Genomic DNA, 110703 nt, shown 5'->3' on the forward strand with positions numbered 1-110703 from the left:
TCAGACACAACTGAATGTCTGTGTGTTTGGCATAGGTACAGAGGAGCACTCACGCACACACACACTCCATGGATTTATGTTACTTTTTGATTAAACAGCAAATGAACAATATTTCTTGGGATGACCCACCTCTCGGATTTGAGGTGGCATTTTGATGATTGATAAAAATGCAATAATCCTTCTGAACTCTTTAATGGCCAGTATCCACGTTGTTCAACCTCAAAGTTTTATTTCTAGAAAAGAAATTCCCACTGCAAAAAGCAATACCAATGTAGTTCAAACTCTACTTAGGTTTTAAGAAAATCCTAGAGTGAAGTGAGGAGAAGGCAATGGCAACCCATTCCAGTACTCTTGCCAGGAAAATCCCATGGATGGAGGAGCCTGGTAGGCTGCAGTCCACAGGGTTGCTAGGAGTCGGACATGACTGAGTGACTTCACTTTGCACTTTTCACTTCCATGCGTTGGAGAAGGAAATGGCAACCCACTCCAGTGTTCTTGCCTGGAGAATCCCAGGGACGGGGGAGCCTGGTGGGCTGCTATCTATGGGGTCGCACAGAGTCGGACACGACTGAAGCGACTTAGCAGCAGCAGCAGCAGGAAAGTGAATTGAAACTACAGTCAGAGTTAGATTTATTAAAATACCCTTCCTGCTCATTTTCCTAATAGCTCTCTCTGCCCAAGCCTTCACTGAGTCTTGTTCTCAAGCCTCTAACTCCACAAAACTTTCTCCCCTCTTGACTATTTTTGCCGGACTGAGTCGGGGTGGGGGGCGTCTAGGAGACTGAATACTCCTACACGTGCGTGCTTTATTACCTTGGTAAAGTGCCCATGCAATGTCTGACATTCACAGTATGATACCTTGATACTTGATATGATACCTTGATACTTGATATAATACCTTGATACAGTATGATAAATGATACCTTGACATAGAAAGTGAGTAAGGCAGGGGGGAAAATGAGAAAAATGATGACGTTATTCCACTACCACCAGTACTCCTGTTAAGATTTTGGTATATTGCTTTCTCCATGCCTAGACATATTTTTTACATTTCTAAGAAAAAAGCAGGTTTGTACTATTTAAATTAAAAAAAATTTTCCCCCCGTTTTTAAGTAATTAATATTGTGTTCAGTTGCTCAGTCATGTCTGATTCTTTGTGGCCCCATGGCCTATAGCCCACCAGGCTCCTCTGTCCATGGGATTCTCCAGGCAAGAATACTGGAGTGGGTTGCCAGTTCCTTCTTTAGGGGATCTTCCCAACCCAGAGAGTGAACCTCAGTCTCCTGCATCGCAGGCAGATTCTTTTTCTCTGAGCCACTAGGGAAGCCCTCGTTTGTCATAATTTTTCCCTGGTGGGGGAATGGAAGACTTTTGGATAGTAGGATGACCTGGGACTCATAATGATCAATAATGATCTGGGACTCATAAATATTTGATTTACAATCCTTGGTCTCCTATTAAGTCCATGACCTAAGTCACATTCTCACAATTTTACTGGAAAAGGAGAAGTTATTTCTGGTCAACTTGAACTACATTCAATCCCAAAGCCAGATTCCCTGGGGAGTCATGCTGAAAGATATCAACAGTCTGGCACCCCCCCCCCCCCCAGAGGTCTGGCACCTGAATATTCCATGAACCCTGACCTCTTCCCTTCATCTGTAAATTACAGGGAACAGTTGCCTGGGGAACTGGCGGACTCTCGGCCATCTCATCAGAGACCACTGTTGACCTTGTTCTCCTACCTTCCTGCTTTTCTTTGCTGGGTCACATTCCCCCACTCTCAGACCTTTCAGAATATAGAAAGGAAAATCTGTTCTTATGGAAGACACTTCTAAAATGTTGATTTCCATTAGTTGTACACTTTCGGGGGGCAGCCACTGACTCTGCCCATGTTATACAACTGGGAGTTTTGCACAAATGTGTGCATCTTTGAATACTACTTTTTATACCTTCAGTATTATATTGTGTCCAGTCTCCCATTTGTTAAAAATTCTTCAAAATGTGATTTTTAATGACTGCAAACGTTTCATTATATAGCTAGATTGTATTTTATATTGCTATATAGATTGTCCAAAATCTTTGCTATCATCAAGGAAGCTGATAGGAACATCGTCAGATAACCAGTACCCACTAAGATTTGCAAGTCTTCAGTTACTGAGAATTGCTTGAAGCCACCCAATTATTCTAGTCCTTTGAAATAATTGCTTCTGTTAGGCTTGTATTAGGCTTTTAGCCCCAAACTCTCAACATTGAGTAATTGCTTTATATGAGAAGCAGAGTCACTTTTTGCCTTTCTTTTTTAAAAAAATTCACAATATATGCTGATGACTTTCAATCCTGCTTGAGTTCAATACAAAGTTTAGGCACAAGGGGGAGATCCCTTAGCATTGAAAAGTGGCTGGATTTTTCTTCTGTACTATTTAGTACGGAGATTTCAGCAAGAAAAACTGGCAGAGTATAATTTTCGTTGTTGACTACACACATTCTTGTGGTTTCAACTTTAAAATCATTATACTGGAACAAGGATTTGGTAAAACACAGTAAGGTCAATGACAACAAAACTGTATCCTCATTCCTTTCTTGTCTAAAATTTTCTGTTACATGTAATGTTTGTAACCAAATGTTACTGTGGTTTATCCTAAAAGTATATCAACATAGGTGAATTTGAAAATAAAATTCTGGAAGAGTGGAGAAAAGACATAGTATTTCGTTAACAATGTAGAGAAGGCACACTAGAAAAAACTTTGTAAGAGAATAAAAATAATTGCTTTTCATTTTACTTTGCTTGAAGAAGCAAAACTGTACTTGTTTTCTTAACTGTAACAGCAAGTTAATTTTTACCATAATTCAGAAAATTTAAAGGAGCTAATATTTCAATTCTATCTTACATTTAAGAAGATAAACATTGGGCTTGGTATGTCCCCAGTGCAGAAATTCTGCAACTGGAATTCAAGGGTTTTGGGGATAGAATTCAGGTGACATGTAAGTTTGGGTGAAAAAAATTTTAATCTTTCTGTTTATTAATCTCTAATTGAAAAGTAGTATTTCCTTCAGTATTGATTATTGGCCGTAAATTTCAGCAATATTAGCAGTATCTGTGCTTTTCTCACCTGTAAAAATCACAAGTCTTTTCATATTACTTTACAGTTGCTTCCACTATCTTGAATTATTGCTTTATCCTTACATCGAAAGTTTAGATGTTTTATTTGGAGAAGTTCATGACCCAAAAAAGTTAAGAATACATGCTCTTGTTGTTTTTTCTTTTTTTTTTACTTTTCCTTCAGTTTTCTTTCTTTCCTTTTCATAAAGTTGGTGAAAGCCATGACTGGGTTTATTTTATGATTTTGTTTTTGAAGTAAAGAGGAGATACATCATACTGTGTTTTTGCTTCCCATTTCAGACTTCACTTAATATAATTCTTCTATTTTCCAGCTTGATTTCTTCCAGGAGTCCTTAATGAGAAAGAAAAGATTTCACATTTGCACATGGAATGAGTCATCCTTAATCTTATCACTACAAAGCTTGTGTGTGTGTATGTGTGTGTTGGTTTGTTTTTTTAATTTAAAAAAAATGAAAAAGTATTTGGAATGTTTTCCTATTTAGAACTTGTCTTAAAATGTTTTTTTTAAAAAATGTTTTACAGATCTTAAAAATCAGAAATCAGAAAGAGCTGTTTAAAATATGAAGCAAGAAGCAGAATTCAGCAAAATTTCTTTGACATATATTCCCAATTTTTATAATTACTGACAATCAGTGAATAGCAAGCATGTTATAGATGCACTGTAATCAGAAAAATTAAAGTGAAGTTGCTCAGTCTTGTTTGACTCTTTGCGACCCCATGGACTGTAGCTTACCAGGCTCCTCCTTCCATGGAATTTTCCAGGCAAGAAAAGTGGAGTGGGTTGCCATTTCAACCTAGGGATCGAACCCCGGGTCTTCCACATTGCAGGCAGACGCTTTACCATCTGAGCCACCAGGGAAGCCCCTAATCAAAAAAGATCCCATTTATGGGGAACTCTGTTCCAGGCACAGGATTAAGTGCTTTACTCATATTGCGGCATGATATCTTCATAAAAATCCCAGAGGCAAAGATTTTTCTTCCATTATTTATATAGGAGCACCAAGGCTCAGTGATTTCAGGTAACTGGGCACAAGGCCACTCACCTAGTCAACGGCAGAGACAAAATTTAAGCTCTGATCTATTGGGCTCCACAAGTCAAGTATGGCTTTTATTTCAGGTTACTATGCCTTTCCCGTAATTTGTAACCATGTAATTAAATTCTTTTTAAAAATGAGTAAATATATACTATCAGTGAAATTTTGAGCCAGGAGATTGTGTGATCAGCCACGTTGTGATTTATTAATATGTTGAAGTCTCAGGAGGAGAAGGAAAAAAATAACAGTGAAAGATATGTTTTTAAATAATCATCTAGAATGAGGGTGGGTGGGGATAGGGATTGTTTTCCTGTATCATTATATTTTGTATTATTTGTATGCTTATGAATTCATGGAATTTTACAGTAGGCTGAACACCACATTGAGAAAGGAAGCCTTCTCTTGGTGCAAAGAGCTAAACATCAGCAAATCCAGTGATGAAAAGGATGCCTCTCATGTTTCAGGCCACCAACCAGCTGAAAACCAGTGGGTAGTTCTTTTGAAGGGAAATTATTCTTGTGACCAGATGGAAGTGATTTATTGAGAATGAACTGGCTTATTCTTTCAACCAAAGGGATGATATAAAAACTGTTTTGCTGTCTTGGTGAAATCCCAAATCTGTTCGGATAAACTATTCCAACTCTTGCCTGGTCTTTGATAGCATTACTGACAAGTTGTTTAAAATTAAGCGAACCATAGTTTTATATCAACCTGTAAGATTATGCCTTGATTCTTTATTTCTGTTTCGTTTCTCATCAGTTCCCAAATGGAGTGTTATTTGAACTGCTGAAACCCTAATAATGATGATCTTAGAGGAGACCCATCAGATACCTTCCCTTATTGAACTGGGTTCTTGTTCAGAGACAGTAACTTGGACAAGGAATCTGAATTTCAGTCCCAGTTCTGTTACTAATTAATTATGTAACTTTTAGTTGGCACTCAATTATTCTGTTACTTAATATTCTCGAATATAAGCCATAAACTTGCTTTTAGCGCCATGATTTTGTGATCCAATTGTGTTTTCTGCTGTGCACCAAAGCAGGATAATCCCATTTACTCTTGCACAAACACTGGCATTTTACCTTTGTGGAAAATTCTACTTCTTTCTTTCTTTGTTGTCTAGTCATGTCCGACTCTTTGCGATCCCATGGACTGCAGGATGACAGACTTCCCTGTCCTTCACTATTTCCCAGAGTTTGCACAAACTCATGTCCATTGAGTTGATGATGCCATACAACCATCTCATCCTCTGTTGGCCCCTTCTCCTGCCTTCAATCTTTCCCAGCATCAGGGTCTTTTCCAAGGAGGGGGGCTCTTCACATCAGGTGGCCAAATTATTGGGAGTTTCAGCTTCAACATCAGTCCTTCCAATACGTATTCAGAGTTGATTTCCTTTAGGATCGACTGGTTTGATCTCCTTGCTATGCAAAGTACTTTCAAGAATCCTTCTTCCTACTTGTTAAAACGTATGTCATTTTTTTCTTCATGGAAAACTCTTTTTCTCTCTATTAATTTCTGTATAACCCATTGAAAGGCTGACTAACTTCCCTTTGATCCCTGTCTGTAAGATGGTTAACTCCCAACTCCAGGCAGGTCAATTACTTACTGAATATGACAAAGTGCTTTTGCAAGCTTAACCATTTTGGAAATTTAAGACAAATCATTAGAATATGTTTAAATATGTTGATGAGCAAGAACCGAAGGAAGCAATTTATTTTCAGTTAAAAGAATTGATTGAAAAATTCACCTATGTAGACTGCTGGCACTATAGTCAGAAATTCTTTATGGGTTGGAGGAATATTTTTCTACATTGAGAAGTCTGGCTTAGCAACAGGACTCCAAAAGTAGAAACTGAAGCTGAGACTGTTGGAAGACAATACAAAAGTCATTTTCCCTTCTTTTTTCCTGGCATAGCCACCTTCTTATTTGAACCTTCCCTGTGTTGGTACCATTCCCTTTTCCAATGATTGTGCTTAAAAGGGGGCTTAAGGAAGGAGGTAGCCCTTGTTTTCCTCTGGAGATTTTCGTGTCTGGACGTGATGCTATATATGCTTAATTTTACACACAAGATGTAAGATTCTGAGAGAATAAGAAATTTGCCAGTGATAGCAAGTAACAGGACCTGCATTTGAACAAGACAGATAGGCCCAAATCCATAGTTTTTGCCACGATGTACACTGCCTCTCATAATAATAGTACTCTATCATACATTTTACAAAGCATTTTATACCCTACCAAAGAATTCACATACTATGCCACATCAACACAAGAGAGTTATTACCTTATTATTACCTTAACTTGACCGAAGGGCAAAAGAATTTCAACAAGTTTCAACACAGCTAGTAAGTGTCTGGATTGGGGTTTGAACCCAGAGATCAGAAATGTCTCCCCAAAAGTTAGACTTTGTTCCATTGGCCACTAGTTCTCAATCTGTGCTTCTGAGAGTTCTTGGGGTTCTGGGAAGGCACTTTGGGACTTGAGGTTGTGTGTGAGAAAGGAGCGATGGGGAGGCACTTTTTTGTATGTGCTATAAATCCATTGACTTGTGATTTTATTTTGCTTATTTATTTTATAATTTTATTGTTTATTTATTTGGCTGTGCTGGATCTTAGTTGCTGCATGCAGAATGTAGGATTTTTGTGGCATGTGGGATTTAGGACCCTGACCAGGGATCAGACCCTGACTCCCTGCATTGGCAGCGTGAAGTCTTAGCCACTTGACCACTAGGGAGGCACTATAGAGGGGTTCTAGAACTCCACCCTTTGTCAGCTAGGTGAACCAGGGAAATCCCCAAATTGGTTTGTTCGGCACACTGGGCTCCTGAAAAAGATTCCAATTGAACAAAGATTCATCGGCAAGAAGGAGAAAGAGGCTTGGAAACCACTGCTATAGGCAACATGGAGCCATTGAGAGTTTCTGAGGAGGTAAGTGGGAAAAGGCGTGTGTTAGAAAAATCAATCTGGCAGCTTTGTGGTGAGTGTGAGTGAAAGTCATTCCATTGTGTCCAACTCTTTGGGACCCATGGACTATACAGCCCATGGAATTCTCCAGGCCAGAATACTGGAGTGGGTAAGCCTTTTCCTTCTCCAGGGATCTTCCCAATCCAGGGATTGAACCCAGGTCTCCTGCATTGCAGGAGGATTCTTCATCAGCTGAGCCACAAGGGAAGCCCAAGAATACTGGAGTGAGTAGCCTATCCCTTCTCCAGGGGATCTTCCAGACCCAGGAATCTAACCAGGGTTTCCTGCGTTGCAGGCAGATTCTTTGCCAAGTGATCTATCGGGGAAGCCCAGTTTTGTGGTAGGAAATTTTCAATGTGGAGAATCTGGTAGAGAGAGATAGGAGGCAATATAGAGGAGAGGTTTCATGGGAGATTACTGGAGGATGGGAGAGGACAGGAAAGTCAGAGCAAGATGTAGGAACAGCAAAAACTCAGTTTCTCTGGATCTTAGGGTCCAAAGGACTAAACAATATTTTTTGCATATTTATTTATTTTATTTAAAAAATTATAGCCGACTTTCTTTCCTTTGGAGTACAAGTCTAAGAATTTCAGGACATGTATAGATCCATAACCACCACCATAATCAACACACAGAACAATTTTACCTCCCCCAAACTCCCTCACATTGTTCTTCTATATTCACCTCTACCTCAATTCCTAATTCCTGGAACCACAGATCTTGTTCTTTGTCCTATAGTTTTGTCCTTTCGAGAATGTCATATAGATGGAATCATACAATACAAACCTTTTGAGGCTGGCTTCTTCAACCAACATAACGCCTTTGAGATTCATGCATGTTGTTGTGAGAGTCAACATCCAGGAGATTCTGCGACAGGAAATGAGGCTGCAAAAGGGAGCTGTCCCTTAATAATGTTGGGATCTGAATGGGTTTTTTTTTTTCTTATAGCAAAAATTTATTTCTTTTTATATTTTTTAACACCAAAAACATTTTGTATTGAGGTACAGCCGATTAACAATGTTATGGTAGTTTCAGATGAACAGCAAAGGGACTCAGCCATACATATACATGGATCTCTCATCCCTGAAATCCTCCTCCAATCCAGGCTGGCACATAATATTGAGTAGAGCTGAACGGTTTTGAGTTGAACAGAGTAATAATAGGTGCTACAAACTCTCTGAGGGAATTGCTTCCTTTATTCACTCAGAGAATCATTTGCTGAGCAATAAATATGTGCTATGCACTGTTTTAGGTGTTGGGATGAAGTAATGAGCAGAATAAAAACCCTATCCTCCCAGAGTTTACAAGCCAAGAGAGCGGGAACAAGCAAGCCCAGGAGTGGTTTGATGTCAGGAGGTGATATATATTTGACATCAAGGAGAAGAGCCTATTTTAGACAGAGTGGTCAGGGACATTTGAACAGGCAGATTTGATCTTGGACCTTCTTTACCCACGGACAGACAATACATTCTTAAAGTGTGCTGGATGGATTGGGAGAGCAGGGGGAAACTGAGGCAAAGGAGTCACGTAATGTGGGCCTGAACTAGGCTGATGACAGAGAAAAATGGAAGAAAGAGGGACGTAAAGATATATTTTGGAGGAAAATGGAGTTCACTGTCTTAAGAGCTTTACATAGGTTGGAAAATAATTTCTAAAAATACAGATAAACTGACAGATAATGAGGGCATTATAAATTCTGGAAACTAAGGATGCTTGGTGTGACTGTACCTAATACTTTGCAATTGAATTATTGTAAGCTGCGGCTTTCAAACTGTGCTTCTAAGAGCCTCTGGGGCTTTGTTAAGGTGTTTCCAGGAGTACCAGGAGCAGTTTGGGCATGGAGCTGTGTTTTCAACTGCCAGTTGAACAAGAGCAGTGCCAGGATGATCTGTTTTACGTATTTGCTTCCTTGTAAAATTTCACTGGAGTGAAGTGCGACACAGGACAAAGAAGAGGAGCCGGATTACTGTGTGGGAAACCTTACACTCAAAACTTACTTAGTGAATAAAGAGGCTTAGTCTTCCCCAAAAGACAGGAACTATTTTGGCCCCAGGGCATTGGTGGGAGAGGGGTGGGGGCGGGGGAGCAGGTGGGCACAGCTAGTTGTATTACAGATCTGACCCAGATAAAAAAAAATTCTTACCTTCAGATAATTGTATCATTCCATGTTTTCTTCTAACTGTATCTACACTTAGAGTTTTTTATTTGCTGTTCAAATGGTTCATTTTTTACTTTTATAAAAATGAAAATAAATTCATAATACATCTTCTTTCATAAATTTCTAATCTTCCCCATCAAAATTCATCAGGATTACATATCTGTTTTTGTTTTCAAATATGAGACATTATATAGGTAAGGTTATGCTGGCTATCATAAAAGGTAAATACCCAAAGGTCAACAGCTTAACAAATGGAAAGTCCAATTAGCTGGAATGTGTGGCGGGGAGGTGATGGGGTTATCTGCTCTCTGCAGACATTCAGGGATCCAGGCTGATGGAGGTTCTACCTCGTTTAATTTGTGGTTTTGGAGGTCATTCAGGTTTCAGGATCTAGCCAGAAGACAGGGGAAGACAGAGCATACAGCATCCCACAGGAAGTTTTAATGGACCCAACCTGAGAGTGATATACTTTACTTCTGCCCACATACCAAAGGCCAGAAATTCAAAGTTACACCTAACCAGGTTTGGTGAACAGCTAGCCTATCCCGGACACATACATGATCACGATATAAAAACTGAGAAACATAAATCTGAGCCTTGTGTTTATGTTTTCACCTTGGGACAAATCAGGCTGAATTTGTGTCTGAGTGTCTGTGACTGTGTGTGAACACAGATGTGTGAGGACTGCCTCAGAGAGTTTTGCTCACACGTACATTACAAAATGGCTGAAGCCTGATGTGCCAAGGAACTGGGATAATTCTGACTTTTTCTCACTTTACCTTTCAGAGTTCTGGGAAGACTCACCTGCCTCATGAAGCCTTTTCCAACCTACCATCAAATATGTTTATGATTCCAGCCGTGAGGACATACCATGTCTGCAGTATTGCTTGGTGACTAATTGTGGTTTGTGTTTTATGGTTTTTCTCTTTTCTGCAACTCATCATTCCTTGTTAACCAGAAAATTCTCAAGATTAGACTTACATACTTTTTATTCTTTTGAATTCACTGAATAGTCTGATCACCACTGTGTATCAAGAGCAGGTATTAAGTAATTGTGGCTAATTTACCAAACGAAATAAAGGCAGTTTAAACTCATAAATCAGTATTTCAGAACCACCTCAAGAGACATCTGTCTCTGAAAAGGCTGAGGAATTGATTTCTTTAAAAAATGGTTAGGCAAAGACTCAACTTCCTGTAACTTGCTTCCTTCTCTTTCTCTTTTATTAGAGGGGGTTTTATAGACCAAGGAAATTTACGACTCACAATGAAAGCTTATAAAGAGGGTACTTTAATGGAGGTCAAATCTGTGAATCAGCAGAAGATTATAATCTCTTTCCAAAAATTAGACTCATTTATTTTTATGATGTTGTTGAGAAAAGTAGATGAGGATGATTTTATATGTATGCATAAGGTTGGCTAAATCGAATTGGTAATAAAATCTAGCCTGGTCTGAATCAGAAAAATCATTGAAATGTTTTTGAATACTTTTGAGAAAACCTCAGCAGGAAGTTAGAATCGATACTGAAGGCTCAGAGCGTAAAAGGAACAGCCTTCCCGCTCCACTTTTATAAACTTTTTATTAGCAAGAATTATTTGTTGCTTTTTGAAAGAAAGTTGGCATCATTTAAAAAGAAACCCAAAGCATGTCTAAAATGGGGTCAGGAAAATCCCACACTCCCCCACCCAAAGCCATAAGATTTTCCAAAATAATAAAGACATTTTAAAGATCCAGAAGAAGCTGGGGTTTTGCTTAATTTAGAAGCCATATTCGCTTTTGAAGGTCGATTTTTTTTTCATGGAACATTTGTTTGGTAAGTTATCATAATTTTTGATGGAGTATTTAACATTGGTCCTTCAAGAACTTCAACACATGGGAGCAAAAACTCCCAAAGAACTGCATTCGTATTTTCATAGCTGTCTTGGAGTGTGTACTTAGTCGCTCAGTTGTGTCCAACTCTTGCGACCCCATAGACTGTAGCCTGCTAGGCTCCTCTGTCCATGAAATTCTCCAGGCAAGAATACTAGAGTGGGTTGCCATTTCCTTCTCCAGGTGATCTTCCCGACCCAGGAATCGAACTCGGGTCTCCTGCACTGCGGGCAGATTCTTTATCAACTGACTTACGAGGGAAGCCTCAGAGTGGCCCTGACTAAACAGAACTGTGATAACAGGGTTCTGTTGTGTTCAGCACCCAACAGGTCCTGTGGATGGATGATAGTCCTGAGAGAAGGCCAGGTCTCTGGGAGGTACTTGGTGTGCATAGGTTTGTAGGTGGTGAGGTTAGACTCTTGAAATTTAAAACTTTGAAAACCTATTTATCAATTTAGATGGGAAATAAAGCCATCAAATGGTCATGACATTTGGGGTTCATTGTCTTTCCCTTGAACTTCTGTGGGATTATTAATAACCTCTCTTGTGGTTACATATTCTTTGTATCTGTTACTATTTTCAATTAAGTTATAGTGTCTTGGCTGGGAAAATAGTGTCCTTATAAGGGGTTTTGCATATCTCTACTTTGGTTTAATCACATGAGGCTAATTGGTTTTTTAAAAATTGAACTATAATTGTTATGCAGTAAGAAGGCAATGGCAACCACTCCAGTACTCTTGCCTGGCAAATCCCATGGACGGAGGAGCCTGGTAGGCTGCAGTCCATGGGGTCGTGAAGAGTTGGACATGACTGAGCGACTACACTTTCCCTTTTCACTTTCATGCATTGGAGAAGGAAATGGCAACCCACTCCAGTGTTCTTGCCTGGAGAATCCCAGGGCCTGTGGAGCCTGGTGGGCTGCCTTCTACAGGGTCGCACAGAGTCGGTCACGACTGAAGTGACTTAGCAGCAGCAGCAGCAACATTATATAAGTTACAGGTGTACAATATAGTGATTCACAGTTTTAAGAGCTTATACTCCACTTATGAAGCCCTGGTGGCTCAGATGGTAAAGACTCCACCTGCAATGCCGGAGACCTTGGTTCAATCCCTGGGTTGGGAAGATTTTCTGGAATGGGAAATGGCAACCCATTCTAGTATTCTTGCCTGGAGAATTCTATGGACAGAGGAGTCTGGCTGGCTGGGATAGTCGAAGGGATCGCAAAGAGTCGGATACAACTGAGTGACTAACACTTTCACTTTACCTTTCACTCCACTTAAAGTCTGGCTAAATTCCCTGTGTTGTACAATTATATCCTTGCAGCCTGTTTTATACCTATTAACTTGTACCTGTTAATCTCCTACCCTTCTTTTGTCCCTCCTCACTTCCCTCTCCCCACTGGTAACCACTAATTTGTTTCCTATATCTGTGAGTCTACCTCTTTTTTTTGTTATATTCACTAGTTTGTTGTGTTTTTTAGATTCCACATATAAGTGATATTACACAGTATTTGTCTTTTTCTGAATTATTTCACTTGGCATAATGCCTCCTAAGTTCATCCATGTTGCCACAAATGGCAAAATTTCAGTCTTTTTTAATGATTGAGTAGTATTCTATTGCATAAATAAATATATATAAACATACAAAATTTGTATATATTTATATGCATATATATAAACTTTATATATATGATATCTTCTTCATTCATCTATTGATGGACATTTTGGTTGCTTTCATATCTTGAGGTCAATTGATTTCTAAGTTCTTAGAAATGAGGTACCTCTGTTGTTTCTACCTACAACCTCTTTCTAAAATTCATATTTTCCAAAAGAAATGAAAATGCTTTAAGAATTTATTCTTATCTGCTGAGTAGTGGGAAAAAAATGTAAGCTTGTGGTCTTCCAAAGTTCTGAGTAATTTAGCATAAGTGTAAACCTTTTGCTTCTCCAGTCTTTTTTTGCCGTGTCTTGTGGGGAAATGTTCTTTTCTGTCTTTTAGAATAATAATGCTAAAAGCTAACACTTATTTTGTACTTTGTCCCAGGTTCTGTACTAGACACTTTGTCGTTGTTCGGTTGCTAAGTCATGTTGGACTTTTTGCAACCCCATGGCCTGCAGCACGCCAGGCTTCCCTGTCCATCACTATCTCCTAGAGTTTGCTCAAATTCATGTCCATTGAATTGGTCATGTTATCTAACCATGTATTAACTTATGTAATCCTTGCAACAGTCCCATGGGTTAAGAACTGTTATTACCCCTATACACTCCGGTATTCTTGCCTGGAGAATCCCATGGACAGAGGAGCCTGGCAGGCTACAGTCCATGGGATTACAAAGAGTCGGGCACGACTGAACAACTAATACAATAATACAGATGAGGAAATAAGCCCAAGGAGTTAGAGGAATTTGCCCAAGTTCAAAACAAAGCTCGAAGTGGTAGAGCCAGAATTTTATCCCAGACAGAATGATTCCAGGGTCTGTCCGTTTACCCCTGTTTGAAAGCCTCCAAGGCCAGAGATAAATTCAAGGACTTTTGGTACTTTTTTTTAAAAAGGACAAGACTTCTCACACAAATTTATACTTTACTAGTGCTTTCTTCCCCATATATATGAAAACAACTAGATCTCATTTATAATCTGATTTCAATCAAAGATTTATCTACTGATTGCCAATTTTGTTAAAGCAAGAAAAATGTTTGACCCTACAGAGCTTCACTGGGTAATCAGTCTGCTACTTCCAGCTACCAAGAAGGAGGGCTGTTTTTATCTGAGAAAAATCTGCCAGCTATATGTAGATTTAAAAATTTTTTAGCAATATATCTAACTAATTTTTAAAGCAATATGTCTAACTGAAGTGATACAGCAGTGATACTCTTTCAGCATCATAAATCTCTCTTTTAGAGATATTGCTACACAATTACCAGAAATATTTTTGTAAACACCATTGCTTTTTCGTCAAAGAATTTCATAATCTCTTTGATGTTTTCATGCACAGTGAATTTTTATCCCTGCATTATTTTGTTGGTAACACTCATTTTATTTTTAAAATCATACCAAATAAACACAGAACAAATGCACTTAAAAGTTATTATTTTTTGAAGCAACATTTGGCCTGCTTTTTAGCAGACATGATAAATGCTGCAAATATTCCAACTCATTTTTATTCTGTTTCACTTTTTCATCCTCAAAGAGTTTAAAATATACGTAGACTAAAAAATACATGAGAGAAAAAAATAACAAGGATTCACAGATTTTTTTTTCATCATGTCATCATGTGTGATAAATTTTGAAAACTTCATACCTATAGAGTATTATGGAAAATCTATTTTTACTTCATATGAATAATTTTTTAACAAGAATATATTATTATAAATTCAAATTACATGGTCATGTAACTGAATTGGCAGAAAGTACATTTGACTTATCCCATTTGATTATTGCATTATTAAATATAAATTATCTAATTACAGTTGTCATAATGAAAATGTTTATAGATTTTAATCAAAAACTTCAAGATACCATTCAAAAACAAAGAGCAGATGATACAAACTGCAGTGTGAGTGTCAAATTTAATCAGTGATCAATTCAGTGGAATTCAGTTTGTTTTTCACAGTAGTTATATTCTATAAAGTCATTTTAAACACTGAATTAGTAAATACTGATCCACTGCTCCCAGGGGAAATATGGGCTTAGGTTTCCATGAGTGTTTCGTCACGGCATTTTCATTCACTGATCAGTACATGACCTTGTTTTGCATGAGTTTCTGTTTAAAGACACTTTAATATATATTGTTGAATCATTACATTGAACTCATGGCCAACAGCCTTGAGTAACTCTGTAATTCATGTCTAAATGAAGCTTATCTAAAATGCTGTTTTCTCTGTGAGGCACGTCACAGCCTTATCGGCTTAAGAACACTAGAAAGCACTTCAACACTATGTCTAGAAGACTTTTAAAATAACAAAGTCACACACATGCATGTACACAAAGCACAAAAAAAAAAAAAAAAAAAAGTGGAACTAAATAGATCACAAAATAACACTTATTTACAGTCTGAGGGCTGAAACAAGAAGACAGAGCATAGCCTTGCCATTAATTCAAATATTTCACCACGCTGTGCATGTCTGTGAATGACTGAGAAAGCTCCATGAGTATTGATTTTCAGGCTGTGAATAAATTTCAGTGCATAGGTGAATTTGCAGATATGGAATCTACAAATAGGACTGACTGTACTTGTAAAACTTAAATATACAACCGATCAATGTGTTAGAAAACAAGCTTCTTATTTAGAAACCCAAGCTGTTGTAAGTATTATTCACTTATCAAAGTTAGTTCTCCTTCATAGATCAAAGTAGCTAGTACATATCTAACCTTTTAAAAGGACATTTTACTTCTATCAGTTGAAATAACTCTCATAATAAATGTACAAATCGCCTATCTTCACAACATTTTTAAGTGTAATAAAAATACAAAGATATTTCCAAATAGCAAAAATGTCTCTGCTTCGGAGAGTGCCCCTTAAAATGTGCAGCCCTTGAGCAGTGTACAACCTGGTCAACCATATACAGCAGCCTTAACTGTAGGTAGGTGGCATAGGAGAAAAAGCAGGCAGAGTGGAAGAGTTCAACTTTTGAGAAATGCTGACTGTTAGATATTATCTAACAAGTTATATCTACAAAGAGTAGCGAACTTGGAGACAGAGGGACCTCACTTGAAAAACCTATACTGCCAATTAGTTTTTAAGCCGATTTTATTCATTTATTTGTACATTTTTATTTATTTGGCTGTGCTGGGTCTTGGTTGCTGCCTGTGGGCTTTTCTTTAATTACAGCGAGCGGGAGCTACTCTCTAGTTGCGGTGCTCTGGCTTCTGATTGCAGTGGCTTCTCTTGTTGCAGAGCACGGGCTCCAGGGCCAGTGGGCTCAGGAGTTGCAGCTCCTGGACTCTAGAGCACAGGCTCAACAGTTGTGGGGCGCAGGCTTTGCTGCTCCATGGCATGTAGGATCTTCCAAGTTCAGGGATTGAACCTGTGTCTCCTGGGAATCATCAGATTGCAGTTAAAAAAAAAAAGTAATTCTTGTGTTGGCTCAAAAATGAATTAGAAGCAGACTGGTTGGTATAAAAGCCCAGATTAAAAAAAGCACAACCTCCCCCAAAGAAAAGCTCCTTAAAACCCAGTCTAAGACAATCAATAACAAGGATGGAGAAAGGAGAAAGATTGAAGAGTTATTTCCGAAACTGCATCATGCAGTTGTAGATGTGATCTTTTCTGGAACCCCTTTTCTTAGCTGAGATCTCCCTTTCCCCCCCCCTCCCCCCAACAGTTGCTATGTCAGCTGTGAAATGCTGTCCTTTTCGCTGGAGACTTGACCTCCTGCCGATGGATGACTGACTTGAGACTGGAGCTGGGGATGGGGCTGGGGGAGGAGGTAAGAGGTACAAAGAGCCAGTCCCCTGGCATCAAAGTGGGAAGTTAGTTTCCAGGCTCAGCCACACGCTTGAGTAGCTTGTTTTCTCCTATCCTGTTTTCGTTGCCTCCTTGTCCTAGGAGCACTCCTAAGTAAACCACTTTCTTAAGAATCCTGACTCCTAACTCTTTCTGACACACTAACGCCCAAGGTGAAAGACTTTACGAAAAGACCCATAGCTGCAAAGGGAATGTGGAGGAGAGAGCGAAAGAGGCCCTTAGGCTCTTACTTCATCCCAGACTTCATAAATCCTTCTGACTGGTTGACACTTTTCCTATAAAGAGACACACAATGAGGTGGTTCTTCTGACAATCTGCCAGTAAGTTCATTCTCCCCTTGGGGTAGAAAAATATTAACATTGATTGCCGGATTAATCCCTCCAAATTTTTCCTGAAATATTAAACTCTTAAACTTGCAGCTTTACAACTGAAAAATTGCTTCAGCTAGGCCTTGGAGGATGGCATTGTGTACAGCGAATCTTTTTGATTAGTTGAAAAAATACAGATTAAAATTGAATTATCAATGAAATATGTTGAATTTAAAGTCAGATGAAAATCACATGAGTCTGGAAAATATATATTTATCATGGGTGTTTTCCAGAACCTTCTACTTACCTGGCTAAAATATTTTTAAAAGCACTTTAAGTTCTGAATAAGGATTTTACTTTTTTATTAAAAAGAGCAGTCTGTCATTGATTTTAATGCTGAAACCAAAGGTCTTTGAATTGGTTGTTTTTTATAAAGTGAGCTCTCAGTAGTTTCTAAGCTTAGCCTATCATAAGGTTATAAAATGGATCATATTTATTTTAGGTAAAAAATATGTTGGAAACAGCTTTAAGTATTAGGAAAAGAAAACAGACTTTAAAAATAAATGGTATGAAACTTTATAAAGATCTTTGGAAGCGACAGTGAGAGGGTGTTTTACAACTAGTCGTGTTGTCAGACTAGAACAAATAAGGGACAGGGATTTGCTTCAGGATGAATTAGTAAAATGATAATCATTCCTAAAGAAGGACTAATTTTATGTATACATATAGCTGATTCACTTTGCTGTACAGTAGAAATTAACACATTGTAAAGCAATTATACTCCAATAAAAATTAATTTTTAAAAGGACTAATTATTAGAGAGATCAAATAGAAATCAGCAAAACAACTGAAGCAAGTCTAAGAAAGGACCGAGAATGGTTGAAAAAAACCTTTAAATGTGGTCACTTGAAGGATAGACGTATTAGATTTTGGTGGTCTGTCTTTCACCAAGGCATCTTGTATTGGATATCTAAAGCAGTTTGCAGTATTTGGCAACATTTCATTCAGCCGTTGAGGAAAATATTTAAATCAAACATATTCCTTGAAAACAATCTTTAGACAAATAAAGTGTTATAGGAGTGCTTTCTGGACAGGTTTCTAAACACATTGAAAGTCCCCAAAGTTATCTTATTATAGATTTTTCCTATGAGAAACTTATATATTTGCAAGACAAACAAGCAAACAAACGTAAGGAAGAAACCAGAGAAATTAACTTCCAAAACCCCAAGAAAGTTCCAACATAAAAGCCCAAGTGCCAGAGATACAGATCTTAATGTCTTCCCAGAGCTACTGATGAGGCATTTCAATCTTGTCTCAGATATCATGTTTATCGAACATCTGTTTCAGTGTTCCAGGTTTCTAAACATATTTCAGGATTGTAACATGATAGAAGAATGAGGTAGAAATTCTGGTTTAAGCTGGACGTGCCCAGGGCTTCCCGTTCCCAAACTGCAAAATATTTGTTCGCCTTCCCCTATCAGCACCTCAGGCTAAATGTGTCCTAAACCGAACTCTCTCTCCTCCTCCTCCTTCAGCTTTATCTCCTCACTGCCTTTCAGGCCTCACTGGGCTTTCAGCCTGGCTGGTAACCTCAGATTCCAGTGGAGTCCACCTCCAGATCTCCCCCGCCCCCCATCACCACTCCCGGTCTCAGCTCTCAGGACAGTCTCAGCTCTCACTTGGCCTGTGACGGCCCCTCCCGAAGGCCTCCTCGACTCCCCTCTAGAGCCTTCTACATATCCCACTTACTGTTGCCCTTTGATTGTAGCCTTAACATTGTCCTTGACCTAAACGACTGTATACAAAATAGATATCAACAAGGACCTACTAAATAGCACAGGGAACTAAGTTGTAATAAACTATCATGGAAAAGAACCTGAAAAAGTATATACATATAAAACTGAAGCACTTGGTTGTCCACCAAAAACTAATACATTATAAACCAACTCTTGCTAAAAACTTGGCCCCCAGTGGAATGGTTTCTATACACTAGCCTGGAATCTAATTAAGAGCGTCCCTTTTCTATAAAAAAGCAGTTATATGAAGTGGACTAGTTCACACTGCTGGCAGCTGCCTGCTCTGTAGTTATGATAAAGAAAAATAGAAGTCTGTGCTGAGACATTACACACCATGATATGTTGCCCACACATGCAGTTTTGTGAGAAATCTGGGCAGGAATATTTTTTATATCCCTCCCTTGCTTAAACTATCATCAAACCCAGAGTTCCCCCACTGCCAGCCTGGGTCTTCTATCACCATAGTACCAGCTTGTCCCAAACTGTAGTCTCTTACAGGGTCCAGCTCAGACCTACATCCAGGCTTGAGTCCTTCTTTCAATTCTCAAAGGACCATCATCAGGTATTACCTTGAAGAATCACTTGGTTCATGTCTTAACATCCCAGAAAGTTTGAAGGCCTCCAGGTGGGGGTCAGGGCAGGCACTTTTCTGCTCCCACTTACCATGAAAGTACATTTTTTTCCGCATGGAGAAAAATCTGTTTAACACTGATTCAAATTTTTATTCTATTTTCCCCCAGCTTCATCAAGATATAATTGACAAAACTGTAAGATAAAGTGTGCACAGTGATGACCTGATGTAAGTATATGTTGTAAAAGGATTTCTCCCATCCTTTTAACTAACACATTCATCACCAATACTGATTTTTTAAAATAAATTTATTTTGTATTGGGGCATAGCCAATGAACAATGTTGTGATAGTTTACGGTGAACAGCGAAGGGACTCAGCCACACGTATACATGTATCCATTCTCCCCCCAGCACCTGCTCCCATCCAGGCTGCCGCATGACATTGAGCAGAGTTCCATGTGTTGCTATAGAGTAGGTTCTTGGTGACCAACACTGATTTTTAAAGACTGTGTAAATTCATATCTTCTGGTGTGATGAAGAAGAGTTACAAGTTTGACCAGAGTGACCAGAATTAGGCTTTATGAAGTTGAACTCTGCAACCATTAGATGTAAATAGAGAAGGGACTTTTTCAGATCCTCTTCCAGTTGCCTTGAGGTTGTGTCAGCTTTTGTGTTTCCTTGGGCAGTGTCATTTCACTGAAAATTTGACAAGTGTGTAGTAATTGTACTTCAAGGAAAAACTGCAATTGAAAAGAATGTTTCTACAAACTATACTATTAAGAGGCGAGTTCTGACAGCTTTAGTTTCCATTAAAGGATTTTGTTTTTTAATGTTGCTTCCAGTGAAAGCATTGTGGTCATCCTGGATTGGACAGGTGACAGTTATTACTATATAATCAAAAGACATCATCTGAGGCCAAGAAGTTCTCAGAGATAATAATGAATGCATGGAGGATGGTTGGATGGAATTCAAGAAGAGTTGCCATATCTTTGATTTCATTTAATTTTAGAAGCGCACACAGGGAGTTCTACCAAGGGCCTTCAAGTGGGGTGAATGTGGGTTTCATTTGAGGTTCTGCTACAAACAGTGGGACCTAAGGCAGGTGACTCCCCTTCTCTGTGCTTTAAAGTCTGGGGTCTGATCTTCATTCCGCCACTGACCAGCTGTATACACTCTTGGACAATTTATTTCATTTCCCCGTGATTGTTTCCTCAGCTTAAAAATGGATTATTCTAACATCCACTTCATATTGTTTTTACTAATGAGATCATACTTGGAAAGCACTTAGAACAGCTCTTGAGAGGACGCATGTAACTGTTTTATAACTAGAAGCTGTGGCTGTTAGCAACACTAGTCTTACTATTATTTATATTTCCCTGCAGGGTTGTTGAGAAGGTTAAATGAAGGCACTGCTCACCAGGACAGACTACATGATTTGCAGGTCCCAGTAGAAAAGGCAAATGTAGGGCCCTCTGTTCAAAAATCACTAAGAATTTCAAGAGTGGAGTTAAAACAAGCGCAGGGCCTGTGCAGCTGCACGGATTGCACACCCAGGCGGCGGCGGCCGGGGCGCCGGAAGAAGCAGAAGCGTTGACACACAGTGGGCGCTAAATAAATGCTCATGCACCTTCAGGACAGCGCACGCCGCCAGCACGGTTACCACGGACCCCTCCCCCGCCCCTGTCCCCTCGCTGTCACTAGTCCCTGACCCGAGGACAAGACCCGGAACTGCGCCCGCGCGGGAGCCCGGCGGTGAGGACCGACCTCCGGCCCCGCCGGCCCCGGTGGCTCTGGCCCGGCCGAGCCTCCTCCTGGCCGGATGGGGCCGCTCGGCCGCCGCGCCGCACCGCCCCCCGGGACAACTTGGGGAGGATCAGGGTCTGCCCGGCGCCCCCCGGGCGCGTCTCGGGGGCCCGGACGCCTCGCAGCCCGGCCGAGGATTCCGGGTCCCGCGGGCGCCGCCAGCGTCCGGGGCCCCGCCAGCGTCCGGGGCCCCGCCGGCCCGCCGCAGTGTTTACCGGTTGCCCGAGGAGACGCGCCCGCCGGTCCGAGCGCGCCGCGGGACCCCGGCCGCCATGAGTTCCTCCGGCCCGCGGCGCCCGCCGCCCACCGGCCCCGCCGCCTTCGGCGCCTCGCCGCCCGCGCCCGAGGTACCGTCGCAGCCCACGGGCGCGCGCCGGGGCGGCGCCGGCGGTCGGTCTCTGCTGGGGAGGGCGCCGGGGAGGCTCGGCCCGGGCTGCGCGCGGCGCTCCTCGCCGGCGAGCTCTCCTCTCGGTAGCCCGGGTGGATCGTGGTGGGAACGTCCCCGCGTCGGAGAGGGACTTGGCAGTGCCAGCGACCGGCGAATTTGAGGAAGTGAGGGGGCAGGTCGTGAGTTTGTGAAATGCGGCTGAACTTGAGGTTGTACCAAGTCGCGTCTCTTGGTCATCCACACGGGTGACATTCTCAAAACGGTGTATCTGGCTCCTGTAGACCCTCCCCGAACCCCCGCCCCGGCGCCAAGAATTTCTTGCTTTTATCTTAAACTCCTTAGCTACTGAGAGACGTGGCTCAGAGCAGTTTCTTCAAAACCGGAGATGGTAAGGTTAATACTACAGTCTTGAGGGAAGTCGCTGCTCTTTTCGTTGCTAATCATTTCAGAAACGGTCATTCCGTCGTCGGATCCATTTACGCGTCTTTTCCCAGGTGGGCATCGCGGACTTGCCGGCTCAGCCTGGGTTAAGTGTCCCCTGCTGGACCCCGCGCAGGGGCCCACCCGGCAGAGCGTGTGTCCGAGGTTCCCCACGAGGGGGAACTCTATTCAGTCGAACTGCTTGCTGACCCCAGAGGTGTTCTCAGCTCAGCTGACCACAAAAATCCCTGGGGCACGCTCTTAACAATTCAAAACTTGGGCTGGATTCTCAAGCTGTAGGGAATTCTAATATTCAGCAGCTTTGATGGCTGCCTTTACATCTGACCAGATAGTGCCTTCCTTCTATTTAGATTTTTTTGATTCTTGATGTATTTGTGGAAAACTAGTGCCATCTTGTACAAATAAAGTTAGTTTTTCTTCCACTAGAAAATTTACATATTTTGTCCCTATCTTGTATCCTTTGTGCGTTAAGAATATTAGCCCATGCGTAAGTATGTAGAGTTTTTGTACTGCTTATATTTGTTTGAGGGAACAAATTGAAAGTAAATTACAGACCTCATGGCCCTTCATCCCTGAAAAATACTCTGGTGTGAGTCTCCTAAGAACAAGGGAATTTTCTAACCAAAACCCAATGATCAAATTCGGTGTGTTTAACATCCTTATAATAATATTATATAATGCCCACTATCTGCTATTTTGCCAGTTGTCCTAATAATGCCATTTACTGCAATTTTTTTTTTTTTTCATTTCAGGATCACACATTGAATTTAGCTTTATCTTTAGTCTCTGTAAACCTGGAACAGTTCCTCGGCCTTTCTTTGTCTTCGTTGATATTTTTGCAAGATCTAGGTCACTTGTTCTGTAAAATAGGTTTATCAGATTGTTCTTCATGATGAGATTTTTGGTAGGAATACTAAGTGATGTGTCTCAGTTCATCAGAGCGGGAGGTACATGGTGTCAGTTTGTCCCACTATTGGTGATGTTCCTAATTGGTGGCATCTGCCCATTTTCTACTGTAAAGGTGGAAAAAATAATTACGTTTTAGTAATAAATAAATGATCATATTGAATGATCCTACTGATTTATACTGAGATTTTTAGGGTAAATTTTACCACCTACATAAAGGAAAATATCCACCAAGACCAAGACTTTTAAAAAAATTATTTTTAGCTGCTCGGGGGCTTCGTTGTTGCTCTCGGGCTTTCTGTAGTTTTGGAGAGCCAGACTACTTTCAAGTCTGGGTGCATGGGCTTCTCATCACGGTGACTTCTCTTGTTGCGGTTCCTGGGCTCTAGGAGAGCAAGCTTAGCAGTTGTGACTCACAGGCTTAGTCGCCTATGACATGTGGGATCTTCCGGAACTAGGGATCGAACTGGTGTCCCCTGAATTGCAAGGCAGATTCTTAACCACAGGACCACTGGGGAAGCCCCCAAGCCCAAGACGTTAATTGACCCGAAAGACCTAAATTTTATTGAGAAGCAAAATGCCAGCATTTACTGTAATTACTTTTTCAGTTTCCAAAATACTTATCTGAGACAATCTTACAACTCAGATAGGCAGAGCAGGAATTTCCCATTATACACAAGATATAGCTTGTTCAGTTAGCAAATAATGGACAGTAACTTAAATATCTTTCTTTTGAAAGTTTAGTGCTTTCTCTGCCATACCATTATGCACTGAAAAACAGATTAAAATACTAAGTAGGGATAATAACCAAGTGTATGAGGAAGTAGAATACTGCAGGGACTAGAAGTATTAGCTATGAGTTCAGGCAGTCCTGATTACACCACTTAACTGTGACACTTTGAGCAAAAAAAAAATGACAATGTCTCAGAACTTAGTTTCTTCATCTGCAACATGGGATCATAAAGCTTATGACATAGCGTGGTTTAGGGATTCACAGTCAATATATGTAATGCTGCTAACGGGGTGACTGAATACATCACTGTTGGGAATTTGAGCAAGTTGCTTTCCTCTTTGTGAAACAAGAGTGAGTTAGAATAGCTGCCCGATGGAGTTGTTATGAGAAGCAAAGGTAAATAGCAACACGGCCTATCAGCAGCTATAGTTCTTCAAAGGAAAGAGGACTTAAACTGGTTGTGTATAATTATGAAAGAAGTAAAGTCAGTTTTTCTTTATTTCCTCACCATTTCAAACATTTAAAAAATTATGGTAAAATACACATAACATAAAATTTACTGTCTTAGCAAAATTTAAGTGTACAGTTCAGTGGCCTTAAGTACAGTTGCTTTATTGTACAACTATCATCACCATCTATCTCTGAAACTCTTTTCATCTTTCAAACTGAAATTCTGTGCACACTTAACAGTAACTCCCCATGCCCTCCTCTCCCCAGCTCCTGGCAACCACCATTCTTTTTCTGTGTCTGAATTTGATTGCTCTGGGCACCTCGTTTAAGTGGAATCATACCGTATTCATCCTTTTGTGACTGGTTTGTTTCGCTTAGCATAGTACCCTTGAGGTTCATTCATTCATCCATGTTGTATTATTAATAGTACGTGCATTAGAACTTCTCCCCTTTTGAAGGCAGAATGATATTCCATTGCATGTATATGTCATGTTTTGCTTATCCATTCTTCTGTACAAAGACACTTAGACTATATTGTGAATAATGCTACTATGACTATGGGTATACAACAGATCTTCAAGATATTCCTTTCAGTTATTTTGAGTATAAGAATTGTAATTGCTGGATTATGTAGTATTTCAATTTTCAATTTTTTATAAAGTTTTTTCTTTTTGATATTTATTTATTTGGCTGCACTGGGTCTCAGTTGCAGGTTTCAGTATCTTTAATTGTGGCATGCAAACTCTTAGTTGTGGTCTGTGAATCTAGTTCCCTGACCAGGGATCGAACCTGGGCCCTCTGAATTGGGAGTGCGAGTCTTAGCCACTAGACCACCAGCAAGGTCCCCAATTTTCATTTTTTTTGAGGAACTGCCTTACTGTTTTCCATAGTAACTGCACCATTTTACATTCTTATCAGCAATGCACAGATGTTCCAATTTCTCCACATCCTTGTCCATACTTGTATTTTCCCTTCCTTCCTTTTTCACATCCTCACTCTCTCCTTCCTTCCCTCCCATCCTCCTTCCTTCCTTCCTTTCTTTCTCCCACTCTTTTTTCCCCATGTAGTCAGCCTAGTGGGTGTGAAGTAGTAACCATTTCCACTTTATTCCATTTCCTTTCTCTTTGATTTGTTCTGTTCTTTTTTGTTTTCTCTTCCTTTTAATCAAACTCAAATTAAGAAAAGATCTGACTCTAATCAAATGTCTTCATGTGAATTTAAGTCAGAAGCCTTGGTATTCTAGGTATAAAGGAAAACAACCTGAAGCCTCCCACAAAGGTAAGAAATGAGAGAGAAAGAAACAGAAAAAGCAAAGTAAAAGAAAAAAAGACGATGAAAAGAAATACAAATATATCAGTAATTATAATAAGTGTAAATGGATTAAATGCTCAGTTAACCAATAAAATTGTCAAAGAATTTTTTAAAAAAATTCAGGTGTATGTTATTTATGAAAGACATATTTAAACAAAAGTATATGGGAAGATTGAAAGCAACATGTTTGAAAAGATTTACCAGACACATAGTAAGCACAGGAAACCTTATTGGATATGATAATACTATACAGAATACTTTTAAAGCAAAAAAGCATTACTAGAGGTAAAGAAAGTCACAATGATGATACAAATTATATCACTGCCACATAATGATAAAAATTATTATTTATCAGAAAAAGTTACAACAATTCTAAATGTATATGCATCTAATAAAATGGCCTCAAAATATATAAATCCAAAATAGACAGAAGCAAAAATCTCTGAGGAGACATAGGCAAATGTACCCCTACAGTAGAACAGTTTTAATATACCTCTGTATGTATCGGCGAGATACACCAGACAAAGATTTGGTAAGGGAACTATTAAAAAGCTAAAAATACAAAAATGTTTAAGTCATTATGAAGAAGAATAAAAGGATATAAAATAGTTGGGCTACATATGGCTGTAGAAGTTAACCAGATGACTTTTTTTCTTTGCTCAAGGGAATAAATACCTTTTTGGACTATGAAACAACCAATTGGACCATGTCCTAGAAAGTGTATTGGTAGAGATTGAACTAGATAAGTAATTAAATGTTTTTTCTTGTTTCAAATAAAAAAGGGCTTTATACAATTAAAAATTATTGATAACAATCTGATCATGAGTTCAGCTCAGTTCAGTCGCTCAGTTGTGTCCGACTCTTTTCAACCCCATGGACTGTAGCACACCAGGCTTCCTCATCCATCACCAACTCTCAGAGCTTGCTCAAACTCATGTCCATCAAGTCAGTGATGCCATCCAACCATCTCATCCTCTATCGTCCCCTTCTCCTCTGTCTTCAGTTTTTCCCAGCATCAGGGTCTTTTCCAATGAGTCCGTTCTTTGCATCAGGTGGCCAAAGTATTGGAGTTTCAGCTTCAGCATCAGTCCTTCCAATGAATATTCAGGACTGATTTCCTTTGGGATTGACTGGTTGGATCTCCTTGCAGTCCAAGGGACTCTCAAGAGTCTTCTCCAACACCACAGTTCAAAAGCATCAATTCTTTGGCACTCAGCTTTCTTTATAGTCCAACTTTTACATGACTGCTGGAAAAACCATAGCTTTGACTAGCCTGATCTTTGTCAGCAAAGAAATGTCTCTGCATTTTAATATTCTGTCCAGGTTGGTCATAACTTTTCTTCCAAGGAGCAAGTGTCTTTTAATTTCATGGCTGCAGTGACCATCTGCAGTGGTTTTGGAGCCCCCCAAAATGAAGTCTGTCACTGTTTCCACTGTTTCCCTATCTATTTGCCATGAAGTGGTGGGACCAGATGCCATGATCTTCATTTTTTGAATGTTGAGTTTCAAGCCAGCTTTTTCACGTTAGACAAACCCACCTTGAAGGATTTTCTGTTAAGTAATTGGCCAGTACTCTTCAAAAGTGTCCAGGTCATGTTTGGCAGAGACTAAGGAAACGCTGGGCTGGAAGAAGCACAAGCTGGAATCAAGATTGCTGGGAGAAATATCAATAACCTCAGATATGCAGATGACACCACACTTATGGTAGAAAGTAAAGAGGAACTAAAAAGCCTCTTGATGAAAGAGGAGAGTGAAAAAGTTGGCTTAAAGCTTAACATTCAGAAAACGATCATGGCATCTGGTCCCATCACTTCATGGCAAATAGATGGGGAGAGAGTGGAAACAGTGTCAGACTTTATTTTCTTGGGCTCCAAAATCACTGCAGATGGTGACTGCAGCCATGAAATTAAAAGGCGCTTACTCCTTGGAAGGAAAGTTATGACCAACCTAGATAGCATATTAAAAAGCAGAGACATTACTTTGCCAACAAAGGTCCGACTAGTCAAGGCTATGGTTTTTCCAGTGGTCATGTATGGATGTGAGAGTTGGACTGTGAAGAAAGCTGAGCGCCAAAGAATTGATGCTTTTGAACTGTGGTGTTGGAGAAGACTCTTGAGAGTCCCTTGGACTGCAAGGAGATCCAACTAGTCCATCCTAAAGGAGATCAGTCCTGGGTGTTCATTGGAAGGACTGATGCTGAAGCTGAAACTCCAGTACTTTGGCCACCTCATGCGAAGAGTTGACTCATTGGAAAAGACCATGATGCTGGGAGGGATTGGGGGCAGGAGGAGGAGGGGACAACAGAGGATGAGATGGCTGGATGGCATCGCTGACTTGCTGGACATGAGTTTGAGTAAACTCCGGGAGTCGGTGATGGACAGGGAGGCCTGGTGTGCTGCGATTCGTGGGATCACAAAGAGTCGGACACGACTGAGCAACTGAACTGAGCTGAAGGAGACAAGACAGCTAGAAGCAATGTGAGAGCCTGGGTTGACCCCTGGACCAGAAAAAGGACATGATTAGAAAACTCGCGAACTTCGAATAAGATCTGAGGTTTAGTTAATAGTATTATAGCAAAGTTAATTCCCTGGTTTTAACATGTCTCGGATATGTAAGTAGTTAACATTAGGGGAAGTTGGGTAAAGAGTACACAGAATCTTTCTGTTCTAATCTTGTAACCTTTTTCTGGGTCTAAAATAACTTCAGAATAAAAAGTTTAAAAAATGAATGACAAGCAGTTAATTCTTTTGTATATCCAAGTTTAAAACTGCCACACTTAGTTTCTCTTCATATCGAATTATTCTTGGACCACCTGGCTGAGGGGAAACACTCAAATAACAGGTGGATAAAAGAACTTTTTGAACACCAAGCAGAGAGCACCATTGGTTTTCCTTTCGTATTTCAAAAAGGTGGTGTGAATCTTTACTTAAAGTGCAATGTACAGGATATTTGAAACAATAGTGAGTGCTTCTTGGTTTGCACTTGAATTAAGTTGACTAATTATAAAGACTTACTTTTTCTGTGTTCAAGGACAATTTAAAATTTTAATTGAAAAAGGGAGTAACATTTGCTGTACTTAGAATTATTTATGCTAGGTTCTTTCCCCAAGATTTCTTTTTTCTTTGTTTCGCTTCCAATTTTTTTCCTTTGAAATTGGTGCTTTGGTGGCTTTGATCTAAGGCAGAGAAGTTCAAAGCCATTGCCGAGGTGGACCAGCAGCCCTGTTCTCTTTCTCTTATTGATACCAGCACTACAATTGATTATGGCTTCTATCTCTACATGTTAGATAGTGCTTGAATAAAATATTTTAAATATTGCTAGTAAAAGGAAATACATGAATTCTATTTCTGAGTAACTGAACTAACTTCCTTTTTGTTGACTAAATTTATTCTTATGCTGTCCCTCCTGACTCTTCCGCGTTAGCTTTGTACGGAAACATATTTTTCAGCATTTCTAGGTCATCATTATCTAATCTCAATGTCAGTGCAAAGGGGAACAATGTCAAGACCCGACTAGTTGTCACATTTCCACTAAAGTCTTTTCTACTTCAGGGTAAATGAAATGGGTAGAGTGGAGAAGCAAAAAGGAAGTCTTGATGTTGAAATTTTGTGACTATTTAGTAAGCAAAAATGAGAATGTGGGAGGAAACCTGAACCAAAAAAACTCTGCTTGGTGAATCATACATAGATTGAGTCACCCATGTGGTGAATGTTTTTTGAGTCTCAGGGCACCAAAGATAGGGAAATTCTTTGCTTCAGCAGTTAAAAAGTGAGGGTCAATTCTAAAACAGGTGCTGTTTTAGATAAGGTCCAACTCTCATAAATGGTACATTTTAGTGGGGGGAAATAGATAACAAAAATAAACAAATGGATAAACAAGGTAATTTCAAAGTGTGGTTAACACTAAAGGGGGATCACAGGATCAAGACTGACGGGTGTAGAGGGTCGGCTTTGGATAGGGTAGGCCCAGATGACTCTCCCAGGAGATGACATGTGTGCTGAATTGTTAGTGATGCTGGGAGGGAGTGTTTTTAGAAATAGCTTCCCTAGGGGAAGTGTGTTTAGAAAGAGTGCACTACCATGTGTAAAATAGGTAGCTAGTGGGAACCTGCTGTATACACAGGAAGCTCAGCTCAGTTCTCTGTGTGAACTGAAAGGGAGGAGGTCCAAGGTGTGGGGGGACATATGTATCCATATGACTGATTCACTTTGTCGTACACAGAAACTAACACGATATTGTAAAGCAACTATGCCCCAATTTAAAAAAGAATACAGTTGGTGGCAAGTCCCTCAGTTTAGGTGTGTCTCATGATTCCTCATCCTTAGATTCAAGTTAATCACTTTTGGCATTTATCGGTGATCCTATATGAGAGATTGTGTGTTTCTCAGAGCATCATGCCAGGAGCCATATGTCAGTTTATCTCACTGTTGATGTTATAAAAGAAAAAGAAAGGCTGAGAACTGGATTCAACAGACTAATGATAGCTGATAATACATGCGATACATTTTTGATTGCTCTAAGGAATGTTATTGAGATAATTGGTGAATAGTATGGTGTCATCATTAAATTTCTTGAATTTCACAGCCGTATGCAAAGGAATGTCCTTGTCCTTAGAAATACACGCTGAAGTATGTAGGGGTTGAAGGCTGTGATGTCTGCAAATTACTCACAAATGACTCAGCTGTTGTGATTGTAATGGACGGAGAGAAAAGACTAGATCAAATGTGATGAAATGTTGTCACTGTTGGTGAATCTAAGTGTGGCATATACTTGATTATTCTTGCAACTTTTCTGTAAGATTGAAATAAAGCTCTAAAGAAATTATGTACCTGTAATCAATAGTGAAGAGGAACTAAAAAGCCTCTTGATGAAAGTGAAAGAGGAGAGTGAAAAAGTTGGCTTAAAGCTTAACATTCAGAAAACTAAGATCATGGCATCTGGTCCCATCACCTCATGGGAAATAGATGGGGAGACAGTGGAAACAGTGTCAGACTTTATTTTTGGGGGCTCCAAAATCACTGCAGATGGTGACTGCAGCCATGAAATTAAAAGACACTAACTCCTTGGAAGGAAAGTTATGACCAACCTAGATAGCATGTTAAAAGGCAGAGACATTACTTTGCCAACAAAGGTCCGACTAGTCAAGGCTATGGTTTTTCCAGTGGTCATGAATGGATGTGAGAGTTGGACTGTGAAGAAAGCTGAGCACTGAAGAATTGATGCTTTTGAACTGTGGTGTTGGAGAAGACTCTTGAGAGTCCCTTGGACTGCAAGGAGATCCAACTAGTCCGTCCTAAAGGAGATCAGTCCTGGGTGTTCATTGGAAGGACTGATGCTGAAGCTGAAACTCTAGTACTTTGGCCACCTCATGTGAAGAGTTGACTCATTGGAAAAGACCCTGATGCTGGGAGGGATTGGGGGCATGAGGAGAAGGGGATGAAAGAGGATGAGATGGCTGGATGGCATCACCGACTCAATGGGCATGAGTTTGAGTAAGCTCCGGGAGTTGGTGATGGACAGGGAGGCCTGGCGTGCTGCAATTCATGGGGTCGCAAAAAGTCGGACACGACTGAGCGACTGAACTGAACTGAACTGAACTGAACAATTCGAGATATTAAGTAGAAGATGCTCTTTCTAACTATTGAGCTCACAGTATAGTTGAGTAAATAATAAATGGGGTAGTAAATAAAGGCTTGGAAAAGGAAGAAGGCAAGCATGGCTGGAGTAAAGATATGGTGTCAGATGAGGATCTAGAAGGAAAGACAAGCAATTACGGGAGATGCAGGGACGGGGCAGGGGGAGAGCTGGGGTAGGGGAAGCTTTGCTGAAGTTATTGAGGCCAATGATGGTGCTGGTAGGGAGATGACATTGACTTTGGAGTACCAACAGGACCCGTAGGTGATGTTCAGTGGCAGTTGGAAGCATGAATCTCTAGCTAGAGATGCAGACTGGGGAGCCATCAATTACTGAAGATGGTTGAAATCTCAGGAGAGCATGAAGTAGACCAGTGAAGGTGTCCTATGTGGTGAAGAAAAAGGATTGACGATGAAGTCCAGAGAGTTGCAGGTTGACAAGTGGGTCAAGGAGGATGAGTTGCAGGAGGGACTGCGAGGGGAGGGCCAGAGGAGCAGAGAATGAAAAGCTGCTCAGCGGAGTGGCGGTCATGGCTCCCTCCAGTTCTCCTTTTTCCATATATTGGAGCACCCTTTCCCTGGGTTTACTTAGAATTGACAGAATTTGGGGAATAGCTGCCCAACACAGTGATTATGGTTTTGTCCATATTGATTATTAAATGTTTCATTCTGATAGTAATTAGCTAAGTATGTTAAGGCCATTTCTGGACCATGGTTTAAAAACCATGCCATTTGGGCCAAGTGTGTGTGTGTGTGTGTATATATATATATATATATATATATATGTGTGTGTGTGTGACATATTTATAAAATATATATATATATATATATATATATATTTATATATGGCTTCCCTGGTAACTCAGTGGTAAAGAATCCACCTGCCAATACAGGAGATGCGGGTTCAATCCCTTGGTCAGGAAGATGCCCTAGAGAAGGAAATGGCAACCCACTCCAGTATCCTTGTTTGGGAAATCTCATGGACAGAGGAACCTGGTGGGCTACAGTCCATGGGGTCACAAAGAGTCATTCACAACTCAGGGACTTAACTAGTTCTGTTTCTCTGGAGGACCCTAATACACAGGATCACTTCACTGAGTCCTTCCATGCTTGAGGACGTTGTTAGAACCAACGGGTTTGTAGTCCATCAGAAAGGACAGTGCAGCAAGGCCTCAGGTGCTCAACACAGACACAAAGGCTGATGATCAACAACAGAAAAGTGGGGAGAGTTTTTCGTATCTACTGCCTGATTTTCCTAGAGAGACAGGACCAACCTATCCATCAGTGCCCCTGGGACCACCATACTTTAAGGGACCCATGAGAATGTTTTAAATTCTTTTCAAATCAGGAGAGGGAGAAAAAAAGATAACTTTTAAGTTGAGAAAATATTTTAATGTGTAATATTTTGATATGTTCATCTTCATGCCAGTAGGTTGTAAAATATAGTTTTAATATCTGTATGGAGGAAAGAGACCATGAAGGAATTAACAAAAGTGCACTGTTGTTGTTTAGGCGCTAAGTCGTGTCCTACTCTGCGACCCCATGGATTGTAGTCTGCCAGGCTCCTCTGTCCGTGGGATTTCCCAGGCAAGAATACTGGAGTGAGTTGCTATTTCTTCCCCCAGGGGATCTTCTCGACCCAGGTATCAAACCCATGTTTCCTGTGTGTCCTGCATTGGCAGGCCGTTTCTTTACCATTGGGCCACCTGGGAAACCCATAGGACCCACAAAAGTTAGTGGGGTCATGTGGGGAGATGAAACTGTGTGTGGAAGCATTGTATAGAGAGCATTGTTAAGCAACACAAAAGATAAAACAGATAATAGAACATATTTTTCCCAATATTACTGATACAATTGACATACAGCACTATGTAAGTTTAAGGCATACAGCATAATGACTTGACTTAAATATATTGTGAAGTAATTGCCACAATAAATTTAGTTAAATTAACACTCATCATCTTATATAGATGCAAAAGAAAAAAAAAAAGAAAATGTTTCTTTCCTTGTGATGAGAACTTTTAGGACTTTTCAATATATCATACAGCAGTGTTAACTATAGTCGTTATGTTGTATATTATAGCACCAGTATTTATTTATCTTATAACTGGAAGTTTGTACTTTTTGATTTTCTTCATCCAATTCCCGCACCCCACACAACCCCCGCCCCCTTCCTCTGGTAACTGTAACTCTGACCTCTCTCTTTTTAATGAGATTTTTGCTTGTTTTAGATTCCACATATGAGATCATACAATGTTTGTCTTTCTCTGACTTATTTCACTTAGCATAATGCCCTCAAGGTCCATTTATGTTGTTGAAAGTTTTCTTTTTTTCTGTGGTTGGGTAGTATTTCATTTTTAGATATAGATATATTTAGGTATATTAGATTGACTAAAAAGTTTGTTTGGTTTTCTGTGCTATCTAAGGAAAAACCTGAATGAACTTTTTGGCCAACCCAATGTAGTGAAAGTTGCTCAGTCGTGTAGACTCTTTGCGACCCCATGGATTGTAGCCTGCTGGGTTCCTCTGTTCATGGAATTCTCCAAGCAAGAGTACTGGAGTGGATAGCCTTTCCCTTCTCCAAGGGATCTTCCCAACCCAGGGATCGAATCCAGGTTTCCCGCATTGCAGGTGGATTCTTTACCATCTGAGCCACCAGGGAAGCCCCAAAATATTGGAGTAGGTAGCCTATCCCTTCTCCAGAGGACCTTCCTGACCCAGGAGTCAAACTCGGGTCTCCTGCATTGCAGTCATATTCTTTACAAGCTGAGATTCCAGGGAAGCCCCCTAGTTATAACTATATCTAGAGATAGAGATGGATATAAATATGTCACATTTTCTTCCTTATCCATTCATCCATTGATGGATACTTAGGTGTTTCCATGACTTGGCAATTGTAAATCATGCTTAGAAAATTTTATCTTGAAATTACTTGCTCCTTCTCTTAAAGGCTGACATAAAATGATGAATATTGAACTGAAGTCCAGCAAAATTTAAATCTCCGTATGACAGTTTTATTGCACTAGAGAATTGCTCTTTTGGAAAATGGGTTAAACTGTATTTCAAGTTCCTTCTAAGGGAAATATTCCTCAGGAGCCAATTTGAATAGACAACTTGTTACAAGTTTTAAGTACACCACTCAGCTTTGGAACTGAAATATTACATCTTGGAAAAATTTTCACTTTAAGATAATTTATCAAGTGTTTGATAATAGAGTGAAAAAACCCCCACTTGAGAAGAAGTTTAGAATCATTAATATGTGAAAAGATATATAAGATTCTGATGAATAAAATGTCCCATCTCTTTGTCAACAGAGGTTTTCGTTTCCCCCATTCCACTCAAGGAAGCTATTCCATATGTGACAATGTTCCCAAATCTGCATTCTTTATGAGCCTTGACAGCTACACCCAATACCTCCCATGGAGCTCTAGCCAATATAAATGCTGAGAAATTGTTGTCACTTAAAATAGGACCTGAAATTAATTAACTTGCCTGTGGCTTTCTGAACTAAGACATTATTTTGTAATGTGAACAGATTAAAAAAAATTCAAAGGACTTTCACTTCAGTTAAGTCACTCAGTCGTGTCCGACTCTTTGCGACCCCATGGACTGCCGCATGCCAGACTTCCCTGTCCATCACCAACTCCCAGAGCTTGCTCAAACTCATGTCCACTGAGTTAGTGATGCCATCCAACCATCTTATCCTCTGTCATCCCCTTCTCCTCCTGTGTTCAACCTTTCCCAGCATCAGGGTCCTTTCCAATCAGTTCTTCGCATCAGGTGGCCAATGTATTGGAGTTTCAGCTTCAGCATCAGTCCTTCCAATGAATGTTCAGGACTGATTTCCTTTAGGATGGACTGGTTAGATCTCTTTGCAGTCCCAGGGACTCTCAAAAGTCTTCTCCAACACCACAGTTCAAAAGCATCAATTCTTCGGCTCAGCTTTCTTCACAGTCCAACTCTCACATCCATACATGACTACTGGAAAAACCATAACTGACTAGATGGACCTTTGTTGGCAAAGCTTTTTAACATGCTGTCAAGGTTGGTCATAGCTTTTCTTCCAAGGGGCAAGCATCTTTTAATTTCATGGCTACAGTCACCATCTGCAGTGATTTGGACCCCCCAAAAATAAAGTCTTTCACTGTTTCCACTGTTTCTCCATCTATTTGCCATGAAGTTGTAGGACAGGATGCCATGATCTTAGTTTTCTGAATGTTGAGTTTTAAGCCAACTTTTTTACTCTCCCCTTTCACTTTCATCAAGAGGCTCTTTAGTTCTTCTTCACTTTCTGCCATAAAAAGTGGTGTCATCTGCATACCTGAGGTTATTGATATTTCTCCCAGCAATCTTGATTCCAGCTTGTGCTTCATCCAGCCTGGCATTTCGCATGATGTACTCTGCATATAAGTTAAATAAGCAGGGTGACAACATACAGCCTTGACGTACTCCTTTCCCGATTTAGAACCAGTCTGTAGTTCATGTCCAGTTCTAACTGTTCCTTTCTGATGGACATACAGATTTCTCAGGAGGCAGGTCAGGTGGTCTGGTATTCCCATCTCTTTAAGAATTTTTCACAGAGGACTTTATATTAAATGAAAATATAAGCTTCTAAATTGACTAGACCCAACCTGTACAGCATATACGAACTTGTAGAAAGCAGAAGGAATCTTCTTTAACTTTATTTTTTATTGAAATATAGTTGATTGACAATGTGTTAGTTTGTGCTGTTCGGCAAAGTGAATTAGTTATATCATACATATATACACTTTTTTTTTATACTTTCCCCGTATAGGTCATTATAGAGTATTGAATAGAGTTCCCTGTCCTATACAGTAGGTCCTTATTAGTTATCTATTTTATATATAGTAGTCTGTATATGTCAATCCCAATCTCCCAATTTATTCCTCCCTCCTAGGAATCTTCCAAAAAGTGGTTGGAAGGAGATTTATGAATTTATCAAAGTTAAATTTTGTGAACTTATCATTAATTTTGGAAATGCAGCTCTTTAGTACAACAACCTGAGTTGCCTTGCAGACCAGCAGTATTGAACGAAGTTCAGAACAGAATTCAATTTAGGGAGAAATGATTGCATATCTATATGTGATGATAACATAGTGATGAACAGTATGGGCTTGCGAGTCAGATAGGCTTTGGTTTGAATTCTGGCTGTGCCATTTCATTCATTCCTTCATTCATTCTGTGATTTTACTGACACCCGGTCACTGGGGACACAGTGGTGAACAAAACAGGCATTTTCTTGCCTCTTTGGACCTCATAGTCTAGCGGGGTTATAGATGTTAAGTAAGCAATCATAAAATAAATAAATAAATAATATGCTAAAGAAAGAAAAAATCATACAAATAAATAAGTTGATTTGGTGATAACACGAAGGATAAGTATTGGGTAACATGAGAGTGAATAACACAGAAAACTAATTTAGATGGAGGCTCAGGGGACATGGACTTAAAGACTGAAAACAGGCTGGGTAGAGTGAGCCAGAGTAAGAGATCAGGAAGGAGGGGGGAGGAGAGGAGAAGGAAGGGGAGGGGAGGGGAGGGGAGGAGAAGAGCCAGAAAACACAGCTGTGAGATTCATATCAAATGCCTTATCTTTGAACCAAAATTCTTTTTTATGCAATGTGGATAGTTGTAATAGCTTCACATGGTTGCACTTGGGGTTAAATGACATTGTATTTGAATCATGCTTAAAATAGACCTAGCATGATGAGTGTTTACTACCTGGTGGCTATAGATAATAATGCCCTCACGGAGTTTACATTCTGGTGAGGTGATCACAGCCACTTCAAGAATGGAAATAAGCAGAGAGAGGCTAATAGCTGTTTGAAGAGTTTCAGAGAAAAATTCTACATTTATGCTAATTTTGGAAATGATGTTTTAAGTTACAGTCACAACTGAAGAAAAAGGCAAGACAAAACATCTCAGTGTTTTCTGATAAATAAGTGAACGTAAGTGACATATATCAATGAGGTAACAGACTAAAGATGCTGCAGCGTGATATTATACAGTGTGGATTAATGTAATTTCCCATAGTGTTCATGTAGCATGTAAGTATAGCTGTTACACAAGGAAGTGGCTACAAGCTTCTAAAGACAGGATGAGTTAGAGAAACAATTGCTAATTTATTCACCAAGATATTTTCCTAACAAGATAGAGAAAAATAACAAATTAGATAAGAGGGGACCTTCACCCTAACAACGATTGAGCATTGTAATTTTGGTTCCTTCAAGATAAGCATTTTTTTTTTCAGATGTTTTAAACATTTATTCTCATCTGACAAAATGTGGATGAATAAATAATTCCTGGCTTTTCTTCCCCAGTATATCTTGGTCAACTCTCTCCTCTCCCTCCTAGTTTTTTTCTGAAACTCTTGTATCTGTTCTAGGCTGATCTCTTGGCATGGCTAATTTTAAAAATATGAGACTTGTTATTTTCCATTTTTACAAGAGATGAGTGAAATTCCACCTATATTCGTTCCAACAGGACCATTGTTTAGCAATAATGAAAGTCTCTCAGTCGTGTCTGACTCTTTGCGACCCCATGGACTATACAGTCCGTGGAATTCTCCAGGCCAGAATACTGGAGTGGGTAGCCGTTCCCTTCTCCAGGGGATCTTCCCAACCTTGGGATCAAACCCAGGTCTCCCGCCTTGCAGGCAGATTCTTTACCAGCTGAGCCACCAGGGAAGCCCCTATTCTCACTTGATAGGACATACTTCTACTGATCTCAGCTGGAGGCTGGGTCCAGATGATAAGTCTTAATACAAGAGGTCTCAGGAATGTGTTTCTGATATTAACTAAGTTGATGTTGTCAAATGACATTCAGAGGGTTCACTGAAGCAGCAGCATTCATTCATACTCTGCTCTACTTCAGAATTATCCCTGAAAAATCAAAACTCAGGTGAGATGGCTAATTGGACTCCATTGTTTTGACCCTGCTACTGAAGTGCTTTTACTGAACAAAGGCTTGACATTATGCCGTTCAGTTGTTCCACGGGTTTGGATATTTGTGATTTCCGGTAGTGAGCAACTTGTTTGCTTTATCTTGCGGTCCTGGTAGATCGTGTGATTCAGGTTGATCTACTTGGAAGAGCCAAGGTAAACTGATCCATCCCTAACAAGTGCTCGGTACCAGCAGTAAACAGTAAGTCCCCTACTGCAAACCTTTAAGTTACGGACTTCCAAAGATGTGAACATGCATTTGCATGTCCAGTCATGTAAGTTAGTTCACCTACATACATTGTCACATGTGTGCATCCTCTGCAAGTGGGTTTCAAGCCCAGGATGTCTGAAAGCAAGTGCAAAAGCAGAAGTGATGTCACTGGTACCACTGTACTTTTCAAGGTACTGTACTATAAGATTAAAGGTATTTATTTTTTGTGTTTGTTTTTTTAATGTATTATTTGTGTGAAAAGTGTTGTAAACCTATTCACAGTACTATATGGCCAATTGTGTTCGTTAGGTACCTAGGCTAATTTTGTTGGATGTATGAATAAATTGGATTTAACAAATGTGATTGCAAAATGAAACTCCTTCATATGTAAAGGGTTTATTGTACATCCAGGATACTTGCTTCCTCTTACTCGTTCTCTCTTTTAACCTTTCTTTCCTGCCATTTTGTTACTTCCTTTTTTGTTTTTCTTGTTTTGGCATTGGTAGAAAATAAACTTGAGATTTTGGATGGAAGTTAAAGTCTTTCTTTAAGATCTAGACGTCTGGTAAACTGTAAAGATTACAGGAGATGCTAGTGGAATGGGGACTAGCCTTTATTTTATGGTCTTCCCATGGCTTCAGTTCAGTTCAGTTCAGTCGCTCAATCGTGTCCGACTCTTTGTGACCCCATGAATCTCAGCACCCCAGGCCTCCCTGTCCATCATCAACTCCCAGAGTTTACTCAAACTCATGTCCATTGAGTTGGTGATGCCATCCAACCATCTCATCCTCTGTTGGTCTCCTTCTCCTCCTGCCTTCAATCTTTCCCAGCATCAGGGTCTTTATATAGCTGGGAGAGAGTGGTATGGTCAGATGGGAATTTTGACTGGTCAGGTCCTTCTGAATATTTGCCGGAGGGAATACCAACTTTGAAATGGCACCTATGAGAAGAGTGAGAAGATTACTAGGAAGGTGAATACATTGTCCATTAGTTGATTTTATTGGTGGTCTCCACCCCTCCTTTGATCTTCCCCAACCTGCCTCCTGCTGAGTTCATTAGGGATGGTGTGATGCAGGTCTTGGGGAGGAGAGAGGGTGAGATTAGGGGGTTCTAGCTTTAGAAAGGAAGGGCTTCCTAAACAGGGGCCTTTCCACTCTAGACTGTCCTCTAGAGCGGGCTGAGGACATCCATGTCATCTTCATGATAAGTAGTGAGAGTTGCTAAACATTGCAGTTTTGGATTTGAAATCTGCCTGTAACCTGATTTATTCTAGACACAAAAGAGAGTAAAATTCCTTCTAAAAACTTACTGTAGATCTTGCTTTGTTGCCTTGCAAGAATTCTTACAGGGAGGTTAAAAATTATTTGGTTTCTTCCTAAGGTGAAACCTGGAGAGATTACATGTTGCTGAAGTATCCCTCTGTCTTCTTGTTTTTTACAAAATTTGTCTCTGGGGAGACTTGGTTGCTTTCAGGAGTGTGTATGCTGGAAGTCGTGGCTTCCTTTTAACCGAAGAAATGCTGCTAGGGATGATGAAGTAGCATCATTTTGCTGAATTTTCTCTGGGCAGAGCTAAGGGTCACCACAGAAGAGAGAGCAGGGATGTAGTGCAACGCATATGTTATTTAGGTTGTTTTCTCTTTCTAACTCGTCCTTTGTTAGTTGGAGATCTTTTTACAGTTAATAAAAAATGTTAAGAATCATTGAATTCTTAAAAAAAAAAAGAATCATTGAATTCTTGTTTTAATCCTTGAAGATACTATTTTGGCTATAACATTGTATTATTCCATTCATTTTTGTGGTGAACTTCCTGTCCAAGATGTAGTCAAAACTTTCTTTTTGCATAAAAGATGCATTCCAAGCATTGCTGGAAATTCAGTAATTCTTCTTTCTACCTCTGCTGTCTTGTCCAAGCCCAGGTTCAAGTTCAGGGTTTCCCACTGCCTCTGCAGCCGATAAAGAATTTACATGGTATTCAGCTTCTTAAATCTAAAGATTAGGATGTTAAAACTGAGAACGTACAGAATTGGACTCTTTAAACATGCTTTCAGTTGTCTTTTACTTAATTAAGAAATAATTTTAATATTACAATTGCAACCACTTTTCCTTTAAAAATGAGAACATCACACATGAAGCTGTAGTTTCTTTTGTCAACTACCGCTAATCTTAATCCCCTTCCTCCATTCTCCAGAGGTAATTATTAAATACATTTGGTGAGTGTCCGCCAAATCATTAAAAATACTTTTTGTGTTCATACTTATACCTATAGAAAATATTTTATTTTGTTTAACACTTTTTAAATTTTCCTTTTTTTTCGCTTTTTATTGCTTTTTATTCTTTAAGCCAATTTAAAATAACATGTATTTTTAAAACATAAATGGTATCATACTATTAGTTTTGTTCTCTGATTTACTTTATTTGACAAACAGTATGTTTTTGAGGTCTATCCATGCTGCTTGAAATAGATTTAGTTCAGTTCTATTGACTGTTTTCTAGATTCCCATCTTATGGATGTACTATTGTTGACCACTTCCTATATTGATGGACACTGTGAACCATGAACATTCATGTAGAATTACAAGTAGAATTGTGTGTTCTGGGGTATATGCTGAAGTGCCTCCTGCAGTGTCAGGAACATTTCATATGCACATTCATTAAATGTCCTTTAAACATAACTTTTAAACTAAATAGCACAGAAAAGCAATTACTGCTTTCACATCTACTACCAGTTGTTTGCTGTTTGAAAAAGGAATTGCCTTTTTAGCCCTTAATTGCCTCGTTTTCAGATGAGGGTATAAGAACAGTCTCTACTCATAGGGCTGTTGTGAAAACTGAATGGGGATAGTTCCTGGGTCAGTGAATATTAGATATGTATCATATGATACTTATCTACTATATATAATTACATATTTAATACTTGTTAGAGTTACATCAGGATTAGTATTTGAAGCAAACCCTCAAAAAGTTTGGCATCTAAGTTTTCCAAACTGCAGTCCTTCCCCTCCATGAAAATATGATTCAGTTTCTTTTAGTGGAGCTATTGTATTAAGAACGTTTTGGAATACTGTATTCTTTTCAATAAAGATATTGAGTTAGAAGGGTTTTTAAATGACACCCAAGAAAAATGTGATTAGAGAACAGTGTCAAAATAATAGATCAGCTTTTCCACAAAGCTTGAATTAATGCAGGTATGTCTTTCTCCAAAATTTCTTCCACAACTGCTAAGATGACGACACACAGATTTATTTCCCGAATTCCATACCCATCACACTGTCCCTGGCAAGCACTTAGGAAAACCCAGAAACCAAATGCAGATGTAAGAAAGAACAGCAGGAAAGTCCTTCACAATCTGGAGAAGAACTGATAAGTAGTCAGAACTGGCGTTGGTTGGAGAAATGCAGTTTGTTGATGATGTTTAGTCCCTAAGCCGAGTCTGACTCTTTTGTGACCCCGTGGACTGTAGCCTGCCAGGCTTCTCTGCCTATGGGATTTTTCAGGCAAGAAGAGTGGGCAGTGGGTTGCCATTTCCTTCTCCAGGGGAGCTTCTGGACGCAGAGATCGAACCCGTGTCTCCTGCATTGGCAGGTGTATTCTTTACTGCTGAACCACCAGGGAAGCCCTTAAATACAGTTTGCGGTACTTAAGTTACTCATCGTAAATTAGGGAAGAAACGACGTGAGGGGAAGAAGTTGGAGAGTAGGGGAGAGAGTCTTAGCGAGGATTGCTCACTGGGGCAGCCCTGGAGGCTAGAAGAGAGAAGGGGCGAGAGAGGGAAGGTGATAGAAAAAGAGAGACCAAGGAAGCATTCCCCTGTGAAAGTGCCTCAGTGACACAGTTGTGCACTGTGGTATGGAATAATGCTGGAACAAAGAGGAGACTGGTTATGAGATGGAAAGATAGGAATGGATTTAGGTACTTTTGTGTGTCAGAGGTAGGCAGTGATTTTCTTCACTCTCTCTTTTCTTTCCCTGTCCATGGGAAAATAAGACAACTAAGTACCGTAGAAGCAAGACTGGCCCAAGGCATTGTCCTCAGGCCGGATAATTGGACACATTGTGTACCAAGTTATGAATAAGCTGATCTCTTCTTTTTGCCTTTGAGCTTTGAAACCATCCTTTATTCTGAAAAGCCAATGAGCCACCCTGCGAGGCAATTTCAATCATTATCATAATATCAGTAGCTGAATCAAATCAGAGGTAGTTGGCTTTCTAAAATTAATGTGAAATTGCTTCTTGGATTGGCTGGGAGACCTAATAACTTAGAGTGTCCTCATATGAGGACAAATGGGTGAGTTTTAATCTTGCCACTTTGAAATTAGGGTAAAATTAGTTTTTTTGTTAAAGTGAAGATTATTTAATATTGATAGAAAAATTTTCCAAAAATTTTATTAACTCTAGGGAAGCTTAATTAAAAGAGCAAAACCCTGAGGTGTCTGGCCTCATGAACATTTCCATCCCTATGCTACTGGTGTTTCTTTGTCCCAGTGTTCTCCTTAAAGACACTGCATGGCAGAATTTGTGATTTTTGTGCATTCTTGTCCTTGTTCCTTTTTTTTCCCCTCATTTAAGGGGGAGATATTTACTCTGATTATGAAATTAATGCACAGTCACTGTAAAAGACCTAGGAAATATAAAAATGTAATAAAGAAGAAAATAAATGTGGTTCTATGACTGAAAGATAACCTTAGTAACATTTCTTCCCAGTAATTTTCTTTTCTTTTAATTATGTTTAATTGTGTAATTAATGCATAAATATACCTTCTTGAAAAAAAACCAAAGCCATTCCCCTCCCCAGCTCCAATACTACTGTCAGCCTCAGAGATAAGGATTGTTATATAGCTGATGTGTGTTCCTTCAGACCTTTTTTTCTTCTCTAAATATATTTGCAGAAAAGACAGTACTTTCCCTCCTTGTCTGTTTTATGAAAAAAAAAAAAAAGTGTCAAACTATGGATCTATAGTTTCTTACTTTTTTCCAGTGGTGTATCTTGGAGATATGCTTATGCGCAAACATACAGGGGAGTTGCCTACTGCTTATTGCCTAGTATTCATAGTATAGGAGTGCCTTTTTCAACAATTGCCTTGTTGATGGGAATTTGTATGTTTCACCCCTCCTCTCTTTTTTGTTATTACCGATAACCGATAATGGTGTGATAAGCATCCTAAGACCTACTGTTATGCACATATATGATTATTTTTCAAGGGGAGATAATTAAGAGGTAGAACTGCTGGGTCATAGTGTTTACATTTAAATTTTAATAGATATACTGTGATTGAGAAGGTATCCAGAGGGCTTAACCAGCTTTCTTTACATCTGAGACGAAGTGATACAGAAAGGTTGAAAATTAAAAGCCGGAACAGAGGTATGTATAGTCAGATACAAACAAAAAGAAATTCGGGATCATGATCTCAGTACCAGAAAGGGCTGAATTATGAGCAGAAACAGTTAAGTGAGATAGATAATGGCACATTATGGTGCTACGTGGTATAATTTACAACAACTATATGCAATTTCTGAATCTTTGTAGCAAGTCAAACAGTACTAGTTTCCATTAAGCAAGAAAACAAGTGCTACAAGGTGACAGAGAATTACAGTAGCAATAAGAGCCTCTAACTCACTTTTCTCGAGCCATGATCAAGTAAAAGGATAGAAATAGATAAGACTAGAAATGCCTGATTAAAAATGATGAGCAAAGTAGAACGAATTAATACATATTGAACTTGAAGCTCCAAAGATAGAGACTATACCTCCTTTTTATTTTTTGTAGTACTTGAAAAAATTTTATTTAAGCGTAGTTGATTTACAATGTTCTGTTAGTTTCTGCTGTAGAGCCAAGTGAATCAGTTAAACATATACATGTATCAACTCTTTTTAGAGTCTTTGCTCATATAGGTCATTATAGAGTATGATACAGTAGGTTGTTATCTATTTCATACATATAGTAGTATGTATATGTCAATTCCAATCTCCCAATTTATCCCCCCACACCTTACCCCCTGGTAACCATAAGCTTGTTTTCTCCATTTGTAACTACGAGAATATACCTTCTTTTTATTTTATTTATCTATTTATTTTGGCCCTGTCCCATAACCTGTGGGATCTTAGTTCCCCAATGAGAGATTGAACTCGTGCGTCCTGCATTGGAAACGTGGAGTGTTAACCATTGGACCACCAGGGAAATCCTGTATCTTCTTTTTAACCACCCACTGGATGTTCATAAAACTGAACATTAACAAAAACCTTGATGAATTCCCTGAAGTAGAAATAATCGAGACCAGGAAGATGGTGAAAATGTGTCATGGCTGGTCTAAGAAGGGCAGTCTTCCAGTTTGAATGGACCCAGTTCTGAATGGAGACTGGTCCATTCCACTGATGTACCTGTGGATGTCAGCCCAGAATGAAGATGGGTTGTCTGAGCATAGTGTGATAAAACAGACATCATAACAAATTCTGAGAACAGAAAGCCACAAACACAGTGAAGCGCTTAAAACAACTTAGGTCAAAGGAGAAACTCAGTGCACAGCAAAGGAAACTATAAGCAAGGTGAAAAGACAACCCTCAGAATGGGAGAAAATAATAGCAAATGAAACAACTGACAGAAGATTAGTTTCCAGAATATACAAGCAGCTCATACAACTCAATACCAGGAAAACAAACAACCTAATCAAAAAGTAGGGAAAAGACCTAAACAGACATTTCTCTAAAGAAGGCATACAGATGGCTAACAAACACATGAAAAGATACTCAACATCGCTCATTATTAGAGAAATGTAAATCAAAACTACAATGAGATATCACCTCACACCGGTCAGAATGGCCATCCTCAAAAAGTCTACAAACAATAAATGCTGGAGAGGGTGTGGAGAAAAGGGGGCGCTCTTGCACTGTTGGTGGGAATGTAAACTGATACAGCCACTATGGAAGGCGTTATGGAGATTCCTTAAAAAACTAGGAATAAAACCACCATTCAGTTCAGTTCACTTCGGTAGCTCAGTTGTGTCTGACTCTTTGCGATCCCATGGATTGCAGCACGCCAGGCCTCCCTGTCCATCACCAACTCCCAGAGTTTACTCAAACTCATGTACATTGAGTCGTGATGCCATCCAGCCATCTCATCGTCTGTTGTCCCCTTCTTCTCTTGCCTTCAATCTTTCCCAGCATCAGGGTCTTTTCCAATGAGTCAGTTCTTCACATCAGGTGGCCAAAGTATTGAAGTTTCAGCTTCAGCACCAGTCCTTCCAATGAACACCCAGGACTGATCTCCTTTAGGATGGACTGGTTGGATCTCTTTGCAGTCCAAGGGACTCTCAAGAGTCTTCTCCAACACCACAGTTCAAAAGCATCAATTTTTTGGTGCTCAACTTTCTTTATAGTCCAACTCTCACATCCATACATGACTACTGGAAAAAACCACCATATAACCCAGCCATCGCATTCCTAGGCATATACCCTGAGGAAACCAGGGTTGAAAAAGACCCATGTATCCCACTGTTCATTGCAGCGCTATTCACGATGGCTAGAACATGGAAGCAACCTAGATGCTCATTGACAGATGAATGGATAAAGAAGTTTGGTACATATACACCATGGAATATTTCCCAGCCATAAAAAAGAACACATTTGAGTCCGTTCTGTTGAGGTGGATGAATCTAGAACCTATTATACAGAGTGAAGTGAGTCAGAAAGAGAAAGATAAATATCCTCTTCTAATGCACATATATGGAATCTAGAAAAGTGGTTCTGAAGAATTTATTTACGGGGCAGCAATGGAGAAACAGACATAGAGAATAGACTTATGGACATGGGGAGAGGGGAGGAGAGGGTGAGATGTATGGAAAGAGTAACATGGAAACTTACATTAGCATATGCAAAATAGATAGCCTAGAGGGTTGGGATGGGGAGGGAGATGAGAGGGAGTTTCAAAAGGGAGAGGATATATGTATACCTATGGCTGATCCATGTTGAGGTTTGACAGAAAACAACAAAATTCTGCAAAGCAATTATCCTTCAGTAAAAAAATTTTAAAAAAGAGGAGAAACTCAGGCTAAACGTAAAGAACACTACATAAAGGTCTATGGGACAGAGAAGGAAGGGCTAAGAGGAAATGAGTAGGCATAAATAAATTCATGTGTTCTTCTTTGAGTTTTCATATTGTTTTTCCTTATCCTTGTAATCCTCTCATGCTGCTGTGCATTTCTTCTCATTTCAAGCTACCTCTGAGTGTCTTGAGGGAATGATTTCTGTGGAATACTCCCTAGGTAAGCTCAGTGTCTGACCCAGCATAGGCTTTTCGTAAACGTTTGCTGATAAACAGTCTCAAGTCTGCTGGACTTTGAAAGGTGATTTAGACCCAGCAACTGTCTTCTAAGGGCTTCCCAGGTGGCTCGGTGATAAAGAACCCTCCTGCCAATGCAGGATCTGCAGGCTTGATCTCTGGGTTGGAGAGATCCCCTGGAGGAGGAAATGGCAACCCACTCCAGTATTCTTGTCTGGGAAATCCCATGGACAAAAGAGCCTGGAAGGTTACAATCCATGGGGTCACAAAAGAGTCAGACACAATTTAGCAACTAAAGGACAACTGTCTTCTAAACTCAGTAATCAAGAGTCTTCCTCCTGGAGGCCCTGCTCCAGTGTTAGAGGTAATAATATCTTAATGTGTAGTTTCTTTTGCCCATGAGCGTGTGAAGATGCTAATGTTTCTGGTGGTACTCTGCGTTTCATTGTAATCTCTTCAAATAAAGGTCTCAGGGGCTCTTACTATTATGGCCAACAGACACAATATTTTTCATGAGAAAGAGATATAAAATTGTAATATGACTATGTAACATCCTAAAAAAATCATGTTTGTCAATGAAAGAAATAATCGTCGTCATTGAGAAACTTATTTCCCTAAGGAATTTTAGAAAATGGTGTGCCAGGCATGCTATAGTTCCAACATCTTGTGAGTGACCTAGGTCCTCACATGTCCTGTTTTGGAAACATGGCTGGAGTGGTTGGCGTGGAGAAATTCCATCTGAATACTGAGTGAGGCTGACAGGATGTGGTTCTCTTCATAGATGCAGTTAAACACTTTATGCTTTCACCCCAGGAGTATATACCTACCATCTTCTTGGGTGTGTTGTGATTGGCAAACACTGCCTGTTACTAAGTGCACTGAAGGTTTTGTTTGGCATCTTGTGCATTGAAACACACTAGTCATGACAACGCTTGTTATGAAATTCAGGGCTTTAAGATGACTTTTGCGTTCATGAGTATTTCCAAACAGTAGTCTTCAGCAGTTCCGTAGCCAGGCAGAGTCATTAGCAGGTTTTACTGATGTGGCCCCTGAGGACCCTAGATATTCCAAGGAAGCCCTCCTTTATATGACCTCTTTCATATTCCTTCAAAAATGAATGGCTTTCCTGTATGTCTTTCACAAAGACCACAAGCCCTGGAAACTTCATAGAAGTGGGTGTCTGTCCAAACTCGAGAATAATTCTTGCAGGAGGCAGATGTTATGGCACAAGCAGGACAGGAACAGAACCAGAGGTTACAGATGCAGACCTACAGTCCAAACCCATCAAATCTCTTCTGCAGATGTGTTTATTGGGATTGTATTTTTTTTTAAACATTTAAATTAGTTGCCCAGTTGCAAAATCTGGGACTTTGTTTTATTACTTCAGCAAGTCTGGATAGGACTTCCCTGGTGGCTCAGTGGTAAAGAATCTGCCTGCCAACGCGGGAGACACGGGTTCAATCCCTGGTCCTGGAAGATCCCACGTGCTGCGAAGCAGCTAAGCCTGTGTGCCACACATATTAAGCCTGTGCTCTAGAGCCTGGGAACCGCAACTACTGCAGCCCCTGTGCCCTAGAACTCTTGGTCTGCAACAAGAGAAGCCACTGCAATGAGAAACCTAGGCACTGCAACCAGAGAATAGCCCCTGCTTGCTATAACAAAGACCCAGCACAGCCAAAAATAAATAAATAAAATTTTTTAAAAGTCTGGATGTAGGACTTGTCTTGAAAAATTAGAATAATCAAGCCATGCTGAGATCCCTATTTTTGCACTGGCAGCCATCAGTGGAGCTGGGAGCTCTTCCCTTCTGGGTGGAGAAGATCTCCAGGTACCACCACTGTCTCTGGCCTCAGGCATTTGTCTGAGTCAGCTTCATGATCCCAAGACAGGTGATGAGATTGAAAGTAGATGGCATTGTGGGTAATTATGAGGGAGACAGACTTCTACACTTAAATCACATGGTCTTGTTGATAAACACTTTATTCAACAGCCCAGAGATGAGTTGATTATCTTCATAGTCTGGAAACAAAAGAACTATGAAAACTGCCTCAAGGTTAACATCTGGTGGCTCTTTGTCAGTTCTATCTGTTCTGGTCAGAGGTCAAATAGCACTGGAGTAGGGTGGAAGGAAAACTCTGTAAAATGGCAAAGACCAACTCTTCACACAGCTTGTGGGATCTTAGTTCCCCAACTAGGGATTGAACTTGTGCCCCCTGCAGTGAAAGCACAGTCTTGACCATTGGACCACCAGGGAAATCCTGGCAAAGGCCAACTCTTAAATGCCAATGCCCGCTACTATCTGGGGGGAGCTATCATTCATTCCTGGGGGTCCCTATCATTTGTTCCCAGGCTGCCTCCCCCCTCAGTTAGAATTTTGAGAAGGAGAATGAAATAATCTGAACCAAACCCTTCTCTGAGCAGCCTTTTCAACATATTTGGATAACAAAGAATGCTTCTGTACTAATCTTGCTTTGCACAGCTGCACGGAAAAGATTGTTTAACTCTCTTCTGTGTATTTTGTCTTTTTGGGGAACCCTATCAGGAAGCTTATGATCATCTCTTGGAAGCCCCGGTCACTCGGGAGCAGTTAAACCACTATCGGAATGTGGCTGAGGCTGCCCGGAGTGAACTTGCAGCAACGCTGGTCAAATTTGAATCTGCTCAGTCTGAGGTGAGAATCTGTGTCTTCATTACTCACAAACGGGCCTTGTTAGCTTCCCGTGGAGCAAAGCTGAGTACAGAGGTGATTAGAAATAGGACAAAGGGACACGGGCAAAGTTTGTTCTCTTTTTCTCTTACTGTGCCCCAAACCTCTGGCTGTCTTCCCTGGTGGCTCAGTGGTAAAGAATCCACCGCCAGTGCAGGAGAGGTAAGCCTCGGGTTTGATTCCAAGGTCAGGAAGAGTCCCTGGAAAAGGAAACAGCAACCCACTCCAGTATTCTTTCCTGGAGAATCCCATGGACAGAGGAGCCTGGTGGAGTCCACGGGGTTGCAGAGTTGGAAGCGACTGAAGCGACTACTAGTACCTTCTGGTTGGGGAGAATTCCTGAAAGGCTGTGCATTTGCTGGGCTGGGAGGCGAGGTGACCTGGGCTGGATTCTGGCTCTCAGGGGAGATGTCCTTCCTAAGAGCACCTGGGGTACCTGGGTACTTGGGGGGGGCCACATGGGGTTTGGAGGGCTCTTAGCATCCCTGGGAGAAGCTTTCTTTAAGGTCAATTGCTTGCAATCTGCAATTCTAGGGGTGGAAATCTGCCTCTCTTTTTTGTGGTGGTTCCACTTGCCTGAGGAAGGTTCTACGAAGGTGACCAAGATCCATCTACCCTTGGGGCTGGATTTGGTCTATTGTGGAGTTTCTAGGAAATTCTTGCTAGACTCACTGTGCTTATAGACTAGTGGCCCTGAGGAATCCTAGGGTTGCCTGTGAGGTAACTGACAGTCTCACTGGACTGTCAGGCTCCCATTGAAAAATGAGTTGATAATGTGTGTGCATGTGTATGTGAATAAATGTAGGCATGCTCATAGTAGGCATACTCATAGGTCCAAAAAGTATAGTAGTAGCATAGTATAATGAAAGTCGCTCAGTCATGTCGGACTCTTTGCAACTCCATGGACTGTAGTCCTCCAGGCTCCTCTGTCCATGGGATTCTCCAGGCAAGGATACTGGAGTGAGTAGCTATTCCCTTCTCTGGGAGATCTCAGTCCAGAGATTGAACCCGGATCTCCTGCATTGCAGGCAGATTCTTTACCGTCTGAGCCACCAGGAAAGCCCTTCAAAAAGTATACATATTCAAAAAGTTTTCTAATGGGGTGGATCTGATATCTTATAAGGCACATACTATGTTCAGCATTCTAGTGTGAGAGAAAAGTTAGTGTGTTTCTTTTGTATAAGTCCTATAGTGATTTTCCTTTTCTCCTATATTTTTTCCAGAAATCTGAATATTGTTTTTCTTTATCCCTCTCAATAAATGTCCAGAAGGCTGGGAAAGAAATTCTGTAATATATTGAATAGTCTGTATTGACTTGTGAAAGGGTCGTGGCCATGAAATTACAAATAGCCTACCTGTAGCTTCCTTGTTTCAGCAGCAGCAGCAATAGCAGTAATACAGATTTAGAAAATGAGTTTCCATTGCAAAATATTTTATTCCTTTTTGCAAAACACACCACACCTGTCTCTTGAGTGAGACTCATTCATCACAGGGCATTGCTTAATAGTTTTTTGCCTGGAAACAGAACTTCCATAAGACCCAGCAGTCCCACTGCTGAGCATACACACTGAGGAAACCAGAATTTAAAGAGACATATGTACCCCAGTGTTCATTGCAGCACTGTTTACAATGGCTGGGACATGGAAGCAGCCTAGATGTTCATCGGCAGACGAATGGATAAGGAAATTGTGGTGCATATACACAGTGGAATATTACTCAACTATAAAAAGAATACATTTGAGTCAGTTCTAATGAGGTGGATGAAACTGGAGCCTGTTATACAGAGTGAAGTGAGTCAGAAAGAGAAACACCAATACAGTATATTAATGCATAAATATGGAATTTAGAAAGACAGAGAACAATCCTACGTGCAAGGCAGCAAAAGAGACGCAGATGTAAAGAACAGACTTTTGGACTCTGGGGGAGAGGGCGAGGGTGTGATCATCTGAGAGAAGAGCATTGAAACATGTATATTGTCATATGTACTTTACATATGACCAGCGCAAGTTTGATGCATGAAGCAGGACACTCAAAGCTGGTGCTCTGGGACAACTCAGAGGGATGGTGTGGGGAGGAAGGTGGGAGGGGAGGTTCAGGATCGGGGGGACACCTGTGCACCCGTGGCTGATTCATGTCGATGTATGGCAGAAACCATCACAATATTGTAAAGTAATCATCCTCCAATTAAAAAAGAAAAAACATTGCTCAATAGTTTTTTGAAAAAGAAGAAGAGGGCCCACTATTTAAGCCTAATTTCCCATCTGGTAATACAGAAGCAAGTATGAAAAAAGAAAGTAAAGTTGGCTTAAGTCATGAATAAAAAACTGAAGTTTTAAATTATGATTTGGGTTTTTTTTTTCAAGGTACTTCAAACTTATATCCTTGAAATATTTTCCCTCTTTTTACTTCTTTTCCATGTCAGCTTCGAGAACTGCGATCCAAGATGCTTTCTAAAGAAGTTTCCTGTCAAGAATTGAAAGCTGAGATGGAGAGCTACAAAGAAAACAATGCCAGAAAATCGTCTCTCCTCATCTCTCTGAGGGACAGAGTTCAAGAACTAGAGGAAGAATCAGCGGCTCTCTCCACTTCTAAAATTAGAACTGAAATCACAGCTCAATCTGCAATCAAGGAGAACCAAGAGTTAAAGAAGAAAGTGGTAGAACTGGACGAAAAATTACAGTAAGGATATTTCAATATATTTCTCAATAGCAGGATATGCCTTTGAAGGTACTGGCATTTTGCATTATTTGGCCCTGAAACTCAACTTGGGGGAAAAAAATCATACACACACACACACACACACACACATATAATTTGGAAGATTTCCTCTAAGTAGAGGTTTAACTGGAGGTTGTGGAATAGTACACAGAGGGAGGGGTTTATTCAGAAGCAAGTTATAAAAATAACTCAGAAGCTCAGAACGCCCCAGACCACCCTTAACACTCCTCATTAAGTTTTATTGCCGGTTTATGCAGAGAACTCAGGAAATCTAGGTTTTCTATATGTAGTTCTGCCAAAAGGTGATTATTGAGATAAAATTGGGAGCTAACTGTTCTTAAAATATACTTTATAATTCTGTGTATAATAACTTAAATCACTTTACTAATAAAACACTTGGTATTTATTTTACTTATTTCATCTTAAAAAGTTTAAAAACAAAAACCCAGTGCTTCCAGCTCCTGTCCTCTTTCTCTCCTTCCCTTTAGAGCAGAATTCCTTAAACATGTTTGTATGTACTCACTGTGCCAATTTCTCTCCTGTTTCAGATCTACTCCACTGAAGCCACTCATTAAGGTGACCAGTGACTGCACACTGCAAATTAAATGATCAGTCTTATCTGATCTTCCAGTACATCAGTCAATAGTTGGTGTTTTCCCCTGAACCACTTTCTTCTTTTAGCTTCCAGGGCACTGCGGAGGCCTGCTTTTGATCTTGCCTTCCTAGCTGCTCTGTCATGATCTCTTGCTTTATCCTCATCTCCTTGACTTCCAAGTATTGGAGTAGGGCTCAGTCCTTGACTGTCTTCTTGAAAGTGAAACTCGCTTAGTCGTGTCCAACTCTTTGTGACCCCATGAACTATACAGTCCATGGAATTCTCCAGGCCAGAATACTAGAGTGGGTAGCCTTTACCTTTTCCAGGGGACCTTCCCAACCCAGGGATCGAACCCAGGTCTCCCGCATTGCAGGTGGATTCTTTACCAGCTGAGCCACAAGGGAAACCCAAGAATACTGGAGTGGGTAGCTTATCCCTTCTCCCAGGGATCTTCCCGATCCAGGAATTGAACCAGGGTCTCCTGCCTTGCAGGCAGATTCTTTACCAACTGAGCTACCAGGGAACTCTCTTCTTGTTTCTATCCAAATCCACTCTCTCAGTGCTCTCATCCAGTCTCATGACTTAAAGTATGACCTAAATGCTCATGACTCCCACGTTTCTTCATAAGACCTGCGTATCTTATGACTTACTGGGCATCTTCACGTGGATGTCCAACAGGCATCTCAAACTTAACATGTCCAAATTAATATTTCCACAAATTTGTCCTGTGGTTTTCCTAATCTCCTTGAATGATAATTCCATTCCTCTAGTTGATCAGGGCAAAAATCTTGGATCATCCTTGCTTTCCTTTCCTAGTTGCTTCAGTAAATCTCATCATTTATCTCTACCATCAAAATAAATCTAAATTTTTACTACTGTCCATTGCCACTAACCTTGTCTGCATCTCCAATTTTACCCCACTCCCCCTAAATGTTTCTTACTCCTTTTTCTGCTTAATCTTTCTCTTCAGCCCTATAATATACTATATATTTTTCATACATTTAGTTTTTGATTATTGTCCATCTTCCCAATTAGGACATAAGTCCCATGAGGGCAAGGATGTTAATCTCTTTCGTTTACTACAGTATCTTTAGCACCTTTAACGGAGCCTGATGCATAGTAAGTGCACAATAAATATTTATTAAACAAATGAGTAATAAGATGATATAGTTATTGTAGGAGAGTTTTTAAAGATATAGTACAGTGTCAAAAAGAAAATTACTCAAAACCTTATGATTCCAGAAAAACTATAGTTCACAGTTTGTTGAACACATATTCAAACAGTTGTACTTAAATGACATCATGTAGTGAAATATTTTTCCTGAATAATATGTTATAGATACTAAAAAAATCTTTCATGATATCATTTTTTAATGGCCAGTAATATTCCATTGCATGTTAATATCATAATTTACTTAACCAATTCTTTTTGTTGTTTCCTTAAGACACTTAGGTTAGTTCCACTCAAAAAATTACTGTAAACCAAGATGCAATGAGGATCCGTATGTGTTCATATTTTCACATTTGTATGATTATGTCCTTATGGTAGATGCCTGGAACTTTGTTAGGTCAAAGTGAAATGCAAATAGAAGTGGTAATAGTTTAGAAGTTCCTGGAATAGAGAAGTAAGATTGAAATATTGGAGTAAATGTATTGAATCACATACATAAATCAATCAGAGCCATGGCATTTACTATGACTTTCATGAGTTAGAGAGACTGAATACATACTACCTTTCATATGCTGAAAGTGACAACTCAGAGATATATTGATGTTGGTCTTTTATTGTTATACATTTTTCTAAATAGAAATATGGCATGATTTTGAGTATATGCAATTACATACTTTGTTAATCTTTGAATTTTGTGAAAGAATTTGCAGTAACATTTGAGTGTTGTTGTAAACACTTAAAATGGTAAAAAGGGAAAGCAATAATCATGTTTATTATCTAGGGTACTAAAAATGATGACAAATTATTGAAATAATTCTAATTTGCCTTTAAAATATGTCTTTTTTTTTTTTTATGTTCTCTTAGTCTTTAACCTTTAAAGCACTAGAAATAGACCATGCTATTTCAGCAAACCTGCCTGAGATTTGAAATAAAATATTCACAGCAGGGCATAAATTGACTGATTTTCCTTGATTGGCCCATTTCAATACTCTTTAAAAATTCTAGATGTGCAAAAACTAATTGTGATCTTTGCTGATGACTGAACACCTCTCTTCTCTAGAGGTGGGCACATCCTCTGCTTCTGATGTATTTTTTAATTATATTTACCCTTGGCCGTGAATCAAGGAATGCTCTAAGTAACCCTTATGGATCATTGTATAGTACCCAAAGCTTGGTCTCTAAACCCACTGTAGCATCACTTTCTTTCTTCCCCCATGAAGCCTCAACAGAGTCATGGATCCGTGTTTGATCTAGAACAACAGTCTCCAACCTTTTTGGCACCAGAAACCGATTTCATGGAAGACAGTTTTTCCGTGGATCGGGGGTGATTTCAGGATGATTCAAGAACATTGCATTTATAGTGCACTTCATTTCTAATCTAATGCTGCCACTGATCTGACAGCAGGTACTGGTCCATAACCCCGAGGTTGGGGACCCCTGATCTAGAGGACCACCTGCCACTTCTGCAGATCGTAAAAGGTCAAGGACAGGAGGCAGATAACCTGTCTCCCTTGCTAAGATGACATGAAGATCTTCCTACGTTTTTGCAAAGTATAGGTGTTCCAGAGTTGCTTCCACTTCTCTCCTTTAACTGGGCTTTTTAGACAATTATGTGCTCTGTGTCTGGGAAACTATATTGTGTTGAAAATGATGATTGGCTATTTCCCAACAGAGAGCTCAAGTGCTGAATTTGATGAATGTTATCTTCTTTGGTGTTAAAACTTATTTCTTATTTGACCAACAGAAAATGTTTAAAGGAAAATGAGGAGAATAAGAATCAAGTCTCACAGAATTGCAGGAAACATGAGGAATTTCTGGCTCAACTTCGTGACTGCTTAGATCCAGAGAAGAATGAAAAAGCATCAGATGAAGATTTAATTCTCAAGGTGCTTGTATGAAGACTAAAATGACTGTCCGTTGGGTGGTCGTTCTGATGTGTGCCATGAAGGAGGAGCTGAGGTTAAGTCTGGGGTGCAGGGGAACAGGACAGGAGCCAGTACAGACTTAACCAACCGTGTGACCTGGGAAAACCATGCCACCTCTCTGAGCCTCAATCCCAAGATTCTTTCTAGCATTATTTGGGATTCATTTTTCTCCAGAAGCTCTCTCTGGCTCAGATGGTAAATAATCTGCCTGCAGTGCAGGAGACCCGGGTTCAATCTCTGTGTTGGGAAGATGCCCTGGAGGAGAAAATGGCAACCCACTCCAGTATTCTTGCCTGGAGAATGCCATGGAGAGAAGAGCCTGGGGGGCTACAGTCCATGGGGTCACAAAGACCTGACACGACCGAGTGACCAACCCTTACTTACCTACTTAATCTCCAGAAGGGATTGATATTTTTGCTTAAAATATACTTAGATTGTCAAATAAAATTAATTATTCATTTAAATGATATGTTTTAGGAAGACTTTTGTTTGTTTTAGGTACACTCAGAAACACATGCACGCAACTGAAAATCAGAACCAGTTGCGTGTCATTTGGGGGATACTTGTGTGTCAGATTAAGATGAGCTCTATAGTACTTTTTACTTTTACAATAAAGCCAAAAAATAAACATCCTGCTGTGATGGTAGGTTGCCATGGAGATGGAAATGAATGATATCACTTGGCCTGTAGCGATTCATTAGGGAACCTGATGGTATTTGAATGGACACCATATCTCTGCACCTACCCTTGCTTCTGAATAGCTTTCCATGCAGCCATTCTTTCTTAAAACAATGTTTTATTTATTTGTTCTTTAAAATTGAAGTATAGTTGATTTACAATGTTGTGTTAGTTTCAAGTGTACAGTGAAGTGATTCATATACATATAATTCAGTTACATATATGGGTGTGTGTGTGTGTGTGTATTCTTTTTCAGATTCTTTTCCCTTAAAAGTTCTTACAAAGTATTGAATATAATTTTCTGTGCTATACAGTAGATCCTTGTTTTATATACAGTAGTGTGTTTATGTTAACCCCAGACTCTAGGGGTTAAAATCTCTAGGTCCATTCATGCTGCTGCAAATGGCATTATTTCATTCTTTTTTATGGCTGAGTAATATTCCTTATATATATATGTGCCACATCTTCTTTATCCATTCCTCTGTTGATGGACATTTAGGTTGCTTCCATGTCTTGGCTGTTGTGAATAGTGCTGCCGTGAACACTGGGGATATGGCCATTCTCAAAGGCCCTCCCTCCGTGGTTTATTAGTAAACATCCCGTGTGTACCCTGTGAGAGCTGTGAAATGATTTCATTTTACTTCAGGAAGTTCCACCTCACTGATGAGTTTTGGTTGCTCAGGCCTAGGTCCATCTAGTTCCCTCAAGGTGCTAGATGCAGCTTTTTCTCCTCTTCCCTGTTGCTAACATGTGACCAGGAAGCCTGGCTGTAAAAGTCTACTTTGCACTGTAGTTTGGAAGCTTATCTTTAAAGCAAGTGGTGGGGAAAAGAGAAGAAAATTAAAATGCTTCTTCCTTAAGACACCCTTTCCCACCTCACAGGCGATCTCCAGGTACTAATCTGTGTTGAAACCATATTAACCTCGCCTTTTTATGTTCTGTTCTTCTAATGCCTTGACATCTGGGGCCTTGCTGACCTTGGGTGCCAGGGTGAGCCAATTCCTAGTAAATGACTCTCTGGGTGCACACCTTTCCTATGCAAACCACCGAACTCAGAGCAGCCCACACCCCACCCCAACCACTTCTTTCTACCAGGTTTTTACACTCTGGGCCACTATCCAGCCAATCACCCCAGGACCAGGTGCCAGATGACTAGAGATGGCTCCCACACTCCAGAACCCACTGGAATTATTAAACGAGGCAACCCGAAGCCTGCTTACCCTGCGTCACCTCTTTCGTCCTGGGGAAAACATGTTTTCACCCTGGCTCCCTCTGTCTCCTGCCCAGCCCTGGTGCTCTCTGGGTGGCCCTCCATGGCATGGTGTACCCCCTCCTCTCAGGAACTGGGAGCAACAAACTCTCTTTCAGTCTCTCCTGATTTGTTGGCCTCACTGTACCTGAATGATAATATAGCCTATATTTTTAAACAGATGCTAGGACCCTAGAGCTTTAGCATCTCAATCACCTGAGCAAGCCCTCACCTTATTTATATATTTTGGCTGCACTGGGTCTTTGTTGAAGCACATGGGGGCTTCTCTAGTTGTGGTGCATGAGCTTAGTTGCCCTAAGGTATGCTCCTCGACAAGGGTTCTAACCCATGTCCCCTGCTTTGGAAGGTGAATTCTTAACCACTGGATCATCAGGGAGCTTCCTCTCCACATCTTACATAAAAATCACTGGTCAAGAGTAAAAAGCCTGCTGCCTTCAACACTCACTAGGTGTTCCCTGAGGTTACCCAAACCACTCCAGTTTCAAAACCACTCCTTTATTCTTTTCACCTCATGACTACATGTATACACACACGCTAAGGAAAGATGGTAGAAAAGAAGGGGTTTCTAAGAACTTATTTGACATCCATCCATCCACTTCCCGAATATTGAGTGAGTGATTACTATGTGATAGACACTATTCTGGGTGTTGGGATACAGCTGTGAATGAGATAAGACAGAGTCTGTGCCCGCCTAAGAGCTTCCACTGTTGTGGGTCAAGATGCAGAGGCAATAAACAAAAAAGTATACAATATTATCCCATAGAGTAAAAGGTGCAGTGAAGAAGTACAAATCAGGTTCTAGGGAAAGACCATGAAGCAAGTTAGAGGCATGGGATGCTAGTTTAGGTAGACTGGCTAAGGTATGCCCTCTGGGATGGGGACTTTTAAGGGATATTGGAACCACTGTATAGCACGGGGAACTCTGCTCAATGTTATGTGGCAGCCTGGATGGGAAGGGAGTTTAGGGGGAGATTGGATACGTGTGTATGTATATGGCTGAGTCCCTTTGCTGTCCACTGGAAACTATTACAACATTATTAATCAACTATACTCCAATATAAAATAAAAAGTTTTTTTTTTTAAATAAAATAATGTTGGAAAGGAAAACTGTTCAAGAGAGAGGGAACAGCCCTGAGTCAGGAGCAGGGCACAATGTTGGCAAATTATTGAGGCTAAAAATGCGTCACTTCCCCAGATTGTCCTAACACACACGCTGACCATGTTGCGTGGAGTTTCAGGTCTTCCTACGGGCATCCTTGAGCTGTCTGCATGGCTGGTTCCCTGGGTACAGCCAGGAGCCTAGTTGGTTTTATTTTCCCTCCTTCTGCATCATACAGATCTTATTAATGTTCCCAGCTAGCCTCTCAAATGCACAACATGAAGAGTGAAAAGCCCAGCTAGTCCCAATGATAACCATGGTTTGAGCATGTTATTCAGGATTTTTTCTATGCTTATATTAATTAGAAGGACTTTCTTTTGAAATAAAGAGAGTCCTGCCTTCTTCTCTGTATTTCTTCTCTGTGCCAGGTAATGCCTTATAAGCAGTTGATGCCAGCGGACGTGGGCTGAATTGAACTTCCTTGCTTGCCTGCTGTAACTCTGTAGAAACATCACCATCCCTGGAGTATTTAGCAGCTAGGGGCTTGCTGATGCCTGTTCTGTCTGAAAGCTTTTGGCTGAACGCTCATCATTGTTGCCTTGTGGCTACCTTTTGATTAATTTCAATTAGCCTATCCTGTCTGCCCGTAACAAGAGTTTAGAGGCTGCCTTTGAGAATGTTATCTTTTGAGTGGATGGAGGAACAGTGCCTTTACTGTTTTCATGTGATAATGTGATCATGGGGGTTCATAGATCAGAGTTGCTTGGAGAGAGTAGTATGAAATTATTAATTTTTACAGGACAGCTGTAATTGCTTTCTCTTCAGCTTGGAGAGCTGTGCAAGGAAAACGCATTTGTGAAAGGACAAATTGTTGCTCTTGAAGAGACTATAAATGTCCATGAGATGGAGGCAAAAGCTAGCAGAGAGACAATCATGAGGCTGGCTTCAGAAGTAAACAGAGCACAGAAAAAAGCTGCCTCCTGCATTGAAGAGAAAGGCAAGCTGAGCCAGGTACAGTATGTGGAGCATGTGTGTGCTTCTGTGATCATGTTTATGAAGCAGAAACTGAAAATCAGGTGTGGATGAGCACACTAGTGTCCCCGATCACAATTCCCAAAGGCTCCTCTCAGCAGGAGGGCTGGGGGGCACATGGGACTCTGTGACCAGATCAGGCCTCTGGATACAGTTTTTTCCTGATTAGAAATAAAGAAATGCAAAACACTTAATAAGTAAAACATGTGTAGCTAATATGTTTTATTTGGTTAAATTATAAGGATTGAAATTTTTTTTAACTTATTTTTTAAACAAAGAGGTAATGCATTCACAAGATACAAAATTCTTAATTGGACACAGGAGAATGTGGTGAGAAGTGTCCCCCAATCCCTTCCCCCCAACCACCCAGTTGCTCTCTCTAGAGGCAACCTCTGTTAATAATTTCTTATATCCCTTTCTACAAATATTCTATATGCACATATTTATTTTTTTAATTTATTGTTTAACACAAATGGCAACAACTTTGCACACTCGATGTTTCCCTGTTTATTTACTTTTAAAAAAATTGGTAAGGTACTACACAGTATTATATACAAGGCTGCTAGGAATAAACTATCATTTCTCATATGTGAGACTCTGTCAGCAAGACAAAAATCCTAAAAGTAGACTAGCTGGCTCAAAGGATATGGGGGTTTTAATTTTGAGAGACATTGCCCAAGGGAAGTGACTCTTACCTCTAAACTTTTATTTATATAATTAGTTGCTTGATCTTTCCAAATGAGTGAGGACCTGTTTGAGCATGGGAATTAATACTGTATGTTTTTTTTAAACACCATATAATCCTTTTAAAAATTTTCTGTCAAAGAAACTAATTATGAGATTAATGAGAAGGGTTAATTTCCAAAACCAAAAGTAAGCGAGTGCCACCAGTTAGTAAAATGCATAGGAGAAAACTGAAGAGTAAAGGAGATGGAGTTTAAAATGAAGGAATGACCAATGCTGACTAAGAGCGGCTCCACAAGGGGTGAAGTTTCAGTGGTGTCCCGCAGGCCGTGAAGGGGGTTCTGGAATTGGCGGGACGCAGTGAAAGAGCGATCTTCGTGGGAAATCCCGAGGTCTTCCGTGTCTGTGGTGGCATCACTGCCAAGGTGAGAAGCGATGGGAAGTTGGAATGTGAAAGTGATCCAGTAACGATAACAATTTCTATTTCTCTCCAGTTCCCTGCATCAAAGAGCCCTTCTGACCACTAGATTTCTTCCTCTGTCACATTAACCTTGTGAAAGGAGCGAAGATTTTTACCACCAAGTCACTCCAGTCATTTCAACACCTTGTCCTAGCCTGCTTCAGCTCTCATAATAAAATGCCATACACTGGGTGGCTTAAAAAACAGACATTTATTTCTCATATTTCCAGAGGTGGGGAAGTCCAAGATCAAGGGGGTAAGAGCTCTCTTCCTGGCTTGCAGACAGCCACTGTCTTGCCGTATCGTCACATGGCAGACTGAGTTAGCAAGATCCCTGGTGTCCTTTGTAAGGGCACCAATCCCAGCACAAGGGCCCCACCCCCATGGCTCCATCTGAAGATGATTATCCCTCAATGGCCCCATCTCCAAACACCAGCACACTGGATGTTAGGGCTTCAACACTGGAATTTGAGGTGATACCATTCAAATAACTCAATTATTTTTCTCCAGTTTTTTCTTAGGAAAAATTTCCAACACATATAGAAAGAGTGAAGGAATACAATGAGCATCCATTTATTACACATCCAAATGCAACAATTGTTACCATTTTTCTATATTTGCTTTATTACCTTATACACACACATGCACACATATTTGCAGAATCACTTGAAAATAGGTTTAGACATTATATGTATTGTTTCTGACTACTGAAGCATAAGAATAAGGACATTATCCTAAATAACCACAATATCATTATCACATCTAAAAGTCAACAGTGATGCCACAGTATCACCCATGGAGGTTTCCAAGCCCACAAGCTTTTTGTACTGCTTGAGAAGTGAAGTTTAATCTCCCTCCCCTTGTGGGCTGGACGAAGTGGCTCACTTCTAGTGACCGGAATATGTCAGAAGTGGTGGAATCTCACTTTGGAGACTGGGTTATGAAAACACTGTGGCTTTTGTCTTAGATACACTCTCTTGAATTCTCTTGGGTCACTGCTTTTGAGGGAAGCCAAGTGTTACATGGTGGGACACTCAGGTAGGCAGTTGCATGGCCCAGGAGCCCAGGAACTGAGGCCTGTCATCTACATGTGAGTGAGACTGGAAGTGAATCCTCTTTCAGCTGAATCTTGAGATGATAGTAGCCCTGGTCAACAGTTTGATTATAGCCTCATGAGAGACCTTGAATCAGAAACATCCAGCTAAGTCAGTCCCAGATTTCTGGTCCATAGAGCTGTGAGAAAATAGATGTTTGTTGTGTTAAGCCATTAAGTTTGGGCTAATTTTTTACACAGCAATAGATAATAAACATCTAATATTGACTTTCAAATTTAATCATTTTCTACAAGAATGTCTTTTATAGCTGTTTTTTCCCCCAAATTGCAGTCCATTCTAGGTTCATCCATTGCATTTTTTTTGTTATTTTTAGCCTTTTATAGTTTTTTTTTTTAAATAACATTAAAAAAAAAATATCATTGACTTCTCGTACAGAGTACAAAGCAGTGGCCTGATTGTTTTTTTCAAGATGTTATTTAACTTGCTCAACTATACCCTATACAGGTAAAGTTGGATTTAGAGGCAGTATTGGATTCAGGTTGAACCTTTTTTGGCAGGAATATTTCAAAGATAAAGTTGTAAACTTCATATTGAATTGTATTAGAAGCAAATAGTGTTAGATTTTTCCATTGTTGCCGAAACTGTTTGATTGCCCATATCTTCAGTGTAAAGGCATGTTTTATTTTCTGCAGCCAAGTAAGGTATCTGTGGGGTGAGAATTGGCAGGTTATTTCTGTTGCCCCTTGAGTTACCTAGTGATGTTTTCATCTATTGATTCTTGCCTGGATTAATTTATATTAGGGGTGGCAAAGTGGTAATATTCTAATTTCATCATTCCTTCTACTTATTAGTCAACATTCTTCCTAAAGAAAAGCCTTTTGTTTTCTTTCTTTTTATTTTCAATTCTATGGACACATGGATTTTTATTTACTTACTATTAATAATCAATTATCCTTTTGGCTTTCCAAATCCTCCATGTTTGGCCAGGAGTCCCTGCAAGATGGTCTCTGTGACCTTATAACTTGACTCCTTTAGTCTTTCAATGCTTCTGTGCTTTTCAACAGAAGATGATATCTTAGGCTCACTTACAATTTTCAGACCACAAAACTAAAATCAGCCTGTTCTCTATGGAGTTTTGGCTTATTTTACTGGGGAATAGTGCTTAGCAACCAAGATTCAGGCTCTAGGTGTGCTCATTGCTACTGGGATGTCATTGCTTTTAGTGGATAGAACTAGAAATACTTTTTTAGAAATGAATTAATGCTGGTACTTTTTGGAACTTTTTATTTGGTATTGGAGTACAGCTTATTAACAATACTGTGATAGGTTCAGATGAACAGTGAAGGGATTCAGCCATACATATACATGTATCTGTTCTCCCTCAAAGCCCCTCCCATCCAGGCTGCCACATCACATTGAGGAAAGTTCTGTGTAATTCTCGTATTTTTAATTAAAAGTAATATTTTAGAGTTTTCTTAATATCCTTTTACTTTATATTGGTAATCTTTCGGATCCTAATAATAATATTTACTCATTTGCTTTGTCTTACAAATATAAACAAGAATATTTGAAAATGACACTTTCAGTATTTTACCTATAAGTAAACTTTCTTAGTGAAATTTAAGACTCTCAGAGTTTTTACTATAGTACTTTCAGCAATCATGAGTATAATAGTCACAATTTACCAATCACTTGGAAATTTGGAAAACTCAGCAGTGGCCACAGGACTGGAAAAGGTCAGCTTTCATTCTGATCCCAAAGAAGGGCAATGACAAAGAAGGTTCAAACTACTGCACAATTGTACTCATTTCACATACTAGCAAAGTAATGCTCAAAATTCTCCAAGCTAGGCTTCAACAGTACATGAACTGAGAACTTCCAGATGTCCAAGCTGGATTTAGGAAAGGCAGAGGAACCAGAGATCAAATTGCCAACATTCATTGGATCATAGAAAAAGCAAGAGAATTCCAGAAAAACATCTACTTCTGCCTTATTGACTATGCTAAAACCTTTGTGTAGATCACAACAACCTGTGGAAAATTCTTCAAGAGATGGGAACACCAGACCACTTTACCTACCTCTTGAGAAATCTGTATGCAGGTCAAGAAGCAACAGTTAGAACTGGACATGGAACAATGGACTGGTTCCAAATTGGGAAAGAGTACGTCAACACTGTATATTGTCACCCTGCTTATTTAACTTACATGCAGAGTACATCATGCGAAATGCTGGGCTGGATAAAGCACCAGCTGGAATCAAGATTGCTGGGAGAAATATCAGTAACCTCAGATATGCAGATGATACCACCCTTATGGCAGAAAGTGAAGAGGAACTGAAGAGCCTCTTGATGAAAGTGAAAGAGGAGAGTGAAAAAGCAGGCTGAAAGCTCAACATTCAAAAAACCAAGATCATGGCATCCAGTTCCATCACTTCATGGCAAATAGATGGGGAAACAATGGAAACAATGACAGACTTTATTTTCTTAGGCTCCAAAATCACTGCAGATGGTGACTGCAGCCATGAAATTAAAAAACGTTTGCTCCTTAGAAGAAAAGCTATGACAAATACAGACAGCATATTAAAAAGCAGAGACATTACTTTGCTGACAAAGGTTCATCTACTCAAAGCTATGGTTTTTCCAGTAGTTCATGTATGGATGTGAGAGTTGGACTATAAAGAAAGCTGAGTGCTGAAGAATTGATGCTCTTGAACTGTGGTGTTGGAGAAGACTCTTGAGAGTCCCTTGGACTGCAAGGAGATAAAACAAGTCAATCCTAAAGGAAATCAAACCTGAATATTTGTTGGAAGGACTGATGCTGACGCTGAGGCTCTAGTACTTTGACCACCTGATGTGAAGAGCTGATTCATTAGAAAAGACCCAGATACTGGGAACAATTGAAGACAGGAGAAGGGGATGATAGAGGACAGGATGGTTGGATGGCCTCACCAACTCAATGAACATGAGTTTGAGCAAACTCTGGGAGATGGTGTTGGACAGGGAAGCCTGGCGTCCTGCAGTCCATGGGGTCGCAAAGAGTTGGACACGACTGAATGACTGAACCACAACAATGCCAATCACTTGCCATTAGCATAGTCATTTTGCTAGGTGCTCAGTATGCACAGCTATTAAGTGGCAAAGGATTTGAACCCTGGTCATTACGTTGTCTTACTTTTAACAGTAATCACCTTTTTATATAGATTCACAGCTACTTCCTACATACAAGTCTCACTTTATTGTGAGGGGAACAATAAAGATAAGTAGCTGTGAAAATTTCCTCAGTGAATGAATGACGTTAATTTGATTATAGATAGTAGTTACTAACTTTTCAAGCCTAGAAAATTGTGAAGAATTGAGTTTGTCTATAAAATGCATTTTTGGAGATGAGCAGTAGGAAATGACAATATGTTGTAAGAGCACATTAAGAAGTATAGAATTTATTCCTCTTCTTATGTAAGTGTCTTTAGCCTTGTAAATGACCGATGATGCAATGTTGTTCAGACTTGTGAAACACATTCACTTTGGGATCAAGTTCCTGCCAAAATAATAAAAGTTATAAAAAATATGGGCAATAAAAAGCTTGAGGTCTTTAATAAAGTGCTCATTCATGGGATTATGACTCCAGAGATTTACTACTGAAAAACACTGTCAAGTGGTTTTACTGACACGTTAACGGTCTCAGAGAGAACCTTCATAATGCTTTCTAAAGCTCTGTTTTTGGGGTAGGAAACTTACTTTACTAGTAAAGTCCTGAATGACTGCAGAGAAAGAAGTTTCTGAAGGGCTGGGGTGCTGTTTCTATCAAACTCAGCTTTTCTTATTTTCTTAATGATTTTTTGTTACTTTATGAAAATTTCCCCAATAAAAATCCAGGTGGTTTATTATATGTTTGGAAGATATATTATTTGAAAATCTTTTAACAGTTAAAAATTGCAGTACATTTAAAAAAAATATTGAAGCTTGGCACCTCTTCTTTTTGTTGTCTTGAAATAATCTAAGGCTGAGAAAAGGAGTCATTTTATCTACGTTAGACATGTACATTTGCTGTAGACTAGACATTTCAATCAAAGAATCAGGAATTAAACTTACATAATGGATTTAAAACTGCTTATTTTCCTTCACACTGTTCACATGTTCTTTGACTCTCGTGGCCAGAATTAAAGCTAGGAAAGCATATTGGTTTTGGAGTCAGCAAGCTTGGTTTGGAAGGACGTTCCTTCTCTCTCTTGGTTTGTTGTCCTGCAGCAGAGTGTAAGAAGGAAGAGGATAAGACAGACACAGTGAGCAGAGTGGCTAAGAGGCCAGGCTCTCGGGCTTTTTTCGAGGGTCCAGAATTGTTTGACTGTGTGCTCTCAGGCATAGGACTTTACCTCTTTGAACTTCAATTTCTTTGTGTGTGAAACTGGAAAATGATTTAAAGGTCTACCTCTTACAATTATTGTTAGGGTTGAATGATGTAATATACATGAGGTACTCAAGACAAGCCCAGCCTATAATTGATGCTCAGTGCTTTAATTTCCTTTTCCTCATATTTACTTTTATCTAGGGATTAAAATAAACATATGGTTATTTTAAGAGTCCAGACATATGGAAAGAGTTCCTGGAAGTGAGAAATTATTAGACAGGTGAATTACTAAAGAAGTTAAAGATCTCTTTACAGTCCTAGAATCACAGTGTTGGAAGTGACCTTAAGACCTTTTAGAATGTAGATCATCTAACTGTCTATGTGAAATAAGAATCATCTTTAAAGTGTCCCCCTCTATTTAGCATTCAGCCTTTCCTTGAACTCCTTAAGAGTCAGGGAACTCATTTCTATACAAGGAGGTCCACCTTCTCTGTGAAGTTCTAATTGTTTGACACTTCTTCACTGTAGCAAGTCAGGATCAGAATCCCTATAATTCATGTTATCATCCTGGCTCTGTCTTTTTTCTCCCAGTTTTATTGAGATATAATTGATATATGTCACTGTATAAGTTTAAGATGGATAGCATAATGGTTTGACTTACATCGTTAAACAATTATACAGTAACTTTAGTAAACATTCATCATCTTATTAAAGAAATAGAAGAATTCTTCTATTTCTTTAATAAACAAAATTAAAGAAATAGAAAAAGGCTTTTTCCTTGTGATGAGAACTCTTAGGATTTTCTCTTAGCAACTGCTATATGTTATATACAGCAGTGTTAATTATGCTTATCATGCATTCCTAATACTTGTTTATCTTTTAAATGGAAGTTTGTACCTTTTGACTGCCTTCCTCCAATTTCCCCTTCCCCTGTGTCCCACCCCTGGTAACCACAAATCTGATCTCCTTTTCTATGAATTCATTTTTTTCATGTGTATGTTGGTCATCTGTCTGTCTTCTTTGGGAAAATGTCTGTTCGAATTCTCTGCCCATTTTTCAATCTGAGTTTTCTTGTTTTTCCTTGATGTTGAGTCATATCAGTTCTTTGTATATTTTGGATATTAACTTGCCATAAGACTTACTGTTTGCAAATAACTTCTATTCAGTAGGCTACATTTTCATTTTGTTGGTAGTTTGTTGTGCAACGGCTTTTTAGTTTCATGTAGTCCCATTTATTTATTTATATTAAAAAATTTTTTTACAGTGTTGGTTTCTGCCATACAACAACACAAACCAGCCATAGTTATATATACATCCTCTCCCTCCCTAGCCTCCCTTCCCTCCCCCCATCCCTCTAGGTCATATAGAGTGTCAGACTGGGCTCCCTGCTCTACACAGCAACTTCTTACCAACTATCCATCTTACTCTTGATAGTATATATATGTCAATGCTACTTTCTCCATTTGTTCCACTCTCTCCCTCTCCCACTGTGTCCACAAGTCCATTCTCTACATCCTTGGAGCTCCATTCCTTCCCTGCAAATAAGTTCATCAATATCATTTTCCTTAGAAGGCCTGAACAGATATTTCTCCAAAGAAGACATACAGATGGCCAACAAACATATGAAAAGATGCTCAGCATCGCTAATTATTCAGTTCAGTTCAGTTCAGTCACTCAGTCGTGTCCGACTCTTTGTGACCCCATGAACGACAGCACGCCAGGCCTCCCTGTCCATCACCAATTCCCGGGATTTACTCAAACTCATGTCCATTGAGTTGGTGATGCCATCCAGCCATCTCATCCTCTGTCATCCCCTTCTCCTGCCCTCAATCTTTCCCAGCATCAGGGACTTTTCCAATGAGTCAACTCTTCACATGAGGTGGCCAAAGTATTAGAGTTTCAGCTTCAGCATCAGTCCTTCCAATGAACACCCAGGACTGATCTCCTTTAGGATGGACTGGTTGGATCTCCTTGCAGTCCAAGGGACTCTCAAGAGTCTTCTCCAACACCACAGTTAAAAAGCATCAATTCTTAGGCGCTCAGCTTTCGTTATAGTCCAACTCTCACATCCATACATGACCACTGGAACCATAGCCTTGACCAGACGGACCTTTGTTGGCAAAGTAATGTCTCTGCTTTTTAATACGCTATCTAGGTTGGTCATAACTTTCCTTCCAAGGAGTAGGTGTCTTTTAATTTCATGGCTGCAGTCACCACCTGCAGTGATTTTGGAGCCCCCAAAAATAAAGTCTGACACTGTTTCCACTGTTTCCCCATCTATTTGCCTTGAAGTGATGGGACCAGATGCCATGATCTAATTATTAGAGAAATGCAAATCAAAACTACAATGAGGTATCACCTCACACCAGTCAAAATGGCTATCATCAAAAAAAAATTAACAAACAGTAAATACTAAAGAGGATGTGGAGAAAAGGGAACCCTCTTATACTGTCGGTGGGAATGTAAACTGATACAGCCATTATGGAAAACATATGGAGATTCCATTTATTTATTTTTGAATTTGTTTCCCTTGCCTGAGGAGACAGGTTCAAAAAATATTAGTAAGACTGATGTCGAAGAGCATACTGCCTGTATTTTTTTCTAGAAGTTTTGTGGTTTCAGATCTTAACATTTAAGTCTTTAATCCATTTTGAATTTATTGTTGTTCAGGGTTTGAGGAAGTACTCCAGTTTGATTCTTTTGGATGTAGCTGTGCAGTTTACCCAGCAACATTTATTACAGAGGCTGTGTTTTCCCCACATTATATTCTTTCTCCTTTGTTGCAGATTAATTGCCCATCCTGCTAGTAATATAGTAAACTCATATAAATGTGAGTTTATTTCTGGGGTCTCTATTTTATTCCATTGATCTATGTATCCATTTTTGTGCCAGTACCATATTATTTTGATTACTGTCGCTTTGCAGTAATACTTTGAAATCAGGGAGCATGATACCTCCAGCTTTGTTCTTCTTTCTCAAGATTGTTGTGACTGTCTGAGGTCTTCTGAATCCCCTTACAAATTTTAGAATCATTTGTTCTAGTTCTGTGAAAACTACCTTTGGTACTTTGATAGAGATTGCATTGAATTTGTAGATTGCCTTGGGTGGTACGGTTATTTTAACTATTAATTATTTCAATCCTTGAGCATGGTGTATTTTTCTATCTGTTTCTATCATCTTTGGTTTCTTCATCAGTGTCTTATAGTCTTCTGAATGCAGGTCTTTTACCTCCTTAGATTTATGTCTAGGTATTTATTCTTTCTGAGCCAATTGTAAATGAGACAGTTTTCTTGATTTCTCTTCCTGATAGCTTGTTGTTAGTGTGTAGAAATGCAACAGATTTTTCATATTAATTTTATATCCTGCAACTTTCCTGAACTCATTAATGAGTCCCAGTAGTTTTTTGGTGACATCTTTAGAATTCTCTATGTATTAGTATTATGTCATCGGCAAACATGACAGTTTTACCTGTTTCTTTCCAGTTTAGATGGTTTTATATCTTTTTCTTGTCTGATTGTTGTGGCTAAGATCTCCAATACTACATTGAGTAAAAGTAACTAGAGTGAGCACCTTTATCTGTTCTTAATCTTAGAAGAAATGCTTTCAGGTTTTCACCATTGAGTAGGATGTTAGCTCACATATATGGCCTCCTTTATGTTGAGGTATGTTTCATCTATGCCCACTTTATGGAGAGTTTTTATCTTAAGTGGATGTTGAATTCTGTCAAAATCTTTTTTGCATCTACTGAGATAATTATATGATACTTATTTTTCAATTTATTAATGTACTGTTTCACATTGAATCATTCTTGCATCCATGGGATAAACCCCACTTGATCATAATGTATGATCCTCTTAATATATTGTTAAAATTGATTTGCTAGTATTTTGTTGAGGTTTTTTACATGTATGTTTATCAGTAATATTGGTTTGTGATTTTCTTTTTAGTCATGTTTTTGTCTGGTTTTGGTATCAGGATAATGCTGGCCTTGAAAACGAGTTTGGAAGTGTTCCTTCCTTTGCAGTATTTTTTTTTTTTTTGAAAGAATTTGAGAAGGATAGGTGTTAACTCTTCTCTAAGTGTTTGGCAAAATTCACCTATGAAACCACCTGATCCTGAATTTTTGTTTATGAGAAGTTTTAAAATTACTGATTCAGTTTTATTACTGGTGTTTAGTCTGTTCATGTTTTCTATTTCTTCCTTACCCAGTCTGGGAAGATTGTGTGCTTCTAGGAATTTGAGCTGGCCAAGTGGCGCAATATGTCCCAGAGCCAGTGCTGGCTCCTTCATGTGGGGGCTGGGTCCTGATATGGCAGACTCCTGGGTTATGGTGGTCCTGGGTCTGATGTCTGTCTGCTGGTGAGTGGGGCTGGTTCCTGCAGCCAAGTAAGGTCCCAGGGGTCCCAGGGCTAGTGAGGTGCACTGGTGGGTGCTCTGATGCGTGGGTTAGGGAATCGTGGGGTCCTAAGGCAGCCAGCCTAGTGGTGATGCTGTATCCCTGCCCAGCTAGCTACTGGGCCTAAGACATCCCAGTCCTGATGCCAACAGGATGGTGGATGCGTCTGCAACCTGGTGCTAATAAGCTAGAGGGAGGATTCTAAAATGGTGAGGCATTAAAATGTAAATGAACACTGAAATAATATCTGCTCATATTATAAAAACTTTAAAATGCTCATAAGACTCTGAAGTAAAATTAAGAATCATCTCTCCTTCCACTTCTAGCCATAGTTTTACACTCTCATTTTTAACTTCTAATATTACCATTAAGACTTTAAAACAATACTATACCTGATAACCTGAAATAGTACTTTTTTGGATGTTCTGCTATGAAATAAGATGAATTTAATGCTGCCTACTTTTTTCTCCCCTCATTCATTTGACAGTTTTTATTATATCATTATATTTACCTTGTCAAGTTGTGTAATATTTACATTCTGTTCTGTAACTATAAGTCTTCAGTGCTTTGTCTTTAGGTTCATTCAACACATTTACAATAAATTGAAACAGAGTTAAAAATAACATGGTCATGTGAATATTTTTATTATGGATCTAATCCTAGTGTGTGATGCAGAACCCAATTCGTTTTGACTATGTACCCCTTTAAATTTCAACTGGGAACTGTCCATGGTCCTCCAGGCACAGTCCGACCAGTTCAGGGCAGGGTGTTTTGCAGTACTGAAGTGAAGCCCAGGAACACACTGGCCTCGTGGACACTTTAACTCATTGTTAACTTGTATTGAGTTTGTCAATAATGAGAATTTCAAATTTAAACTGAATTCTTGTTATTTTCCAAGGTTGATGATGCCACTGGGACAGCTCAGATCTAGGAAAGGTCTTCCTCATTTTGAAGTAAAATATTACTGTACAGCTTCTTCTCTAACAGATCATGGAATTACAGGGCCAAAGGATATTGTGCATATTACATCTTTTAGGTATTTATGCCAAAATTATACCTATTCACACTATCACCAGCAATGCATAAGAGGGCATGTTTGGGGAAATTTCTGAGTTTGTTTGTTAATATTAACTGCAGTAGGTAGAAATAACCAACTAATTTTTAGTTTTATGAAAATTGTCTAGGGTTGGATGAATTAAGCTCAAGCCAGAGGTTCTCTACCCTGGTGATAATCAGTCATTTTCACCCTGAGAGGCAGTTTGATCTCAGGCATATCCAAAGCCATAGGATGGTTAGAAATATCATAATAGGAATTAATATGTTTTAAAAACACAAACCTTTGAATGATTTCATTACTTCATGAATTTAATTGGGAAGTTAAAATGAATGCCTTGATCATATTATTTACAAATGTTTTTGCGACAAGTAGTCATGAAAGGATCCTTATACATCCGTTGCATTACTAGATCTGAAGCTAAAGATTTGTCACATATACACTAACATACGTAAAATTGATAGCCAGTGAGAAGGTGCTGAATGACTCAGGGAACTCAAAGTGGGGCTCTGTGACAACCTAGAGGGGTAGGCTGGGGTAGGAGATGGGAGGGAGACTCTAAAAGGAGGGAACATATGTACACCTATGGCCGATTCATGTTGATGTATGGCAGAAGTCAACACAATATTGTAAAGCAATTATCCTTCAACTAAAAGTCAATAAATTAAGAAAAAAATTTTGTTTAAGTGATTCCCATCACTATTTCCATAGCCTCTGTCCTCATTTGCCCATGCAGTTCCCTCTGGGAAGTCTGTCCTGATTTTGCTCTGAGAGAGCTAGTTATTTCTTATTCTGTGTGTCAGTGTGGTCTGACAGCGTTCCTGGATCCCGGCCGGTGACACCGATGTCACATTACTTCAGTGTATCCTTGAGGTAGCCGTGCAACCAGACTCCACTCCAGCCGCTGTCTCCTGCTTCAAGCTCTATTAGTAATTGCATTTGCTGTCCGAGGACATCTGTTTCCAGCCATTCAGCCCTGTGCCTCCTGAATTCTGAAGCACTTAATCAGAGTGCTGGGGGAGTAGGTCCCCAAGGCCTGGTCGCTGGCTCCCAAGTTCCTGCATTTCATATGAGAAACAGTATATAGTTAACTGGGCTGAGATGTGTCCAGAAAAAAAAAAAAAAATCTGAGCTGCTGCCATGTGCTACTATATTCTGTGACCATGAAGGAATTTTCTGATTTTATTAGACATAAGCTTTAGTGCTCCAGATTTGTTAAAGAGGACTGTTTTGGCCATGGTCTCTAAGGCAGTGAGACAACAGTCTGATATCGGAGTGGAAAAAGTTTCTCATAGCTGAAATATTTTAATTGTGTTTATTGGTCTCTCGGTGTAAGCTGCCAATTGATTAGTTTATTCCAAACTGACAGTAAGTCTATAGTATTCAAGTGTCTGATATATTTTCTGTGTATTTGTAGGAACTTCTGTAAATTCTTGGTTAAAAATATCTCTCCACTGGTCATGGAAAGGCTCCTCTTTTGCATTAGGGACTTTCTTTCAATGTAAAAGTTGATATATAACTTCCTACTGGGTTTTAGGATTCTGAGGGGATTAGGATTAACTTTCATCACTGTCTCATCAAATTTAAGACCTCAGTTTTCTTTCTTTTTTTAAAAAAAAAAATATTTATTTGACTGCACCAAGGCTTAGTTGCAGCATGCGGGATCTTTAGTTGTGGTGTGCAGGATCTGGTTCACTGACCGGGGATTGCACCCTGGCCCCCTGCATTGGGAGTTTGGAGTCTTAACCACTGGACCACTGGGCAAGTCCCCAGGACTCAGTTTTCTAACCACACATTAGATTGCAATTTCTAAGTTAACACATGGCAATAAACTCCAATTTATTGTCACCATTGCTGATGCTAGATTAGAATGTTATTCTAGTTGAACAGATATTGTATTACTATCTGAAAATAAAATCTGTAAATTGTAAATTGTAATTGTATTGTAAACAATTGTAAATTTAACAATTTAAATTGTTAAAGTATTGTAAATTGTTAAAGTATTAAAGTATTGTATTTGTGATAAAGGTCCTTGACTCTTCATATGATTTAATTCACAGTGGTAATGGGGCTTCTCTGCAAAAAGGACTAGTTTGGAAAGGGAGTGGAGAAATGGAACAGTTGCCAGGAGCCAGAAAAGCAAAGCATTTCAGGAACTAATTTCCATAATATTTTTTTGATGTGAATTAATTTAATTTGGAACTTGATGTCAACAATTTTTTTTAAATGAATTTTAAAGATATCTTTTTGATGCCTCTTTGGCATCCTAGATATAGTAAATAGAAGTAGATGCACTGGTAACTTTTCAGTGCCCTTTATTTTTACAAACCTAAGCATACATATTCTTTAAAGTTATTCTTCTCAGTATGGTTCTCTCTCTCCATTTTTAATCCTCCCACCCCAAAACCGACTATTCCTTCCCATTTCATTTCTTCAGGGCCTACCAGCATTAGTATTGTCTTTATCAGACAGGGAGATACACAGTCAATGAATAGTGGAAGACAGGTCTTACTCTCTTTTATACAATGATGCTTTATGATAATTCTACTCTGTTACTTACCTTCATTCAAATAATTTTTAGCAGCTAATTAGGACTCTGAGAGTTGACTGTTTCCTCAACATCAATTTCCATCTGTACCAAGCTTGAGAACACATAGCCCTGTAAACACATTCTATATATGGATCAGATCTACTAGTATGTTAGCCAGCGATTTATTTTTATTAAATCTCTCCAGAGGTCCCTAGAGAAAAGTCTTATATGTCAGTTTCCTTTTTTTTGTTCCTAGGCCTGATTTTTTTTCCCACTTACTTTAAAAAAATGTATTTATTGTTAATTGAAGGATAATTGCTTTTCAGTGTTGTGTTGGTTTCTGCCATATGTCAACATGAATCGGCCACAGGTATACACATGCCCCCTCCCTCTTGAGCCTTCCTCCCGCCTTCTACTCCATCCCGCCCTTCTAGGTTGTCACAGAGCCCCGATTTGAGCTGCCTGAGTCATATAGCACATTCCCACTGGCTATCTATTTTACGGTAGTGTCTATGTTTCCATGCTACTCTCTCAATATGTCCTACCTTTTCCTTCCCCAAACTGTCCACAGTTCAGTTCTCTAGCCCTGATCTTATATCCCTTCTCTTTTTCAGACACTTAAATTCACCTAACATAGTTTTGCAATTTAATGTCGTTATGAAGAGAGGATAGGGCACCTAGAATGAAGAATGGAATGAGCATTTAACCCTAGCTCCTTGAAGTCATCAGTAAGCAAGATAAATGAGAAGCAAATGCAGCCTCTCCTTGGCGGCTACTAATGCTATTGTCTTCACTTTCCATAATTATTTTAGGACTTGCTTGATGCCGTGGAGGCGAAAGAAGCTCTTGAAAGGGAAGTTAAGGTCTTCCAAGAAAGGCTGCTTGCTGGTCAGCGGGTCTGGGATGCCTCAAAGCAGGAGCTGAGCCTCTTGAAGAGGAGCTCTTTGGAGCTGGAGAAGAGTTTGAAGGCCAGTCTGGAGGCAACTGCAGCCTCCCAGACCGAGCTCTCCTCATTTAGGGAGAAGATAGCAGCCCTGCTGAGGGGCAGCTCGGGCACACTTAGGCCCTCGGAGAATGCCATTCTGGAGAGGATTCGAGAAATGGGCAGCCAGGAAGAGAGCGGGAAACAGGTGAGTGGAGGTTGGAGGCTTACAAGCTTCTTAAGGACAGTCAGTCCTTCATTTAGTATATTCAGTGAGTGAGTTGTCTGAGTTAGTCAAAGTGTTTCTTCTCCAAGCATTAGTCGCTCCATCGTGTCCAACTCTTTGCAACACCGTGGACCCTTGCCTGCCAGGCTCCTCGGTCCGTGGAATTCTCCAGGCAAGAATACTGGAGTGGATTGCCATTCCCTTCTCCGGAGGACCTTCCTAGCCCAGGGATCAAACCTGGGTCTCCTGCATTGCAGGCAGATTCTTTATCATCTGAGCCACCCGGGAAGCCCAAGTTAGTTAAAAGTAGCCTTTAAATGTGGTTGTACTACTTTCAGGGATTCCCAGGTGGCTCAGTGGTAAAGAATCCTACTTTCATTTATATATTATATTTTGAAGTCACATCTCACTGTGAATGATGTGGGTTCTGGATGCAGATCTACCCGTGCTGAATTTTGTCTCTACTGCACACTCGCTCCAGATATGAGATTCCTGAGAGGACAGCCTCTGAGATTTTTTTTTTCCCTGGACTACTGTATAGGGACAGTCCAGGGTCCACACCCATATCTGAAACCCTTGGGGCCTGCTGTGAGCTTTTCTCTTTTTCTTTTCTTTTTTAAATTGGAGTGTAATTGCTTTGCAGTGTTGTGTTACTTTCTGCTATACAACTACATGCGTCAGCCCTATGTATACATATATCCCCTCCCTCTTGGACCTCCCTCCCACCTCACCCCCATCCCACCCTCTATGTCATCAGAGAACAGTGAGTTGAATTCCCTGTGCTATACAGTAGCTTTCCTCTAGCTAGTTATTTTACACATGATAGTGTATATACTGGGAAAGATTGAGGGCGGGAGGAGAAGGGGGCAACAGAGGATGAGATGGCTGGATGGCATCACTGACTCAGTGGACATGAGTTTGAGCAAACTCCGGGAGATGGTGAAGGACAGGGAAGCCTGGCGTGCTGCAGTCCATGGGGTCACAGAGTCAGACATGACTTAGCGACTGAACAACACCAGCAATGTGTATATATGTTAATGTACTCCCTTCCATCCCAACCTCCCCTTCTCATGCTGTGTCCATCTGTCCGTTTTCTGCCTCTGTGTCAATATTCCTGTGCTGCAGACAGGTTCATCTGTATACCATTTTTCTGCTGCGGTTTTCGAATTCAGAAGTTTTCAGCATTTAGAAATGTCACATAGTCCCCGGGAAGGTACGGGAGAAGGGACCTTTACACGTTACTCCTCAGTGGGTTCCAGTGAGCTTTCCATAATCAACCATGTTCATCTTCTGGGGCAAAAGCCGTGAGCAGCTCGGCTTCTTGGGATCCACCAGGACTGTGAAGAGCCTCGGTCACTTCAGGTCAGGGTTTGTTGCCACATCCTGTCAGGTCCAGCTTTGCCAGCCAATGAGTTTTGGGGAAAAAAAAAAAAAGTCAGCGTTCAGATCCTTTTGGATTTTGGAATTGCAGATAAGAGTTGCTAGGCCTGTAACCAGATCTGCCTCTTAAGGGTGTTGTTTGTTGTTACTTTAAGTTAACTTGTTAACTTAAATGAAAAAAAAATTGTTTGAAGTCTTTAACGCACTGTCTGGCCAATAGCAATGATAAATATTGACTGTTGCTTTCCTGGCCCCGCCTCCTCTCTCACCTTCTCTCTCCTTTTCCTAGTGACCTGAAACAGTCTTTTAGGGGACCTGTTGAACAAGTGGATTCAAAAATTAAAAAAAATCACACATATGACTGAAGCTTGCTTAATTTTGTTATCTTATTTCTATTATTAACAATTCTTCTTTCCCATAAAGCTTTGCTTAGCCGTGTCGAGTTCAGCCCAGACTCTATTTAAATTGTCATTAAATCCAGATCTTAAAGTCCTAATTAATGAGGTTTTTAACTAGATAACATCCAAATTCTGTGATATTCATTAATATAATCCTTTAATTCCATTAGGAACTATTTCTTCTCTTGAGTTCATTCTTTGCTCAAAAGGAGAAAATGAACTTTTTCATCTTTTCACATTCCTATAAAACTCAGAGTGATCACTAACACACAACTCAGGGTTACATTTGTAAATTTCCTTTAACTCTAAGACACTTTAAATTCCCTTTGAAAACTCTGCAAAATTCACTCATGCTCCAGCAGCAGCCCTGGTGACTTCTTTGTCCAAGTGTAGGACTCTCTTTGTGGATAGAAAATGTTTGCCCCATAACATGTGTGGGCTTCCCTGGTAACTCAGACAGTAAAGAATCCGCCTGCAATGCAGGAGACCCGGGTGCAGTCCCTGGGTTGGGAAGATCCCCTTGAGAAGGAAGTGGCAACCCACTCCAGTATTCTTGCCTAGAGAATCCCGTGGACAGAGGAGCCTGGTGGACTAGCTCCGGGGGTCACAAAGAGACAAACACGACTAATATGCATGTAACACGTGTGGGTCTCTGATGGTCACTCAGTCTATCTTGTGATTCAGTACACATATAGGTCCTGGGTTGGAGGAGAAAATTATTTACAGGATTGAGAAAAGCTTCATTAAGTGAGTTACCTTGAACAGTAATAGATGTACTTCAATAGCCAATGGATCTATGCCATTTCATTTTATTGCTTCCCTCTTCTATTTTTCCAAATGTTTTCTTAAAACTATTTTAATTCCAGCATGTGAAACATGGCATAAAGTTGTCAGTATGATGTATATGTTTATTTTCTAAAGCAAAATGATGTAAATTGGTTAAGCTGGCTATGCCCTCCCCCTTTCCTCGTAAAAATGAGAATGAGTCAGAGCCTTTTTAGTGCCTTTGTCTGCCATTCCTAGCCTGTAATTTTTTTTTCAATAGCTGCCCTCACTCTTTAAAAGCTTGAAATCAAGCCTGTAGCTGGCATCTTGTGTGACTCATCTTCAAGTAAAATCAGGAGAAAATGGATTTCATATATTGTCTTAGAACTGTTTCTGAAGAATGGGAGCTTTACAGACTGATGAATCTGCTGCAGAGGGTGCATCCCCTGCCAGCTGCCAGGGGTAAACACACAGTCCCCAGCTGAGTAACACCCATGTGCCCTGGGCCTGGCAAGTCCTCCCCTTCACTGTGACCCCGACTCACTGAACATTGCTTTTCTTGTTTACCTCTTTGCTATTCATTTTGTCTCCTGGATTTGCAATTCTGGGTACTCAGGACACCACCCACATGTTTTTCAATAAGTGGTTTCTACTTATTCCATGCTCTTCTGATTATAGCAAAACCTAATTTTCTTTTTAAGTACTTTACTATACCTTAGAGCAGGATTTCTCAGCTATTGACATTTGGAGCTGGAATATCCTTTGTTGTAAAAGCGGTTCTGTGCATTGTAGGATGTTTAGCAACATCTCCAGCTTCTACCCACTAGATACTGATAGTACCTCCTCTTCTCCCCGATTGGTGGCAACCAGTGGTGTCTCTGTGTGTGCATGCTAAGTTGCTTCAGTCGTATTTGACTTTGCAATCCTATGGACTGTAGCTCACCAGGTTCCTCTGTCCATGGGATTCTCTAGACAGGAATATTGGAGTGGGTTGCCATGCCCTCCTCCAAGGGATCTTCCCAGATCAGGGGTCAAACTCGAGTTTGTTACGTCTCCTGCATTAGCAGGTGGGTTCTTTACCACTAGCACCACCTGGGAAGCCCTAGTGATGTCTCTAGTGTTAGAGACTCAGTTGTGTCTGACTCTTTTCGACCCCATGGACTGTAGCCCACCAGGCTCCTCTGTCCACAGGATTCTCCAGGCAAGAATACTGGAGGGGGTTGCCATTCCCTTCTCCAGGAGATCTTCCCAACCCAGGGATCAAACCCAGATCTTCTGCTTTGCAGGCAGATTCTTTACCATCTGAGCCACCAGGGAAGCCTAGTGATATCTCTAGACATTGCCAAATGACCCATGGAAGTGAAACTGCCCCTAGTTGAAAACCTCTCAGAGGAATGTTCTATTGTGGAGTTCCCAGGAATTCTAAATGAGTATTTCAGTTATGTAGCCTTGAAATTTCAGCACACTTGTAACAGGTGTTTTTGAAATAATGATTTCTTGCACAATGACAGGAAACTATGATATTTTCAGATTTCAGAGTATTGAGGCAAGCATTTTTTGTTTGTTTTGAACTTTTAGATATTTCCTAGCTGGCTAATTATCTGGCTGAGAATTGACCATGAGTGATTCCCATGTTGCCTCCTTTATTGCAGACAAATTAGTACAGGCTCACAAACATGTTTCTAGACAGCTCTTCTGTTTTGTTTTAGAGCGCACACAAGGCTATATTTCCTCCAGTGGAGTTTTTTTAGTACAGTGTGAGAGCTCTGGGGACTCAATGTGATACCATAAACAACCTGAGATGTTTCCACAACTCCCCAACTCCCCTTTTCTGATCTCTTCACTCTGCTCTGTTCTTAATCCTCCAGTATTCTAAACCAAACATTTACTCAGAAGCTTCAGCTACACTTGCACTGATATTTCATCATCCAGTATTATGTTACATAGTCACTCCTGGCTCCAAGGGCAATCTGGGCAAGTCCAAGGATAGAGGTTTCAGCTCTCCCAGCCTCTGAAGTGTATTAATTTCCTAGAATGGCCATGACAAAGGACCACTACCTAAGTGGCTTAGACAACAGAAATTTGTTGTCTTACAACTCTGGAGGCTTGAAGTCCAAAGTCAAGGTGTTGGTAAGACTGGTGTCTTCTGAGTGCCTAGAGGGAAAATCTGTTTCAAACCTATCACCTAGCTTCTGATAGCCTCAGACACTCTTTGGTTTATGGATCACATTCTCTCCGTGTCTTCATATAATTTTCCCTCCACTTATGTGTGTGTCTCTCTGTCCAAAATTCCCCTTTTAATAAGGACACTGGTCATATTGGATTAGGGCCCATCCTCATGACCTCATTTTAAATTATCTCTGTAAAAATTCTAATAAGGTCACATTCTGAAGCACCAGGGGACTTCAACACAACTCCTTTGGGGGGACCCAATTCAAACCATAACAGAAGTTGACATACACATTGGTGGTTGGTGTAGGGTCAGCCCAGTCAACAGTGTTGGCCATACATATGACAAGGAGGAAGGACAGTTTGATTGGTTCCTGGTAGCTCATTTTATATATTTCTTAAGTGAAAATCTAGTTGTTTGTGTCCAGAAGGCACTGGCCCTTAAATGACCCAAGTGGCTTTTTCTTCAGCTTGGAGCTCTTGTGCTTCCACTGGATTTAATCTTAGGGCAGAAGTGCCTCTCGGGTGAAATCAACAACTCCTTGTCCTTGGAAAATAAATTAGTTTTCTTAGGGCATTATGATTTCACTTCCAAAATCCAAGCTGCTTGTTTTTGGACTATAGTTTATTTCAGTGCTTTTTTTTTTTTTTTTAAATGGTGATGTTGTTGTTCAGTTGCTCAGTTGTGTTTGACTCTTTGCGACCCCATGGACTGCAGCACATCAGGCTTCCCTGTCCTTCATCATCTCCCAGAGCTTTCTCAAACTCAAGTCCATTGATATGTATTCTTTAGTACAAGCCACCCTCCTTCCCTGCCCATTCCAGGCATCTCTTGTGGTTTGTTTTTTACAGAAATAGAAATTAAGGGTTTAATCAGAACAACATCAGTAGGCAACACTTTTTAAAACATGTATATGCTGTGCTGGGTCTTAGTTGCTGCTTGAGGCATCTTTGGTTGCAGCATGTGGGATCTAGTTCCCTGACCAAGAATGGAACCTGGGTCCCCTGCATTGGGAGCTTGGAGTCTTAGCTATTGGATGACCAGGGAAGTCCCACATCTTTAGTGTTGAAATTCCTAGCATGTTTTGTCCCACAGAGTATCAGGGATATGTTAACAGATTATACTAAGAAAAAGGAGAGGAAAAAAAAAAAGGAAAAAGTCTTACTGATCCTTTAGATTTCTTGGTGTGAAAAGCACAACACGATTTTGCAGTTTTGATGGGACATATTCACCTGGTCACTGGTGTTTGGTGTTCCCAAGAACTGAGTCAGATTGGAATATTAATGTGTTTGAATTAAAATATGTAAATTTAACTTTAAAAAGACCTGGTGGTGTCATATGCATGGAAATCTAGGTAAGCATTTGAAGCTAAATTCTTTGGTGCATAGAATATTGGGAAGTTCACAGCTGTTTGCTCCTCTCTGGACACCAGAATCTTGGCAGGACAGCTGGGAAGATTCTGCCCAGTTGGGGTTTGTAAAAGTCATACTCTGCTGAGTCTGCAGTTTCCATGGATCACTCTCAGGTCCACACAGGATGAAGATGTAAGAGGGACCCTCTCACCTCCGATGCAACACATTTGTTCCTTACTTGTCTTTCCCAGAAAGATTTCTAGTGGAAAAACAGCTTCTATGATCTGAAAACAGTTTGAGAAATATGTGCATGCATGCTCAGTTACTTCAGTCGTGTCTGACCCTTTGCGACCCTATGGACTGTAGCCCACCAGGCTCCTCTGTCTGTGGGATTTTCCAGGCAAGAATACTGGAGTGGGTAGCCATGCTTTTCCTCCAGGGGATCTTCCTAACTCAGGGTTTGAACCTGCGTCTCCTGTGCTGCAGGTGGATTATTTATCCACTGAGCCACCTGAGAAGCCCTTGAGAAACATGATAGAGGACAATTCCTGAAAAACTTCTCAAACTCCTTATGACAGAAGAATAGGATTGGATGAACCCACATACTGGAGGAGTAATACTGATGATAAAGGTGGATGCAATGTGTTGAACTTCAATTGGGTATGAGATACTGTGCTAATCCAGTGATCATTAATTTAGCTCATCTACTCATAAGAACAAAGTATGAGTTTCAGTGAGGTTAATTTCTTGCTTCAGTTAACACACCGGTCAGGGGAAGGGTGAGGACTTGAAATCAGGACTGTCTGACTCCCAAGTCCCTGTCCCACAGTCTGGTCTACATCAGGTGTCTGCGTCTTCCTTCAGGATCATTATCACTCCCTGACTCATTGCACTCACTCGTCGTCTTTACTGATGTCTCTGGAAGACTTGGCTCTCCTCTGGTAAAGTCGGCAGTGTGCTGATTGTGGCTAAGCGATCACAGTTTCCCATCTTTCCAACTGAGATTTTGTGCATTTGTTTCCTCTTTGGCTTCATTCTCTTTGCCAGGTCAACTATGGGATAGAAGTGTCAAAGCATCTTCAGGTAGAAAGACTTACTTTTGACTTACAAGTCCAAAATGAAACCACATTTTCAGTTGCACAGAAACATATGTCATCTGTTGTACAACATACTATCATTAGTCAGGATCTGTTGTTTGACAGCCCCTTGTTTTGTAGGTTACTTTGTGTCTTGTACTTGATGCATTTTTTGCATTAAGATCAGATCTGCTATTAGTAAGTACTAAGGGCATATTCATTGGAAGGACTGATGCTGAAGCTCCAATATTTTGGCCACCTGATATGAAGCGCCAACTCATTGGAAAAGACCCTGATGCTGGGAAAGATTGAAGACAAAAGGTGAAGGGGCAGCAGAGAATGAGATGGTTATACGGCATCACCAACTCAATGGACATGAGTTTGAGCAAACTCTGGGAGACAGCAGAGGACAGAGGAGCCTGGTGTGCTGCAGTCCATGGGGTTGCAAAGAGTTGGACATGACTTAGTGCCTGAACAACAGAAAAGGGTAGAAAATATGAAAGGGGAGTTCTTAGAGCCTCATAGTGTATAATGAAAGTAGAAATTTCCTTCAGAAATGTAATTCTTTGGATATGGTACTAAGCAGCTTGCCATCAAATATCTGATTTCAAGCACCTTCAGGAGTATAGAATTAATTGAATTATAGACATGGGAACTTGAAAGCCTTAGAAGCACAAAATTAGAGATCAAGTAATTTAACCTTCCTGACTGTAGCACTTCAGTCCACCCCATAATATTCTGAACAAATGGTTGGCCAAATCCTAGCCATCTCCAGGGACTGGTCCTTCACTACCTGACATGAGAAGATGCTTAAAGTATGAGGCAAAAACAAAACCTCAAAACTGCATATATGATGTCTCAACTATATTTTAGCAATACATGCAAATACATTATTTTAAAATAGTAATAGTTATTGCCTCTGGGTGGTGAGATCATGGGTATTAGGTTTTGCTTATTTACATGTTTGTTTTTGTCCGTAATGCCTCTTTTACAATGAGTATGTATTACTTTGAAATTATGGTGACAGAGGAAAATTCTTTACATAGAAATAGAAATATTTGATATATACCTGTTTGTCCTCAACTTGAACTCTGAAGGCAACTCAGAACAAATCCCATTTTTCTTCTGTATAATAGCCTTTTAAAATATTTGAACACAATACTGTAAAGTAATTAGCCTCCAATTAAAATAAATAAACTAATTAAAAATATTTGAACACAGCTTGAATGTCTTCTTGTCTTTAGGTTTGCTTGTTTGCAGATAGGTGGATGGGAATTTAAAGAAAAAGAAACCATCAAAACCAAACAAACTTGTGACCTTAAACTTATTTTTTTGAATTGAATTCAACATTTTCCGAAAATGGGATTTGGTGGAATCAGTTTGAGTATTCTCAAAGTGTACCTGAGGTGTTTGGTAAATTTAAGTTCTTGGTTTAAGGGAAGGTCAGGACAAGAAGAGAAACTCCTGGAAAGGATGGAAGCATTGGGTAAGGTAGGGGGTTGGGGGGAGTTTGGGGTTCTTTAATGGAGAAACAGTGACTTTATGCTCTAAAAGAGGAGGTGGTAGTCAGATTCCTCTGCCTTCTTCTGCTCTGCTGACTCACTGTGTTAAAGGAATTTTGACCTTTCAAATGCTAACACGATGACTTTGCTCCTTAACTGTGCAGCCCAGAGGCAGAACCACTGCAGTTTAGTGTGTGAGTAACCAATACTCAATACAAAGTTCTAAATGAAGCTTGGAGAAATACGTTTCTGCACTAAAATTCCCAATTACAGCCCAAGGTTATCTATCATTGTTAACTTCCTGTGTAATCTGAATGTGCCATATGTGGTAGAAGAGTTTCTCGCGAAAGTGGTTATAGTTTTTCACAGTACTTAATGTCTGAATTCTTTTTCCTGGTTAAGCTTTTTTCTTTTTTATTGGAGTATAATTGCATTACAGGGTTGTGTTAGTTTTGCTGTACAATGAAGTGAAGGACTATATGTATACGTATATCCCCTTTCTCTTGAACCACTCCCATCGCCCCCATTTGTTAACAGGTCATCAAAAAGCATGTAGTTGAGCTCCCTGTGCTGGGCAGCAGCTTCCCACTAGCTGCTGTCTATTTTAGACATGTATGTCAATCCTAATCTCCCAACTTGTCCCACCCTCTCCTTCCCCTGATGTGACCACAAGTCCATTCGCTACGTTTCCGGCTCTGTTCCTGCCCTGCAAATAGGTTCATCTGTACCGTTTTTCTAGATTTCCCCATATATGTGTTAATATACGATATTTGCTTTTCTCTCTTTCCAACTGAGCTTTGAAACTCCTAAATTAATAATGGGACTTCCCTGGCAGTCAGGTGGTTAAGATTTCGAGCTTCCAATGCAAAGGGTGTGGATTTGCTCCCCGGTCAGGGAACTAAGATCCCATATGCCATGTGGCCAAGGTAGCTTTAGGGGTAAGTAAAGGTTTTCCCTCAAGACTTCCCAAAGAACCTGTTTAAGGAATGATGTAAAAATTAAAAATATCAATCCAAAATATTTTGCTAGATAATGAATGTAGATTTATTTCAAGCAGAGGCAAATACAGCTATCAATTACCTGTTTTTAAAATTTAATTGTTACAAAGAATCTGGACATTGGAGTTATAAATAATTGTATCTTTGGGGTTGAGTACTAGATTTTAACACTTTGTTGCATCTGAAACAAGGCTTATCCTTGTTCTGTGTCTTTGTTTCCAGATGGTCTCCCAGCTTGAAGCCCAAATATCTAAGCTTGTTGAACAGTTGGGAAATGAGTCCCAGTTTCACCAGAAAGCCCTGCAGAGAGCCCAGAAAGCAGAAAACAAGTTGGAGACTCTTCAGGGTCAGCTAACACACCTGGAGGAAGAGCTGGTCTCTGGAGGTGTTTTGCGAGATGACTTGAATTTTGAGAAGCAAAAAGTAATAACCTGAGGGCCGGCTCGTGGGTGGAAACATCTGTTGCAATATAAGATTTTACATAAATATTTTGAATTTTACAGTACTTTGGTATCTTGGTGAACTTCTGAGTCATGAGTAAATTTTGGGGAACAATGGATATTGTTTTGGTGTTTCTTCCTATTTTCGCAGCTTCCTTGATCCAAATTAATTCACTTAAATTCAACAGGTATTTATTGAATGTCTGTTATATATGAGACTCTGACGGTTGGGGTGTAAGGTATAAATAACACACAGTTCTTTTTTTCTTGGCTTTTCCATTGGGGCATGTGAGATCTTCCTCAACCAGAGATCAAACCTGTGCCTCTTGCATTGGGAGCACAGAGTCTTAACCACTGGATCACCAGAGAAGTCCTAACACACAGTTCTTGACCGTAAAAGCTCGTGATTCAATAGAGGAGACAGATGTTCAAATAATGTGCTGTACTGTACTATAAGGCTGTAAGTATTATAATAGGTATATTGACCAATAGAGTGCTTTAGGAGCCCAGTGACAGGAATGATAAATTCTGGATAAAGTGGGGATTTTACAGGGAAGGAGACAATCAAGTTCATCTTTGAAGGATAAATTGGATTTTAGTGGAGAGAAAGAAGGGAAATAGTGAACAAAAGTCTGAAAGGTTGCAAGTATCTTCAGAGGGCACAGAGTGGCTATTCCCATGTGGCTGGAACCTGACATTCTTGGTGGGGCTATGGTAGGAGAGCAGATTGGAATGGCTTGAGTTGTGAAGACTGAGTTCTCTTTATTCTGCAGACTCTGAAGTGCAATAAGCAATTTTTGAACATCACAGTGTTTTAGAAAGATCATGTCACCGTGCAGCTGAGATTACAGTACAGGGAGACTCAGAAATGATAGCGGTGATAACTCAGTGGGAGATAAGGAAAGTAGAATGAGAAGAGAAGGGGTCTGTGCTTAGCATTTGCCCCTGAGAAGACCACCGGTGATGTCTGAGCAACTGTTTCAGCAGAGCCGTGAAGGACAGAAGTCAGTTTGCATTAGGATGAGGGAGACTACTATGGGAAAAGCTAGAGACTTAGATGACAATGAAGTCTGGTGACCAAAGAGAAAACATGCATGAAGCTATGAAAAGCAGGATCAGAGAGAGGTTTTGTTGAACAGAATGGCAAGATACATGTTTGCACCTTTTCATGGGCAGCTATATAGGGATAAACGGGTTCATGCAAGGCACAGGGGGCTTCACCAGTGGCTCAGTGGTAAAGAATCTGCCTGCAATGCGGGAGTTGAAAGAGATGCATGTTCGATCCCTGGGTCAGGAAGATCCCCTGGAGGAGGGCATGGCAACCCACTCCAGTATTCTTACATGGAGCATCCTATGGACAGAAGAGCCTGGTGGGGTACAGTCCATAGCGTCACAAAGAGTCGGACATGACTGAAGCAACTTAGCGTGCACTCATAGGCATAGAATTTGGCATGAAAAATACTCTTCAGTTGAAAAATCTGTACTCTGGACACTCATGCATTCATTCTCTGCACTGAAAAAACTGAGGAAGCATACTACCTATACTGAGGGTTGGATATGTAAAGATGCTTAAGAGATGCCTATGGGGAATCCCAGTGTCATAGATGAGACAGGCAAATCAGGACACAGTACAGTTAGTGCTATGAGAAAGGTACACAATTCACCAGGAATTCAGGTAAAGGAGTAATTACTTCTTTCCTATCTCATTGTGTAAGGAAATGAGCCACATTCATCTGAGAGATAACTCTGGAGAGTGGCCAGAAAAAATGAGTAGGAACTTGTTCAGTAGAAGAGGTGGGGAAGGGATTTGGGGCTGGGGGATGGCAGGAATGATGAAGGACTGGAGGATGACAGGGAGACTGGGCCGTGGTGCTCAGCGAGCCAGGGCAGGCTGATCTTGCGGGGCTTTATCCTGTGGGTGATGGAAAGCCATAGAAGGGTTTTGACTAAAAGAAAGGTTTCTCTGAAGGCAGGGTGGCTCTGAGAGTCTAGAGGCTAAAAGGAGGAGCCCTTTGGGTGATTCTTAGAATAGTTTTGACGAGAAGATAATAAGGGTTGGGATCAAGCAGTGAAAGGAATTTCTCAAACAGATGTCTCAAAAAGGTGTGTTGGTTGACATTTTGAGCTTGATAGAAAATCCTGCACCTAGTTTAACATGTTAAATTGGAAGAAATCTGACTGCTGGACATCTACACCAATGGGTTCCACCAATACCTTGCACTAAATATTCAGAAGAAAAATGACTCTCCCTTTCCTTCTCCTTCTCAGTGATGATGTAATCTGCTTCCAGTTGCTCAAGCCAGAATCCTGAGGGTCATCCTCAAGGCCTCCCTCTTTTCAGCCAATTCCTAAGCGCTGTAAATCCTAAAGCATTATATCCACAATAGATCTCAGATATCCCCTCCCCATCTCTAATTTAGAAGCAGTGCTTTAGTTTGGAGCATTACGATCATTTGCATGGACTGTGGAAACAATTTTCTAACTGATCCTCCACCACTCCCAGCATGGTCTTAATAAAATGCATGTCTAATCTTACCTTCCTCCATCTGGTCAAGGGCTCTGGATGGCCCTCCCTCAGGATTGGGTCCTGATTCCTTCTTTAATTGGCTGTGACATGGCCAGTTCCTCAATCTAGCCTCTTCTCTCACCTCCTGAAAACTCTCAGGCCAGTGGTTGCAAAGCCAGAAGCCTAGTGGGACCATTGGGGTACTGGTAGGATGCAATGAGTGGTCAGTCCAAAGATGTCCATATTCAAATTTGTCCTGTAGTCTAAGAAAAGAAGAGCCCCCTTGGCAACCCATATTGCACCTTGCTGGTCTCTCTGAGAAATGTTCTCCTCATCTTCTTCTGGAAATAACTGTCTTACTGTCCCATTAACTGTCCCTTGGGATTCAGTTCCATTATCACTTCTTCTGGAAACCTTTCCTTAGAGGCTTAGTTCTTCATGCAACGTGTACCTGGCTCTATCATGGTACTCACCACCCTTTTTGTATCCATGTTTTAACTCAACTTTTCCAATCCACTCTAAATTTCTTGAGGCCTGGGAAAATCTTTTTCCTGGATTTTTTCCAGGGCTTAGAGCAAGAATCAAGAAATATTATTAAAATAATAGAAGCACATCAAAGGCAAGACTTTTCGATAGATTAATGGGTCTTCCATCCTTCATTATGATGACATTAATTTTAATAGAGGTTATATCAAAATATAGGCTTCCCTGGTGGCTCAGATGGTAAAGAGTCTGCCTTCGATACAGGAGGCCTGGGATCGGGAAGATCATCTGGAGAAGGGAATAGTTACTCACTCCAGTATTCTTGCCTGGGAAATCCCACAGACAGAGAAGCCTGGTGGGCTACAGTCCATGGGGTCGCAAAGAGTTGGACATGGCTGAGCAACTAACACTTTCACACTTTTGTGTCAAAATAGCTCTTAGTTATGAAAGCAAGTTGTGTAAACTGATTCTGCCCATGGTGAATCTCCCATAGGTAACTGCCTATAAACTAGTAGTAGTATCCTTACTGCTCAATAAGGATAGTAGGCATGTTGTTGTTCAGTTGCTCAGTCGTGTCCCACTCTTTGCGACCCCATGGACTGCAGCATGCCAGGCTTCCCTGTCCTTCACTATCTCCCAAAGTTTGCTCAAGCTCTTGTTGTTTGAGCTGGTGATGCCATCCAACCTTCTTATCCTCTGTCAATTATCCCCTTCTCCTCCTGCCCTCAATCTTTCCCAGCATCAGTCTTTTCCAGTGAGTCAGCTCTTCATATCAGGTGACCAAAGTATTGGAACTTCAGCTTCAGCATCAGTCCTTCCAGTGAATATTCAGGGTTGATTTCCTTTAGGATTGACTGGTTTGATCTCCTTGCTGTCCAAGAATCTTTTCCAGCACAATTCCGAAGTGTCAATTTTTTGACACTTAGCCTTCTTTATGGACCAACTCTTACATCCATAGAAGACTACTGGAAAAACCATAGCTTCGAGTATATGGACTTTCGTCAGCCAAGTGATATCTCTGCTTTTTAATACGCTGTCTAGATTTGTCATAGCTTTTCTTCCAAGGAGCAAATGTCTTCTAATTTCATGGCTGCAGTCACCATCTGCAGTGATTTTGGAGCCCAAGAAAATAAAATCTGTCACTATCTCTACTTTTCCCCATCTATTTGCCATGACGTGATGGGACTGGATGCCATAATCTTAGTTTTTTGAATGTTGAGTTTAAGCCAGCTTTTTTCCTCTCTTCTTTCATCCTCATCAAGAGGTTCTTTAGTTTCTTTTCGCTTTCTTCCGTTAGGGTGGTATGATCTGCATATATGAGGTTGTTGATATTTCTCCCAGAAATCTTGATTCCAGCTTGTGCTTCATCCAACCCAGCATTTTGAATGATGTACTCTGCATAGAAGTTAAATAAACTAGGTGACAATATACAGCCTTGACATACTCCTTTCCTAGTTTGAAACCAGTCCATTGTTCTGTTCTAATTATTGCTTCTTGTCCTGAGTGCCAATTTCTCAGGAGACAGGTAAAGTGATCTGGTTTCCCATCTATTTAAGAATATTCCACAGTTTGTTATGATCCATACAGTCAAAGGCTTTAGCATAGTAAATGAAGCAGAAATAGATGTGTATTTTTGGAACTCTCTTGCTTTTTCTAGGCATGTAAGATTGAAAAGCAAAGGTGTACAGAGATTAAATTTAAATACAGGTAATTGAAATTTACACAGCATAGAATATATTCATACTAAGTTGTGATTCATTGTGATTCAAATGAACAAAATGTACAGGAAGACTTTCAGCAACTTTAACTTTCTGAGGCTTCGCCAAGATTCTTGAAAAGGTGCTTCCTCTTTGGGGTCTTGGCTCCCTCTTATCTTAATCCCCTTTGGCCTGATGTAGGTAGATCTTTGCGCGCTGAGTGGATGGGGCAATAGAAATAGAAAATGAAGCTTTTATACCTTCACAGAAAAGTTACCAACTCTATTTTATTTAAAATACAAACAATAGCAGTTATTTCACTTTCATTTGCATAGTTTAGAAATGAAATAGTGCCTGCTGGGAGTGGGGTGGGGGCCTGACAGAGCATTAAGAAGTGATAAACTGATGATGCAGAGACAAACACAGCCTGAGGTTTTGTCACACAATACAACCACGATGCCTGTAATGACTGTGACTAACAGAGGAAAGGTGAAGTTTTATGTATGCTTTTCAACAAAATTAGAAAATATACACTTACAAATACTTTCATCCTGATGACTGAAATATAGGTAGTTTGGGGCTTTAAGCTGGCATGCTTCAGTCATCAGAAAACGATACTTGTTTCAACATATAATTGCCTAAAAATGCCTGTTGGATGAAGAGCTATTGCAATGAGAAGAAATTTCAAAGATAGAACCCAAATCATGAAATTATGTTACAGAAAGCCCATTGCTTGATTTATTCATCTGTCAAGAACTCAGTAAGCATTTATTGTCTAATGTGATCAGATGAGCCCCAGAGATCAAGTGAAGGAGGATCCTAGGGTAGTTTTGTGACTTTAACCTACTAAACTATGAACTTTGACTTTCCTGATACAGCTGTATTTTAGAATGTTGGGACTTCCCTGGTGGTCCAGTGGTTAAGACTTTGCCTTCAGTGCAGGGGGTATGGGTTTGATTCCTGGGCCCTAAGATCCCACATGCCTCCCAGCCAAAAAACCAAACATAAAACAGAAGCAATACTATACCAAATTTAACAAAGATTAAAAAAAAAAAAAGTTGTTCCTTTATCCTTGATACTTAAAAACTTTTAAAGACATTTTCTAAAGAATTTTAACTTAAAAACATTATCCATGTTTGTTTGTATGGAGAGCTCTGGTTTTAGCATGGTTTAAGAACCAGAACCCAGGAAGAGTAAAGTGGTTGGCTAAGTGGTCAGTTTTCACCTTGGAGGCCAGGGCTCACTTAGGTGAACAAAACTGCCATGGAAGGTATGTAGATGATTGGTCTGCAGGGGCTGGATTAGCCAGTAATCCCAGGGGCTGGGAGGGTCATGGTAGCAGAAGCATCTAGCCAAAGTGGAGAGATGTGGATGTAGTTAGGGACATGCCTCATTTGTCAGATGGCAGGGCTTCCCAGGTAGCTCAGTGTAAATTTTCTGTCTGCCAATGCAGGAGACCTCATTCAGTCCCTGAGTTGGGAAGATCCCCTGTGGAAGGACATGGCAACTCACTCCAGTATTACTGCCTAGGAAATCCCATGGATAGAAGAGTCTGGGGGGCTACAGTCCATGGGGTCACAAAAGAGTAGGAAAGACTTAGCGACTAAATAATAGCACAGGGTTAAGAAGAGTGTGTAATGTGAGACTAAACATCAAGGCCACTGACCAGAAGAGTCAAGAAAATTTGGACAAGAAACAGAACATGGAGCTCGCAGGGTGGTTCAAGAATTCATCACCAAGCACTGGAGTCAGGGGCTGGGCTCTGTACTGGGTTTAATGAGAGATCCCTGTAAGCTTGGGAGAAAGAGAAAGATTCTGTGAGATGGCTTATTAATTCTACTCTTGTGTCCCATTTTTATTCTTGTTCTCGAGTTTAGTATCTTAAATTTCTGGATCAGCTTTCAGAGAAAATGAAGTTAGACCAGATGGCTGCTGAACTTGGCTTTGACATGCGTCTGGATGTAGTTTTAGCTCGCACGGAGCAGCTGGTCCGCCTCGAGAGCAATGCAGTCATTGAAAACAAGACGATCGCCCACAATTTACAGAGAAAGGTAGGAAATATTGCGGGTGTTGTGAAAAGGAAATTCTGAGAAATTTAAATCTTGAAAAATAATGTACTTCCACCATATTTTCCAATGTGGATAGGAAACATGCAAATGTGCGTTCAGAAGCTGAGTCTTGATTTCAAGCCTGAAGGGCAAGTAAATGTATCATCCAAAGTTATGTTTAACTATGAGTAACAGAGGCCCAAAGTTGCAGACTCAAGCAATTAGAAGTAGTTTTGTTGTTTTGCTTTTTGGTTTTGGTATTTTTTCCCTAACATACATTTCTGGAGGTAGCAGCTTAGGGTCAATGTGACATCTCTGCTCTGTAGTTTCCAAGGACCTAGGCTCTTTTCAGTTAGCAATTTCCCATCCCTAGGGTGGTCCTTATGACCATGGTTCACAGAAGTACCTAGGACCAGGCAGAAGTTTAAAAAAAGAAAGGGATGAAGAAGAGAAATGCAAAAGAACATGCATGAGCTATCTTTTAAAGGAGGCTCCCAGAGTTTTCTACATGAACTTGTGTTTATCTCCGACAGCTAGAATGTGTTCTGATGGTTAAAGCTAGCTGCAAGGGAGGCTGGAAACTGTAGTCTTTACTCTGTAGCCATTTGCCTAGCTGAAAAAAATCACCAATCCTATGACTGTGGGAGAAGAGGAGAGTAAAAGCTTATGCGTTTACATAAGCTCTCTTGCACTAGAAAGTAGAGGGGAGAAGCGCTTATCTTTCCACTCACTCAAAGGAAGACTTAGAAACAGTTTAGAGTACATAAATGAATGAATGGATGAGATGGATAAAAACATAATTATTAGTTATATAATTATTGGCATTGGGGAAAGGAAGAGGAAAACACAGATGTATCATTAGAATATGTCTTAGGAGAAAATTCTATGGTAGAATTATCATGTATAGGCTGCTTAATGACTCACATCTGGGTTCTCAATTTGGCTCCACCAAGCTGTATGACATTAGGCAAATTATATACCTTTCTGTCTTCATTTCCTCATATTTAAGATGGGAATGATACCTATCTCATGATGTTAATTTTTTAAAAACAGCATTTTTTAACTCTTGGTTCAAAGAAGATGCTTTATTCATATATGACCTCCACTTATGGTGTCTTAAGGAATATTTTATAAAAGAAAGCAGACAATCCCTATTACCATCAGAGACATGAAACTGAGCTGCAGTTCCTTCTGAAGTTCTCAGATAATTGATTTTTCCTCAATATCCAATACTATTCTTTCTTAAGTATTATATAATTATTAAAATGACCAGTGTACAGAATTTACCAGGGTAAATTTGCAATGGAGTGGAACTTGACAGGAAGAAGCTCAGGGAAGGGAGGTTAGTTACAGAAATACTAAAAGAACCTTGTTAAAAAAAGATTGTGGGCATGGACATTGCTTGTCCCTGCTTGGCAAGATATTTAAGGCCGTATTTCACAAAGTTCTTCACACTTTCAAACACTTTACTAATGCAGATTATATAATTAGAGAAAATGGGATTTTTTTAGCTCTAATATTCTATATTTCTACACAATTCCAATTTTCAGTGTCTGTAATAGATGAATGAGGTTCCTATACTTAATATTCCACTCACTAACTATGACATGTGAAGACCATGAGGAATTTTTTCCTCCTTCTAGAGTCTATAATCTTTTTCTAAAAAACATTTCAATTTCTTTCATTAAGTTTGACTGGCAATGCTAAGTGCCAAGTGCAGACCTTGTTCAGCTTGGTTTGAAGATGGTATAGGTCTGGTGTATAATAAAGACACTAATGAAATAACACCTTCTTGAAGGTGAATTAACACCTATTTCTAAAATCTTCAATATATAAATAAAGCTTTCCTCAAAATCTCCTTCATGTAGCTTATTTAAAAAACTTATCAAATCCCATGTTTGGTGCCACTCAACCTGTTTCTAAATGGTTGAAATTAGTTGGTCTGGGTATTCAGTGCTAATTTGCACTGTATCTTCTTTCAGAAAAGACCAGTGTGAGCATAGTTGCCATGGGGTGTTGGAGAGGATTTTGTCTGTCTTATTATGTTCTGCTCTTGATAAGCTCATTTCAGTAGTTTTAAAAGTAATTTTACATTTTTATTATGATGCACATCATGTTGGAGGGAATGGGACACTGAAAGCCTACTCCTTGGCACATTTTCTGTGGCTCTTTTGTCTCATACTTTGTAGCTACCAAATTAATTCTTGGAAAAATAGGTATAAAAAATGCAATCAGGAAAAGGAATCCAATAACCTTTTTTTGATGGTTTACAAATTAGTCTTATTGAAGTGTAAAGATCAATATTATCTGAGGAATTCATTTATATTCACTGCTCAATGATTATTTTAAAAAATCCCCTGGGGAGGGAGGTAGGTGGGAGGTCCAAGAGAGAGGGGACATATGTATACCTATGACTGATTCATGTTGATGTTTGGCAGAAACCAATGCAATACTGTAAAGCAATTATCCTGCAGTTAAAATTAAATTAAAAAAACTAAAAAATAAATGAATGAAATATCACAGCTAAAAAAAAAAATCCTTTTTTTTTAAAAAATCAAACCAGCTAAAGACTCAGAAGGAAAGATTGGAGAGCAAAGAGCTGCACATGAACCTCCTGCGGCAGAAAATAGCCCACCTGGAGCAGGAAAAGCAGGTGCGCTCGGCCGTGATGGTGGAGAGGGACGAGGCCAATGTCACCATCAGGAAGCTGCAGAAGAAGGTGGAGAGGCTGCAGAAAGAGCTGAGTGTGTGTCGAGAGCTGAACACCGAGCTCAAAGCCAAACTGGCTGACACCAATGAACTTAAGGCAAGTGCTCAACTGTGTTCCTTGTCACTGTTTCCATAAAAATTTATGCAAAAGAGTGACAGCCTTATAAGGGACACGCTAGGAAAAAAAAAAACTGAAAACTTTCTCTGATTTTTTAGAGCTGTGAGAAAATGCAACAAATTTCACAGATCAGCAGGGTAGATCAACTTCGTGTCTCTTCAATATCTGAAATGAAGCCATCCATAGTTGCTGAATGAAAAATCAAGTCAAAAAGGGGTGATGTGATGTGCAGAAAATAAAAACATTTCTTCAAAGTGTGGGTGACTATGATATTAGGAATCATATAGACTTTTTTTTTTTTTTTTGCATTGGCATTTGCTCAGAGAAGATGAGAAAGTGAATACACACAAGTGTTCGCTGAGAAGGATCAGACGGCAGTAGGGTGTGTGTTATGCTGTGGGATATTGTCACACCAAGCAGGGAAGAGGGAAGACAGGCTGGGGCCATGTGCTTCCTGGATTCAAGGTCTTTGACTTCCAATGAGTATAGAGAAGAATGAAATGAAAACTTAGGATTTAATGAAAATATCCAAATGTCACGTGTGTATGCCCCTGGCAATAATATGTTAGCTTCATACACACTGGCAGCTATACATAGTGCATACTGGCAACAGTGATATCCTTCCTCTTTGCAGATGAGGGCTCTGAAATGGAATGTTTCTGAGTCTGGAGACAGATCAATTGGGAAAAGGAATCTGGAAAAAACCCAGCAGTTGAATCTGTGTAGCAGAACCATATCTTACGGCATTGTTCCCACTCGATTTTCCCTTCTGAGTCATTAGCTCTTCCCCCCTCCCTCCGCCAAGCCCTTCTGGCATCAGAACGAGGTAGCTAAACAGAGGCTTGCTTCCCTAGAGAATCGAAGGGCAGACATAGCCCAGGGGAAGGGACACATCTGAATGGAAAGGAAGGAGAAGCTAGGGGAAGCATCTGATGGGGGTCCCTGGGTGAGGAGAAAGTGTCGGAGGTAAGTATCCTGGACACCCTGTTCACACCTTGAAATTGACCTTTAGGGTGTGCGTCTGGTGGGTGTGGGGAGGCTCTCTGACATCAGCATGCAGTTGCTCCCATCCTGGCTGGCAGGGGCTGCAGGAGTGCTGGGGCAGGGGGCCTAGACTGCACCCATTCCAGAGCCTGAGGCTCTATTTGCGCTCATGGGGAATATGGAAGGTGGCTAAAGATGCGAGAGGGACTGTGCTGTGGGAGCAGGCGGGGGTGACCCTCTCAAGTGACGGACACAGTGACCCACCATCAGAGGCTCTGGGGCAGATGTCCTAAGTTGTGATCCTGGCTAAGTGTAGAGAGAGTGGCCATAGGACATCTGGCCCAAGACAACCCTGTGAACCGGAAGTGTTAAGAGGAGTCACCCTAGCGGTAGCTAAGAGCGGAAACCGGAAGAGAGAGCGGAAGCAGGAAGAGAGAGCGGAAGCAGGAAGCAGCAAGTGGAAACTGAGGGTTGTGTTTGTAGAGTCTGTTCCCGTTTCGTCTCAGCGACTTTGACCTTCGGTCTTCATCATTTTTTCACTGCGTTATTTTTAATTATTTACAAGCGTCTTTCCACTTAACCTTTTCACAAGAAAGCCTGATTCTCATAATGAAGTTTTGCTCTTCGGATGATGTGATTATACAACCTGTGTTTCTGGTCACTGTGGCTGGCTTGAGAATTTCCAATTCCAGCATCAACATTGTAAGCAACGTTTTCAAATGTGGAGCACACACCACTGGTGTATGCACAGTGCTTCTAGGTGGTACAGGATGGGGTATTATGTAATGTTCAATCCTTAAGTGAAAAATGGGTTCCCTTTAATTTTTCTTTCAATTCTTTCACCATCAAGGAGAAAAATCTTAATTAGAGGTAATTATGTCCTATAACATGTTCTGGTCTACGTTTTAAACAATAAGCTTTATACTCAGTGCTGAGTACCAGCTCCAGTGGATCTGCTGTGCTGTGCTGTGGTTAGTCGTTTGGTGGGGTCTGAGTCTTTGCGACCCCATGGACTGTAGCCACCAGGCTCCTCTGTCCATGGGGATTCTCCAGGCAAGAATACTGGAGTGGGTTGCCATGCCCTCCTCCAGGAGATCTTCCCACCCCAGGGATCCGACCCAGGTCTCTGCATTGCAGGTGGGTTCTTTACAATCTGAGCCACCAGGGAAGCCCCCCAGTGGATCTGGGACCCACCCAAATCCAGGATGATTTCACCTTGAGCTTCTTATCTTAATTACACTTGCAAAGGCCCTTATTACAAATAAGATGACAATCTGAGGTTCTGGTAGACATATTTTTTTGCGTGGGTTGGGGGGGACACTCTTACTCAATTAAGAATTAATTTCACCATTTATAGATGGTCAATCCAAAATACTCATTTGGACTACATTTCTATATGTTTTATTTTAAAAATTGAGATAGAAATTACATGCTATAAAATTCACTCTTTGAAAGTACAAAGTTCAGTAGTTTTTGGTGTAATATATTGACAAGGTTGTACAACTATCTCCATTCCCTAATTCTAGAATTTGTCCGTTATCCACCACACCCCCCAAAAAAAACCCAAGAGACAAAACGCCATGTTCATCCTTTCCTCAAACTCTGTAAATCAATAATCTACTTTCTGTCTCTATGATGATTTAGTTGCTAAGTCATGTCCAACTCTTGAGATTGCACATACTGTAACCTGCTAGGCTCCTCTGTCCATGGGCTTTTCCAGGCAAGAGTACTGAAGTGTGTTGCCATTTCCTTCTCCACGGGATCTTCCTGACCCAGGGATTGAACCGGGTCTCCTGCACCGCAGGCAGATTCTTTACTGATTGAGCTACTGTCTCTGTGGGTTTGCCCATTCTGGACATTTCATATAAATGGAACCATACAGTATGGAGCCTTTTGCCTCTGGCTTCTTTCACTTTTTGTATTTTCAAGGTTCACCCATATTGTGATCAGTACTTCATTCCTGTATTAATCAGAGTTCTCCAGAGAAACAGAACTAATTGGATGTACACACACACACACACACACACACACACACACACACACACACACAGATTTATTTTAAGGAAGTGACCCACATAATTATGGAAGCTGGCAAGTTCAGAATCTGCAGGATGAGCCGGCAGGCTGGAAACCCAGGAAGAGCCAGTCCAAAGCTTGTCTGGTGGAAGAGTTCTTCTCTTGCTTCAGGGGAAGTCAGTCTTTTTTCTATTCAGGCCTTCAACTGATTGGTTGAAGTTCACCCACATTATGGAAGGGAAATATTAATCTTATGCTGAAACACCCTCGCAGAAAATTCATGATAATGCTTGACCAAATATCTTGGCCTTGTGGCCCAGTCAAATTGACACATAAACTTAACCATCACATTTCTTTTTAATGGCTGAATAATATTCCATTGTTTGGACATACTATGTTTTGTTTATTCAGTATCTGATGGACATTTGGATTATTTCCATTTTTTTTGTTTATGATGAATATGTCTGTTTTGAACATTTACATGCCAGTTTTTTTTTTAATGCATTTCTATGTCTATTGCAAAACATGGTTGAAGACTTTGACTCCTAGGTTACTCAAACCTTCCTTTTAAAGACCCATGTATTAAATTTCCTTTTGAAATTCTAGACCAGGGAAAAGCAGACCTTTCCAGATAAGTTACTAAATTTTAGTTTAGCAGGCAAACATAAGTACTGTAGAAATCCCTTTGTGAAAGAAAAAGTCTTGTCTAGATTTCCCCTTCCTGTGTTGAGCCAGAGTAATTTTGTTTTAATATTGCTTACATATGTACAAACTTAATACTATATAGAAATTTCTTAATCTCATTACATTTTTACCACTATAAAATCCAAATCAATTTAGAAATCAAAGTGTAAAACTAGAATTTAAAAATTGGCAATATTGGGGACTTCCCTCGTGGTCCAGCGGCTAAGACTCTGCTCTCTCCCTGCAAGGGCCTGTCGAATCCTGGTTGATCCTTATTCGATCCCTGATTGGATAACTAGATCCCACATGGCACAGCTAAAGATCCCGAGTACCACAGCTAAGACCTGGTGCGGTCAAATAAATAAATAAATATATAATTTAAAATGGGCAATATTAATCACTATACTAGATTTTATTTCACTGAAGTCACCATTAATAAGAATGCATAGTACCAATTGCTTGTGTGTGGTATGGGCTCCTTTGGTTCTGGCATGTGGACAGTTTATGTTGTCTAAGAGTGAATTATTAATTTACAGAGTGAATTATTCTACTATGTGCCTTTATGTTGCTGCTGCAGATGCTTTGTTTGTACATTTATCGTGACACAGTTTGGCCTCCGCTTGGCATGAACACATTATTTATGTATTAACTCTACCTTTGCTCTTTCTTCATTAACCTAGGATAATTAAAGTTGTGTTACTAATTGGCAGAAGCGTAGCCTTATGCACAAATGCAAATGCAGGGACTGAAACAGGTGGCAGGACTCCAGTTCTTTGCATAACTCATGAAATGCCAGTTGCTTCATAGCTGGTGTGAGTTATGATTAGTTTCAGCTGAAAAGGCTGAAATGCACAACAGTGGCTTGGTCAGGAGAGATGTTTGCTGCTTTCTTACTGAAAGGAAGCATGGATGTAGTCATTCCATGTTTAGGAGGATAGCTTCATGGTCATCACTAATCCTGGCTTGTTCTCTCTGCTTTACCGTCCTGGCGATAACTTTCCTCCTCAAGACCACCTCTTAGGGAAAGTTAGCTACCTGGGCTCTGCCTCATTCCAGGCACGAGGCAGGAAGCAAGGTGGAAGGACACCCAGTATGCCACTTTCCAGGAACCATACAACACTTTTTAGTCTTCGTTGGCTGGAACTTAGTCCCTGGAGCTCACTTAGATGAAGTCAGCCTGAGAGATGGGTCTTTATTCTGGGAAGTAATAAAAAAAGGAAGACCAGATATTCAGTGGAGAGCTTTCAGACTGTACCACAGGACACAATCTTAGTAGGGAGCTGTGGCCAAAAAGCAGTAGTCAGATAACCAGAAAGTAGTGGAAAACAACCATTATCTTTCTTGTAGTCTCTCAAGGACACACTCAAAGGGGATAAGAATCTTCAGCCTCCAGCAAAGCTCTCATCTGCTTACTGACTCGGCTTCCTATGCTCCTCCCACACTTCAGAATGCTCTCCAATCCGGCCCGTGTGGCCTTAGTTTATATTTTTCCCCCTAATCTACCAATCATGAACTGAGCTCTGATTATGTTGACTCATTGACCTTGAATTGCCCTGGACTCACCCAGCTTTGAATGTATGCATCAAGCAGAACCTGTGAGAAAGGATCTCCTGGGTGAGGTGGGACTCAGCCTGCAAAGTAGAACAGCTTCCTATGATTTCTGTTCCAGTTCCCTCCTAGGAAAATCTCTGGGGTTCTTTGCGGAGGGGTGCAGCATCCCTGGGCAACCCTTCTCCTCTGCTGTCCCACCCCTTTGAGAGAGTGCCTGTAAAGTGCAGGGCTTCTGCAGGGTCTTGTTTTTTGTTTGTTTAAACTTTTTATTTTGTATTGGAGTATAGCTGATTAGCAATGTTGTGATAGTTTCAGGCGAACAGCAAAGGGACTCAGTCATACGTATACATATATCCATTCTCTTGCAAACTTTCGGAGGTGAACTCAGCCTGCAAAGTAGAACAGCTTCCTATGATTTCTGTTCCAGTTCCCTCCTAGGAAAATCTCTGGGGTTCTTTGCGGAGGGGTGCAGCATCCCTGGGCAACCCTTCTCCTCTGCTGTCCCACCCCTTTGAGAGAGTGCCTGTAAAGTGCAGGGCTTCTGCAGGGTCTTGTTTTTTGTTTGTTTAAACTTTTTATTTTGTATTGGAGTATAGCTGATTAGCAATGTTGTGATAGTTTCAGGCGAACAGCAAAGGGACTCAGTCATACGTATACATATATCCATTCTCTTGCAAACTTTCCTTCCATCCAGGCTAACATATAACATTGACAAGAGTTCCATGTGCTATACAGTTATCCATTTTATATATAACAGTGTGTACATGACCTTCCCAGAGTCCCTAACTATCCCTTCCCTCCTGGCAACCTTAAGTTTGTTCTCTGTGAGTCTCTTTCTGTTTTTTAAGTTCATTTGTATCATTTCTTTTTTTGATTCCACATATAAGGGATGTCATACAATATTTCTTTTCTGTTTGACTTACTTGACTCAGTATGATAATCTCTAGGTCTATCCATGTTGCTGCAAATAGCATTATTTCATTCTTTTTTTTATAACTGAGTTAATATTCCATTTTATACATGTACCACATCTTTATCCATTCCTCCGTTGATGGGCATTTCTTGGCTATTGTAAACAGTGCTGCAATGAGCATTGGGGTACATGTATCCTTTTGGATCATGTTTTTCTCCAAATATATGCCCAGGAGTGGGACTGCAGAGTCATATGGTAGGTCTATTTTTTAAGCTTCCTATGATTTCTGTCCATAGTGGCTGTAACCTTAGGGTCCTATTTTCCGTACAATCTCCAGAAAACCCTCCAGGTGGAGGATGTAGGTTCTCTCACAGATTGAATGGATCAGATTTTACATTTAATCACCTTCTCTTTCAGAGCCTTTGGCCCTTATAACACAGGAGAGAATGGTTCGCCAGATTTGAAATGTTTTTCCTCCAGGAGGCAGATGCCAGATACATTATTCACCAGAAGGGAAACAGTCTCAGAATGTGATCCATCCTGGCTGGGGTCTGCATGGTGCTTCAGTCCTATTTATGACCATCTCAGACCCACTGGGAAAAACTTAGGGACACAGACTCTCACTGAACTCTGGGCTGGCTCTGAGAAGTTCTCTTAGTTGGATTAAGAAACCCATTTGCCCTGCTCCCTTCCCAGCAATCTTGTTTGACTTAGGAGGCTGAGAACGCCTTCCCAATGTTGGCTCCCAGTTCTGTCCTGGTGGTTTGGCTTGGACTCTGTAACTTGCTCCCTGACAACAGGAATTCAGGCAGCCCTCAGGATTGTGATAAAGCCTCATATTTTTGAGAAATTCTTGGCTATAAATTCTTCTCATTAGGACTTGATTTACGTGCTTCTAACTCTCCAAGCTGTGTTCCATCTTTTTTGGTAGATGGCCCACTGTAAATGTTTTTTCCAAGCTGAGCAGGAAGGCTGAATATATCTCCTCTTCTGTTAATACAATGTTTTTAATTCCATGTAGCAATCCCAGAAACTTCTCTCTTTACCCGGTATTTTCTCTGCAGCCCTGAGATTGTTGGCACGTGAATGGGATCTCTGTGAAAGGGAGATCACTTTGTTTTAAGGTTGATACTGATTTCACCCATCTAACGTTCCCTATTTGTAAAGTATTTGAAAAAATACAGAATGTATTTTTAGAGCTCTTGTTCATATAATTTATAAATAAATGTGCATATATATTCAAAATTTTTTACTGATAGGATACTTCATACATGCCTCAATCATGCCTGGGAAAGCTCCCTTCTCAAGTTTTTATTTTGAAAAATTTCAAACATACAGAACAGTTGCAAGAATAGCATAACAGACATTCTTCTACTGTTCATGTAGATTGTTGACATTTTACTGATTGTTGTGTTTTGTATAATGAGGGAGAGACAAAGACAGAGAGAGGAATCATTTGAGAGTACATCATGTCCCTTCATGCCTAAATACTTCCCAGGTATCTCTTCAGAACAAGAGAATTTCTTCTGTGTGACCATAGTAAAATCGCTGCACCCAGGAATCAACACTGAGATACTATTGTAATATACTTGTACTGATTTACCATCTATATTCAAATGTGGGTTTTGATAACTTGGGGTTCATGAATGATCTCCAAGGTCAGCCCCCATTTCCTTGTCTTGAGTGCTTGCTCTACTGCCTCTAGTTCATTGGCTACAAAGCTGACTCAGAACCCCTTCTCCTCGGTGTTGCTTTATTTCCTCCATGTTTCCCAAGCTATAGCAGTTGTTCTTGCACCTTCTCAATTGTAAGACCCACAGCAGCTGTCAGTTTCCCAAGGGATTTCCTCTCTCCTTCATGGAACCAGTCAAAAAATGTTGAACTTGTGCAAGCATGTCTGCCATCAACTTCCTCTCTGCCTGGAAAGGAATTCAGTTTCTTAAGAAGTTGTGTGTGTGTGTGTGTGTGTGTGGTGGTAGGTAAAAAAAAGTTTCCAGTTTAGGCATTTGACTCAAGCTTTCTCAGTTTAATGACATCACCCAGACAATATAAATCTGATGATTTTCCATCTGGACATCAGTATCCCAAGCAGGCACTTTTCTTCCATAGCATGTCATAATCCAATCTGAGAATTGCTTCTACTATTCCTCTGACTTTCCAGAAGTGTTGGAGGACTCTTCAGAGTTTAGGTCAGGTCAGCTTGTGCTCCTTACGCTGTAATTCTGGAACTCAGTCTCTGTGAAGATGCGCTCTAACCCCAAGACTTGGTCAAGATTTTAATCTCTGATGGTAGCATCCAAATGCAGTCTAGGGAAATCACAACAATCTCAAAATCCCTCAGCAATAAACAATTAGCTGTCTGAAAAACTAAACAATAGTGGTTGCTTTATTACTGTTACTCAAAAAAAAAAAAAAAAAAAAGAAGAAGAAGAATAAAAGAGAAAACCAAAGGAGGATTTCATTCATCAAGAGCGGCAATATTTTAAAGCATCTTTTTTTCCATTTCTCTCTCTTTAGTTTCCTCCCTACATGGCATCCTACATCTCCTCACAAGTCCCTCTTCCATCCTCCCAAGTTTCTTCCAAGAGTAGTTTCTGCAGCCTATTTACCAGAGACTCTTTCTACTCCTCTCTCAGTAGATCAGTTTAGTCTCTCAGGCTTTCTTCTTCCCTGACACTCTCCCCGTTATTCAGCTTCATCCTGGGAACCACAGGATGGGAGTAGATGCAGCAAGAAATTATCCTTCCTTCTTAGGAAAGAAGGGATGTAATGAAAGGGGAAGGGAGGAGACAGCACACACTCATTATTTGGTATCTTTTATTTTTATTACTTTCAGATGTTACCTTTAAATGATTTTTCAATAAAATTGAAACACAAATTCTTGCTTTTTCTTGGAGACTATGACCGTAGGCCTTGTCTGAACTGTTAGGAGGCTCAGAACTAAATTCAGAGCTCTGCTAGTCTTTCTGCTTTGTCCACCCCATATGCACTTCTTAATTTATTTCAAAGGAATTCCTTTTGATCCTTTTTTAGAGGCTTCTTTGTAAATATGCTTTCTGATCTGTTTTACCAAGATGTAATTTACGTACCATAAATCTCACTCTTTTAAAAGTGTACAATTCAATGGTTTTTAGTATATTCACAGAATTGTGTAAACATCACTGCTGTCTAATTTCAGAATATTTTCATCACCTCAAAAAAGAAACCGTGTATCTGTCAGCAGTTACTCTTTATTCTCTACTCCCACCAGCCCCTGGCCTTTTCTGGATCCTTCATGTAAATGGAATCATACAATAAATGGTCTTTTGTGACTGACTTTTCCCTCTTAGCATAATGTTTTCAAGGCTTATCTGTATTGTAATATCTATCAGTACTTTGTTCCTTTTTATTGCTTTATAATACTCTATTGTATGGATATACCACATCTTTATTTACTCATCCATTAATAGATATTCAGGCTATTTTCAGTTTTTGGTGATTATGCATAGTGCTACTAGAAACATTCATGCACAGATTTTGTGTGGACATAAGTTTTTAGTTCTCTTGGATCTTTGTGTCTTGGAGTGAAATTCCTGGGTCATAGGTCAACTATTTGTTTACAGTTTGAAAACGGGCCAACTGTTATTCACAGCAGTTACATCATTTTGCATTCCATTATTTATTTATTTTAAAAAGTTGTTAAATGAATTTCATTGACTTCTGGTTTGTCTTGTTTATACAGTTTTCCTAAATAAATGCAGATAAAATTATTAGCATTCTCTTTGACTTCTTAGATTAAAACTTTGGAACAGACCAAAGCCATTGAAGACCTAAATAAATCCAGAGACAAACTGGAAAAGATGAAGGAGAAAGCTGAGAAAAAGCTGCTGTCTGTCAAATCAGAACTGGAGATTACAGAGCATGAAGCTAAGGAGAATAAAGAGAGGGCCAGGAACATGCTAGAAGTTGTAACCAGTGAAATGAAGACACTAAAAAAATCTCTGGAAGAAGCAGAAAAGAGAGAAAGGAAGGTGGGTAGAAATCTGGTGTTGAAACCTTATTTTGGAAAGATAGGACAATTCAAAAGCGTGATAATTATTCATGTATTTCTTTATAACCGTTTAATCAGGCTTTCTACATAATTCCAACATATCTATATTTGCCCTCTCCCATCTTTTTGGCATCAAAACAACCATTATGATTTACTCCACTAAGAAAAGCAATTCACCTTTAATGGCACCAATTGTAGCAAAGAAAAAGATATTATTCTCAAAGCCATGGAAAGCCTGTGAAAAGCCAGGTTCTGGCCATGGAGAGGTTTTTTTTTTTATTATGTTTGCTGATTGCCTCTGAAGTTCGCGTTATCCCAAATCTTCTAACGTTATCCAGGCCTTCAGCCTCAGGAGGGAAATTTTATCTCCAGCAGAGATCAGTTGCAGGAAACGGTCCCAAATCACAAACAGTGGCACCCAGACCCTATGGCTGGCCGAGCCCAGATGTAAACCATAAAACAGAACTTATGCGCCCGCTGGGTGCAAGGCGGGGTGTTATCTGGTGAGGCCATCAGGAGGTCAGGCAGAAAGAAACATTTCCTGGGCAGCCTGACCCCTGCTTTTGGCTTTCATCTCACTTATTCTCTGCAGCCCAGAAGGGCACAGTGAGGACTCTGATCCCAGGATATTTTTTCTCTTTAGCAGCCTCTGCTTTGGCTCATGTGTCAGGCAGAGCTGAGGAAGGCCAAACTCCAAGAGTGAGTGGTCTCAGTGGGAACTTCTCAGCATTTAATAGCTTTGGCCATATTCAGAGGGTGGAAAAGTTTGAGGGAAGCTTTTTTTCTGGGGAGATTAGGCTGGAGAGAGTGTTCAGTTTCCCATGTTGGACTCAGCATAGGAAGGGGCTTGGGAAGTGAATGAGCACATGGAGATGATGTTTGGACGGCACTTTTCCTGGAGGAACATCTGTCTTTGAATTGGTTCACACCTTTTCTGAAATGGAAGGAGTCATCTGGTCATCTCTAGTTGATCTACTCCTGCTTTTGCCTAGAATCACAGCAACCAGTCTATGAGAACTGAAGGGGTATACGTCACATGTTGTCTATCTTCTTTGGCCCCAAACCCCCATTTTTCCTTTTGTGATGGACAAATAATTGTCCCAGAGAGTCCAATGTGCTGCGAGATGGCAATCTGTGTGATGTGATTTGATCAACACTTGGAAGTCCTCCATATTCATCAGCTCATACTTCTTCTGCCATTGGTTCTTCCTTTAGTTGAAGAGGTTCATTGCCCAGTTAACGCCCCAGTACGTAAGCATGTATCATGTGACAGACTAAACCACACCAACAATTGTAAAGCATTTCTTAGTGTGCAGAACACATGCACGGTTGACTGTCATTTCATTTGATCTGAACTTCAGAACAGGCATGGGAGGTAGGTAGGTAGGTTGCTCATTCACCCTGGAAGTGAGAAAATGAAATCTTATCAAGGCCAGAGTCTCCTTTATAGTGGCTGAACTGGGCTTCTTGATTTGGTAGCCAATACCACATTAATTGGTAGCTCAGATGGTAAAGAATCTGCCTGCAATGCAGGAGACCCAGGTTGGATCCCTGGGTTGGGGAGATCCCTGGAGAAGGAAATGACTATCCACTCCAGCATTCTTTCCTGGAGAATCCCCTGGATAGAAGAGCCTGACGGGGTACAGTCCACAGGGTCCCAAAGAGTCAGACAGAAGTGAGTGACTTTACTACTACTACCACATTAATTGGCTCATCATAAAAGTGGTTATCTAGAGGGTGGGATGGAGTGGGAGGTGGGTGAGAGGCTCAGGAGGGAGGGGACATATGTACCTATGGCTGATTCATGTTGATGTATGGCAGAGGCCAACACACTATTGTAAAGCAATCATCCTCCAATTAAAAGTAAATAAAAAGTGGTTATGAAATTGCTGAAAGTTGGTGTCTGAAAGGACTTTAGAGGTAATTTTGTAGGCTAGCCTCTTCCACCCCCCGCTCGTTCCTTCTTCTTCTTCATCTTTTTATAAATGAGAGAATTAACTGAAGAGCAGTGAGAGTAAGTAACTAGGCTAGCTCATGCAGACCTGGGTTTTCCACAGGTGTTCAGATTGCGTTTGATCTGGCAGTGTTGCTGCGATCTGTTCTCTCGATTCACGTGGTTCCGTTTGCTATTGCAGCTGGTGGACTTCAGGGAGGTGGTTTCTCAGATGCTGGGCTTGAACATGATGAGTCTTGCTCTTCCTGACTATGAAATCATCAAATGTCTGGAAAGACTGATCCATGCACACCAGCATCACTTTGTCACCTGTGCGTGCCTCAAAGACATGACTGCAAAGCAAGATAGGCCCCCACAAGGCCACTTACAACTTCTTCACTGAACGCTGTATCTCTTGAGGGAGGTGGAGATGATGAGAGATAGGATGCAATTCTCAATTTCATAAATTCCCCAATCCTTTGAAATTTGATCAGTGTGTGAATATTGCATTCTCTGATGATACTGCAAGAATCCATCATGAACAAAAAAGGATCTTAAGAGTGCCATCCTTAGGTAAGTGTTTGGCACTATAAACAACTATTATTTTATTTGCTAGCACTTTGGGACTCAAGACAAAGTTTACTAGATTGCGTATCTAGAACTGGAAATGATGGTAGGGAATGAGCATTTATGTGGTATCTATTATGAGACAGGGATTCTACTATACTTTAATTCTCATAGTAATAAAGTGGAGAAACTGTAATGTCTCTATTTTATAACCTCTATGAGGCTCAGAGAGGTGATCTTGGTTACCTACCTATGATTGCAGTTAATTACTGACAGAACCAGAATGAATACCACACTGGCTCTGTATCAAAGGCCACACTTTCTCTGTTATTTCAGTCTTTCTGTTTCTCTTGAACTCCAGTGATTCTGGTGAAAATTACCTGCATCAGAAAGGAAGGAAAACATCCTTACAATCAGGGATTGAAGCCCAGAAGTGACTGAGATTTATAAGTGTAACCCATATGATTTCTTTAAAAAAGCCATATACCTAATTATTTGAATGAAACACACCTAAGTCTGAGGTCCTGTAAAAAGAAAAAAAAAAAAAAGAAAAGTACCTCTTTAAAATGTTGCAACCACATCACATATGGTGGTAATCTTTAATGTTTGAACAGAGCTGAGCTCTGTACTTGAAAAATAAAAACTTTAACATAAAATACCTATAAGATAAAGAAAATCTACACAGTTTATTCACCAATATATCAAATGTAAGGGGCTTTGCTGGTGGTTCAGATGGTAAAGAATTTGCCTACGATGCAGGAGACCCAGTTTTGATCCCTGGGTGGGGAAGATCCCCTGGAGAAGGAAATGGCAACCCACTCCAGTAATTCTTGCCTGGAGAATTCCATGGACAGAGGAACCTGGCCAGCTACAGTCCATGGGGTCACAAAGAGTCGGACACAACTGAGTGACTTTCACTTTACTTTTACTTTATATCAAATGTACTGACAACAGGGATAACTTTCTCAAGATGGAGATTACATAGTGCATTTCTATTATTTTATGTCTTCTTTTTAAATTTCTGTTTCACAAATATTTTTCAGGAAACCATATTCTTAGCTTCCCAAGAAAAACATGTTTCTCTTTGGGCAATATTCTTATTTCTTTCCTCCAAAAAATTTTTTTTTATATAATCCCTTAAAACATGAGTGTCTAATTAAAGGAGAAGGACGAAAATAGATTCTACCCAAACATTAAGAGAAAATGAAGACTAGAAGAAAGGAAATGAGTTTCACACAGTTTGGATGACAGCTGACGGAGAGGGAGTGTGACCAAGGAACTCTGCTGGGGGGTGGGTCATCTCTGCCTGGCTTTTTCCATCACATGCATTTTGCTATTGCACGGCCCTGACTGAGGACATGGACCAGGTCTGCACAGTCGGGGAGGTAGCTGTGTATTCTCCCAGGGGAACGTCTGAAGTCTCTGGAGATCCCTTCAAGTGCTCCAAAGGTGCAGTGGCTGCTGCCCTGGACCACATTCATCTCAGTGGAATAGGCGACTTCACTCTTTGGGTCCCTGGGGGATGGAAGTGCTGCGTGGTTCTGCTCCAACCAGGCCACAGAACGCAGTCTGCTGAGGGGTACAAGTCCAGACCAGAGCAGGGGGAGATCAGTTTTTGTACATTCACTCTGTTTTCATTTTCCAAATATACTCTTTGATGAACTTCATTTATTTTCTCTGTACATTTCCTTTCTACACTCTTCAAAGGTACTTTTAACAACATCACTTTAAAACACATAAACTGTGTCATAATATTATGTTTCCATTTTGATTTATTAATTCTATTCATTAATTTTAGTTCTATACTCATATAAGAGATTAAAAAGGGTCTGGAGTGGTTACTACTGTACTTTCTCTTTATCATGCAGAATTACAATCCATTTATCCAAATAAACATATAATATTTTCAATATATAACTCAAGTACAGGTACAATCATCTTTAATACACATAGAAATATTTAAAATCTTTGAATATAATCTTTAGGAATTTCTGGTGGAAAGACTGTCTACATGGCATAAGGAAAATAAATTCTGTCTGTGTACATATGTCCACACGCACAGTAAGTATGTGTCATTTGGACACATTGACAACCCTTTAGTAAAGCTATTACCCTCCTTGTTGAAGTGCCAGCTGGTTGTCGTCCTTCCCTCTGTGGCATCATTCCAGAGTTGGCAGGCCAGCTTCACAAAATTTTGTGTTAGATTTTGTTCTTCTGTAATATCCATGTATATTTTATGTTGTCCAATAAAATGCGTTAGTGTGATGTGATTTTCTAAACAGAGTATTAAAATATTTAACATTAACTATTCTACTGAATCACTTGAGTGATAATTGCTACTGAGGTTGTTATTATGATCCTTGTCTGAGGCATTTCAATGTATGCATAGAATATCTCAATTAGGAAAAATAAATTTAAACCTGATCCATCTAAATTTCCAGTTTTACTTTGTCTTTCAGATGAACAATGAGTGATTCAAGGACAGAGTGGTAGGTGGAAAAGTTGTTAAAGAATGTCTACACTATTGATATTGTAGTCATATTTAGGACTTAGAAATGGAGCCTAATTTTCACTGGGGAAGCATCTCATGGTTACATACCCTTTGACTGAGAAGGCTCCACCCACTTTACCCAGTAGTGATCTTATCTCCATTATTACACACTCCATTAACTTCTCTTCAGCAAGGGGGTCTGGATGTTTCCCTTTCCCCTCTGCAGCCTCCACCCTATTCTTCTTTCACCTTTGTATAAAAAGCATCATTCTTTTGAGGATCCTGTTAACATATAACTTTCTATCCTTATAACAGCTACCTGCTAACATCTTTTCTATTCTTCCTACCTAAGACTGTCAGAATGGTTCAGAGGTGTCTTTTCCACTCCCATCAAGTACTATGTCTGTCTTAGATGACTTTCAAGCCTGTAAAGCAAACCGACGAAACATTCTGTCTTTAGTTTCTCGGCCATCTCAGCTCTCATGCCTTTACCTCCTTTGTTTCATCCACTCACTTCCTAGACTGAAGATTACAGCAGTGGTAAAGATTGCTCCTGTGATGCAGGAACTGCAGGAGACCCTGGTTTGATCCCTGGGTTGGGAAGACCTTCCCTGGAGAAGGAAATGGCAACCAACTCC

General features: G+C 40.1%; 1 protein-coding gene across 3 annotated transcripts; it reads left to right on the plus strand.

Annotated features, from left to right (window-relative positions):
• Window positions 1–21342: 21342 nt before the first annotated feature.
• Window positions 21343–109937, plus strand: CCDC170 (coiled-coil domain containing 170). 3 transcript variants are annotated; one of them, XM_061130107.1, is made up of 11 exons: window positions 21343–21429; window positions 48932–49060; window positions 51519–51775; window positions 55325–55466; window positions 59378–59563; window positions 74919–75236; window positions 85118–85318; window positions 91899–92072; window positions 94633–94875; window positions 104818–105054; window positions 107210–109937. In XM_061130107.1, exons 1-11 carry the CDS (start codon window positions 21355–21357, stop codon window positions 107408–107410), a joined length of 2163 nt encoding a protein of 720 aa, XP_060986090.1. In that variant the 5' UTR covers window positions 21343–21354; the 3' UTR covers window positions 107411–109937. The 3 variants fall into 3 exon arrangements, with proteins under 3 accessions (XP_060986090.1, XP_060986091.1, XP_060986092.1); XM_061130108.1 differs by lacking the exon at window positions 21343–21429 and adding an exon at window positions 21586–21858; XM_061130109.1 differs by lacking the exon at window positions 21343–21429 and adding an exon at window positions 46342–46372.
• The last annotated feature ends 766 nt before the right edge of the window (window positions 109938–110703 follow it).

Source organism: Dama dama, chromosome 26 (genome assembly GCF_033118175.1).
Source record: "Dama dama isolate Ldn47 chromosome 26, ASM3311817v1, whole genome shotgun sequence".
Classification (NCBI taxonomy): Eukaryota; Metazoa; Chordata; class Mammalia; order Artiodactyla; family Cervidae; genus Dama; species Dama dama.

Excerpts from the sequence above, each read along its gene's own strand:
- CCDC170 (XM_061130107.1), top strand. The coding sequence starts at position 21,355 with ATGAGTTCCTCCGGCCCGCGGCGCCCGCCGCCCACCGGCCCCGCCGCC. Across the intron at positions 21,430-48,931 it reads CCTCGCCGCCCGCGCCCGAG|GAAGCTTATGATCATCTCTT; the intron begins GTACCGTCGCAG and ends GAACCCTATCAG. Across the intron at positions 85,319-91,898 it reads TGAATTTTGAGAAGCAAAAA|TATCTTAAATTTCTGGATCA; the intron begins GTAATAACCTGA and ends TCTCGAGTTTAG.